Source organism: Carcharodon carcharias, chromosome 23 (genome assembly GCF_017639515.1).
Source record: "Carcharodon carcharias isolate sCarCar2 chromosome 23, sCarCar2.pri, whole genome shotgun sequence".
NCBI classification, from domain to species: domain Eukaryota; kingdom Metazoa; phylum Chordata; class Chondrichthyes; order Lamniformes; family Lamnidae; genus Carcharodon; species Carcharodon carcharias.
This window is the reverse complement of record NC_054489.1, coordinates 26,479,807-26,623,985: the sequence shown is the minus strand read 5'-3', so window position 1 is coordinate 26,623,985 and position 144,179 is coordinate 26,479,807. Positions and strand designations below refer to the sequence as shown.

Below are 144,179 nucleotides of genomic sequence, written 5' to 3'. Positions count from 1 at the left end.
ACCGCATAAAGTCCCAGTCTCACTTCATTAATCATGCATTCCCAGGAAACACACTGTTCTGATGGAGGGCAGGCTCTCATTTGCCTGCTACGCTATCACCTCGAAGCTTCCTCATGCCAGATGCCATATTTAAAGCGCAGCCATGCGCACACCTCTCAGCACTTGCAGCCCAGGACTGGTGCACAGAAGACATGGCCCTGAAAGGTAAGAAGACTGTAGTCCCTCATGCAGTGACGCATCCCTAGGACTCCTTTTGGACACCGTGGAGGCCTGCCGTGATGTCCTCTACCCCTGCTCTGCCCACAGAAGGGACAGCAACATCACCACTCTGGCATGGCAGGCAATGGCAGTGGTGATCAGTGCTAATACTGCACAGAAGAGAATGGCCATCCAATACAGATAGAGGACGAATAATCTCATCCATGCTGCCAGTGTAAGGCAACCATCTCATCACTCTAAACTCACACACTCAAGCCCATCACACATTCACTGGCATCTCACTCACTGCCAGCTCAAGGGACATCACCACTCATTCCCTCACACACACCCTCACAGTTCCATCTGGCCTCATCTCCTCTGGAGACTGCCTCCTCAGCCCTCACCATCTTGAGACCACTTACGCAGGTCAACTTGTGCCCCACACACACCTTAGGATATCCACCTTTCCCAATACAGCCCTCGCCCTGCAGCCTCTTCCCTTGCCTGAGGCCACTTCTCCCCCTTCCTCAAGCAAGCCCTAGCCCTGCAGCCACTGAAAAGCCGCCCTCGCCTTATGGCTGGCCTGGTGGGTAGAGACCTGCCCATGAGCCCCCCTAAAAGTTATGTAGTGCTGTCTGCGAAGCCTGGCGCTGATGACCATGAGTACTGCCCAAAGCAAGGTAGGCAAAAAAACCTCGAAGTCCCAAGTGACCTGCAGCTCGCCAGGTGCATGTCACTTATGTACAGTTGTGAAACATGTCGGCAGGAAATTACGCCAATGTGCTTGTATGATCCAGCATGGAGGTTGATTCCGGCGAGCTGGGCTTATAATGTATGCAGATGTATTAAAAGGAAGGCCCCGACATCCTACGCAGGAAACGCAGCCCGCCATTGACAGGCAAAGCATACAATTGCAAACTGGTTTCATGACATTGTGAAACCAATTTTTGGACTTTTTGCCATATTTTCCGCTCACACGCCGCCAAACATTGCCGCTGCCAATCATTCCCACCTCCAATGTGAATGAAAAATCATGCCCATTGTTCCAATATCCAATACTTTGCATTTCAATGTCTGTTCCTTAGACAGTGATGAATTTCAATGGATCTTTTGAATTATAGGAAATGTCTCTCTCTTCATACTCCCTTGAGGGTGTTGTGTTTGCTTTTTCACCTTCACCTTGGAGGGTGGCCTTGCGGTTTTAAATAGTTTGTCCTGTCTCATTTCAATTTTCAAAATTTCCAGTCAGTTGAAAGTTTTAAAATCATATTTTCAAAATTAAAGGGGCATAGGCTCCTGACAACAGTGGGCATGGGTCATCTTGATCAGGTCTCAGGCTTGCCTTCACCAGTTACAGACCTGTGAGCAAATAACCTTCCTGTCATTTTGATTGAAAATGGCATATTGTGTGGGAGACAAAGAAAGCAGAAATCCCATCTCCGGATATTTTGCAAAATCAATCCAATTTACAATTCTTCCTCTTGTGTCAATACTAGCTTTTATTAAAATTTGTAGTTCATGAAATGTTGTTTGGGAGTACAGAGTTTAAGTATTGCTGAAAGAAGACATTTTGTCGAAGCTTTTCATTTTACACTCATCAGAGCAATTTGCAAGAAAATGCCAATGTAAGGGAAAACAGTAATTTTATGCTGCATGAGAAGAGAATGCTGATTGGTTGGCAAGTGGACACTGATTGGTAGAGGCAGTGCCATGAAGGATACACCAGCTGATGATGACTGACAGTTAACTGTCAAGCATTGTTTGAAATTTAAACCTGCTTGACTCCGATGGTTTCATGGTCATCATTAGACTTTTAATTCCAGATTTTTATTGAATTCAAATTCCGCCATCTGCCATGGCGGGATTCAAACCCAGATCCCTAGAGCATTACCCTGGGTCTCTGGGTTACCAGTCCAGTGACAATACTACTACACCACTGCAATTGTATGTCAAAGTTTTGATTCAAAAATAATAGATTGGGTTGTTAAATCACACAAAGGGCTGATAAGAGATGAGCTTTACTTTGTATTTCAATATTCTTCCTTTTTGTCCTGAAGTTGCTTGCTGGAAATATTCCTCACATGCCTGTTCACTTAATCCATGTGAGCCTTAGATAATGAGTGCTGGCAGGTTATTCAATCACAAGTTACATTGCAGCCAAGTCTGATTCTGTCCTCATCCAATTAACCACCAGGTGCACAGTTTCCAACAGGAGTCACAAGAAAGCATTTGGAAGTGGAACACTGGATGGTATTTATTTTCCCTTTTTAACTGAAGAGTCATTGCAGCCAATAAAAGCATTGTAAGAACATTTGGATTAATTCCCTCACAAGAATATACGTGATGGGCAGCAGACAAACTCTTCAGGTTTCACCTTGATTCCTCATTAGGCGACTGTTTGGGGTTTATCACTAGTTTATGTCACAGCATTAATGATGCTTAGATTTGGATCACAGAGCTGTCTTGCATCAACCAATTAATTTTATACTAGCACTTACACTGCCAATCTCCCATTAGAATCCACACAAACTACTAAGTAAATGAGTAACACTTTCTTGCACATTATCCAAGCAGTGAGATAACAAAGTCATGAACAAACAGCTGTTGATAATAACATTAGAGAGATGGATTTTTTATTCTTTATTCATTCATAGGATGTAGGCTTCGCTGGCTGGGCCAGCGTTTATTGCCCATCCTTAATTGCCCTTGAGAAAGCGGTGGCGAGCAGCCTTCTTGAACTGCTGCAGTCCATGTGGTGGAGGTACACCCACAGTGCTGTTAAGAAGAGTTCCAGGATTTTGACCCAGTGACAGTAAAGGAAGGGTTATATATTTCCAAGTCAGGGTGGTGAGTGACTTGGAGGGGAACTTCCAGGTGCTGGTGTTCCCATCTATCTGCTGCCCTTGTCCTTCCGGATGGCAGTGGCTGTGTGTTTGGAAGGTGCTGTTGAAGGAGCCTTGGTGAATTCCTGCAGCGTACCTTGTAGATGGTACACACACTGCTGCTACTGTGCATCAGTGGTGGAGGGAGTGACTGTTTGTTAATGGGGTGCTAATCGAGCGGGCTGCTTTGTCCTGGAGGATATCAAACTTCTTGAGTGTTGTGGGAACTGCACTGATTCAGGCAAGTGGGGAGTATTCCAACACACTCCTGATTTGTGCCTTGTAGATGGTGGGCAGACTTTGGGGAGTCAGGAGGTGAGTTACATGTCGCACGATTCCTAATCTCTGACTTGCTTTTGTAGCCACAGTATTTATATGGCTATTCCAGTTCAGTTTCTGGTCAATGGTAACCCCCAGGATGTTGATAGTGGGGCATTCAGTGATGGTAATGCCATTAAACATCAAGGAGCAATGGTTGGATTCTCTCTTGTTGGAGATGATCATTGCCTGACACTTGTGTGGTGCGAATGTTACTTGCTACTTGTCAGCCCAAGCCTGGATACTGTCATTTGGACATGGACTACGAATGGTGCTGAATGTTTTACAATTACCAGTGAACATCTCCACTTCTGACCTTATTATGGAAGGTCATTGATGAAGCAGCTGAAGATGGTTGAACTGAGGACACTACCCTGAGGAATTCCTGCAGTGATGTCCTGGAGCAGAGATGACTGACCTCCAACAACCACAACCATCTTCCTTTGTGCTAGGTATAACTCCAACCAGCAGAGAGTTTTGCCCCTGATTCCCATTGACCCCAGTTTTGCTAAGGCTCCTTGATGCCATGCTTGGTCAAATTTCAAGGCCAGTCACTCTCACCTCACCTTGGGAGTTCAGCTCTTTTGTCCATGTTTGAACCAAGACTGTAATGAGGTCAGGAGCTGAGTGGCCCTGGTGGAATCCAACCTGGGTGTCAGTAAGCAGGTGCCGCTTGAAAGCACTGTTGATGACCCCTTCCAGGCAGTAATTGGCCCAGTTGGATTTGTCCTGCTTTTTGTGTACCTGGACGATATTACACATAGCCGGGTAGATGCCAGTGTTGTAGCTGTACTAGAAAAGCTTGGCTAGGGGTGCGGCAAGTACTGGAGCACAAGTCTTCACTATTGCCGGAATATTGTCAAGACCTCTAGCCTTTGCAGATTCCAGTGCCTTCAGCCATTTCTAGATATCACGTGGGGTGAATCAAATTGGCTGAAGACTGGCATCTATGATAGTGGGGACCTCCAGAGGAGGCCAAGATGAATCATCCACTCGTTACTTCTGGCTGAACATTGTAGCAAACACTTCAGCCTTATCTTTTGCACTGATGTGCTGGGCTCCTCCATCGTTGAGGAAGGGGATATTTGTGGAGTCTCCTCCTCCAGTGAGTTGTTTAATTGTCCACCGCCATTCCCAACTGGATGTGGCAGGACTGCAGAGCTTAAATCTGATCCGTTGGTTGTGGGATCACTTAGCTCAGTCTATCACTTGCTGCTTATGCTGTTTGGCATGCAAGTAGTCCTGTGTTAAAGCTTCACCAGGTTGGTTGACACCTCATTTTTAGGTATGCCTGGTGCAGCTCCTGGCATGCTCTCTCGCATTCTTCATTGAACCAGGGTTGATCCCCTGGCTTAATGGTAATGGTAAAGTGGAGGATATGCCAGGCCATGAGGTTACAGATTGTGTTTGAGTACAATTCTGCTGCTGCAGATGGCCTACAGTGCCTCTTGGATGCCTAGTCTCAAGTTGCTAGATCTGTTCGAAATCTATCCTGTTCAGCACGGTAGTAGTGCCACGCAACATGATAGAGGGTATCCTCAATGTGAAGGCAGGACTTCGTCCCCACAGCGACTGTGCGGTGGCCACTCATATTGATACTGTCATGGACAGGTGCATCTGCGGCAGGCAGGTTGGTGAGGATGAGGTCAGGTATGTGTTTCCCTCTTGTTGGTTCCCTCACAACCTGCCGCAGACCCAGTCTAGCAGTTATGTCATTGAGGACTCAGCCTGCTCGGTCAGTAGTGGTGCTACTGATCCACTCTTGGTGAGGAAGGGGATATTTGTGGAGTCTCCTCCTCCAGTGAGTCCTCCACCTAGAGTACATTCTACTCCCTTGCCACCCTCAGTGCTTCCTCCAAGTGGTGTTCAAAATGGAGGAGCACTGATTCATCAGCTGAGGGAGGGTGGTACGTGGTAATCAGCAGGAGGTTTCCTTGCCCATGTTTGACTTGATGCCATGAGACTTCATGGGGTCCAAAGCCAATGTTGAGGACTCCCAGCCAACTATCTCCCGACTGTATATACATGGCCTGTGCACTTTAGACCTATCAGAAGAAAGTTTAAAGTTAGCAGAGTTCTTTGGAGGGTTAGGGTACTCTTTTGGATAGGTCCAAGGATGCCTTTGGAAGAGGTAAGATGTCCTTTGGGAAATGAAAGATGACCTTTAAAAGAGGTCAAATTCCCTTTGGGAATGTTAAAATTAGACATGAATGTCTTTAAAAAGTGGATAAACATATTGAAACAGTCAAGCTCACTGGAACTGTCGAGCTGTCAAAGTAGCTGTCAAGCTAACTGTCAAGGGATTTCAATCTCCTGGCCTTTAAGTTTAAAAAGAAAGCAGCTTGCAGGTTAAAAAAAAGTGTTTGTTATTTCACTCTGTCTGTTGCCATAAGCCTGAGGGTTATCATTATAGGATTTGTGCTACATGATGGATTTCACAACCTAGAATTTTCTCAGTAGGGTGCCTGTCAGTTCACTGTTTGATTGATGGCTCCAAGTGGTTATAAAGTAATTGATGTGTGGCTATGAATACAAATACTTGTTGCTATAAGGGATTAAGTAGCTAGAGGAATTTAAATATAGTGAATGGGTTTTCATTAATTAAAGTGTTGTTTTTTTTTAAATAGTGAATTCATCAGTAGGTACTTAGAACTTTATTTTACTTCCTCTCAGCATGGCCCTCAAGGTCTGCCCATGATGGATTATGGATGAATTGGCACAGAGAATGTAAGGGCAAAGTGTGGTGGGTGTGGGGGCCTAAGGCTATAAAGGGCCATAGGGGTGGGTGGAAGGGAGTAGGTTGGCTTGGAGTGTGTGATGGACCATAGAGAGTGGATGCATGAGGTGGCAGGGTTTGGTATGGATGGGGCATGGTGAGTGTGTGGGGTGAGAGAGGGTGTCAAGGGGTGAGCGCTAGCAGGCTGGGTATTTTTTTTTTTTTGCAACTGGGACAAAGTGATGAATCACTGAGGCCAGCCTATCGCCCAACCTGTTTCCACACATGGTAGCCGTTGTGCTGCCTCCAAACTGTTTCTGGGGCGGCAGGCATGACTCCTCTTAACAAACTGGCTGCAGGAAACATCTCTTTCCAGCAGAGTTCATTTGAAATTCTGCGTGCTGGCTAAAAGAGTTTAAACTCAGGTTAACTGATGGACTCCTAACAGTGAATTGGGCTTCTTGGTTAGCCCAGCTGAGAAGAGAGAGTGAGAGAGAGAGAGTATTAGATGCAAAACTTGAAAGTTAAATAATGTTAGAGCTAGAAGCATTCTGACCCAAGGTGGCTAAACTTCAGGCATTAGTGACTCCTTGAAATGGGGAATCTATAACAATGGGATGGTTGGAGGAGATTTGAAGGGACAACCTTACCAGAAATAAGCAGAAGACCCAAGAAAACTCAGCCCCTATACACATCTTTGACACAGTACTCAGACCAAGTGGTTAAGCTTCCAATTTCAGATAGATATCTGACATGAGTTTTTGGGGGTGTAAGACAAATCATGTAGAAAGAAAGCTCAGTTAGAAAGTTCAATTTAAAGTATAAGCAACTGTATTCTTTGTGCTTGTAATACCTTTAACATAACTGACTCTTTAAGGTAGTTATTAGTATTCATGTTCTTTGATTTTTGTTTAGTAAAATTCTTTTGAACCTTGTGACATCATTCTTTTAGTAAATGCCTGGGTTTCTGAATTCTTAAAAATAAACAAACATGGTCCCTACTGAGATCATAACAATGATGAACCTCTACCTGTTTAGTTCCTCATTTCTTTTGGATCCACAGCTCCTGGAAAAATTAGCAGGTATATCTGAACTGGTTGTATTTAACCTTGCCTAAATTGCTTCTAGGGAAACTTGTATCTCTCAGTGATACATATCTGTCTGCCTATATTTGGCTGGTATAGCCATATAGTCTAAACCTCTTTGCAAGAGATGCACTTCACAATTTTACAGAGACACTTTTCTATGTATAATAGATATTGAATTTAAAATAGTAAATGCTGGAAATGCTCAGCAAGCGTTAGATAAGAGAAAGAGTTAGTATTTCAAATTTGCGACCTATCACCAGAAGTAGTTATTGAATTCCTACCCTTGTACTACAAAATTGGTTAATCAGATACATTGGGTTGGTTGCACTGTACTCATGCCTGACACAAAATGCCCAGGGTAAGCCCTCTACTCCGAGCTTCATCACAGCAAGCTAAACTAGAACTAAGCTAAGAACTGAAGACTGAAGACTGAAAATTGAGATTTAGAACTGACTTTAGAGTCAAAAAACACAATCTTGTATATCCCTAATTTCTGAAATAACCTCGATTATATCGAGAAGTGACATTATTAGCAGAGTTCAGTCCTTCTGATGTCAGTCAACTCACACATCCTTGTTGGTTTGACCTACAAAACAATGTATATACTGGTACCTAGATGTGTCAGGCTGCTCTTTTACCCTCACACAAGTCCAGATAAAGCAGGTCATCTTTAAATTCAACTTAACAAGTCTTTTTGAGTCCTGTATATTTGATGGCTTTTTTTAATCCCTGATAACAAATGCTTTGTTTATGGAATAAGATGAGTGCACATCCATACTGCAGACCAATTAGGGATTCTCTGTAATTTATCCACTGCCCCTCAATCATTTGATATGATATAGTCAGAAGTCCAGGTACTTGATACACAGGCTAAAGTGGCCTTCAAGTTTCTTGTCCTCATTGGGTATGGTCCAATAGTCATAGTGAAGGAAACCGGGCAAGATCGGCCTCCCCTCACAGGAGTTCTGACAGCAAAGGTGGAGAAGCCAATGGGCTAGATCTTGTCTTCATGTGATAGCAAGTTGGCAGCCCATTTTAGATCTCTCCCAATTTTTATTTCTATTGAAATCCAACTGGGGAAATGTAAAACTGGCCATCTAATCTCTATCTCTCACAAAGCCAAGATCTAGCCCAGTGTCTCAACCTATGCTTCCCTCTAGCTATATAAAGGAAATCAGGGAGTGAAAGGTTCAGTAAAAATGTGAATAAAACAAATCCATCGTAGAAGCTGTTTCCATCATATCATAGACATTGCATCTGTTATGAAGACAGCTCAAATAATGTTGCTAAAACATTAAGCATAATAGCTGATTTGGGGAGTTAAGCAAGGATTGATTTTGGGTAGATATGTATATGAGCAGTTCAACTATGAGTACACATGCGTACTTCTGCTCAATCGAGGATTCTCTGTAATTTACCCACTGCCACTCAATCATTTGATATTATATATGTGCATATTCATATCCCTATATTACCTGTGTTTTGCTGCCAAATTGAGGTCACAGCACCTTCACGTAAGTTGTCAGTAATCAATAATTGGCAGTTATAAGTGTGTGCACAAGCTTTAAAAACAGAGGAACCAAGACAGACAAGTAAAACATATATTACTATATCAATTAACATTTCACTGGGAAATTACCTCTAACTAATCTAAAGGCTTCAGGACATGCTCCTTTGAAATGCATTTATAAATAGGCAATGAGATACATATTTTCCTTTGCATTTTAATCATTTTTTTTACAAAAAAGTGATTTGATTTGAATTTAACTTACCATTTCAATCTGGAAGAAAATTACCAGTAGGATTAGTTGAGCATAGAATCAAAGATAGTTAAAGCAAAGGTGACACTTTCTCCTGTGATCCTTTTTTCTGTGATTACAAACACAGTAAATCAATGGTGGATATCAGAGCTGAAAACTACAAACAATTAGTGCATATATGAACTTTTTACAGGGAGACAATTTCTCAGATAATGCAAGAAATAGGAAACTAAACTCTGTTCACGTTAATTATCAATTAATGGAAGGTCAATGAAAAATTCCAAGATACAGACCCTATTGTTTGTTACTCAGGCATATCTGATGAGAATGCACCTAGACATCAGTAAACCTATTCCCTAGTTGGCTGTTACATTGGAAAATATAACATGTATAATGTATTTATTTGACTTACCTGTGTTTGTGCATTGCTTTTCATTGGGATAAGTTGAGTGCACAGACTGTTGCTAATAAAGAACAATGGCCTGTGACACTAGCGGTGCATCATCACAATGCTCATCCATGCTTTCATGGTTGAGGCTTCAGACCTTGGCATATCAATGCATTATAGAAACAGTTCTACTGGAATTCTTGTAAGGGTATCGGCTTTAACGACAGTTACTCCACATGAACCCATATCCAAGCTAACACTAACGAGTGGTCTGATGTTCTTTTACTGTATGTTGATAGAAAGGAAACAGGAACTTGCACTGAAGCAGCACCTTTCACAATTTTGGGATGACCCAAACCGCAGAGCCAATGAAGTACTTTTGAAGCACAGTTACTGTTACAGTAAAGAGAAACATGTTACATGGAGTATGTGTTGCTGTATTTAAGTTTGGCTTTCATGCTACATAATAAACACTGTAAGTGGTTGGGTGAAAGAACTTATAAACTGTGGAACTCAGTGTTTCCTGACTCCTATAACCTACAGGCTTTTAACTCTAAAGCCTGATATCACGTATCTACTAATTCTCAATTTATCATTTTTTAAACATTTTAGCTTCTGACCTCTGCCTGGTTTTCAATAAAGCTGATTGGCAAGTCAAAGGACTAGCCAATGACTGGAAACATTTCAGCTCAGCACTGAACCTCAGATCTGATCACAATTCTGAAAGCACCACGACCACGAAACTTTGAAATTGTATGTGTGCGTACATGCATATTTGTGCATGCATGTGTTGTAGCATAAGGGTCCGGCATATACAGGGTTATTGCGGGACTGAGCATAGTGCCACCATCGCAGTGATGTAAGAGAGCACATGACCTGCACCCAGGGCTAGACTAGTGTTGGGCAGACCTGTGTGTACCAGAAAGCATGGATACAGCTCCTAGCTGGCTACCCTTTACTGCATATTTGTAAATAGTTCTAAGAGTCAATAAAGACCTTATTCAGACCTTCTGAACTGTAAGCAACACCCTACAACATGTGCATGTGTGTGTGTGGATGTGTGTGAGTAAAACAGCACTGAAACAGTTAATTAAGCATTGGTTACTCATTTTCAGTGTGACTTGTAGCTCCTCCTTTCAAAAACACAACAAAGCTCCTCATCTCTAATTTCATGAAATACAACACATTTTCATTTTCATTGTCTTGATAAGTGAACATTCAGACTGAAGCCAAGCTCTATAGTAAAACAAGAATGTGTTCTCAATGGCAAGCATATGTAGGAGACAGGAATTATTTTGGCAAACTGCATGAGCCACAAGTATTAATCTAAGTCAAAGCTTTGCAGTTTTCTCAGGATGACATTTAAAATAAAGTGGATGGAAGCGCGGAATAACCGATGTTGTCACAGGGGCCAAAGTGGTTTGCCAGAAAAAACATTACACCTTCCTCTATACTATTTACACGCTGTCTCTAGCAACGGAGAAACAAGGAACGTTTTATGTAGCTTCTGTAATTTTATCTGCAGGCAAGTAAAAGCTGACAGGCTGTGGGTTTTTTTTTCAGATGTATTGATCTGTTGAGCAAGAAAACTCGAGGCTACATGGGCAATGCTGAAAAGAGGCGAAGCATTCAAAATCTGAGTAGTGCTATTACAGTGTGCTTATTACAATGATTTATGACTGCTTTTCATGAGGAGATACAAATATGAATTGATGAAAATATGCCTTAAATGGTTTATACCCTGCACATATAACATTTCATGCAGACAAATATTAAGTTACCTATTCATCTAAAGATATGTTTTGTTTAAAGATTTCATCCATTTTCAGTCCAACATAGTGTAAGGAATTTGAGATGAACAAATTTGTAATAATGTTAGTAAAATCTACACAACGATTGTGCAAAAGAATTAGATGGGACATTGTTTTTCTGGATATTACAAACATATCACAATTCTGCTATTACAAAATCTACTTGTATTTATTTAGTAGGGGGGTTTTGTATGTAGATTCACTTTTGTTCTTTGGCCCAATGATTTCTTGGGATGTGTCTGTGTTAAGGCTGCAATAATTGTCCACATCTTGTCACCCTGAAAAGATGGGAGTGGATTCTTTGGGCGGAATTTCCCCCTCCAGCCTGGGGCGGGTTTTGAGGTGGGCAAGACCGGAAAATTCAGAGAGGGACCAAAAATTGGAAACCCACTGGCGGAAAAACAGTTTGGAATTTTCCCCTCATCACTTTCATGGCGGGCTGATGGAAGGTTGGATTTCCTGCTGATCCATGTCATGAATGCTCATTAAAAACACCACTCGCTGGAATCACGTTACCCCTCCCAATCTAGCACTACGCCAGTTGGACACTAGACTAGTCTGGATATAAGGTTGGATATAAGCGGTGTGCAGCTGTCAGCCCTCACTTCATTCATGACTTCGAGGTGAATGCAACATGTAAAGCCTACCTGCAACAGCGCTGCTCTGGGTTCTCAGCAATGACAGGGACGCCACACTGGTGGGGGTGTAAGGTTGCTCTGCTCACTGGCTTCCTCCATTCTATGGGAGGGTGTCTTCTGCAGGGCTCAGGCAGGGCTGCAGACGAGACAGAGATGAGCTTTGTGACCAAGAATGGGGGAAAGGAAGATGGAGATACTGGTGGGTGGGTGGGGGCAATGGGGAATGGTGGGGCTGGAGAGGAGATGGGGAGATGAGGGCAGGCAGAGGGGAGACCAAGGGTGGAAAGCTGGAGCCCAACATTAAAGACTGGAACACAGTCACAGTAGGGGTTGGAATGGGAACAGAACAGCACGAAATAGAGGTGATGCATGCAGACTCAGGAACATGAAGGTGGGGGGGGGGGTGATGGTGGAATTGTGTTAGTATGGCACAAGAGGGTAAGGCTTGTGCAGAGACTCATGGAGGTGTGGGGGTGGGGAGCGGCATGCTGTGGTGATTGCTGCTTTAAGGCCAGCCTTACTGAGTAAGGGTCACATGGTCAGTGCAGCCAATCAACATGAGCGCAGGGCATCTCATAAGGGGATGGAGTTTTCCTAGGCTGGGGGAATGTATTATAGACTTGCTAGAAGCAGGCAGCCAATCCAACAGCTCTGTAAATCAAGTTCATTGTTCAACTAAAGAAGCCTCCAGGTAATACATCTTTACAGTTGCACATGAGAGATGGATTGCACAGAGACTATTGGGGGAGGTGGGGAAAGGGAGACTGTGTTGTCAGCAGTAAAGAAGGAATGAAAGAGATCATCGAAAGGCACTCATAGTCCCTGGTCTGGGGCCAAGTATTCAGAGTGAGAGAGTAAAGACATTCCTGTGGCTGAGTGGACCTCATGATCAGGGTGAAATAGTAAAGGCAACCCTGGGACTTTGCGGGCCATGCTCCAGAGCTCTGCATGGCACACAAGTTGTGCTCCAGCTCCAGTGGGAAGCAAGGGCTGTGTGCACAATTGGGATAAGGCACAGCTTGGTGTGCAGGGCATGGTCATGGTCTTACTGTCGCTAGCCATGGTCTTGTCTGTCTTGCTACTGGGCTGCAGAATGGATGGTCAGGGTTAGGGAAGGCATCTGCAGCTTGTGTAGGGAGAAAATGTAATACAAGGGGTGTATTCAAAGCTTTCCTTGAGGGGAAGGGGAGGTGTCCTCTGTACATGACTATGCACACAGCCTCAAGATGGGGAGGGATGAGGTCCACAGTGGGCATTGGGACATCAATAGTTATGGGTTCAGGTGGAAGGGTTGGAATATCAACCACAATGACTATGGGATCCAGGATTACTTGGGGAGGCTGCAGGATAACGGGAGGGAGCACTACCTTCACACCATGGAGTTCCAGGAAGATTGGAGGGACAGTAACACTGACAGGGGGAGGGTTGAAGCTGGTCTCGTAATAAAATCTTTTCACCACTATCTTGCCAATACAAAGTAATGTTGCAGTAACAAATCGAAAGTGGGAAAGAATCTGGGCGGGAGGGCTCAGAGTCAGTGTGAGAGGAGCCCAGGGCTGCACTCAGTGGCCAATTTCAGTGGGCAGCCTCAACCTGTTTGCACTCAACACATTTAAAAGGAGTCAGAGCTGATAGAAAAGAGGGAGATTTTCTTGAGAAGGTTCCACTAGTGCCATTGCCGTTTTTAGCACTTTAAAGAGAGACTGCAGGAGTGATTGGCTTCACAATGCAGTTGCTGCATTTGAGCATCAACAGATTGGTATGTGAGAGTGTAAATTAGGGCAAGGGTCTAGGAAGCACAGCTGCTGCATATATGCCACTTCATCAATGAAAGCCTCTAATGTGCTTTCTCCAGTTGGCATGGATCATGGGCCTAAGGGCATCCAGTCATTGCTGAAGCACAAGTTAAGGCTGATCATCTTACAAGATAATAGATTGCAGGAGTTCCTTTGCATCATGTGTCTGAAGCTCTCTCAAGTTCTGTGGGATTGAGATGTAAAGTGTCATGGTTGGCATCATGGGCACCTAGATATGTGAGTGTGTGCCTCAGCCACAAGGCTGTATTAGCAAAAAGCTATTAGCGCAAATGCAATTGTGGGGCGTAACATTGTCTTTCTATGTATGAGTGGCCTGTGTTCATTAATCTCATGCATCTATCATTCCTCAGGGAGAAGGAGGATTGAAGAATGGGGCCTCTGGTTAATGCTGTCTTATTGATGGCTATGATCTGACAGAGGAGGAGGCACTGCCTAGTCCAGTTCAGACAGGAGGCCTTGACCTGAGATCCATGGTTCAGGGAAGCCCCATCAACAACGAGAGGATAAGAAGGTTAGACCCATCCCAAGGAGTTGACTCGCATGATCAAAGGTCTACCGCAGGGGATACTCCTACTGGAGATGAACAACAGACAAGGCCATTCCACCTACACATGTCAAGAGATGTGGTGGATCATATCTGCCACTTTCCAAGGGAAGCTCTAATGCCCTGTGGACTGGGAGGACATCCCCTGTGCCCCTGAAGATCGCCACTGAACTCAATTATTTTGCCTGCGGATTGTTCCAGAGATCCATAGTGGATCGGCGCAGCATCTCACAGTCCTTGACACATAAATGTATCAAGGAGGTGACAGATGTTCTCTACAGTAAGACTGATCATTATGTGAAGTTCACACTCAATGAAGCTAGCCAGGCTGCTAGATTTCTGGGATTTGCAGCTATCTCAGGCTTCTGCAGCTATCTCAGGCTTCCCTACAGTACAGGGTGCAATCGATTGTGCACATGTAGCTTTGAGAGCTCCATGGCAACGGCCCCTGATGTTCATTAACAAGAAAGGGTTCCACTCCATCAACATTGAACTGATGTGTGATCATCAGATGCACAATACACAGTTGGCTGCATGAGGAAAAGGGGAATCCAATCAAATGATGGCACATGACCCATGCATCATCCTCTGAGTCACTCGATTCCAGAGTGATTAAGGTACAGGAATTGGCACACATCGACATCCTTCCATCCCTTACTGCCATGTGGACTGAAAAGCCTTTACAACCATTGACATTGACAGCAATCTCAGCATTCAACCTTGCAACTTCAAAGCTCATGAATCACTTGGCCTGTTCATTGGAAAGGTTAGTGGCGAATCCTCCATCGGTGCACTCTGGGTAGTGATAGTTATCACAACAGCGTAAACACTGCATCAAAAGACTTAGTGCAGTGGTTGTCACCTTACGAGAAGCTTTTTGCAGACACTGAGATGTGTGCATGTTTGGAGAGAGCATCATGGCTGCAGGTCTTGTGCTTTGGCACTACCAATAAAGGCAGCCTTCTCATTTAGAGAGACAGTTGCAGCTACCCCTCCAAGGTTAGTGATGACACCTAACTCTAGGCTGTCTGTAAGGAGTATGGTTGCTGGTGCATTTTGCAGACACTTCAGTAAAGAGTTTCACACATTTCCCTGACATAACACAAGAGTAAAATAAGAATCACAAGTCAGCGACACATCACATGAATGTGATGCTCACAAAGGGAGACAAGCACTGAGTGGGAAGATGGCTGACATTGCAAGAAGAGGGCACACAGACGCATATGCACAACACTTTCAAATTACTGCACCATTGTCATGAACAGCAAATGTACTTACAAAGGTGCATGATAGTTACACTGATTGAAAACTCATGATCCAGAAGTGATTTCAAAACTTCTTAATTTTTCTAACCCTACCACTACATCTTGGTGCATCCCCGACATCTGCAGCAGAGGTGGAGGCAACCTGCTGACTGCTACGCCCTGTTGTCTTTGATGACTTTAGCGGGCGTCTTCTAGAGGGTCAGGAGCTGGAGGGCCCCGGCATGCTTTGAATGTCCTTCTGTGGGGCAGGTCTATCCTCCTCAGCCTGTACAGCTGGAGCTGATGGGGTCACAGGCAGAGGGGATTAAGACTGGCAGGACTCTCTCAGGGTCACCTGGGTGGATGGCCCCCAGGGTGTCCATCTGCTGGTCCTCTTTCCTGTGGGTGCCCAAGGACCCCTGCCTGACTCACTGAGGAAAAGGAACACCTGGAGGGAGCAAGGTGCCCCCCCCCCTCCTCTCGCCTAGCCACTGAGGGATCCCACCAATGCCTATAGCGATGGAGTGCAGGTCTGAGCACAAACCTGACAAGATCTGCTGGACCAAGGTCTCCAGGGTGGTCACCATCCTTCCCATGGAGACCTCGAGGCGCTGACATGTTGGAGCCACAACGTCCATCCTTCACTCTAGTCGCTGATTGCCTCAAACAACTCTACCTGATTTTCTGCTACCTGTTGTTACATTTTCGGCATATTTGACAGGGTCATTTCCAGAGGCACATCATCAGACTCTGACTCAGCGGGTGCCTGATCTCCAGCAGTCCTCCAAGTGCCAGAACCTGGGCTGTCACTGCTTCCCACAGCTGTGGAGATGTGTCAGTGAGGGGGTCCACCAGAATGTGAGCCCGGGCCTACTCTGTAACTAGGACCCACCGAAGTATGTGTCTCTGAGCTGGTGGAGGGTGCAGGTGAATGCAGTGACGGATCTTCCTCGAGTGGATCCTCAGCTTCCTCTTCTGAGGTGACCTGGGGAGCTGGGGCTTATGTTGTGTCTCAGTGTGTGCCTGGACCTGCTGGTGCCTGTAAAAGGGAGCAGATAGATTTAGTTCAGGAACAGACTGAATACAACATTGCATGTCACTCACTGAGAATGTATGGATGTGATCAACTCATGGAGGGCTCATCCATACTGGTTTGCAGGGAGAGGCCGATCTCACCTACTCCACAGGAGCAGTCCCTGTCATCCCCTGCCAACTCGGAGGCATCCTCCCCGAATTTCTCCACGAGATTGGCCCTCCCTCTTCTGGTCTGGAATCTCGCCCTGTTCATGTACGCAAGCTTGGCCCAGGTGAAGGCAAGTAAATGGAGCGTGATGAGAAGAGATGGAGGAGAGGTTGGGAAGCACGCATGCCTGCTGTGTGTACTGAGCTATCCCCGGTAAGGGGTGAGGATGGAGTTTGTGCAGCATGATTGATGAGATGCTGGTGATGTTAAAATGCCCGTGAGACAATCAATGGTGATTTGTCCCCATGCTGTCATTGTGTGAGATTCTCATGCAATGTAACTCTTTGAGCGCATAATGCCATTATATGAGTGTAAGACTGGAGTGAGGAGAAGGTGACTTACCCTGGTGGAGCAGATGAAATCATTCATCCTCCGTGTACACTGGATTGCATTTCTAGGGTGGCTGCCTGATGCACTAACTGCCCTCGCAATGGCCTCCCAGACTAGCAAGATGAGATTGCTGAGCTTCCTGGAGCCATTGCTGGGGTAGAGGATATCCCTGTGTTGCCACACACCACTTATGAGCACCTCCAGGGAGTCATTGCTGAACTTCGGAGCAGCTCCCTCCTTTGCAGCAGCCATTTCCATATGTCTTCTTCTCCAAGCTAGGCTGGAGAGAGTGAGGGTAATGTTTAAATATGGTACCCAGACCTTCAACCCATTAGGTGACGGTGGGGCGGGCGAATCAGTTCCCGGTCCACCACGTGATTCAGGACAGAAATTCGTCTTTGCATAATTAATAAGTTTCCGAGCACGAAATCGGGCGTGAATTTCCGCCACACTGCCCAGCAGGAAACGGGCCAGGGAAACCCGCCTGCCATCGCATTTAGTCTTAAAAATGGAAAATTCCGCCCTTTGTTTTTATAATTGAGTAGCTTGCTAGACCATTTCAAAGGGCCTTAAGCATTCAGCAGGATAGTGTGCGACTGGAGTCATGTGTAGGCCAGACTGGGTAGAAGTGACAGGTTCTGCTCATTGACGCCCATGAGTGAATCAGTAGGACATTGATGACAGCCCAGCACATTGCATGGCCACTTTTTCTTGATGCCAGTCCATAAATTTATTGCGTTCAATTTGACAGATTTCTGCGGTTGGATTTGAGCTCAAGTCCTCTGGATATATGGATGTATGGATTCAGTCATATAAACACAGCACTACTGTAAGCAATAGCTTCTCAGTTTTCTTATTCTTGAGCACAGTTGCCCAGGCACCAGTAGCTTTCCATACTTCAGCATATTGAACATTCTCCCTAGGTGAGCCTTGCTGAGGATACAGCGGCTACTTGATTGTGGGAGCATCAGATGCAAATCCAAGATTGTCCTCATGAAATGTACGCCCAAGCACATGGTGCAGTAATCACTGGATAGCAATCATTTACCGCCCCACATTTAACTTTAAGTGATATTCTACAATTTGTGCAAAAGATTGCCTTTGAAAACAATGAGAAAATCAAGGGTAATTGTTCTGTGCTTTTATTTTTAGCTTGAAACTTAGATCAACTGACACATGCTTTTACCCCATGTTCTAAGGCAAGGTGGTTTTACAGTCAGAAAACTAACATGATAGTAAGTTCCAAAGCACAATATCACATAGATAATAAAGATACTAGTGTAGTAACATTACTGCATTGGCATCCCCTATGCCTGGCTACTCAAAATATTGAGTTTGTTTCAGAATCACTCTAGATCCTCCATTTACACAATTCCAAATCCACTCCAAAGCCGGCCACAATTACAGGAACAGTCTGTTTTTTCTGGGGCTGAGCCTGTAGACTCCAGTAGCATTTACTCCAGTCTGGATATACTCTGGAGTTACAAAGCCCCATTGTGAGCTCAGATGTTTGTAGAATGTTGATAAAATTGGAAGCACATGCACATTGAAACTCAAAAAGTTTATTCGATGGATTGAATTAAAACTACAGTTCTTGGTTCCCACAAAGCAATATAATTGTGATTTTTAAATGCAGGCTTTCTAACAATGTGCAATGTTTGTGGTTGCAAACATATCTGTGGGATCATTTTTTTATGTTCATTCTACCAAACTAAGTGTGGTTACAGTCAGGAAATCGGAATTAACATCCCTTGCAGTTTGAATAGGCACATTCTTCATTCTACATTGTATGTGTAAAATACAATGAGAGTTCATTAAACTGTAGTCTTATGTCAGCTTCAATGCACTTTTTGTATAATGAAGGAGAGTTTAATTGGCTGCACTTCAAACTTATGCACTTCAGTATTTATTGACTGGAATAATCCTCACTTAAATTTGTAAATTGAAGAGTTGATTGCTTGGACAGAGACCATTATTGATCCATCACCAACTTCCCGTTGCTGTGTAACCACCAGGTAGCCTTTTGAACAAGCTTGGGTGTCTCAGGTGACAGTCCAGCCTCAGGCTGTCGGCTTTCTTCTGGGTCCAAGTGTCCGCTTGGGTATTTATTGTGAGTAGAGAACAGTATTAAATGTTCCCTGGAAGAATCCTAATCATTGCCTCTTTAAGTAGAAAAGAAGAAGCGTGACATTTTATTTTTGGAAAAGTCTCAATATTTTGTAAGTTACTGAATTAAATTCATTAAACCTGTTTTAAATCACAGTACTTCCATTGAAGTTCTAGCTGTAAAATTGAACCAGGGACAATAAGTTATCTTATGTTGTTATATCTGAGTTTTGCTGTTTTTATATTATTTAAGTGCATCAGTTTGTTTCAGCCAAGTATAGTATGGTTGTGATATGCTATTGTTAAAGAAATTCAAGTTCATAATATAAGTCAAGATTTGACCAGTGTTAGCTATTGGCTCAAGCTAGTGAGAAGGGTTGAAGAAAAAATGTAAGGTTGCAAAATTTAAATCATCAATCAAAAAAGATTGTATTTTATATATGGTTGACGTGCATGCAGTCTCCAGTTATTATAAAAACAAGTCATTACACATTTCTATACTAGAGTCACTATAAGGAACTGTAAAATGAACTTAGGGAAATAGAAGGTGATCTTATGCTGCCTGGTTCATGGCATAATCTTTTTAGAATATAATGAGAGAAGTGGTAAAATAAACCACTGTATCTGTAAATTAATCCCACTCACTTCCAGCCAGTTTTATTAAACATCTTGTATAGCCGCATAAGTACAAACATAGTTGTATGAAGAATTGATTGCTTGGACAGAAACCAAGCATTGCAATTTGAGGCAGCTAAAAAAATGTTTTACAAAAGTAAAAAAATCCTACTTATTCTATGGTGGATAGGGTAGGTGGAGGGTGGTGCTGAATCACTGAATGGGGGAAACCTGATCTGGTTTTGGCAGTACAAAGGGGGAGGGCGACACATGAGCGCTGTCAAAGTATATTAGATATGCATGTTAGCATGTAATTATATAATACACACCAAAATATACTTTGTTTGGTATTACCAGTATCACATGATGGAAAATTCCAGCATTTTTAAAAAATAAAACATTGGACGCAAACTTTAATTTTACGATCATCGATCTTTTACTTTTTATTACAATCCCATTCATGCAAATTCATGCAGGATACAAGGAATGTGAAAAGCTTTGGGGAGAAATTCCAAGTAGACTGGAAAACTAGGTTTGCGTGAAAGTGAAGATTAGACAGTTCATTAACATTAGTGTTTCCTTTTGAAATCTGTCACACTGTTAACAATTCTATCAGTAAAAGGAATTTTGGATTGCTCTTTGTTATTTCACATTAGAAATTAAATTTCTTTTACATGTAGGAATAAGTCATATTACTTGTGGTGGTTATAACAGCAGGGGTTTGATTATTTGTTTTGTTTTCTGTTCAATATTTTAATCCCATGAATTCACCAGCAGGATAACTTCTACAATAAATAAAATCCATAAGCAGCACTTTGTTTACATCTAGAAATAGGTAGCTGGAGCAAGTATTGTAAAGCTATTCTTGTGAAAATAGGTAGGTATTAGGGCAAGGGAAAGTGGAGATCAGCAACAGAATGATTGAAAAAGTGTGGGAATCTGACTCCAAGACACCTGGCAAAAGCAGGGCATTTTTTTTGTTAGTTTTAAAATGATCTTTTCTTCTCCCTTCCTGTTGTTACTTACTATGTCCATGAAACAAGCAAAAGCATGCTATATTCCTCCAGTTTCTGTTTCTGCAGCTCTGTACTCATTTCAAGAAGCTGCTCCTGTTTGCCAGGTTGACTTACTCTCTGGTTTTCCCTCCCTGTACCTCTCCTCCAACGCATTGCAGGGATCAGATATTCACTAAGCCACCGATCGGAGAAAGCTTGTGTCCTTCGACTCTACAAAGCAGCATTGGTAGGTCAGTCAATCATGCCACGGGACATTCAAAAACAATTGATTTTGAAGCAAAACTTTGTCAGTTCAGTAAAGTTATCTTAACATTATAATTGCTGATAGTTTTAATTAAGCAAAACTATGGGTATCAGAAATAACACATAGTTATAAACAACTGGGATGAAGTAATCTGATCTTTCATATTTATTAGCACAGTTTGGGTTTATTATTTCCAATGACATTGCAAATGAATCATATTTTTAAATCACTTCCAGCAATATTAGTAGCCAAACATGACCCTTATATAATCGAAGTGCATATTGCTAATTTATCCTTGAAGTATGTTCAAACACGTCCTATGATGTGTAATGTTTTTCATTCATGTTGTAAGTGTACATGATTTTTTAAAACTATATATAGGTCCCTATATACTACAGACTGACCAAACTGGCTGTAACCTAAAGCCTGACATGTACACACAATAAATGCTTATTTCATTGTAATTTTGTTTAGTGCATTGATGCTTCAAATTGGTCAAACAGATATGTATATTTGTTGGCAATCACAAAAGTCTAATAACAAAGTAAAATTCAAATGTGCTTTATTCCGTTTGCTTAATTGTAATGTTTACATTTTAATATTTTAAGTGTACATTCAATCCCCTTGATTCTTCCAGTAAAGAGCATTGCTTTTACATTGTAAATCACATAGCACTTAGCAAGAATGTAAACAATGTCCTAGAGAGGGACTGTGACTTTTTTAATTGCCAGGTAGACTATTTAGGACAGGAAGACAAATAAAGAATGAATTGACTTTTTGCAACATGCTGTAGGTAAAAATCCTGTCAGTTTTAAAATCGAATTAAAGAAAATACATTTAACAACGAGCTGAGAATTTTTAAACAAAAGAAAAATATGACAAACGAGTAATTTTATTGAAGGGCTCTTGTCTTCCCTCTCAAATAATAGAATGTGATTATTGGGACTTTCCATTAGGTAAAGATGTTAGTCATTAAACAGCAGTTATGTTGAGACGTCAAAATATATTCCTGATAAGATGAACTTAATCTTTATTTTATTATTAGTGTTGATAAATGCAACATCTAAACAAGAACCATATGAATGACAGCCCAGAACCCAGTTCAAGAACCACAGTACCTTTCCTTCAGACTATTGAAGAACAGTGGGGACTCAATCAAGATAAGAAAAATAAATGTAAATTGGTAATTCAGACAGTATTTCTTTAGCAAAATGTAATCATTATATGGGATAAACAGCAAGCACAGGTGGTAGAGGAAATTGAAGGATTTCAAAAATTAAGCAGACAAATTTCTCAAGAGATTCTTGATTTTTACATTTTGTGAATGACATGCAGATATATCTCACTAGTAAAATGAGCATTAATTGAATAGGCAGGCTAAAGTCTGGTTGTCTGCTGACCAAAATATGTCACTGCTGTTATAATTCAGCACAGCCTGATTCATGCAAGCGTTTGGCTTTAATAGGCCTAATTTCACACAATTTGTTTATTGATATTTTTACTTTCCACAGCCTTGATTGCAAAACTATTGGTTCTAAAAAAAAGTCTTCATCCAGCACATAAAGCATTTTAGAATTAATGATAATTTTGTGATTAAATCTGTGGAGAGTAAAAATGCCAATAAATGAGATGTGTGAAATTAGCCTATTAAAGCTAAGCACTTGCATGAATCAGACTGTGCTGAAATATAGTAGGATAGTCATATATTTTGGTTAGAAGACCATCAGATTTTAACTCTCCCCCCCCCCACTATTCAATGAACACTTTTTATTAGTGAGGTACACCTGCATATCATTTGCAAAATGTTATTAACAAGTATCTCTTGAGATTCTAGAAATTTCTGTCACTCACATGGGCTAATGGGCAAATAGAAAAGCCTATAACATTTTGTGCCAGTCAATAACTTCAGAGAACAGTGTGGCTATGAGGAGAGATTGGATAGGTTGGGGTTATTTTCCTTAGAACAAAGAAGGCTGAGAGGTGACTTGTTTGAGGTGTACAAAATTATGAGGGGAATAGATAAAATTGTTTCCCTTGGTGGAGAATTCTAGAACCCGGGGACATAGATTCAAGATAAGTGGCAGAAGGTGTAGGGGGGACATGAGGAAGAACTTTTTTACACAGAGGGTCGTGGGTGACCGGAATTCGCTGCCCAAGTTGGTGGTAGAGGCAGAAACTCTAAACTCGTTTAAAAAGTACCTGGATCTGCACCTTAAATGCTGTAAGCTGCACGGCTATGGGCCGGATGCAGGAAGGTGGGATTAGAAAGGGCACCTGGGTGTCCTCGGGCTGGCATGGACAAGATGGGCCGAATGGCCTCCGTCCGTGCTGTAACTTTTCTAAGGTTCTAACAGTGTATATGTAGATGAGAGAAGCCAGGTGCAATAGTCAGGCTGCTGAAATATAGACTGCCGGAATGGGAAAGGCTGAACAAAGACGATTGAGGAAAAAACATGGTCAAATTAATTTTTACAAAACATTTTTGTAACTTTAGAGGTGCAGGCTAATTATTAGCTGCATTTTGATCCTGTAGACTCCCCGTACCACATAACTTCTCTACGTAAGAGGACAGGCTTGAAATCAAACCAAATAGATCCATCTTAAGGATCCTTCTCAAGACCACCTTCTCAAGGGCAATTAACGATGGGCAGTAAATGCTGGCCTTGCTAGCGATGCTCATATCCCATGAGTGAATAATAAAAAAATTGCTGAACCATGGCTCAACTTGTATCCATTGTACCAGGCTGCCATCATGATCCCAGCCTAAGTGCCTAAGACTTGAACTTTCAGTATCTAACGGTCTGCATTCTTATCTCGGGCACTTCCGATTGGGACTGATGTTGAAAAGGATTTTCAGTGACCCAGAATTTTCTTCAGCCCATTGCTGCTGAGAGTACACAGTTAACACATCTCTGGCCCCTCCTCATAACATATGGTTGAAGAATATATATTAGAAGAGATTGGATGAGATTTGAACCATCTGATCTGCAGCCAACCTTTAGACAGCTAGTTTTTGGAAATAAATGTCAGCAATCTAGAGTAGAAAATCAGCTAAATAAATGGTATCCAATGTTAATTAAAAACTGTCACCACAATTTTGTGCTTTTGGATTTTTGTCAGTACTTTCTGCTCAAGTATGTATTCCACATGTTGATGTTAAAAATAAACACATGGCACTGCCTAATGCTGAGTCTGTGAGTGTGGCCCTTGAGCAATTTGTTATGTAGAATTGTGGCCATCAACCAAAAGTTAATGAATGTCCTTTGCTCTTGATGAATCAGAACCCTCTGGGTATTCTGCATGCAAATCTCTGGTACCCTTCTCTTAACTTCAGTTAACCTCGATTCATTTTCATAGGTATGTTTTATGTTCAAGCCCTGCTACCTTATTTGATTTACACATTGCGGTGATACCTAAACATACAGTTGCTTTAACAAACTTGGCATGTTATAGCAACAACATGCATTAGCTCTTTCAAATCTTTTCAGTGTGCTTCAGATACCCTGCTTTAAAAGGCAGCTTAGTCTTGCAAAAAAGTAAGCTATCCTCTCAGTAGTAAAGAGCTATTGAATGGCAAAGGATCTGGCAAGATAGGTTTGTGAGGAAAGATGTAGGACTGAGAGTAACACTAAATAAGAGAATTTCACTCAAAAATGGATATAAGTTGAGAATGGTGTTATGTTCTTAAATCATACTTCTAGAATGTATTGCGTTGTTTGCCTACCATGATTAGAGATAAGAATTAAACTCAGAAGAAGAAAATGATCAGTTGCCCATTCACAGACCATGTGTAAATTATTCTTTGTGAACTCTAGTTGGCACTTAATATCCAGAGGTAAAGTTTTGTAAAAATTACAATGATCACAAAATTAATCAAGAAATTTAGAAATATTCATCCGTTCACATCTCTACTATTCAATCCTGGCCTGCTGCCATACAAATCACACTGCACATGTGCCCTGGCAATACAAGTCTCCTTGGGCAGAATTTTACGCTGCGCAGGCAGGTGGGCACGTACCCGACTTGATCGGGCGTAAAGTCATGTGAGAAGACGTCAGGCGAGTGTCCCACGTCATCAGCACTCGCTTGGCGGGCGTGCACAAAAGTCAGAAGTTTGTGCCTGCCAACAATTAAGAGGGCAATTAAGCCCATTAACGGCGCAATTGACTCCAATTTTTCATTGCCCATCCATCCTTACAGTTGGCAGACAGGTGACTCAGACAGGCGACCTTTGCATTTTTCATCAAACCTCATCCAAGGGCGGATGAAATTTCCATGCTGAAATAAAACGAAAATAATTTCTGTGGACAGCATTTTTATCAGCTATATTTTGAGGTAATTGATTATGATGCATGGACACTTTTTTTCAGCTTTTAAAACCTATATTTAGCCTTTTCAGGTCTCCAGCTCCCTGACACAGCTGTCTGCCTTCAGGGAGTTTTCTCGCAATGCTCACCTGCACCCGCAGAAATATCATTGCCCACCCTCACCCCAGCAGCACTGAGCATTTCAGCATATGTTTCATGCTGGCTGGCCATCAATTGGCCGGCCAGCATGAAATTGTGGCCAGGGGTTGATCGCATTTGGCAGTCTGTTTCCCAACTGCTCCTAGGCTCGCTGATCAGGTGTGCCTGCCAACGGTAAATTTCAGGCCTATGTTTCCAATGAAGTCTCTGATCTTTTTATTCTTTCATGGAATGTGAGCATTGCTGGCAAGGCCATCATTTGTCATCCATCCCTAATTTCCCTTGAAAGGAGTGGCTTGCTAGGCCACTAGTGAACCAGATGGGTTTTTATGACAATTGATGATAGTTTAATGATCACCATTACTTACATAGCTTTCAGTTCCAGGTTTATTAACTGAATTTAAATTCCATCAGCTACAGTGGTGGGATTTGAGCCCATGTACCCAGAGCATTAGCCTGGGGCTCTGGATTACTAGGCCAGTGACATTACCACCACACCACCATCTCCCCATGAAGTCTCTGTCTATCTTAATTTACACTTACCCTGATAATAAACAATATTATTCAGTGACTGTGATAGAGTTTAAGATGAGTTTTAAAAGTAAAGGAATGCTTGTTCCACATTTAACGGCAGCGCCTGTTTTTCAAAATGAGTTTCAAAAGAATATTGAGAGGTCTGATTTAATTATTGAGCAAACATACTTTAGAACATATATGTCTTCTGTAGCCATTGCACATTGCAAAGAGAACTGAGGGTGAAATGTGCCCGAGCTCAGTCTGAAAAGTTAATTTATACTGTTTTTCAAAATCTGATCTGAAATTGGTTAAATCCTTTTGACTTTTTGATATTATTGTGCTTTTGTAACTGGCATTAAACATTGGTAAATGGCTGTAGTCATTATGCCAAATTGTGGATTGGTTTAATAATTTATTAGTAAAACTTCAATGTCATATATTCGATGAGAAATGTAAACCCCTTCCTTCCACTCTGCACCTTTGGTCCAAGCTGCAAAAGACCATAGCCAAGAATTTCCACTGGGCTCCCCTACCCACTCATTCCCCTCCCTGAACTTCCACCATTAATTCTGCAGGAGATTGATGGAAACCCTGGAGGAATAGCATAAGCAGCCATAAGTAATAGTTCACGCCATTTCTCTGAAGTAACTGCCAATCTCCTATCTGTGGAAATTCCAGGTCCACAAATAGGTTGTAATTTGGATTTCCCACTGCTGGGAAGTTTCACTTTCCACTGCTCCATTGTGATCCTTAGTAACATTTTTTTGCTAAACTTCTGTTCATCCATAAACTTTAGAGTTGCAGGAGGGAGGAGCATCATTCAATGCCAAAGCTGTTGTGTAACTGCACCCTTAGGAGCGGATGTTTCTTCATATCCCAACCAAAACCAAGCAACATAACAGCAGAAAAGGGGCAAAATTGGGGGCAGCTTACTGAGACCAGGAAAGCCCTATCCTGAATTACCATCCTTGGCCTATTTCCCTCCAACATGCTCCTGCTCCCAGCACTTCAAAAGACCATAAGGTGAAGCTTTTCCTTTTTGGATAATGGTGAGGGCAATTGTTCCTCAGAAAGAGCAGCCAGCTCCAGGTCTGTAGCACCACGGGTGGCTCAGCTGCACAGGAGTGAAGGAAGTGAAGGAGTGGAAGCGCAAAAATGGTAGAGGATTCAATAGTGAGGGGAATAGACAGGCATTTCTGCAGCCGTGGACGTGACTCCAGGATGGAATGTTCCCTCCCTGGTGCCAGGGTCAGGAATGTCACTGAATGGCATTCTTAAGGGGTAAGGGGTAAACAACCGGAGGCTATGGCCCATAACATTACCAACAACATAGGTAGAATGTGGGGCGAGGTCCTCAAAGCAGATTTTAGCGAGCTAGATAAGAGATTAAGAAGCAGGATTTCAAAGTCAGCAATCTCAGAATTTCTTCCAGTGCAACATGCTACATAAGTACAGAAAAGGAAGATAGAACAAATGAGCCCGGTGAGATAGTGCAGGTTAGGAGAGGTTTTAGATTTCTGAGGCAGTGGGACTGATTCTGGGGCAGGTGGATGGTAAAAGGAGGATGGGTTACACCTTAGCAGGACCAGGACCATAATCCCTGCAGGGAGATTTATTCGTGCTGTTGAGGAGGGTTTAAAGTAACTTGGCAGGGGGTGGCAACCAGAGATGTCATTCAGATAGGCGGGAAACAAAGCTGGCAATGGTAGGAAGAAAAGTATTTAGTGAAGGCAGTGGAAACAAAGGCCATAATCAAATAGGGTCAAAATATAGAAAAATATAAAGGCACTTTATCTGAATGCATGCAGCATTCACAACAAGGGCCAGAATTTTATGGCCCCCTCATTGTGGGGACAGGGCGTAAAATGTGGTGAGCCATTCTAAACTCCATTCACTTTGGCTGGAACGTAAAATCCCATTGCCGTAAAATTCCACCCAAGGTAGGTGAAATGGCAGCGCAAATAGAAGTAAATGAGTATGATCTAATTCCCATTACGGAGACATAGCTGCAAGCTAACCAAGGCTGGGAACTAAATGTTCAAGGGGTGCATGTAGCAAGAGTAATACAGTAATCATGAGGCACGTCAATATACATATAGATTGGGTAAACCAAATTAGCATTAGTGCTGTGGAGGATGAATTCTTGGAATGTATACAAGATGGTTTTACATAGAAACATAGAAACTAGGAGCAGGAGTAGGCCATTCAGCCCTTCAAGCCTTCTCCGCCATTCATTATGATCATGCTGGTCATTCAACTCAATAGCCTGCTCCTGCTTTCTCCCCATACCCTTTGATCCCTTTCACCCCAAGAGCTATATCCAACTCCTTCTTGGAAACATACAATGTTTTGGCCTCAACTACTTTCTGTGGTAACGAATTCCAAAGGCTCACCACTCTCTGGGTGAAGAAATTTCTCCTCATCTCAGTCCTAAATGGTCTACTCCATATCCTCAGACTGTGACCCCTGGTTATGGACTCCCGCACCATCGGGAACATCCTTCCTGCATCTACCCAGCCTAGTCCTGTTAGAATTTTATAGATTTCTATGAGATCATCCCTCATTCTTCTGAACTCCAATGAATATAATCCTAATCGACTCAATCTCTCCTCATATGTCAGTCCTGCCACCCCAGGAATCAGTTGGGTAAACCTTCGCTGCACTCTCTTTAGAGCAAGTACATTGTTCCTCAGATAAGGAGACCAAAACTGCACATAATATTCCAGGTGTGGTCTCACCAAGGCCCTGTATAATTGCAGCAAGACATCCCTGCTCCTGTACTCGAATCCTCTTGCTATGAAGGCCAACATACCATTTGCCTTCTTTACCGCCTGCTGCACCTGCATGCTTACCTTCAGCGACTGGTGTACAGGGACACCCAGGTCTCATTGCACATTCCCTTCTCTCAATTTATAGCCATTCATATAATAATCTACCTTCCTGTTTTTGCTACCAAAATGGATAACCTCACATTTATCCACATTATACTGCATCTGCCATGCACTTGCCCACTCGCTCAGCTTGTCCAAATCACACTGAAGCATCTCTGCATTCTCCTCACAGCTCACCCTCCTATCCAGCTTTGTGTCATCTGCAAATTTGGAGATAATACATTTAATTCCCTCATCTAAATCATTAATATATATTGTGAATAACTGGGGTCCCAGCACCAATCCCTGCGGTACCCCACTAGTCACTGCCTGCCATTCCGAAAAAGACCTGTTTACTCCTACTCTTTGTTTCCTGTCTGCCAACCAGTTTTCTATCCATCTCAATATGCTACCCCCAATACCATGCGCTTTAATTTCCCCAATCTCTTATGTGGGACTTTGTCAAAAGCCTTCTGAAAGTCCAAATAAACCACATCCACTGGCTCCCCCTCATCAATTCTACTCGTTACACCCTCGAAAAATTCCAGTAGATTTGTTAAGCATGATTTCCATTTCATAAATCCATGCTGACTCTGTCCGATTCCACCAGTTTTCCAAGAGCTCAGCTATAAAATCTTTTATAATGGACTCTAGAATTTTCTCCACTACCGACGTCAGGCTGACTGGTCTATAATTCCCTGTTTTCTCTCTGTCACCTTTTTAAATAGTGGGGTTACATTAGCTACCCTCCAATCTGTAGGAACTGTTCCAGAGTCTATAGAATCTCGGAAGGTGACCACCAATGCATCCACTATTTCTAGGGCCACTTCCTTAAGTACTCTGGGATATAGAGTATCAGGCCCTGGGGATTTATCAGTCTTCAATCCCATCAATTTCCCCAACACCATTTCCCTACAAATACTGATTTCTTTCAGTTCCTCCCACTCACTAAACCCTGTGTTCCCCAACATTTCTGGTATGTTATTAGTGTCCTCCTTTGTGAAGACAGAACCAAAGGTCAGCCATTTCTTTGTTCCCCATTATAAATTCCCCTGTTTCTGACTGTAAGGGACCTACAATTGTCTTCACCAATCTTTTTCTCTTCACCTACCTATAGAAACTTTTACAGTCAGTTTTTATGTTCCCTGCAAGCTTACTCTCGTACTCCATTTTCCCCTTCTTAATCAATCTCTTGGTCCTCCTTTGCTGAATTTCAATCCATTGGTCCTCCTTTGCTGAATTATAGAACAGCATGTTGAGGAACCCACTAAATTGAAATGAGTCATGCACCAAAGGCCTCAGCTGAGACTAAACCCTTCAGTAGGTAAGCAGACACATTGGAGGGTGAGGGAATATCCATTCAATCTTCTATTTTCATTTGTTGTTGGTGGGGCTATTGCAGATCTAGTATTGTGCAATGAGAAAGGGCAATTGATAATCTCATTGTAAAGGAGCCTCTAGGGAAGTGTGACCATAATATGATGGAATTTTACATTTATTCTGAAAGTGATGTAGTTCAATCCAAAACTAGGACCTTAAATCTAAACAAAGGAAACTTTGAAGGGATGAGGGGCAAATTAGCTGTCATAGATTGGGGAACTACATTAAAAGGTATGGTGGTGGACAGGCAATGGCTAGAATTTTAAGAATTAATAAATGCTTTGCAGCAAATATGCATTCGTTTGAGGCACAAAAACCCAGCAGGAAAGTGATCCAACCATGCCTAACAAGCCAAACTGAAGATTGTATTAGATTAAAGGAAGTGGCTTATAAAATTGCCACAAAAAAGTAGTAAGGCTGAGGATTGGGGACTTTTTAGAACTCAGCAAAGAAGGACCAAGAAACTAATAAAGAAAGGGAAAATAGAATATGAGAGTAAAGCGATAAACATAAAAATGGACTATAGAAGCTTTTATAGGTATGTAAAAAGGAAAAGATTAGCAAAGAGAAATGTGGGTCCATTACAGGCAGAGACAAGAGAATTTATGATGTGGAATAAGGAAACAGTAAAAAAACTAAACAAATCATTTGTATCTGTCATCACGGAGGAAGATACAAACAACCTCCCAGGAATACTAAAGAACCAAGGTTTTAATAAGAATGACGAACTGAAAGAAAATAGTATTTATGAAAAACTAGTACTGGAGAAATTAATGGGATTGAAAGTTGATAAATTCCTTGGACATGATGATCTACATCCCATAGGGCAGAATCTTCTGGTAAAATGACACGTGGTGACATCGGGCGTGTGTCCCAAAATCACTGTGCGTCATTCTGATCTTCCATTCGGTAGGCTCACATCGGAGTTGGCGGCACGCCAACCGAACTGTCAAAGGCCTATTAAGAGATTAATAACTTAATTAAAGCAATTGTCAGGCCAGGGCAACCTTAAGGTTGGTGGGCAGGTGAAGAGCCCAGGCGGCCTTGGCATTTCTCATGAAACCTCATGCACGGGTGGGATGAGGTTTCTTGAAGGGTTTATAACAAATAAAAAATGTTATTAAATTTAATAAACATGTCCCAGCTCATGTGACATCGTCACACATGAGGGGACACGACCGGATAATTTTGTTATTTTATTTTTAACATCTTTTGCATTTAACTTAATCTCGCCTCAGGAAGATTTCTGTGCATGCGCAAAAGAGCACAGGCCCCAACTCTCCCTACTGACCCCTCCTGCACAGGTAGCACTGAGCGCTTCCAGGTGCGGATCACGCTGGGCAGGCCTTAATTGGCCCGCCCACGTAAAACGGTGGTGCACTGCCAATCGCGGGCGGCGATCGGCTGCACGCCCACTCCTGACCGGCCCGCCCAATGGGGAGAAAATTCTCCCCATAGTTTTGAAGGAGGTGGATACATTGGTGGTCGTCATCCAAAGTTCTATACATTCTGGAAAGGAGGAAGAGAGAAAACAGGGAACTACAGACCTGTTAGCCTGAAATCAGTAGTAAGGAAAATACTAGAATCTATTACAAAGGATGTGATAACTGGACACTTAGAAAATAATGATAGGATTGGGCAGAGTCAACATGGATTTATGAAAGAGAAATCATGTTTGACAAATCTGTTGGAGTTTTTTGAGAATATAACTAGCAGAATGCATAAGGAGAAACCAATGGACATGGTGTATTTTCAGGAGATTTTCAGTAAGGTCCCACACAAGAGGTTAGTAAACAAAATTACAGCACACGGGATTGGGGGTACTAGACTGGCATAGTTTGAAAATTGGTTAATGGACAGAAAGAGAGTAGGAATAAGTAGGTCACTCTCAGGTTGGCAGGCTGTGACTAGTAGGGAACTACAAGGATCAGTGCTTGGGCCTCACTTTTTCTCAATCTCTATCAATGATTTGGATGTGGGGAACCAAATGTAATATTTCCAAGTGTGCTGATGACAAAAACCTAAATGGGAATGTTAGTTGTAAGGAGAATGCAAAGAGGCTTCAAGGGGATTTAGACAGGCTAAGCAAGTGGGCAAGGAAATGGCAGGTGGAATATAGTGTGGAAAAATATGAAATTATCCACTTTGGTAGGAAGAATAGAAATGCTGAGTATTTTTTAAACAGTGAGAGATTGCGAAGTGTTGATGTCCAAGGGACCTCGGTGTCCTTGTCCATAAGTCAGTGAAAGCTAACATGCAGGTTCAGCAAGCACTTAGGAAGGCAACTGGCATGTTTGCCTTTTTACAAGAGAATTTGAGGACAGGAGTAAAGATGTCTTGCTGCAATTGTATAAAGCCTTGGTGAAAGTGCACCTGGAGTATTGTGTACAGTTTTGGTCTCCTTACCTAAGGAAGGGTATACTTGCCCTAGAGAAAATACAATGAAAATTCACTAGACTGACCCGTGGGATGGCGGGATTGTCCTTTGAGGGAAAATTGAAGAGAATGGACCTGTATTCTGTAGAGTTTCAAAGAATGAGAAGCAATCTCATTGAAACATACAAAATTCTGACAGGGCTTGACAAGGTAGATGCAGGGAGGATGTTTCCCCTGGCAGAGGGAGGTCTGAAAACAGGGGGTGCATTCTCAGAATAAGGGGTAGGCCATTTAGGACTGAGATGAAGAGGAATTTCTTCACTTAGAGTATGGTAAATCTTTGAAATTCTTTACACCAGCAGGCTGTGGAAGCTTTGTCATTGCATATATTCAAGACAAAGATCAATAGATTTTCAGATAGTAAAGACATCAAGGGATATGGGGATATTGTGGGAAAATGGTATTGGGGTAGATGATGATCCATGATCTAATTGAATGGCGGAGAATGCTCAAGGGGCTGAATGTCCTACTCCTGCTCCTGTTTCCTACACTCCTATGTTTGGTTTGGTCTGTTATAATTGTGGTAATGGCCCCACCAGGAACAAATGAAGAGACAGGATCTAATGGTAATCTTCTCGCCCTCCAGTGTGTCTTATGTTTACCTACCAAGGATTCAGTCTCAGCTGAGGTCTTTGGTAGATGGCTTGTTTGTTTTTTTTTTAGGTCCTGAGGTTTCTTTAACTTGTCTTCCAGCACTTCAGGGGCAGTACCTCTGTAACATCACCTGTAATGCCCTTGAGGACCATTGCTGGCCAGGGGCCTACCCTGAATACATAATGACCCCCAAACCAAAAAACTGGGCTAAGTTCAGAACAGCGGATGAAATCAGGGAAACCCATGTTAATCCAATCCAAAGCCAGTTGGTGAAATAGGAAACTAGACATTAATAATTTCCTTGATAATAGGTTTATTCACAGAATGCAGTATTGTATATATCTGCTTCCTACCTACCAACAACCCAGTGTTCCAGCAGTCTCTCTTCTAACTACTCTAAATACTTAATTAACCAATGTCCTTCACCTGTATGTCTTAATATAATTAACATAGCATTAACAACCCAATCCATCCAGGATTTAATTCACTGGATGCCTTTCCAATATCATGCTTAAAGCTTTGTGCACAAGTGCATTGATGAAACTGTTAACTGATGAATTTTGATTAACATAATGATGCTACAATCTATCTACACTTCTGCAAGTCGATGATAGGTCAAATTGTTAGAATATGTGTCTGTCAGAGAAAGTAATGTAATGGGTTATTGTCCTTGCAGAAAATAGAATGGAATGATTTCACTCTTGTCATTAAATGGTGAGCTGCAGCTCTCAAGACTGGCACATGCATTCCATATGGCAGAGAACAACAAATAACCACAATGACAGTTGCATTAAATCACGCTCCACAATTGATATAAAAAGGGGTAGGGGAAAGCAAATACTGAAAACAGGCATCAGGCACATGAGCAACTAGAGGTAGGTTGGTATTTTGGGTGTAGACTACCAGCTCTGCTCTCAGTTATAGTGGCCAGATATTAGACCTCATAGGCAAAACCAGTATTTAAGACATGACTCTTTGCATCTGTGTACCAGGAGATCTTGGTCATGTAATTAACCAGTATCCGATGTACATCACAGTTGCTGAATCAGACTGCTGACAGGAAGTGACAAACTCTAGCTCTTTCTCTCATTAGTAAGCAGATCACTCATCACAGTTCATGCTGTAATTCAAATTGTAATATATTTTTGATATTAATGATCTGCAGTAACGTTAAAATATTAATTTCTTTATGATGTCAGGGTAAACCCTCTGATATAACAATAGCATTATTCTGCAATTCTAAAGCAACTTTACAATCATGGGTTTTCACTGTTTCATTTCAATAGGTTACAGAGAATGTAGATACAGTAACAGCTGGGAAAGCAGATATATGTGATGCTGCATTCTGTGAATAAACCTATTATCGAGGAAAGTATTGGTGTCTAATTTCATGCTTCACCAACTGGCTTGGGATTGGATTAACGTGGTTTTCTTGATTTCATCCACCGCTCTGAACCCAGCTTAGTTTCTTGGTTTGGGGGTCATTAAGTATTCATGGTGGACTTCTGGCAGGATCCCTGCCAGAAAGAGGGACACCAGCAATGGTCCTCAAGGACATTAAAGGTGATGTTGCAGAAGTACTGCCCCTGCAGTGTCAGAAGACAAGTTAAAAAAACCACAGGACCTAAAAAAAAATGAAATGAGCCATTCACTAAAGATCTCAGCTGAGACTGAGTCCTTCAGTAGATAAGTTAGGGAAGGGCAATAAAAACTGGCCCAGCCAGCGAAGCCCACATCCCATGAATGAATAAAAAAAAGTGGAGGACGAGGAGATTCTTTATGGGTAGCAATCCCAGGATACAAGGCACTGTATATTACACTCATAATGTCGCTGTGAGCATGTCGTGAGGCTCTACCTTTTATGAACAGAAATGATTACTGCTTTATTCATATCCAATTGATATTTGACCACTATGTTTGCCTCATCAAGTGTGTATCTTGGCAACATCAAGAATGGTCCAAGCAAAAGTCACTGTAAGATTGACTGTTTGGGGCTATGAGTTACCTGGTACTTTTAACACCTTGTATGGAATCCTGTACATATTAAGAAAGGGTGTTGAAGAATACACATTACTAGGCAGAAATATAATAAAGCACGTCTTAAGCATCTTGAAACAATGAGATGGATCATAATGTGGAAACTCGCTGGGCACGGCATGACAAGGGGGCCGGAGGCAGAATCCGATAGCATGTGGGAAACCCAGAACTATATTAAGCATGTCTCTCAGTGGCTTTTTAACTCATTATCATTTTGCTTCTGGATTTCCCATCCAATCAATCAGAGCAGACATGATATGTACATGCATGATGCAATCTTAATCCCAGTATTTAAAGCAGCAATCTTCACATGAAAACTGAAGCAGCTGGAGTTGGCTGTCAGAGAACTGTTTCAATGGAATTGAAAGAGGCAAAGGCTACACCCTGCTTCACATACACCTCCCTGGATGTGTTGCTGGAGCCTGTGAGAAGCCAGAGGGAGGTACTTTCTCCTGGCAACAGGAGGAAGAATCCTGCCACTGAGACAAAGAAACCATGGTTGGAAGTTGCCGAGGAAGTTAACAGCAGAAGTGTTCTGCTGTGTTCCTGGATTCAGTGCAGAATGTGGCTTAATGGCCTAAACAGCGCAAGAAATGTAAGTACAATGACATGTTTACCTACACCCTGTAGCGCGCGTCCCCATCCCCTCACCCTGCCTTCTCAAGTCTACTCCAGTACATCAGCCTTCACACCCCACTTACTGCCAGATGCACCCACCCTTCTCTTTATGTCCACTGCCTCACATCCCCATCCATCCAACTACCATGCTTGCTCACCTCATCCATTTGTAATGTCAACCCTCCCTGTCATAAGCACCCTTACCAAATACACTCCATCTCTCAGATGCCATTACACTTACTCATAAGCCTTTTCTTTCCCTCCTAGGTGCATAATTAAATAAAAGCCACACATGTCAAATGGCATGTTGACTTGGTTTCAAAAGTGAGTGAAATATGATCATCTTTACCATGATAACTCGCAACATTCTTACCATGCCATGGCTAATTAATTTCTCTTATCTCCCACAGGGCCTTCACGCGTGTTGCAGGGTTACTGGATATGACAGGTGACAAGTCATCAAAGGAGCTGAGCCCTTTGGGAGCTACAATGTCACAGTACTCATTCAGACCATGCAGCAACTAAGATATTAACACTTAGGTGAGACCAGCACGGCAGATATTTGGTTTTTTGCTTGGTGGCTCACATTTTACATGTGAACAAGACTAAGTGATGAAGTCAGGACCAGCTGTGGAGTGTGTGTGTCGGAGGGCACAGTCTTCTCCAAGCCCTGCACAGCTGGACATAGATGCTGTATCTTGGGAGCTGCGGTGAAGAGTAGAATCATTGAGTGGCAGCAGAAAATGTGCGATGCACTGACAGATCTTCAAAATGGAGAGATTGGAGGAGTTCACATCAAGCACAAGGTGGGTGATGTTGCAGGCCACTGGGATGATGTCTTCTCTTTTGGACAGAATGGCCAGCGCCATGGACTGTCATATATTCCAATTAAGTGAGTCCTATGAATGCCTTCAGCCCTACAATGCAGACTCAGAGTGCCAATGTGCCTGCCACCCGAAATAGGTTGAGAGGTACTTCAGCCTTGGCCTTACAGCACCACACTGATCTGCATCAAAGTTTCCTCCAGCACAGTGGTAGCAGTAAAGTGCGGCTGGGCTATGAGTGGGCTGATTTTAATAGGGGTAAAGAGGGGATTCCACTCGAAGCATTTCTACTTCTCACCCACAGTCCACCTATCAGCCAGTAGCCCACCTGTTGCCTTGCCTACTAACAGCCAAGGCTGCCCCTGCACAGGTACAGGTGGAGTGGTCTTTGGTGGGATTCTAGGATTCCAAAACCCAATTGCCAGAGCAGGAATCTGAGCAGACTGCCCCTACCTCTGCTGAAGCTGTAGGGGTCACACCACCTTAGATCAACAGAAAAAGTAAGAGTTAGGCTTTGTAGTTGCACAAGAGTATGTACATGGATGCCTGAGAAAATATATTCAGAAAAGTTTCTGTTTGTTATTTATATCACAAAATGTTATTCTTTTTCACCACTTTCCTATCTTATCCATTGTTGGCTGCTGGGTTGTAAGTAGCCTTCTAAATTGTTTGATGATGAACATGAGGACATGAATTGATGGAGACCAATTGGGAATTATTGAAGGAGGCGGCGGGTGGCAGTCATTGGTTGGTTGTAGGATTATTTTGTGACCGTGGCATTGGTGCAGGAGGAGGGAGCAGGAAAATTGGCATGTGCAGTTCCTTGTGACATGACCACTGGTGCAGCCTAAGCCAACCATGCATTAATATGGCCATCCCTGGCAACCCAGGCAGCAAAATCAGCAGCTGGGGGGTATATTGTCCTCATAACCCTTCTCCTCCTCCTCCTCCTCCTCCTCTCCCTCTGAATCACTCAAGAAAGACCTGAGCTTTTTGCCTTGTTTGTCTGCAGATCCAAGTCTCGCCACTATACAACGTTGCCAGCGATGGTACCAGTCAGAATGAGTAGGTGCTCAGCTTTGCAAGTCTGATTGGCTTCCCACAGGTGCAGGGAGCCATCGACTGCACGTAAAAATCTGGGTGTCCCCAAAGAAACCAAAAGTATTTATTAACCACTAAGACATCTACACCATCAATGTGGAGCTGGCCTGCAGCCATAAAAAAATGTTTATGCAAGTGCAGATAAGTTCCTGGGTAGCTACCATGATGCTTTCATCCTGCGGTAGTCCAATTCTTTGATCTTTTCGGACCCGGAATTGAAAGCTAGTCTCAATAATGGTGACCAGGGAACTATCATTGTTGTAAAAACCCATCCATTTCACTAATGTCTTTTAGGGAAGAAAATCTGCCTTCCTTACTCTACATGTGACTCCAGACCCACAGCAGTGTGAGTGACTCTGGATTGCCCTCTGAAATGGCCTAGCGCATCACTCAGTTCAAGGGCATTAGCAATGAGCAACAAATGCTGGCCTTGCCAGCGGTGTCATGAAAAAATAAAGAGAAGAAAACAGCCTCTGCCAAGGGGGATTCTGTGTGCAGAATTCTAAGTTAAATGTGGAGCTTGGAAGGTTGGAGCCAGCTCCCGAAGTTTTTCCCAGTTTTAACCCCAACCCTCATCCAGACACACAGATTAAAGTTCAACACAGTTAGATTTCTTGAAGGTGGGGGTGGAGTGACTGGTGCCCCAGAATGTTCCAACAGAGTTGGTAGTATAATGGTAATGCTACTTGGTACCCAATAGTGTAATTGCAAGAGCCATGAAGATGCTTGCTAATGAGCAGTAAGTCAAACCCCAAAAAGAGAAGGAAGAATATGTACCGATGTAGACAGCCAGTGAAGATTTGCAGAGGGTCCTAAAACAATAGAAAGAACAATTTCACAATGTTATAGCTATTCTCTCCATAAGTTGATCAGCTGTCATGCCTTTTTTATGAATTAAAAGATGGCAGCGTTCAACATTGCCTTTATTTCTTTAATTTTAATGTATTGTATGCCTTTAAGTGGTGTCACCTGCATGTTCCCTTACACTTATTGTAAAAATGCAGCTTTGCATCAGTTTTGTGCACTACTTCCAAATGATGCCCTTATAAAAGAAATATAGATGGAAGCCTGTTGTAAAATCTGTTGTAGACTGCTTTATTATTTCTAAGCCTAAATTTGAGAAGTCATGGTCCTTTTTTATGCACAGAAACTAATCAGTTCTATTGTGGCCAAACGGAACAGAAAGCATTTTTAAGACTTCTTGGGCAGGATTTTTCGCTCAGTGTGCCTGACACACCCGAGCGTGAAATAAAGCGCATTGACATCGGCCGAGGGTGCCGGCATCAATGCGCACTCTCGCGATAGTTAAGTTGGTGGGCGCGCGCTGGAGCTGGCAGCACACCTGCCAACAATTAAAAGGTCTATTAAGGCCATTAAGTTAACAAGAGTGCTGAGTTTTTCACTGCCCATTCAACCTAACAGTTGGCAGGCAGGCAAAAAAGGTCAAGCAGCCTTTGTATTTTTTAGGAAATCTCATCCACGGGCCGGGTGAGCTTTCCTAAAGCAAATAAATTTTTTTTTTTTAAATTTTCCACTTGAATTAAAAACATGTCCCTGCTCATGTGACAGAGTCACATGATGGGGACATGTTTTAATCACATTTTTATTTTGTTCATTAGTTTTTTTAAATAGTGCTTCATCTCCCTGAGGCAGCTCTGTGCCTTAGGGAGGTTGAAGCGCTCTTTTGTGTGCTAGCGCAAAGTTCGCACTTGGCCTGCTCGCCTTCCTCCCTCCACCCGCACAGGCAGCACTGAGCACTGTCACTCGCATTCCAAGCTGGGTGGCTTGCCCATGTAAAATCACGGTGCGGTGTCGGTCGCGGGCGAAGGTTGGCTTCCCGACCACCCCCACTGAGCACCCTTGCCAGGGCAAAATTGTGCCCCTTGTTTCGCCCATGTCACTTGCTGGCAAGTTGTGGTGGCTCAAAAACCTGCTGCACTTCAGCATGCCTGCCAGTTTTGTAGGCCAAGTCCCAAAGGGGTCCATTAAACCGAGATGCCCCCAAGCACCTGTTTGACTGAGATATCCCCTGACACTCCTTTTGATTACTGCTCTATGGCAATCTACAGAGCAGGCTACTGTTACCCCATGACTGTTTGCATTCAGGTGCATGAAACATTTCCTGAAGCATCCAAACCAGTTTGCATTGTGTTCTTCAAAGACACATATGACTGGTTCACGAATTCAAGCTCATGAACTACCCTTCTTTCATAGGTGGTCCCATGAGGTCCGAATCAACAGGGCAAGTGAACATCCTGGACCTCTGTTTGCCAGCATTTTTTCCTTATTGAGCTTCTAAATCTACTTTTTCTCATACATAGTCCAACCTCAAGCTCACTAATATTTTCCAATACCTCTGAGCTAGTATCTACTTTAAGTGGGGCGTATAAGAGTTCAAAAATAAGTACTGCAGTCTTGCAGTACTGCTTCCACCTCCTTGAGTTGTGGTATTTCCTTGCAGAGAGATGACATATAATGATTACATAGGCATTGACATGCATTTTGGAGCTATGGAACAAGGTGTACACATGAACTCTAGCACACAAAATATAACCGGCTGGGAAATCAGAAGCCGAACAAATTAGGTGAAAATAATTGTTGAGCAATAACAACCCACTCCATTCCGCACACCACCCCCCCCCCACCCAATCCCCTGCCCCAACCCTCTGCATACCTCCCACCCTGACTCTTTCCCAATTGGAAGAGTTCCAATCAATTCATATCCTCCCATTTATATCCCCAATTAACGCTAGCATTTACAGTCATTCATTATGAACTTGGCAGAGTTCAATCTGTCAAATTTTACATTTGGCAATCCACCTGAACAGAAGGGATCTTTCAAGCCAGCATCTGTCTGGAGGAAATGGGGCCAACTACCACTGGCTTTCCCATCTGGCAGCTGGCCAGCCTATCAATTTGGTTGGCTGAATTAAATTTGAAGCTAAATTAAATTACATTAAATTTCAAAAATAATCATGAGATCCTTGCATTAAACTCGTCAGGATCTCAGCTTCCCCCATGTTTCTGGATCTCCCCCTCCACAAGTTCCCCACATTCTCTCCTATCTTTCTGTAGATTTTGGAAATGCAGTGTTTGCTATTATTACTTCCCATGATTTCTGGATCTTCTGTTATTTATGGAATTCACTTCCACCTTAAAAAGAATATTTGCCTTTTCCTCCTTAGCATCTACAATGATCAGCGCCTCATAGTCAGTGAGGGAAACTGTTTGCAATACGTCTGCCTTGTGGATGCTTAAATGATGATGCACTGTCAACATCTTATTTCTATTGCTTTCATGTCCATTAGGCTGATTAGCAAGTGATCCATCGACATTTTTGTAGCTGCATTCTGATTACCCCCCAGTTGTATATTATTCCTTATGTAAGCATTCTCACAGAAAGTGCACCTTCCTATTAATGCATTAAGAATGAAAGAAAAAATTAACTCTCATTTAACTCTCATGGCACTAAGAGAAGGTTCATCTCTCTGGATAAGAAATACCATGATGGCTCTTTTGCCTTTAAGAAAATAAAGGGAAGAACGTTCTTCTCTTCAAAAGGTATTCCTTCCTCAGTCTTTTTTATTCTTGAAGATGCAGTTGTCTGTTAGGATCAACAATATCATTTGGTGATATTTTATCATGTGCAAGATGCAATAATGTAGAATGTCATCTGCAAGCAAGATGAAATCAATGGAAACTTTAATGGTTGCAGCTGTACATCTTGCAAGTGATGTCATTTTTTATGAAGATGTAAGAAATGATATTAGCAGAGTCTTTACTGTTTCTCCTCACAGAGAGCCAAACCATTATTTCACTGTGGAATTAATGGTCAGATACTGTTCAAGTTATTTGGATTTGAATAGCTTCCCAGTTTTTCTGGGTAACACTTGTGCCAATAAAACTGAAGGAAAAGCTTGACATAGTTGTGGTAAGGCCCAGATTCTGATGCAGTAAGTAGAGTTTGTTTGATACTTATATGTCAATCACAGAAAGAAAAGCCTTGCATTTACATAGCACCATTCATTACCTCCAGACGTTCCAAAGCACTTTACAGCTAATGAAGCGTTTTTAAACTGTAGTGATTGTGGTAATGCACAGTTTTTGCTCATATATTTTGCCCATCTCTAATTAACCTGAGAAGGTGGCTGTTAGTCTTCTTTAAGTTATGATTGCTTTTAAAACTGATTAGCTTTCTAGGCCACATTTTTTATAAGCTCTGGGATGCTTTATTACTTGAAATGCTTCTAAGAGGTATCTTCTCAATATATTCCATATTCTTCCCAATTTTAATTTTATATGTTTTGGTACAAAAGATTTTTTTTTTCAAAAAGGGACAGGATTTGTTGAGTGTGCCAAGTTGCCCTTTTCTCACTTGAAGCAATAGATTAGGAAATTAAGTCCTTATATCCATGCAAAGTAATCACTTTGATCCACATTTGATAAGAGAATTATTTACTCTTTATTTCTTTATTTCTATCCCCATGTTAGTTTGAATGCTGACCACAATTTCTGACCATTCTGCTTCAGTACAGATGATTCTTATTTTGGCATCTGATCACAGAATCAACTAAGATTTTATTTATTTCAAAGATGGTGGGGGGAGGGATTTAGAAATAAAAACCATATTTCTGAACCCACCTAGTACAGTATGGACATTTGATACATGTATCAAAATGTTCTCTCTCTCCTATTATGGTAGAGGTTTCACCCATTTAACATAAATGACTTAAGCCCTCTGATAAAACAGTGGAAGGAGGGATTTCAGATGAAGAATTTAAATATTAGTATGCTGGTATCCTTGGCATAATTCCAGAGCTACAAATTTAGTACATAGAGATGATTGTCAGCTATCTATCAACTAAAAGACATTGGGGTAGAAATTGGTCCTGGCAAGTTTTCAGCTGCATAACCGATAGTGTACAGACAGGGAGCTCCTGAACCAGGAGAAACGAGGCTCAGCCAACATTTCAGGGTTAGATGCAATATACTATGTCAGATTTTGCTTAATGCTCTGTTTCAATGATTCACTTGGTTATGGGCCAAGCAATGCTTTGATTTAAATGCCACGAATAATAAAGCATAGACATCATGAAACTCTGAATATATTATTACATGTGGAAGAAATTCTAATGTAACAGCATGGTTTAAGTTCAGTTGACTGCAATACTCTTGTAAAGTGAATATCTGATATGCAAAATTTTCCATTGACTGAAAATTAATCTAGTTTTAAATCTTCTCCTAATTGCTGCTGTTAACTGAATAAGTGGATAATTATGCAACGAATACATAATGGCTGAAGTGCAATGGACCTAGATCCGTCATGTTGCAAATTATAATATTTTTACATTTGATTTCTTTTTATTAAAATTTTATTTGGGCCAAAATTTGACAAATTTAAACTAGTTTCTGTTAACTAGTGTCTAGATTTAGCTCATTGTGTCTTTTATATAAATGTGTTATTTTTGAGTGAGTACAGCAGACAAGAAGCATTGTATGTTAATATTAAATTAAAACTGGTTTCTATTAACTTCTTTCTGGAAGGAATTTCTGTCGTCTTTGTTTATGTGTGTGGGATAGACAAATATGTAAACCCTGTCTGCAGTTATAAGCGCTAGCTTCATAGGACAACCAGCTTCTCTTTATTTTGGTTGTTAAAAAACAAACCTTTATCAGGCCAAAATTTGTTTAATTAATTTCTCAGACAATGTTAGCACAGTCACTACTGCTGGGAAGAGAAAGAACCATTTGCTGGCTGTACTGCCGGGAGTGTCCTGGCAAACAAATAATATTTTAAAAGAAATCAAGTGCCTTTTGCATCATCCAATTGGACAAAGAGACCTTGGATGAGAAATGTGGCCGTACAGTGCCTTCTTTTTTGCTGGCACTAAATGGCTTCCCAACTGTCTGGCAATCAGGAAACAAAAGTGGATTGTGAGCAGGAAGTGTGCCACCATCAGCCATATTGTGAAAGGTGCAAAAAATCACAATGCAATGCCTATGCCTAAGACAGGCATTAGCCCCTTTACTCTGCAAATAAGGGCCTAACACCTGTTTGAGGACCTCACCTCAATACTGGATCACCCTGAGGCAGCCAGTCCCTGCTACCTAGACAGTCAAGCCTACAGGCAGCCTAAACAATTGGCCATTAAAGACCTGTCAGGCCACAGCCAAAGTACGATTTTTTTAAATTAAAAAAGTATAAAAACATTTATTTGAATGTGGAACAGAATTTTCCTCCCAACCCCATAATAAAAGACTGCTGCTGCTCCCAAACTGCTACTCCAGTTATTGATTTCCCTCCCGACACCTACCCTCACCCGAACCTGACCAAGCCATTTTTTCCTCCTCCTCCTCCCTCACCATCCCAGCTACCAAACCCCCAGGCCACTCCTGGTCAGCCATTTTCCTCGATTACCCAAGGGCCATTGTTAGTATCACAGTGGCCCAATCTTCCACCATACAAAAGCAAGCAATCCAGTTTTTTTGCTCTCAGCAGCTCGCCTGCTTCATTGAAATGAAGCCCATGGCCAAATATGGAGAGTGCCTCAGGCTTCCATTCAAGTTCAAGGGTTGCACCTAGTTCATTCACACCCACATCCACTGCATTCCCTCAAAATTTCCACAAAAACATTAGAAAATCTTTACGGTTAATAACTTAAATTATTTGCATAAAAATACACACTTGTAACATGAACATTGCCTATTATAAAGGTCAAGGTAATATCTGCTCATCTTTAGTTCATTCCATTCAACCATATAGTTAGGTCATTGCAGTGAAGCAGAACCCTGTGAATGCAGACTGATGTGCTTACATCAAAGCTCATCAGAGAATTTCTTATTTTGGGCTTGGAAGCAGTTTTAAAATACCAACGAGAATATAACACTCTTTTATTTCATCTGTTCAGTTAGCTTGCTGCTGTCCATTTTTCTCTCTTACAATAAACAGTTCTTTATTTACTCCAAAATATATTCTCCATTAGTGTGGTTCTGTTCTGCCTAACAGAGAGGTCAGGAGCATATCACTGGTGGTGGATATTATATGTCATACAATCCAGTATAGAACAAGGACCTTGTTAATCTCAGTCACACTACAATCCATTCAGTTCATAAACAAGGTTAGATTTCAGCCTAAAAAAGGTGTAAAAGTCCTTATGAAGTTGGCTTTTGCAGTGTTATGGAAATGACCCTGAAAATAATCAGCATGTTTTTAAACTAAATGCATTGTAACATTATTTACATTCAAGACTACATACAAATCTTTAGTATACATTTCAGGTTTCTTATTCTATAATCTATTTAATACAACTAATGAAATATAGCAATCTAAAACTGTTATTTTAGAGAACATCTTTTAGTATGCAAAATAACTTAATATAAAAGCTATTAAAATGATGGAAGACAAAGTGACAAAAGATTACTTGCTAAACCAAAATTGACACAGTTATAGCACATTTTGAGTTACAGAGGTGGAAACTGCTAGCAATGAATTATTCATGGATTATATTTTAAATATAGCTTAACAAATTAGCACCCATCAAGAACCAAGTTTACTTTTTTTAAAAACTTTTAAATTTTGGAAGCTGTCACCATACTAGAATCCTTCATATAGCAAAATGATGAGGTTATTGCACCTAATAGAAAGAAGAAACACTTTGACTACATGCCTCAGGAATTGCCTTAACGATTCTTCTCCGTTCCATACACCAAGATCGAAAAAGTGAGAGTAACTCGTAGGCTTAGGATATTGAAAATTACCTGACATCTATCAGAATATTGATACTACATACTAGCATTGTTACACAAAGTACCAAGGCACAGTTAATAAAGCAGTTTGGCACAGTTATCTTCAAATGGCACAACTCCCCCACCTGTTACCATCCTCCATGTTGTTTAAAGGAATCACTACTCCAAACTCATTTAAGATCTTCACAGCATTGTTGAGCTCAAATGCCACACCTTTTGAAAGCTAATGATATGAAATATTCTTGGAATGTCTCCTTTCAAAGTTTGATTACAAGTAGTCTTAGAGGGTTTTCCTATGAAAATAATCAGAAACAGAGTTAATTATGTTTTTCCTTCTTTATTTTGCAAAAATACAAATAACGATTCACTTTTAATAAAACATTGCTCATTTTCACTTCATAGTCCTGATCCCAGAAACCATTTTGATATGAATGGTGAAGGAAGGTTAAGGAGACAGTGCTGCTTTATACTTTGTGTTTTCATTTTCTGCACAGTTCTGACAAATGTTCACCTGTGCCCAGTTCCTTAATATATATGTATTTTCTGATAGCAAATACTTTATTACAATATCTAAATAAATTTATTTACATAAATTTGTCACTGTTGTTTTATGTTAAATACACAATAAGATGTAGCATAACTTGTCAGCCCTGGTTTAGTAGTACCACCCTTGCTGCTGGGTCAGAGGTTTTGGGTTCGAGCCCTACACCAAGAGCAGGATTTTCCGGTCGGCAAGCAAAGGTGGGGCCCGCTTGCCGACATGTGAAATGACGCAGGGATACGTTGGGCATGCGTCCTGATGTCACCCCGTATCGTTCTGATTTTCAGTTTGGCCTATTAAGGCCATTCAAAAACTAATTAACCTAATTGATGGATCTGCACATCCAACCTTAAGGTTGGCAGGCAGGCTGGGAGCCCAAGCGGGCTTCAGAAAAAGCATGAAACCTCATCCATGGGTGGGATGAGGTTTCATGAGGGTATTTAAAATTTAATTAAATGTTTAAATAAAAGTTATGAACATGTCCCAACTCGTGTGACAATGTCACGTGAGGGGACAGGGCAGGGAAATTTTTTATCATCTTTATTGAAAGCCTTAAATCAGACCCAATCTCCCTGAGGCAGCACTTTGCCTCAGTGAGATCTGTGCGCATGTGCAAAAGAGCGCACTCCCAGCTGAGGGAATTCCCCCACCCCCACCCTTCACCCCCCCCACCCCCACCCTTCACCCCCCCGACACAGGGAGCACACAGCACTTCCTGGTGGATGTCACACATTGGGCGGGCCTTAATTAGCCCACCATGTAAAATGGCGGAAACAAGCCTGCTGGCGCCCGCTCCCGCACTTCCTCCCCAACGGGAGGAAAATGTTGCCCCGAGGACTTGAGCTTAAAATCTAGGCTGACACTTCAATCCAGTACAGAGGGAGGTGCCATTAAACCAAGATTACATCTACCCTTTCAGGTGGACATAAGAGATCCCACATGGACTTTTTGAAAAAGAGCAGGGAATTTCTCCATGATGTCCTAGCTGACTTTTAGCCCTCAACCAACATAACTAAAATCAAATGGTCTAGAATTTTCTCCCCATCAGGGCGGTTGTGCGGGGGAGGGCAGGGGTGGGCGACATTTTATGTGGGCGGGCCAATTAAGGCCTGCCCAACGTGACGCACGCCCGGAAACGCTGAGCACATAGAGATGCCTTAGGGAGATTAGTTTCACATATAAAACATTGAATAAAGGGAGAAAAAAATTTTAAGGACATGTCCCCTCATGTGAAACTGTCACATGAGCTGGGGCACGTCCAGTAATGTTAATAAAAATTTTTCCAGCACTTTAAAAATGTTGATGAAACCTCATCCTGCCCGTGGATGAGGTTCCATGAAAAATGCGAAGGCCATCTGGGCTCTTCACTTGCCCCCCAACCTTAAGGTTAGACTGGCAGCTCAGATCAATGATTTGATTGTTAAATGGCCTTAACAGGCCTTTTAGTCGGCTGCGCCCCCGCCGAACTGAAAATCTGAATGACGCAAAGTGATGTTAGGATGCACCCCTGACATCACCTCTTGTCATTTTACGCCTCAGCAAGTGGGCCCTGCCCCTGCTTGCCAAGCTGAAGATTTGGCAGGCTGTGTGCAAATTGACTGTTGTGTTTCCCTACATTGGAACAGTGACTATTCTTTAAAAATATTTGATTGGCTGTAAAGTCCTTTGGGAAGCCCATGGATTGTGAAAGGTGCTAGATAAATTCAGTTATTTATTTTCTTAACTATGGTCAGTTTGTAATTGTTGAATATTTATTTCTGAAAAGAGAGACATGATGCCAAATTTTTTCATCTTGCAGTCATCAGGATAAATACAAGCATGCCAAATTTCCAATGACCACAACAATTGATACTACAGTAGGAAAGAGTGCTGATTGGTTGGCAAGCTGAATCTGTTGCCATGGAAAAAGCAATAATGAACTATCAGCTCCCTAAGCTCCTGAGTAATTCAAAACAGGGACAAAGATTGAACATGTTCCTTTTGTTTGCAGTGAGTGGGTGAATGTAAGTCGCTTCTAGCAAAAGTAAATGATCCACGTTATGAGCTTAACTGATTATAGTAGTTTGCTGGTACAGAACTCGAGTATTGCTGACAAAAGCACATATCTAAGTTTTTTGTTTTGCACTCATCAGGGCACTTCACAAGAATACCAATATAAGGGGAAAAACAAATTGTTGTTTTCCCCTTGTATTGGTATTGTTGCAAAGTGACCTGATGAGTGCAAGACAAAAAGCTTAGATATGTCTCTTTTTCAGCAATACTCGACTGATTATCTTAAATTAGTTATTACTGCAGCTATTAGCACACTCAGGATCATTCAGAAAGTGCTACCCAATCACAGAATCACAGCTAACAGTAGACATTTTGTTTTGGGTTTTGCAAGCACGCATTGGTACTATATGTTCTGTACTCTGCCTATTATGCTTAAGCGAAAGAACATGCTGCTTCAGTCATTCATGATAGGCAGAATACAGGCCATACTCAACCAGCTTGTAGTTGCAAAAACCAAAACAAAATGTCTACTGTTAGATGTGATTCTGTGGCTGGACAGCACTTTCTGAACAATCTTGAGTGTGCTAATAGCTATACTAACAATCAGTTTAAGATAATCAGTTGAACTCATAACCTGGATCATTTACGCTTGCTAGGAGCGATATACATTCACATGCGGGGACTCATTCTCTGCAAACAAAAAGAATATATTCAATCCTTGTACCTTTTGCTGAATTACTTGGGAGCTTGGAGAGCTGATATTTCTCCATGGCAACATCTCAGACAATTAGAGCCAAACGGCCAACCAATTAGCACCCTTTTCTCCTATAGTTTAAATTGTTGATATAATTTGAAATTTGGTATTCTTGCATTTGTCCTGATGAGTACAAGACTAAAAGCTTCTGCAACATGCCTCTATGTTTAACAACATTCAGGTTGGCTGTTTATTGCCTGGTCAAACTTCTGCATTATTGTTAATAGTTCTATAAATCTTACTGGTTAACTTGCCTTAATCAGTATTTGTTTTAATAAATTTTTGTGCTCATCAAAGTCTGGGATATTCACGTTGGCCAATAGAACTCTTGTCTTTCCAGGCTTCGAGACTCAGCACCAGGCACCAGGTCAAGAAGTCAGATTTAACACTGCCTTGTGTAAATTGCGGACAATATTCCAACATATCCATTAGCTTCAACATTAAAAGAATGACCCCTACTGCCCCAATGTAACATTTTTCCAGTCCCCACACCAACCTATCCTGTACCCTATAACTTATAGTTATGTTAGACTCTCAATATGCAAATTGTGCATGAGAATGAAATTTGGTGCTGCATGCCCTTTCATAGTTAGAACTGCATTAAGACTGTTCAAACTCAATTCACATTGAGGCCAATGGCCTGTGATAGATTGGATCCACAGCTAAAGGGTTAGAGTTAACCCACTGCATGATCCAGGTCTCTCTAGTTTTGATTTTTAATCATTGGTTTAATCAATAACTTGCTATTATTGCACTTTACATGCCTTTAGCACAATATGAATGAATAATAAAAAAATATATACCTTAGCAATAGTTAAAGTGACAATTTCATTTCAAGTGCTAAATATATACAAAAATTTCTGCTGGCAGGATGATACAAATTTAATTTTATATGACTCCAAATTGAAATGATCAGGCATCAATGGAATATCAATTTGTCAGTGCCCAGTTTCACGCACAAAGGGGCTGCAACATGAGCCCAAATTTGAGAGATATGTAGCTGGACTATCCTGTCGTGTGCAGATGATGAAACCCATAGGATAAAAATGTATATCGTCAAAAATATACAATAATTTTGCATAATTTTAAAATACCACAATTATGTTAGATGAAAGTATATGATTCCCAAAAATTAAATTCAGGACATTACTTCAAGAGATAGCCCTGGTACTACTTGAATTTAATTTTCCAGTTATTTCTACTAACACATCAGCAGGATTTGAGATCATTACCTACTGGAATTCATGAATTTATCATTGCAAATTTGTTTACACATATTCTTGCCAAAAATCATTTAATTCAATGTGCATTTGTACACTTCCTGCCAAGAAATAGAAACACAGATTGATCTGGTAATGTATTTTTAAGACAGCCAGTCTGATTCAAACTTTTAACTGGTGGACAGCAGGACCCAGAAACGTCTTTGGCTTCATTGAGAGTTTAATTCCCTACTTTACCGTGTTAGATTACCTGATTTGTGCCACGACGGTCCTCCGGAGGTCAGTGAAGGATTAGAAAGCTCAGTTCTATTCAGTGTCATGTGTTCATTAAATGGGTTGATCTGTTCTGGGAATGCAGACAAAACAGTCCTCTGGTTATACAAAGTAAAAACACTTAGAAAACAGTTAGCACCATGGAAATCCAGAGAAAAGATAACTCCTGATGGAATCCATTAGTGGCCAATGCTTGAGAAATCCTATAGTCAATAAAAATGCTGAAATCACTGATTGCACCCCCAGAGAGGATTTGCAACTGTGAATCCAAAACCATTCATCTTTTCAAATGATGGAAATGTGTTCTTCTGCCTCTATTTCTGATAAATATCAAATTGATTTTCATTAAAAGGACAAAAGGGCAATGAAAATATTTTATATGTGGCGATTATTCATTCTTTTAAAAGCCAAGGGTCTGATCTGTTTCAGTTAATTTTGTATGGAAATTATTTATTCACCGAATTCTAGTGAAAAAACAAAACCTGCTTGCTATTATCTTAACAGGCTTGTTGCAATTTGTTATGTTAAAATATTACAATAGTGTTTTTTTTCCTCAGTGCTGTTGACTGTTCAATCCTTTAATGACTGTAGTTTTTACCATGCTGTTTATTGTCCATTGTGATGCAAAGTGGATTGTATTTTGACATAAATGAAAGTTGTCAACTACACCATTTACTCATAATATTAATACTATCATACTGTGTTTTTCCAGTGAAATGTGAAATTGTCCAATGTAAAGATACAGTCACATTTAGGAAAAGCAACAAGCATTTTTATTCAAAATATCAAAACGTTACACTCAGGAAATTCAGTGACAGAGTTTAGCTTGCTTGGGGTCACGTGGTTGAGGTAACTATGGTGATTGGGCTGATAATCACTTGTCATTTTCCCTCAGCTTGCATTAGTACCAAATAAACAGAATCGATGTGGGTTTCCAGGATAGAGAATCTACGATAGGTTGCTCCCTTCACCGATAACTACTGAACTGACACACTTGCACTCCCATTCCAATTTTTAGTGGGCATGCTATGAAATAATCGAGTAAACTGATTTGATTACTTGATCCTCTGAGAAACCCAAGTTGAGATTGAAGACTTGAGGGTCTATCACAGAAATTCTTTTAAAGATTAATTTTTAAGATAATAGACCCTAAAAATGTTGCTAACGTATCCATTACTAGTTCCTGGAAAAAAATTTATTTATTTATTTCATGCTTTTTGGGGAGGTGTGCCAAGCAAAAGTGATTTTGCACAGGTACTAGTATCTTTTTGATTTCTGTTTTCTTCCCAAAGTGTCTGAAGTGACCGTTTCACACCATGGAGAGCAAAATGTTGAGTAATCAAAATCAAGGTAGATAGAAGGAATCTGGTGAGACTTATCAGAAGCTGAAGATTGGCTGATAGGTGAAGATACACAACCCAAATAAATTCGATTGTGCTTCCTTGTGCACGTCATTGATATATCGATTTAATATGAAGTGAATTTATATTATTTATAAAATTATTTTACATATTATTGTGGTTATATTGATCCCCTTTTGCCTTAATCAGCTTAATGCCATAGCATCAAAATCAGAAGTTCATTAATTTCTTCACGAATATTAAATTATGACTCCAATCATTAGATTGCTACCCAAATAGACTAAACCAAGCAGCCACAAAGAACCATGAAGTGGTGCCATCTTAAGTGCAGCAAAAGGATTCTGTATAATGATAATGGCCCCTTAACCACTGGTGTGATAAAGAATCAAAGGAAGTACACTTAAATGGCCATCTATCTCACTGGTCATTATCAGGTACTAGACAGTATTTTAAAACCAATATAAAGTGCTCATTAGCCCCTTTCTTTGTATTTATTTTTAACCTTCAATTCGAAAAGTCGATGAACTATCAAAAATTGACCTTGAATAGAAGACCCATAATCTCTCATTCATGTTTTATATGCTCAGTTGTACATTTTCTATAAAGACATCATATCAAAAGTGAGAAAGCAAAATTCTGTAAATGCTGGAAATCTGAAATAAAAGCATAAATTGCTGGAAATACTCAGCAGGTCAGGCAGCATCTGTGGAGACAGGAACAGAGTTAATGTTTCAGGTCAAATATGAATCTTCTTCAGAAAAGTGAGAAAGCATCTTAAACATAAACTTTTAGCTTTTACTGACTTTGACTGGTAAAATCATAGAATCATAGAATGGTTACAAAACAGAGGGAGGCCACTCAGCCTATCCTGTCTGGGCCAGCTCTCTGCAAGAGCAACTCAACTAGTACCACTTCTCTACTTTTTCCACGTAACTGCAATTTTTTCTCTTCAGATTATTGTCAAATTCTCTTTTAAAAGCCTCAATTGAATCTGCCTCCACCACCCTCTTGGGCAGTGCATTCCAGATCCCAACCACTCACTGTATGTAAAAAAGCTTTCACCTCAAGTCACCATTGCATCTTTTGCCAGTCACCTTAAATCAGCATCCTCTGGTCTGGATACCTGCCAATGGGAACAGTTTCTCTTCATCTATGCTGTCCAGACCACTCATGATTTCCAAATCCTCTATCAAATCTCATTTAAGCTTCTCCTCTCCAAGGAGAATAGCCCCAGTTTCTCTAATATATCCACATAATTGAAATTCCTCATCCTTGGAATCATTCTCATGAATCTTTACTGCATCCTCTCTCATACCTTCACATCCTTCCTAAAGTGTTGTGCCCAGTTCAAGATCCTGGATTTCAAAATTACCTCTTCATTCATTCATTTATTGAATGTCAGGCCAAAACTTGACATTTACTGTGTCACAATGATTAAACTGCAGTCTATCAAATTCCTGGACTGTCCATGGTCTTCCCGAGTTCTTTGCTGGATTCTCCATTTCTGCCAAGAACCTTTCATTTGCTCAAATAGAGCTTTTGTTCTTGGTATCATTAGAACGGTTTAAAATTAATGCTGACCAAAGAAAACATTTCATTAACCAATTCTCTATATCTTAAGTAAAATAGGGAAAATGTATTTTGACAACTGTAGAAAGAGGCTAAGTGAATAAGATTATAGTTAGACTGGTTCCAGGCTCTCAAAACAATTTAAAGTGAAAACTACATCAGTTGAGAAGATGCCCAGTGCATCAGTGAACATTTTTGAAAGCCCACCTTGACATTACACTGGAGTTGTGCTTCATGTCGTGTGCAGTCTATGGGAGGCTTCACATCGCTGTGCTCCCATCAGATCACGACCTGACAGCAGAGTTATATTGCAACCTTCTGTGCCTCCTTGCAAGATGAAAACTCCCTCTCGGTGACTGATAAGTGATTGTGTAACTGCAGTCTGATTTTCACCAAGCTTATTGATAATACTACATTTTCTTTTGATTTTTTAATTGATAACAGAGACCAACTGATTTTTTAAAAATAAGACCAGTTATTAATATATACAAATGTAACACTGCCTGTTTCTCCCAGTACTTCAATGCAATTTTCTCAATGCACTTGTAGTGATTATGCCACAGTCATTAATCTTTAATGTGAATCTCAATCACCTATGAATATCTCAAAGCAATGCAAGCAAAGAGGACACAAAATGCAGTTAAAAATAATTGTAAAATTTCAAAAAGTATTTACAGAATTATGAGATACTCTGAAGTGATCTTAAGGTAGGCTTTGGGGTTTGACTGATCAAAGTGCTTAAGTTTCACATTTGTGGTTTATGTCATCAGAATTGCTAAATCACATCACTTTTTGTAATAATCACAAGGTATATGTCATTCTCTGTGTAACAAATTATTTGTAATCTGTATGCTTATCCTGTACATTCTTATTCAGTTATAACACCCCCAAATGACTTTATAATCCCCGTGAATCTACTGAAATACAATTCGAAATCCATTCGTTACTGTAGGAACACAGAGGTATCAGTTTATAAGTTAACATTTAACTAAAATAGTATGCACTAATCTTCAAATGGCTTGAGCAAATATGAACTTAATAATATGCCTGCATATGAATAACATTTTTGTTACACGTGTTCAACTGATATGAAAATGGAACATGCTTTGAAAATATTAAATGAGCTAAAACAATTATACCTAAAATATTTACTCAAAAGTCAAAATAGCAAGAATCCTTTGTGTGAATATATTTGTTCAAAATCTTTTATTCTCTGAGGATTAATTAAGGGAATGGATTAAAATGAATCATAGTCTGCAATATAGTAGAGATACATTAATAAGGGAATGCCTTGTGAAGCTAAAATGATCAGTGCATTGGATTCAGTTAACAATTAATAATTAAAATAGTGACAATTATATATCTCAGAAACAAGATGTTAGTGTATTTACATCTTTTTCAGCATAAGTTAGATTCTCCTCATACCTTACTGGGTTTAAGTCTATTTGTGGTTGCTGACTTTCTAACTTAGGCAGTGGTGTAGCATAACGTTAGTATGGAAAATATAAAATATTCGCTGATTGGGAATAAAATGCACATTGCATGATACTGCTTGGTTTGGAAGGAATCTGTGTCTATGTATCAAAAACTTCAAGAACACTGATGAGCCCAAAGAGGGGGGACGTGGGGAAGGGTTGGGGACGATTTATACTGACCGTTGGCATTCTCCAACAATATGATTACCTGTACAGGTGGGCTAGTTCATTGCTGCTCAAGAACAATTAACGTGTGATGTTGGAATGGCATCATGGCAATTGTTAAGAGTGTTTATACTGGTAGGCGGCCATTGGGCATTTTTAGGACACATTAGCTGAATCACCATAATTCAATTACTCCCGTGCTATTCACAGGTGTGCGCTTAAAACATCGACTGTGTGCTATCCGTTGTTAATGTTGTGAGCAGTTTTGCACAAAAGGACGATATTTAATAAAACAAAAACAAAAATACCTGGAAAAATTCAGCAGGTCTGACAATCAAATGATCCACTCTTGCACTGCACTCTGCCTATATGCAGAATAATGGATTCTTGATGACTTGCAAGAACTGGTCATTAGCCGAAGGCGGCTTGAGGTCAGTCTATGCCCAAGCATTGAAAGCAGAAGTCCAAATCCCAATCGCTATTTTTGATTTACCGCTGACTACCTGCGACTTTCCGAAATGTGTTGTCTTGTTTTATATCCGCTTAGAATAAAAATGGAACGGAAAATAGACGAGTGGGCCATCAGTAATGCAAAAAAAAAATGCAATGTAGAAAAACACCAGGCAGGTGGAGCAAAATCATGAAGAAATTATGCAGAGGTGGGAAATCTGAAGTTCAGAGATATCGTTTGCAGCGACGGCCTGTGTAGGTAATAAAATGAAATGTCCCACTATTTCTGGAGGTGCAAATGCTAAACTTGATACTACAAAAATAAGCACACCCGCCGAGCAGTCTTGCTCATCAATCATCCAATGTAGCCGAAATTTCACACAGTAAGTATAAGTTTTGTGCTAGTTTTGCTTGTCGTCTGTGGCAGGCACCTTGATTTTAAAAGGCCTCCCTTATTATGTCGATTGAACAACGTACATTTCATCCAGATCAGACGTGTACAAAAATATTTTTTTCGGAATTGGGTGTATATAAAATCTGCTCTGCTTTTATTCACAAAGCCACGCGACGGTGCAAACATTGAAAGGAGGGCCCAAGTTGACCTTCAATGGCGCTTATGATTCTGTTCATTTCTTTCCGTCCCATACGCCTTATTACACTGATCAAAGCTTGTTTGACCGTTGCTTTTATGCACAAGGTCTTGGTGATATTAGTTAACTTGCTTTTAAATAGTTATGTTTATATTCCCATTTGCACTGTGAAACACTAACAAAAAAAATCCAGATTTGTAAAAGAAATGTTTATTAGCCACGTGCCAATTTGTAGTTTTAAAAAAGCTGAATCCAAAACAGGCTATGCCCATTTTGCAAATGGATAGGCGAAGAGTGGTAGGACCAGCTCGCGGACAGCGACAATTTGCATCTAGGAGATTTGGAATGACCACGGGAAACAGCCGCGCTCATTCAAACCGTTTTTTTTTTAAATATACCAAACGTAATGAAACTGACAGTTAACAAGTGGCCGGCATGCGAATGTCACAAACATACTTGAGATTCGACTTGCGCCTTTAAAATAAAGATTCTAAGATCATCATCCTCCCAATGAAGATATACAAAGATGGGGGGTAGCGGTGGTTTAGGCAAAGATGCTGAACGAATTCTGTCCAGCAACAGACCGCACAACGCGTGTAGTGTCCTGATCTGATGTGTTGTTTGCGCTTGCATTTAATGATGATAAATTCGGTTGCCCATCCTATTTATGAACAGAATTACATTAATGTGGGGGGAGTTCGTGAAAGTTATCAAATGGTAAATCTTTAAAAGTTAAAGTTAAACTACGAAGTTCGTAAAAGGTGTTAATAACGGTGAAATATTTGCTGGTCTTGCAAAAACAAAGCGAATCACAGTGGGGAGCAGAAAAGATGGTGTTTATCAGGGGTCCCCCCCTTCCCCCCCCCCCCCCCCGTTAATCGCATGAATCGCCGGGCTCCCTCAGCCCCTTGTCATTCACTGGTGCAGCAGCCAAGGCAACAGAGTCATTTCGCCTCATCAGGAGATAAATGGCAGGAGCAAAGTGCTTCTGCAACGAGGGGGATGCATGTGCACAACAACCGCAGGATTAAGTGCCCTTCCTGTCTTCAGTCAACTCTGTGTAAATTCTTCCAAATCTGCAAGCTTAAACACATCTCGTGGTTATGTGATAGTTGGCCACAATCCAGTACCACAAATGCAATAGAAAAAAAAACCAGACCTTCCAAAGTCAGCAGCAAATAAAAACATGCTCATTTTTATTTACGAATAGGCGCTAGGACGCGCTCATTTAGAAGAGGACGCTGTGTCGTGTTTAGATTCTTTTGCACGAATTGAAACTCGAATTTGATTATATGTTTGCTTATGGGCTGTTATTTGTAAACTACAGATCAAAAGTGCTGATTAGGAGGTGAACAATACATTAATGTTAATAATACGTTAAGGTTAACAAAACCATTGTGAACGCTCCGTTATTTGAAGTAGAAAATTAAACATTAAATAATAATATGATCTGCCGAACAGCAATGTTTGTGGTCTTTGGTGGATGGCTCGTGTTTGGTGTAATTAAAAATACAAATTAAGGTTTTAAAATTTGGTGTGACGAAATTACCGGCAGAAAATTCAATTGATGAGACAGCAGCACGATGTAATATGTTAAACAGCTTGACTGCGACTCGAGCTTCCCTGTGAGTGAAGATGTAACGAAATGATATATGTGCATTCATCTCAGGTCTTTTAGAATGAATTGCGAGGCAGTGTAAACCAAATCTGTCTCACAAGATGAGGAGCGTCATGCACATTCAATTTGAAGAGGCTTTTTAAAATCGCTGGAAATGCAGCTGCGCTTTGTTTATCGCTGTTAAATAGTTCAAATTGATCCAGTCGCGGATTATAATCATTTCTGTGCCACCAGAAAATTATAATTGTAGCTGAGTGACACTGGCGAAATCCGAAGTGTCAGAGACAAGACAATTCGTGGCGAATTATTTTCTACCCATCTCCCTCAGTAAAACAAGCGATTTAACAATTGGTGTTAACGCAGAATAGTCAGATTAAGATAGGCCCTAGTCTGTAATCTGAAAACCGCTGTTAAAAATCCTGTACCGTGAAGTAAGTGATACCAACTGAAGACTGATAATAATTCAACCGTCTAAAATCAGCATTAAGAGCTCTAATTAAATTTGTTGTCTCGTTTACAAGCAAAGACTCGTTTAATGATTCGAATAATTGGATTCTATTTGTCAAATTCCAATTTGTGTTTTCCGCTATACTGAGAGAAAAGTCCCCTATGGTTTCGAACGTATTTATGTGATGAACAAACATTCCGACCCAAACCGGTTCAAATCTCTAATCTTTCTTTCTGGCTCAGGGGTAAAGTGACTGGACTGGTCACTTGTTTAGCTCAGTACCCCTCCTTTTTTCCTTCAACTGTCGAAAATCTACGTTCCGGGTAAAATGATGTCCACAGCACTTAGTTCATTGTCGGATAACAGGTCTGCCCACCATGTCTTTAAAGCCCAAGTGTCGATTTTACCCGGTTGGTTGGTGCAGAAATGCGGTGTTTAACAGGCTGCGCGAACCAGTTCAAAAGGGTGTTTACGGTTTCGGTTTTCCGAATTTAAAACCTACATTGTATAATGAGTAGTTAGCCTGTTTTATCAATGCGTGTATGTGGGCAATCTACATTACCATGATACATTTACCAAGCGTGAATGACCAGGTTTTATATCAGGCGGCGCATTTTAAACAAATATTTCAAAGAGCGAACAACTAAAAGTGACAGTTATCGAAACATGATCAATTTCTTGAGACAATTAAATCTGATTATTCACGGCGAAGGTGTAACGTTGTCTCCGTAGATTGTAAAATCCTTGTTATTTGGTGTGTTCATGGCAACTATCTATTGAACACACTGTAGCAAAGACAAACAGGGAAGAAATGTTTACAGAGATAAAAACAAAAAAACTGCGGATGCTGGAAATCCAAAACAAAAACAGAATTACCTGGAAAAACTCAGCAGGTCTGGCAGCATCGGCGGAGAAGAAAAGAGTTGACGTTTCGAGTCCTCATGACTCGAAACGTCAACTCTTTTCTTCTCCGCCGATGCTGCCAGACCTGCTGAGTTTTTCCAGGTAATTCTGTTTTTGTTTAAGAAATGTTTACAGTTGGAAGAAAGCGACTGCTTTGCATTTTTTCTGCGTGTCATTATAGTTAAACTCGGTAATTTTCTTTAAGCCAAGGTTGCCCACTTTAACTTGACTGGCAATTTAAACCATATTTATCTTGATTAAAAAGCAGTATCTGCTTTTGTGAATTAAGAGAACCCTCGCTTGCCCAATCAAAAAGTCCAGTTTCTTTAGTGGATCTGAATAGGGCATTTATTATTTATGTCCATCTTACACCATGCTTGTTGGGCTTGTTTTTAAAACGTATTAATTCGTTTCGAAGTCGTGCAGTGGGGGTGTTAAGACGCCTGGATGTCTGCACTGACGTTCCCATGTCTAGTTATTAGAGCTCCCCTCCTTCTATTACTCCACATTGAAGCCTCAGCCTCCAATGCATGGCTCCAGGGCTCGCCTTTGTTCTTCCTCTATCCATAATTACAGCTTTTAAAATAGGGTACCTTTCCTTTTCTCGGTGCTTCTCCGTGTTATGACAACCACTTTGAATTGTCACCAAATGATTTACGTCTTTCCCCGCACGATTTGCTAATCCAGCATTTAAAATTTATGTTTTGCAAATCTTAGATGGTATTTAAAAAAAAGAACAAACATAAAAGTAAATGCTAGCGAAAAGTTGCTTTGACTTCGAACAACGAAACAGTGCCACCCCCTTTTCCTTTTAAATTGTAATGGGAATTTGCTTTTAAAAAAGTGATATGTAGAGCATGCATTTCTGTCATGTTATTTCAGTGTATTTGTGCAGTTCTCATACCTGGGTGAAAGCATTGACGGTGTTGTCTAATTTGATTACATATTCCTTCAATAGGACCACATCACGGTGATATGTGCTAAAATTAGATAGCTATGTCGGTTTAATAACTTGGTTAAAAAAAAGTCTGCCTCGGTCAGCAAAAGTAAAGTAATTGTCCCTATAACGCTGCTTTCAAACAAAGTTTGCGAGCAGCAATTGTACTGTAGATGCACACTGTTGTGCATCTCCAAGCTAGGGCGTGCAATTGAATTGACGTTAAGAATAGTCTTAGTCGTGGGAACGGGCGTTCAGTAATTGTCACTATAAGTGTTCCAATAAATTATTCAGCGAATATGAACTATCAATAAAAGTTCGACTTATAAAGTTTTTAAGCACCACCCCGCCGCACCCCCCCCCCCCCCCCCCACCCCCAAACTTGACCGCCAGAACAGTTCTTAAAGTACAAACTGACACTTCTGGAAGGTATTTCCTTTATCACCACTGATTTTATAGGTCTATTAACTCTTTTCGGCCATACGTTCTCACCTCAAACTTTACTGTGTTCTTCCATCCACAGTATTCAGGAAACTTGAACTGAACGTTACAATGTTTTAAAAGGCTTGGAATTCTGCCTGCTTTCCATTTTAATAAGCTGTTAGTCACTAAACGAGATTACACATTTCTTCTGTTAGTCGTTCGTTGATGCCCAAGAATAAATAAAAGCCGGTGCGTTTATAAACTAAAAAGGCCCCAAATGTATCGATCAACTGGACAGGGCCAGACGTTTCCAGGATATTCTCTCGTTTTATGTGAACACGGTTTTTGCCTTTAAAACATTAACCGAGCCAAACATAGAGTGGAATATTGAACGAGACGTTCGGCCGTCGTTTCCAAATGGCTCAAAACTGAGCCTTTTGATTGCAGCAAGTCTGCATTTCGCAAATTATTTCTTATTGTGTCAGAAACAGATTTTAAAATCAGTACATTAGCATCTCAATATCCTTCTCTTCGATAGCATGTGCACATCGAGCGATTGAGCTATTGGTGAAATAGTTTTTAAAGGGAACAGTTAAGAAAATGGCTTAATGTTCATCTTTATCTCAGCAGTGTGTTAGACTGTGCAGAGTCGAACGCTGCAACATCGCTTTGGACTGAATCAAATACACGGCTATACCTGCTCGGTGCAAAGAATATGACAATTGTTCTGCAGAGGTTACTCTCTATCTGAAAGATCGTCCCAGGAGAAGTAAGTACTGTGTCTGGACTGTAATTGTAAAGCGTGTTGGGGTAGTCGAGATTTGCAACCCATACTCCTGGTATGATTGAGTCAAAATAATATTTTGGCCGAAAATGGAAAGAGGCTTAAATCATTTTAAAACCAGCAATATTAATCTTTTTTTACAGCTTCTATGGGTGGCTAATAGAAACACTCCCAGCGCACAAGCTTTAACTTTCTCAGTCTTCTGATGACGTGTTTACACAACACATTGTACGACAACTTATTTGGAAAAGTAACATTATTCTTACCACAAACAGCATCTAGGCACAAGGGGAGGTATAATACATTTGATAGTTAGTTGTTAACCCAAGAGGCATGTCTTCGGAAATAGTAACTAAATGTGGAAAATACACACACACACAATGCTGCTTTCAATACAAGATGAAATAAAATGTCTTGGTTCACAATGTTTTTGAACAAAGTGGAAAATCACAGTTCGTTATATCGCAAATAGTGTCCCTGTAGGTTATGGACATAAGAGAAGGCTCAAGACATTCTAGATGTCGGTGTGCGCCTGTTTTGCTGAGTGAACTCTATTTTCATATCAGAATAACTGAGATTGTACAGGAGAGAATGATCATTTATTTTTGCTGATGGTTGTTCAGTCTAAAATAGGGATTCTTCCCATCCATTAAAATGTAACGCAAACGCTGCTTATTTCATTCCCTGGATAAACACAGGGGGTGCTGGAAGACTGAAATAACAGAAAACGCTGGAAAAACTCAGCAGGTCTGGCAGCATCTGTGGCGAACACTTCTGATGAAACGTCGCAGGCCTGATATGTTAACTCTGTTTCTCTCTCCACGGATGCTGACAGACCTGCTGAGTGTTGCCAGCATTTGAGTTTATTAAACAGGGATATTTAATTATGTGTAGCCGCAGATCACTCACCTCCGGACATAAATTCAAAAGGAAAGCGCAAGCAGGGGCTACTCGAAGTACTTGTTCACGTTTCACCTGGACTCCTATAAAACGAGTAAAAACCTTTCCAAGAACTGCTTTAAAAAGGTGACGTGTGGTACATTCAAAACAGCAAGTCTTTTTTTTACATAAACAGCAAAAATGCACTCATGGGCAGCAAGCAGCACAGTTCTAAGCCTCAAAATCCAAGAATTATCACAGAACTTTTTTTATATATAAACGGGGAGATAGAGGTGCTTCTGAATACACAAACTTCACTATTTTTTTAAGTTTACACCACATCAGTGCAAATGCTCCGCGTCGTGCCGGATCTATCCTAAAAATGTTACTCTTCATTTTAATTAGCCTGTGGTCTTATATCTCGTGTTTCTCAATCAGCCAGCTTCCGATTTAGAATGAATAGTAATTCCAGCTTTTCCAATTCGCCTCGCGTTCAAGCGCTTTATATTTTAGATTTTGAAACATTGAAAGCAGGCAGAATCGCGAAAATTATCCCCAATTTTCGCAAACTGGTTGCACCTGTTGTATAATTAACTATTTAACAGTTCGCTTCTCTCTCTGGATGGGAATCTTTTCTTTCCCTGGCTTTGAATGACCGTCCTGGTATATTTGGAAGGCTGTAAATCATCATCTCAGCAGGAGAAAGAAAACGTACGGAACGGAACGAGACTTCCACAATGAGGGGCTTATTCAGGCTGCATAGATCAGTAGTAATTACGGACCGCTAGTAGGCAAAAATTGTTAAATACTGACTACACCCCCGCGGCGTTCTTTTATTATACAAAGCGATTTAAAAATAGCGCTGGGAGCTCAACAAAGTCCAGATATAAGAGAGCACGCCTCGCTACAGGAGTAAAATATAATGTTTCGATTTAGAAAAAAAAAACACGAGTTTTCTTGTGCAGGTCAAAAATTCACCTGTTCTCGCTAGGTCTAAAACCCGCTCCGCGCTCAACGTGTTTTGAGATTTCGGGAAAAGCTGCCAACATTCAACCAAAAGAAAAAGCGAGGGTTGTGATTGTAATAGGATTTCTCTCTCTCTCTCTCTCTCTCTCTGCATCGCATGAATGTATTCAGAAGGTTTAAAAAAAATCGCAGAGTGGCAGCGAGGAATAAACTGGAATCTGTCGGTCGGCAGCAAGCCGTTATATTACTGTGCGAAATCAAAGAATATTCGGGTCTGCGGTGTCAGTTTTTTATATATAGCCGGCCAGCTCGGTACAAGAAACAATCCCTCTATTGGAAATAGTCGATTCTAATCAGATTAGCTAGTCCCCAGACTGTGTTTACTGAACAGTTTGGGAACCAACATCTCTCGTTGCTTGTTTTTTAATTAAAAAAAATAAAATTAAATAAGTTGAATGCAGTATCCGACTGTTTTGCATTGTTAATGAGACTGGGTTGAGTATTTTGTATTGTACATTTCCCAGAGCCATCAGGAGATCGGATTGCTTTCTCGCGTGTTCCACTCCAAGGTTAACAAGCAGAGCGAACAAAGAAAACCTCAACCTCTCCACATGCCTTCCAACACCTTTGAACTCTTCCATAGGTGGAGGGAGGCTAGGTAAAAGCTTCGTTTATTCAAAGCCGTCAGCCAGAGCTGTCACAACGCTTTCCCCATTCATCATCTTCCAATGACACGTGTGTCTATAAAAAAAGTTTTTTGTTGTTTTTAAATAACTCACTGACAATTCGTTCATTCTGTGTGCAAACATCGTTTTCAGTTTTTTCTCTCTCTCTGTATAACCCCCCATTCCCGTCGCCTTGACAATATAATCGGCTGGTCAAAATCAGATTGGGAAAAAAAACCTTTCAACACTGATCCGCCAAACGCCCGTTAATTTAATGACACCACGGAAGCTGTATGAATGTAAGCGGTGACAACAGAGAGAGAGAGAGAGAGAAAACATGCACAGAAATTAGTAAACGATCTTGACTTTTAACAAAGTTCTGGGAACTGCTCTGTCCAACATCCCGTCAATAGTCAATAAAATGATCAATACTCGCGTTTTCTCTGACGTGACAGATACCTGGTGTACCGAGATTCGCTACTGGAGACTCGATAGGTTGCAGTTGCGAGCGCCAGACAATTCGCCGCTTGTGACAGGACTAAAGACATTTATAGTTGAAGTGGGTATCACATGAGAATGTCATTTACATCGCCGCATTGATTAGCAGATAGCGGAAGAGACCAGGTATAATTAAGGGATGAAGTATAAGGTAAATGGCCGAATAAACACTTTAAAAATGCAACTCTTTGCGCCTTTGCTAACGTGTGTGGAATCCAGCCTTTAGCTTTAATAAAGCGATGCAGATAGACGTCTGGCTGAAAGAATCGTGTCCTAAACACCATGTTCTATAACTTGTGGGGTACAGTTTGCCTCGTGGCCATTTTAAAATATTTTTCTAAACAGCATTTTGCCTCTAGTAATGTTTGCAGGCTGAAGCAGGAGCCGTATTTTCGACACAAACTTGGAGTTGGCTGCGGCGACCACTGTTCTCATTGTATAGGTTCCTATTCCCCTCCACCACCTCCCCCTTCCCCCCCTCTTTTTGCTTCAACCCCAACCTCGACTTGCGGTCACTGGACTACATTCTGACGATTGCTCCAGTACTCAGAGGGGGGAAGCCCGCAAGATTCATCGAGTGTTTGTTTACCCGTTTTGCGGGGCACGCCATTGCAGCGGGCAGAAAACACTTCCCTAGCATGTTATAACGTGCTTATGAAATTGTCTGATGATTATTTCGGCTGGGCTGTTCGCCGAAGGAACTGCAGCTTTCATTAACTGATTCTAATTAAAGTTAATTAGGATCGCCGCCGGGTAAGTGATGTAATACGCCCTTCGTCCAATCACACGGCAGGAGACAGCCAATTGGATACGTTTGCATATCAGATCCATATGCATGAAGCAGCCATGCAAATCCAGAAGTTTTCCTGAATTTCACGGGGAATTCTCTCAACTTAACCCCCTGTTTTTTACTCGGCATACAAGTGGGAAATTCGCCTCTGCTTGGAAAATTGGGGAGAAGACGGCTGGATTTGGCTGGCAATCGGCCTCTGTGTCAGTTTCATGTTGCGCGTCAATTCCTTGTCAATTTCCTGCACGCTGGTAATTCCTAGTCAGTCCCGTGCACTTCCTCGTTAATGATGACTATGACCGCGATGGCTGACGGTCTGTTAGCACCAGACTCATCCAAGTCGGCCTTTCTGGAGTTTGGACACCCAGCGCAGCAGTCATCCCCTGGCATGTCCCATGGACACTATCCGGTGCACGGCTTGCACTCGAGCGGACACTCTCAGCACGATGGCTCCTACTCCGGCGCCTCTTCCTACGGCAGATCACTGGGTTACCCGTACCCCAGCCCAGTTAGCAATCACGCACCCAATCCGTACATGCCCTACCAGAACAGCAGCACTTTGGGTCACACCAGGTTAGAGGACACAGGTAAGAGCGGCTCGGACACCCAGTCCATGTTGTTAAATAAGATCGCTTTGCACGGGGTGGCTTTATCGCCATTCTGCAACCCAATCCAAAAAAAAACCCGTTTTGAGGGAGTGCGGTGCCGAGATTTGAGAGGCCTCGCTGATGACATTACTTATATATTCATAGAGAAAAAAATATTTAATTACGTTCTTTAAATAGACAACCGCAATTAGGCAAATCTAATGCTGGAAAACCATGAGCTGGTACAGAACTCCGTCTCCTGCCAAAACGCCACATTAATTGAGCGGCGCTGGGGCGAAATTATCCATTGTCTGCCGAGAGACCCACTTTGCTGGGAAATTTAAACGACCATGCCGCTTATAGAAGTGGATTGTTGCATTGAGAGCGGTCGGGGGAAATGTTACCGACTTGGAAAATAAGAAAATTCGATCCATTCCTGTATCTTTTTTGTAGTAAAGCCGCCTCCGAGTACAGGAAGAAAGCTTCAATCGAGTTTCTACGGCGCATCCAGCACTCGGATTAAAACAGGACTTTTCTGGTTGTAATTCGCATTGCTAGGCTCTCCGTCTTTATTGGGATCGCCCAGTCAAGGCACAATGAGTGAATATATATATATATATATATTTATATATAGATTTGGGAGGGATTGTTGAAGGGAAGAGGTCGCGATTTAAAGATGTGATGTACCCTAAATTAAATTTCCGATTTCCCTCCAAGAACACGAGAAATCGACTGTAATCGAAAATGGAGAAATCCGATTGAACGGCAAAGGGAAAAAGATCCGAAAGCCGAGGACCATTTACTCGAGTCTGCAATTGCAAGCTCTGAATCACCGATTCCAACAAACACAGTATTTGGCACTGCCGGAGAGAGCAGAGCTGGCAGCCTCTCTGGGACTCACGCAGACACAGGTAGGGTGCTGGGCAGAACTAATTCCTCCCTCTTAGGGGTTTGAGAGAGCCCACCTTTATTTCCCCTAAAAACGCACTGTCTGTGTGCTAGAAGGAGATCACACACAGACCGTTCTTGCTGTTTGAAACCCCCGTTTGTCAACCACAGGGGTCAGTTGATTGAAAAAAAAATAAATCTCTGTGTCCTAGACGGTCTTCGTGCTTTGGTGAAGGGCACGAAACGTGCCATAAGCAGAAGTATGAGCGATGAACTAGGTTTAAACATTCCAGCAAGGAACTCGGCAACCTGCGAATTCCTGTAGGGTTCACGAGCCCCGAAAGCTGGGATGGAATGCTGCATTCCCCTGGAATGTGGGCATAATGTCCCAGCTCAGGTTATTTGGATGGCAGCGTGTGCAGTAAAGAGACAAGTAGAAGCTATTTGTACCACGGCCCGACAAAATGGCAAAGGCTAATTACAGGACTTTGTGTGTGTGTGTGTGTGTGTGTGTGTGGTGGGGGGGGGGGGGGGGGTGGGAGAGGGAGAGAGAAATGCCACTTTCTTATAAGAGAGGTTTTCTGGCAGGACTGCTGCAAGGTATGCGCTGCAAAATTCCATGTGATATGACGAGCCCGTGTTAATTCGTTGAACTGAGGGCAAAATAAAAGGGTGGTCGTTTACGCTCCATCACTTCTTAAATTAATCTGTAAAAGGTTTTTTTTAAAATCAAACGAGGTGCAGGTTAACAAATTTCCAGGCAAATCAATTGTGTGTTTGGAAGATCAGAACGGAACGATGCATTTTTAATGGATGCGTGACTATTGTGTGTTTCTTTCACTGCCGCTTACACAGGGCGAAGGATGTTTTAAAAGCAAAATTTATTTCATCCAAAATGGCCGCTACTTAAGAAACGATAACCCCCTCCAATATTTCCCATCTATTATAATGCATTAAATAAATCCGTACTATAGGTAAATGGCACATCGATTTCTCCACAGTTGAAGACATGGTTTGTTTCGATGCCCCACAGTAAACCAGTCCATTGTGTCATGCAGCCTCCCCACTTGTAAAATAAATACATTAGAATATCAATGTGTAATTTACATATCAAGAATGTTTTGACCAGTAGGCAGCTTTTCATATTCCACCCCCCCACCCCCCGCCTCCCCCATTTTCTTTATGTGGTGAATGCAACTTTTTCCAGAAGAAGCGTAGATCGAAAACTCCAATATTCCCAGACAACCTGCTTGCCGTTACTAATGTACGTGCAGCAAAGCTCGTGCTAAGCGTGCATGCCTTTATTTTCACATTCTGCTGTTATTGATGTTTCTGGTACTTTCAGTTGAATAGTCTCTTCTGTACATTGTACAGTAAAAATGTATTTCGTGTTGCTGGACCATTGTAGGATTTCCAGTTTCAACTGGTATTAAAGAATTCTCCAGAACTGTTACTGAAGAGGCAGTTTAAATACGAAAACAAAGAAACTCTCTCGAGATGTATACATATAGACAGAGAAGCAGACAGAGAGAAACAGAGAGAGGGGGGGTGGGGAATAGAGAGGGGAGGGAGACACAAAGCTTTTTAATTTGGAAACATGATAATAATTTAATACCGTAGCATCTCCCTGCCAAAGGAATGATTTGTTTTAATTAGGTAAATGATTATTCCAATTACTGCTGACGTACATAAGTTCTTAAAAATGAAATTAGTGCGAGTATTTTGTTCCATGTCTTAAAGGTCAAGGAACAAAATATTGCCAGAAATTCCGCGGGCTTTCAAATGCCTGTGTAGAACTTCGTCAAAACGATTGAACAACGGTTTGCACGCTCTAATAGACACTGCAGGTCTTTCAAAATTTTAGTAACTGTTCTAACTGCAATTGGTCCTGTGTTCTACAATTTTTTTTTGTGCCATCGACTATTTGCCCCTATGGAACTTTTCACGAAAGCAGGCAGATAACGTGCTAGCGAGCGGCGCTTTGACATCGGCGTTGTGTCTGAATTACAAACGATCGCTACAAAAATCCCCAGTTATTTCCACACAGAAACGTGTTGAAAACAATGCCTTTCTGCAGATACCTAAGAAAGGCCCAAAGAAAGGACACATTTTTTAATGAGAAAGGTTTTTTAAAAAAGTTTGCTGCAGATCCCACAGCCTACGTGAAAGTACAGATTATTTACTGAAACAATTAATAGTTACACGCCCAATAGATCAGTATAAAATAATTAAGCACATTGCTTGATTTTCTGGACTTGTAATGCTGATTCAACGCTGTGTTGCAGGAGCCGGTTGGCATCTTTTTTTGTGACCCTGTCTTCTCGAGTGAAGTATTGGATCAAGGGAAAATTAAATAGACACTAATCTCTTTTAGCGTTGGGTTTCACAATCTAAATATAACACCTACCAAAGGAGTTAGAATCTGTCTGAAGATATTTTGTATGTCAAATAATTCGGCAACTTCTCAAAGACAAAGGATGTGGGGTAATGTGTACGGTTTTGATTGCAGGTTAAATCGCCATTAGCCAAATTCCTAAAATGCCACTGGTCCCTGTCTAAAAAGGTAACTTTCATTTCAGGCTAAACCTTATTATCTTTAACTAGGAACTAACATTTTTTTCGCTATCTGTAGTCAATTTTTATGTAAAATTAAAGACTCTCGCATTTTATTGTCGATCAATTAAAATCACCAAAACTGACTCATCATACCAATTTATAGCTTTTTGCTGCTACTGTCAGTTCAGCGTGCGCCACTTTATACAAAATCCTAGTTGTTTTGTAAGGAGTCTACTCCCTTATGTCGACGGTGGAATCAGATCCCGAATTATAACTTGCGTTTAAGACTGCCTGGGCCTTGTGTCCGCTTCCTTGTATCTTTTTGTACGTTCGCACTGAAATCTTTTTACAACGGCCTTATCCCAATCCTTTATACACAAAGTGCTTCAAGCCCACTCGATTTCTTTTGGTGCTTCTAAATGTGATTGTAGTAATTATTTACTCGCGGCCTCCTTTTTTAGATCAGCCTGAATGCTCAGGCATCACTGATTTGACAAGATCATTGGCAAAGGGTTGCAGTAGCTTATAGTCTTGTCTATGTAGCACATTAATCCTTCATACGCATCAACAAATGTGAATACAGTTTGCTTTTACAAAAAAAATGCATTGAAATCTAAAACGAGAGGCATTTTGAGGGAGTTTTGGTTGGATCGCTCATTGAATGAATTATGTGTGTTTGTCCATTTGTAAATCAGTAGAGTCTTGCATTCTGCAAAGCCGAATGCGCCTAGTTAGTACATCAAGTTGGAGCTACAGTAGATGTGATGCGTTTGTTTTGTTTTATACCTTATTTCAGGTGAAAATCTGGTTTCAGAATAAGCGTTCCAAGTACAAGAAGCTGATGAAACACAGTTCCAACGTGCAAGAAGGCGACCACCTGCCCACCTCCGCTGCTTTGTCTCCATGTTCGCCCAATATCCCGCCAGTCTGGGACGTTCCCATGCCAAATAAGGGCTCCACTATGCCACCGAACAGCTACATTAACAGTTTTGGGTCGTGGTACCCGCCGCCCCACCAGGACACCATGCCAAGACCCCAGATGATGTGATTGACCAGGAGTACCATCTACCCCACAAACTTTAAAAACACACAAAAAAATCAGTGTCACATGATTTGAAGTAGTCTTACGGACGAGAAAAGACGACTGATTAGAGATAACAATGACTTTGTGCTTTCAGTCATATCTAAACAGGTTTGTTCTAGAAATACAATGGGTATATAGAGTCAAACTCCTCTAATGAGTGCAATACAAGCCTTGTACGATGTTTGGAATTCTATTGGAGAAGTTTGATGCATCTATAATCTACGTTGTGAATTGCAAAAAAAAAAAGGACTGATTTTATAGCTGTTCTATTAAACTCAATTTTCGTGTTTTAACAAAGCAAAACCTAATTTTTACTCCAGGATGCAGATCCTTCTTAGCTGGGCAAAATACGCAGGCTGTATTTCAAAGCATTTACTGATCGGCTGTCCCAACCCCCTTTTTAAAGCTAGTACCATATCAACTTGTATTTTTATTTAATTGCCAGTTTGAATGTTAATGTAGAATTTGCCCTCATATATCTTCAGTCAGACAGAGCTGCAAACACCTGGTTAGTTGGAGTATAGGACTGGAATATTCACAAAGAACAAACTGTATCAGTGTGAAGTGAATTTGATAAATTCAAAACATAAAACTGCAAAGCCATGTATACTTGGAAGGAATAGAGCAGCAAGACTGGAAATACACAATGGGTTACTCGGTATCTCAAAAGGGAAAGAGATCAACGTGTCCTTGATCAGAAATTCCCTCAATTTCTGAAAAAAACCAATACCTCAAACATTAACCGTTTTAAAGACGCTAGGGGAAATACCGTGTATTTCCAGCCGTTTCTGTTGTTCAGGAAATATTAGTTTGTCGGCCAGCAGTTTCGTTTGTCCTGTATATAATTGAACTGCTTTGGGGACACTTAAAAATCTCCATTTCAATTGACATCTCCAACCGCGCATGCAATTTGTATAATCGCCCGCCTAATAGTTAGGTGCAAGCTGGTCTGCCATGTTTAAATCCAAGTGATTGCTGGTCACGATTTAAGGGTTAAAAATAACTAGAGGCTAAATCCTCTATATTGGGTCCTTCCCATCCATTTTTCACAGGAAAATGGTCGCCCACTACGGCCTCCCCGCGTCCCACCAAACCCCTTGCCTCTAACGCTCAAAAATCAACAATACAATTCATGATGAATGTGACATGTTATACAAGACGAAATAACCAAGTGGATGAACGTGGTTCCTATTTGAAATACAGCCTATGTATGGAAATAAAGGGGTTATGTTTAGCTCATCCAAGCAATATGAAGGCAAAAGGATTTCTTGGAGAACAGAGAACGAGAGAACACAGTACGTGCGTGTATATATTGTTAAATTAGTTGTAAATAGTGCATATGTATTATGTTTCATTATTCTAAGTAAAACAGTGATAACGCGTTCAAAGCATCCTATATCCACTCAATTCGGATAAACATGGCTACTCAATTTAATAGTACGTTTCTCAGGATTATAGAAACCGGAGTGTGAGCATTTTTTTTAAAAAGAAAAAAACAATGCCGATTTACTGTGGATTGAACTGTAATTATGTGTAAAGGAAAGGCGCGATGTTTGCATGTAATTGATCAACTATTCCATTCATTTCATCACCCTTCACAATTTCTCGCTTAAAATTTCCTTTGGGGTCAAACATAGACACGAAGCTTAATAGATTTTAAAAAAATATATGAAATGTATGCGGTCATGTTAAAAAGTGGAGGAAGCGTTGACTTTTTTTTGCATGGCCACAGTTTGATTTGCCAAGAACTGGTGCATTTCTGGAAATGTTGTTATTTGTCTTTTATGATTAAAAAACCTGGACTTTTAAAATTCAGCTGTGGCTTCCAGTGTGGTAACCGAGGGCCTTACCTATGTATCTGTCTCAGGTGACCTGGGATTTCCTGGATATTGAGAGAACTGTAGTATAGTTAGAACAGGAGCTGGATGGTAATTTTCCTATGATTCTTGCTGTTTCTTTCTAAAGAAACGGAAGAGCTGGCAATATTAACATGTTGAGGCAGATTATCTACTTATTTTAAAAAAACTGAAGAAATCTTTTCGGGGGGTGGGGGGGGGGGGGGGGGGTGGGGGGCGGTGGTAGCAGGGTAGATTTATTTTCTATTTACCAATAAGCAGAACATTACACATGCCATTATAAGATCCTAACCTGAAACTGAGAGGCAAAAAATGAAAGTTAGTACTTGTCATACAGGAAACAATTGTGATAATAACTTGGCTTTCCAATGTGCAGTGTATGTATTGTCTACTACAGCTTCCAGCGGCTGTACATCAGCCTATCCTATCTGTGCCCAATCGATTTTATCGCCGACGAACCGAGTACATTTTTAACGCCCTAACAAGTATATTTAATTGCACTTTTGACATTAATATTTCATCTTGCCTTTCATTCTGATCAGCCCTCCAACGTATGTACCTAGATGGCATTTATTTAGTTCTTCGCTTTTTTAACCCCGCCTTTTTAAAAATTCATTCATGATATTTGGGCTTCGCTGGCTGGGCCAGCATTTATTGCCCATCCCTAATTGCCCTTGAGAAGGTGGTGGTGAGCTGCCTGCTTGAGCCGCGGCAGTCCATGTGGTGTATGGATACCCACAGGGGAGGGAGTTCCAGGATTTTGACTCAGCGACAGTGAAGGAACTGTGATATAGTTCCAAGTCAGAATGGTGAGTGACTTGGAGGGGAACTTCCAGCTGGTGGTGTTCCCTCCCTTAAAATAATAAAATGGTGGTAACATTGTACATCAAATCAACATTTTGCGTGCCTTTTACTGTCTGCAGTACGTCACTGGAGGCCGATCCAAAATCTGTGCTAATTCTGTTCCATGTAAACGAATGGGAAAAAAAACACGTTTTATATTAGCTCCGTGGTTTAGATTTTCCCCCTCACATTACTAAACACGTGCTATCCTGTTTTCGAGTGTATTTCTTTACTGGATAGCTGAAGTCTGCTTCAGTAAGCCTGTGGTTAGCCAAGTAAACAGATAAACCCGTCGTGCGAAAGGAGATTGATTCAGTTATAATATGTGCTGATTGTCAGTCTGGACTGACGGCCTTTTAAGCCTTTAGGCGTGGAAGAATGTGGTCGACGGTTCCTTTAAAAACATGGAAGAGAATAAATCGATATTCCCTGTTTAAAGGTCTGACAGATACACCTGTATCTAACATTCCCAATTAAGAAACGCATTACTTACCACGTGTGTCTGATCTCCACTTGTCACGTCTCAGAAACTACAACACGTATTGAAATCCATGGTTAGCTCTCCCAATTTTTTGTCAAAGTCAGTCTACAAGACAAGATAGTGGTGTTTACAGATTTTAATGCATAATAGCTCGCATGTCAAGCCTCCCCCCGTAACATCTGCACTGGAAGCCGTGTGCAAAGCCCACTTCTCTGCTATTTTAAGATTTTTTTATGCTTGTGTGAAAGGGGCTGTAATTAGAGCAATTTTGACTGTAGCTCCCTGAATAAAGCGCTTTCCATCAAGATAATTACCAGCAATTTTCAGTCGCCTAAATGCACTGCTTAATATGTAACAATTCCGAGTGGAAAAAACGCGAAATCAGGCAGATGCACCGGCTGCAGTTTGGCTGCACAGATTTGAATTGTTATTACCTAAATTACTTGCAGGTGTATATTGTAATCAGCCAAATACTGATAAAAGAAAAAGAAACATGCTTTGCATCGAAGGTAAAAGGCAAAGGAGGAAATCTACATTACAAATGGAGCGACAGTAACATCCTTTATCTTATCACTAAACGGAGCATACAACAGTCTGTGTTAGTAATAGGCAGTTTGTGTAACGCTGGACAACCTATTGCGGACAATCGGACAGAAAACAACTGAACATTTCACTAAAATGTTGTTAACTCCTCACTTTCTCTACCTTGAAGGAAACATGTTAAGTCCCCCAAACCCCTCCTTACCCCTCCGCCCCCACCCACCCCATTAGATGGTGCCAAGATAAAATGACCCCCCAAAAAATTGGATCTAAAACGATGGCTGAGGTAGAAAATGTTTAGTCACCCCAAGAGAAAGATGTGACTTGATCATCACCATTCTGGGGCCGAATAAGTTTTTGTGGAGGTGCATCTACAGTGGCTATTTCATTTAAAATGCCACCTGATATGTCCCCTTTAAGCTTTTTATGGCCCATTCGGTTTTAAAATACTTCAAATCTTATGCTTCCCCCTCTTAAACGTTAGCATATATTTTCAAGTGACCTGCCTGTTGAGTTCAGTTTAGCCTACCCATTGACAGCTTTAGGCCTGTAAGTAATTTTCATGTACCAGAATAGCCAGCAGATAATCTATCAACAGGCCCGCCTAATAAAAGAAGGAGGCAAATCATGCTCGTGCACTCGATCTGCCTTTGGGATAATGGAACACACAAGGAAATCATAAGTGGGTGTGGAATTATTTTTTTAAAAAAGACTTGCATCTTAGCTGATGTCATGGAGGCAGCTTGTTGGTTTTTCCATTGACCCCCCGCACACCGCACGATGGAAATTTGAATAATTAGTCGATATTTCTGCCCATAGCTTGCAGCAGACTAGCTCAGACGCGCCCTAACGGATCGACCATCGATACAGAAAACATGTATGACTAATAATAGACCGAATCAGGTTGCCAAACATTAAGAAAAGAACGCCTTCGAGGCAAAAAGCAAACATACCACATACAACCACAGGGGTGAGCAGAACACACATTCGCCTCACAGACCGAAGCTTAACATGTTGCTTTGCAATATTGCTGGGCATCCCAGCATTTCTCTCCGTTAACCGACACATTCAATACATAGGGCATTATATTTCTTAGTCTTACTGGAGACAATATCTGTTATAGAGCATATGAGAAGCATAAGCGAAGGCTATGGCTTACCTGCTGTGGTTGGTATTTACTCAAGAAATTATTTTGCAGCCTGCAAAGAATGGCAATTTGTCAGCCTTTTTTTCCCCCTCCTCCCCTGAAATACATGCAGCAAAAGTGCAGGAAATGGAGCTAACAACGCCGGTGCTGCTAGCTCTGGTTAAAGCTCCAAGTGTGAATTAATTCTGCTATCAGCGTCCTCTTTATATTCTCAGCTCAATTAGCCTTTATTACTGGCCATGTTTACTCATCGAGAGATGGGATAAAATGTGTTGAATAGAGAAATTGCTCATCTTTGCAAATTATAGGTAATTTTAAAGCTTGAGATTATAATAATAGCAGTCCAATCTGGACAGCCTACGTATAGTCTTCCAAACAGCATAATTACTGGAAAGGTTTAGGAACTCCAGAGAACTGAATTCATTATTTACTCTTCTCTTTGACGAACTTGGGGCTGTTTGATGAATACAAATCGTACAGATATAATTACAGTTCGGATTATTTTTTTATTATTATGAGCCTCTGGGACGCATTCTCCGGTAAATCTAAGAAGGACACTGCTTATCCACAGTGAGGAGCCGAGATCAGGCTGGGCTATTTTACCCCTTTTCTCTTTGACTGCTGTGTCTGTGTGTGTGGAGAGAGAGGTTGGGAAAGTGGCCCTTTGAGGTGAGCTGAGGGTCCTTTTCATGGACATAGTTGAAATACTTTCCATTGTGATCGCTTAAAAAAAAGTTGTAAGGTCAGACTGGGTTCCGACAATGTAAATGAAATTCTGCTGTTCTCTTTGATGTTTACCGCCAAGGATTTTTAAACGCTGTGAATACAATAGTCCCGGATCTCAGCCGAAGATGTGACTGCAGCCTTGGGAGAGGGACACCAGCCTCGCAGCTCCCGACCCGAATGGTACAGTATGTTCAATTGACAAGAATGTTGGAAGGGGACTCGTTTTAACCCTCCTTAGGCTGCAGCGAGCCGCACTGCACAGCACCCTGACATAACGCAAAGGATTCTCAGCGCTTCTACTTCATTGAAGCACGCTATAGCAATTCAAGTAGCTTAATCAATATTTTATAGCTCCCAAGCTGTGGAGTATAATTGAACGCAACTGGTGCCCTCCAGTCCGCAAAGAGTTACACTTGAATATTGCTCTTAGGGAGGCTGTTACATGATAAATGTTTTGTAGTGATTTCGAAACGCTGTTATATGCCATCCATTTCTTAGTTAAAATACACACGTATTGCTGAAAGTAGATACACTGGTCGTATCTTTCAACTTCCGTCGCACAACACTAATATTCTCGTTTTTTTGGCACATTGTGCAATATTTCAAGATATAGACATTTTGCAACAATGAAAATGAAGTCTTAGCCAATTTCTAATTACACTCCCTCCCCCCTCCCCCCCCCAACCCGAAACCCCAACCCCCACCCCGCACCAGTTTCACTTTCTTTCTGTCAATGGGCGGGCTATTTTTAAATCACAGCTTTTACTAAGTATTTACGCGTTTCTCTTTGTATTGCAAAGCGTCCTTCTTAAAACAGCATTATCTTTGCTATCCTTACTGAAATGATTGCAGTCCGCTGCTCCCTCTACCTGTGTCACGCAATATACCAGGATTTAGATAGCCTCCACTTTAATTTTTCAGTCAATTTTTAAACGATGTTTTTTTCATTGTATACCCGACACCATCAATTACAACCATTAATGTAGATGTAGAGTTAGGCAAAGCCTTAGCACGCTGCATGAAGCACTATGTAGTTACATTAATTTACATACCGGTCCGCGTGTGTGATTGAAACCAATGCATTTGCAATATTTTTTCATATTCAACATATTTATATCTTTCGCCACCATACAGGAACAGATTTTTATACATTGCTTAAGGAAACCACTTCATAAATAATAGGCTAGAGATTGTTCCTTTGAAATATATCCTTCCAAATGTTAAATGTCACATAAAATAATCTAAAATTCCACCACAAAGTAGCCAATGAAATGAATGGATAGTAACCAGTTCACTTGTGGAGATAAATCAAGAATGGAAATTAATCTCTCCGCTGAATTTTAAATACAACGTTTCCGTATATGTAACGCTGAGGCCGGGGTGCATGGCTCTGAACTGTAATACGAACCTGTTCTTGATGAACTGGCAATCATGTTTACACTTCCTCCAGAGATCAACTTATGGCATAGAGCTAAATTTACAAAGCAACAATTGTTTTTTTTTGTATTTTACTCGGTGTTCAACGTGGAGCTGTTGCTTCCTGATGTTGATATGTAAAATATATCATACCGTAAGGTTTCATGAAGTATAATGATACAAATTACTCTACATCTTGGCCGCAATGTCAACCTATGATGTTCCTTTGGCATGAATTGCAACGCCGAGGGAGTACATGGGATTAAAATGGAAAAAAAATATGATGCCGTGGTTCTGTCGATTTCTCTAAACAAAAACGCATTGAAAATGTTGCATGTTTCCACATGGGCCGCGTCTTAGAGTACGCTTATCAGACTAAAGTAATTAGCGTTCGTGCCATTTTTGCAGATTGCTGAGGCTAGCACGATGCTTTCGACACAAAACTGGGCATTCATTAAGATCGCAACCTCCCCGAGATTAATATTTGCATACATTGTGTCACCAAGCAGCCATAACGTCTTGCTGGACTTGTCCCTGTACATTACACATAGCCGGGCATATATCTGTACATATTTACAAGAACTGTTCATCAGTGGAAGTAGCGCGATTTTTCATTGGCATCATACTAAATACTCATTTATTTGAACGCTTCTAATGCATGTCCCGTGCACCTTACTGGAAAATATGTGTGATTACGGGAAAGTTGTGCATGCATAATATATCGCTAAATCTACAATGTAGTTACTGGGATGTTGTAACAGTATGTAATATGATCTGCGATAATTGATAATGTGTTCAACCAATATGTCTGCACATTTCACGATGATGACTGATAAATGATCGTTGCATTTTTACCTGCAGCCTATAGCTGATGTTTAACGCATCCTCTACATATGGTCTGGCAAATAATGTCATTCTTTTGAATTATACATTCGGAAACTCTCCTGTTCCACATTTTTACAGGTGCCATTACCGATTGAAATAAGAGATGAATCATTGACCAGTGGTCCAAGCTCTTCCTGAGTGATTTTTTTTTAAAGAGTAGGTGGAATTGTTAGATTTATTGAAAAAAAATTATCATTACAGAGAACACAGCCATGAATAACATTGCATTCCTAAGAACAGGGATTCAGTGTTTATAACTTGCCTATCGGACTCCAGTCGCATCCTGCTAAACAGCGCAATTCTAAAAGTTCCAAACCTGTCTTTACCCACGGGCTTTGAGTTTCTTGGAGTGAACACTACGGCGTATACTGTGCAACATGACACAAGCATTCCCTTCAATTGCAACGAGGAGACCACTTTTAGGATTTCGTCATGTCATTTTAATTACTACCTAAGATATTTCTTAATGCGGCGTGCCTGTTACTCAGCCTTATTTATTGCTAGCACCATTATGTACACAAGCGGAGAAAAATAACCGTGACTCACAAGCTTCAGTGCTGTTGCAAATAGTACGGATTCCCTCTGATTTGTAGTTAGGGACGGCGCGCTTGTATGTTTCAATACAATATAAACCGCACGCGTGTCCACATTACGTGGGGGGAACATTGAGGGGACTAACTGTCTATATGTATAGATGTGCAAATCAGTGCAACTAAATCAGGAATGGTGTAAAATGGACCACCCACTGATCTGTTCATATGCAGAAAGGACTGTACAAATTCGATATCCAGGACTTGCATAAGAAATAAATCTACAATATTGGCATTGGTTGTCTTACTTTTACAACTATAAACACGCTTTGCTTTCTTCGGCGAGGCCGAAGCATAAGCGTTAAGATTATTTAAAGATTGTCAGGAGTAAAATGCATTTGTTTTCACAGTTAAGACCGTTGGACCCGTATGCGAAAATACGAATTCGTAGCAGGAGTAGGCCATTCGGCCCCTCGAGCCTGCTCCGCCATTCAGTAAGATAATGGCTGACCTGATTGTGGTCCCAACTCCACATTCCCGCCTAGCTCGTTTCCCTATAACCCGCCTCCTGTATGGATTCGCAACTTAAATGGTGAATTCTTTAGAACTGCTGATTTAAGTTATTACCTAAAGGACACAGAAATCTATTTAAGTATATTTCCAAAATGACCATTACTTTGTTGCACAACAAAGGGAGAAATAGCGAGTAAACTTCGTCACTTGGAAATCTTTTCCTCTCCAACTCCACTTCCAAGCACCACCCCTTCCCACTCCCCTCCCGGGTGTACAGGTCCTTTACATAGTAAATGCGGACCTGTATTGTATTCCGAGGTTGAGTTCGGTAAGAATAGGGTTAAATCAGGCAGCTCCTGTTGCAGTCAGCCTGGCAATTGCAACAGCTTTGATGCACTTGCTGGTATGTGAGCTCTAGCACGATATTAACCCCAGGCGATGGAGCAGTTTTTTTCTGGCAGTCGTGCCTAATAAAATCCTGCTCCACGCAACTCAGTGTCTCCAGAATGTCTGCCTGGCTGTCGCCTATAGAGCTTTTGCACGCAGCCCTCAAACCAAACTGCCTTTAATAGCAGGAGATGGGTGTACGTTTAACTATTTACTATCCACATGCTGCCTTTATGTGGAGTTCTCATTTGTTTGAATGTGTGTGATTTAATATTTCATCCTATTCCGGTATTTTACCCAGCCCTTTTTGAGGAAATGGGCAACAATATATGTCGGTGAACTAACCCATGTACATCTCTCTATAGAAGCCCTTCAATCTCAGTGAAATGCAGGTGTAACTCTAGGTCACCATCCTGCTTAACTGTAACTTTCAGAATGTGTATGATGGAAAATCAATGTCAAAGGATGCACTCCGATTAAAATGCAACTTCAGGTGGAAGTATTAATATTTAATTATTTTATGGTGACTTTTATAGCTTAGTGTCTGTCCACGACGTGAATACAGGGGTTCAAACCATACAGAGTCGAGCTTTGAGTAAGCTATCTTGTCAACAGCTTTCAAGTTGTGGAATGATTTTTTTTTATTAACATTATTCTCAAGAACATCATCAAATAAGCATTTAAAATATTTATTACAAAACAGAAGGTAAATTACAACAGAGTTTGGTGCTTCTTGGATGTCCTTTACAAGCCAAATAATTGCAATGAAATTTTCATGTATTTGAGGAATTCCTCCCAGTGTCACATATATTCTTAAAAATTACCCGCAAGGATTTGCTTAATTATTATTTTACAATTGGTGTGTAAAATTTTATATACACAGTTTTTTTTAGAAAAAGATATCCTGACAGAGCATCATAAATAGAGTTCCTGCTATTCGTTGAGACAGTTTGTGCTCCATTATATTGTCTATTGCAAACTGACTTCCTATTTTACAGTGAATACCGCACTTTTTAATCTTACTGCATTGGACATAGTTCAATGAATACATTATTATCTGCTACATCAAACAAACTGGCCGCTACTCTCTAATAATATACAGGCAGTAATAATTTAACCACTCCAATAGATCAAAAAAACTTAAATAATATAACAAAACATAGGCAAAGGAATGCAGAAGGTTGCTTGTTACTAAAATTGGGAAAAGTTATAACGGTTCAGTGTGCAGTGGAGATCTGACAACTGACAGTTACAAAATACCCCCATTTTGTTCCTCATTTATACAGTTTTTGGTATTCTGTACAAAACTGCTGTGTTTTACAAGAGAAATGAATGGGGGGGGAATGCTGAAAGTTTATTTCTGCTTTCCAGGCTCTTCTGCAGCGTGGATGTAGAGCTTTATTCATTAATTTATTTATGTTTTTTGACACTTCTGTGAAGAGCTCTGGGATGTTTCCCCCCTACTTTTAAAGGAGCTATAGAGATGCAAGTTGTTGTTGTTGTTTTCCAAAACAGCAAGAGATCAAAAAGTCAAGAGTTTCAAAGTTCTGAAGTAAAAATAAAAGTTTTAGTAGACTGCTCCAGTACTCTGAGGTGGTGGCTGGTGCAGTGAGTTTGTTGCTGGTAAGTGAGAGCCTGAGGGGTGGGGTGGGTACCAGTGATTGAAGTCGTCCAGGTAGCTCTGAGACGAGTTATGCGGGGCTTGATGTTGGAGGGGGTTCCTGGTTGAACTATGGTTCTCCCACACGGCTGGAGAAGGTGGTGAATTGCACGCCATGGAGTCACTGTTGTTGGGACTGTGCTCCATTGTGAGCTCTCCATTTTTGTATAGCTTCTTAAACTTGGATCTTCTGTTCTGAAACCAGATTTTCACCTGAGCAGGTGGGAAAGAGAAAAATAGAATTGGTGATAAGACTTCATTGTCAAGTGTCAACAACATGATAGAGGGAGCATGTAAACATTTAACTAAAGGTGCCGTTAAAAATCCACCCTTCTGAAATATATAAATATATAAGTACAACTATGACTGTGGGAACAATTTTACTGTTATCCCTTTATGATGTCTGGGACTAAAGACACATCTATTTCAGTAGTCAATCTTTAGTACTTTCTATTTAATCCCTGTAATATTTTTAAGTACTTAAAAATGGAACTTGATGGAGTCCATTCTTTTACTCCTTGGATCCTCTGTGTAATTCGTATTAATCCAATTCCACCCCCCCCCCCCCCCAACCCTGCCCCCTCACCACCACTGCCCCAAACACAAACACACTGAGAAAAAATGTGAAAACATGTTTCTGAGGCCTTTGAAATACTTTTGGTTGAAATATTTTCATGTTGTTGTCTTGATTCCATTTATTTCCTGTGCTAGAGAACTAATAGAGAACTACATAGGTCAGCAGGTAGGCACAACACAGGATGTATGCTAAATCCCTCTTTGCCACTGATTTAGTCAATACTTGTATTAAAACGGTTCTATGCACGTCTGAACAGAATTTGCCCTACATAGTGCAAGTAACAGCTTTCAATTTTTCTAGTGGCAAAAGCAATAACCAGTCAGTGAAAGACAAACCATGTAAAGATCTATAATAAAACATGCAAAATCACATAAATATTTCTGAGTGATTATTTAAGCTACTGTATGGATTCTGAAAAATAAACAAAGAATGGATTATGCAAGTATGGTAATGTGAGATTGAGAGAAATGTTTGCAGAAACAAATATGGAGAGAGAACTTTCATTGAAAGTTGCATTATCACGGGTAACGTGGTGCAGATTGCTGGTTTACCTGCTTTTGAGCCAATGCAGAGAGAGAAAAGAAATGAATAGCATGGCTCAGCAGTTAGGCGGGTGTGGAGCTTAAATCACTATAGCTACTTATTGCACCCACCCAGGGCAAGCCTTAGCCCAAGGGTGCTGGGTGGGATGTAAAGGCCATGGGTGCACCGATACTACGGGGTAGAGTGTACCTGTGTTTGCGTAAGTCCCAGGGAGGCTGCCAATTCTGCTCGCTCAGGTAATGCCAGGTACTGCGCCTTTTGAAAGCGTTTCTGCAGAGCCGCCAGCTGGAAACTTGAGTAGATTGTCCTGGGTTTGCGAATCTTTTTGGGCTTCCCGTTCACAATTCGCACTTCGGGCTCCGGTTCTTCTTTCACTGAAACTTAAGCAGATGAGAGGGAAAAAAAAAACACAAATGAAACACAGACTCTCGGAATTGTCGAGGCTTCATATTGAAATAAAAACACACACATAAACCGCAGCAGTTAAGAGTTCAGACTAGGCAGAAAAATGCCCCCATTACATTTCAATTCAGGCTGTGAATGCAAAATAAATCAAAGGGAATACAGAATTCTTTTAGGACATGAGAAATTCGACTGATACGACAGAAAAATACTTTCAAAACTGTGTATTTGTCATTCTGCGAGTTAAGTCAATGATTTATTTCCTGGTACAAATTACAGAAAGAGGGGGGAAACTACTACTAATTATTGATAATGATTTTCACAAGACACAACCCAGAACTTTATCTCATCTGGATAGTGAAGTCCCCTTTCAGGTTTTCCGCCTCTTCCGAACACAGTATAATCTTGTTTATTTGTGATTTGATGTATTTATATGTGTCGTGTGCCAATAAAGGATTATGGAAGGCGCCCGGGCACGGTGAAACTGCACACGTGCCCCCAACGAGGAAGCTGAACTCAGGACAATCTTTCCAGAATGCTGCGACCAGTCTAACCTGTGTTTGTCCCTTTAACGGGGAATTAACACTCAAACTCTCCCGGTTCCCAATTCGCAACGCCGTTGCCTCTTCGCAAAGCGAGCAGGTTAAACAGCGAGCCTGAGCAAAGCAAGCTCATTCCGGCCAAGTGCTGAAACCAGTTCATGGTCCTAAGCCTAGCCCGGACCCAATGCCCCCTCCCCCAGCCGAGTTTCTGGTCTCACAACCCCCGTTGGGTTCAAAGTGTCCAGACACAGGGTCTGCCTCATTCCCACATACACAATGAGCGCGCACTTGGTGTCACTGATTAGCAATGAGCTGGGCCGTGATGTCTTTTTAACTTCCTCACTCTGGATCGGGTGCTAATTTCTACTCTTTCCTCATCAAGTGAAACAAAAAAACACAGACCCTGTTAAATACACAACATGAGTTTTCCTTTCACAGGTCGCTTCGTGCTTTGTCTGTAGTGCAACTAATTTTGCATCAGTTTCAGCCATTGCTCGAATGAACATTTGTTACTTCCTGTTTGATGTTGCCAAACGCGCCTGTTGACGATTCTTAAAATTATTCGGCACCCGAAATCGCTTTGGTCACATCGAGTGGGTCAAAAAAAAAATTACAATGCAGCCCCTTAACCAAGTGCTAAACAGCCTGTGGTGTACTATTGAGTGGCACCTTACTTAGCTTGGATGCGTATTGGTTGATAAAGAAAATATGTGTGTAGGTCTATCAGGCTAAACACTCCATTCTAACACATAAACCTTTGTGCAGTGTTCCAGCTGTTTCAGGTCATTTCGCGCCTAAGAAACTGAAGCTACCGCTTTAAGAAGCGTTCCGCCAGGTATGAACGCTCAGATACAAAGACCGCACTACAATCTACCGCCTGGCAGTCATGCAAGCAGCAGACCTCCTCCATACCTCAAGCTCTCTTCTCTAAGGGAAGTGCAGTATTATGTGACTACGCAGACGGCACTTCGCGTCCTACCGGAGCAACTTTCAAATCGCTCCTCGGGCACAGCGAAAGCAAATGTCAAGGCTCCTTACCCCTCTCAGCCGCTGACATTTGAGGATCCCGGTTGAAGTGCCCATACTGACGGTACGAATTGTTGTAAGCATACTCGGGCTTTTGTGAATAGGAGCCAGGCCCTTGGATGTTGTTCAGATTAAACTGATGATATGGATAGTGGTTCACGGGCTGAGAATAGGCTGAAGTCGGATAGTAATCGTGCTGAGGGTGGCAGGATTGGGGGTTATAGTACCCAACATCCGTCGCCGTAGATTCTGGGAGAGTAGGAGAATCTTTCGCAGGGTGACATCCCATTGAGCCCTGGATGTCGGTCAGAAGCCCAGGTAGCTTTTTCTCATAAGTTCCACTCATTGTTCCAAACAATATACTTTTTTTTTTACAGAAAAAGACGATTTAATCTTTAAAATGCAAAGCTCAGACTATGCACTCATCACTCTGCTTCGAGGAGACGAGATCCTTACAGCAACTGCAACTCAAGGCAAACTGATGTAACCTAACAAGCCCAGCGTGGTTAAAGCCCTAATTATATGGAACAGAAGGGTGGATACAGGAAGCTTATTGGTTCCAGAGATGTCGCCGAGAGAAGCAGTCCAAGTTTTTCAGACTTCCCACGCTCATATTTGTGGAGCCAAGTCTATTATCACTCTTCCTCAACTATTAAAAGTGTCTGCCTTTTTGTAGATGCTCCCTCCAAACATGCATTTTAAGGGGCTTGAAAAACTCCAACAAGTTCCGACTCGTGTTTTTCGTACACCTCAGTTTGATAACTGGTTTTATTTCTTAAAAGGGTGACCTACATGGGCAGGGGTGGGGAGAGGGGGCGCGGTAATCCTGGCTTGTTTTTTTTTCCAGCTATGTTTTCCATTAAAAAAATACTACAAAGGAAATATATATTTAAATGTTGCGAGTGATCGTCTGATTATTTGTGTTTTCACGCACATTGAAGAGTTGTTTTCTTAATGCTTGCAGGCAGTTCAAACTTCAGGTTGATTTCATCGAAATGGGCTTTAAACTGAATAATGTTTTTTAGCTGATACAATTTATCAGCCATTGTCACGTAAACGTCTAAAGCCTTTAATCTGTAATCCACAGATCAATTTTAAAGCGTCTATCTAACTTCAATTGTATTTTTTTTTAAATGCAACATAACTAAGGTACTGGGGGGTTGTATAAATCTAGAAAACTACTTCAAACCCAAGTGTTTTGGTTTCAGGGACCTAGGTGTGGTCTAACCTGTGCCGCAGGTTTTCCCAAGGCTTCAGACGCCCTAAGAGAGGAAAAATAAACACAATACTGTCTCCACCTTTTTTTTTGCGAAACACCCTTCCACAGTGAGCCCCGAACAGACGGGAAACCGTAGACAAGCAAAAGGTTGCGTGTGTGACTCACGGGTAGCCACCCGCCAAAGGTGCGCTCCACAGAATTTACACCGGCGGAATGACCCCGCCGAGCGGCGCCGCGTGAATGCAATCGCGGCCAAAATGAGTAGTGGGTTTGCCTGACCCACCTGGAGAGTGGAGCGATCAAGACGTGGGCAGAATTACCCGACTCCTTAGAAAGATGTCCTCGCTTTATGAGGACCGACACTAGCGCAGTTTGGATGCAAGTGAAGGAAAATAAACGTGTGTAAAGCAACCAAAAAGCTGACTGAAGGTTCAAGTCATCCAGTAGAAAACGGGGTCCCTACTTTTAGAGATCAGGCTGGTCCAGCCGATCGTCTTTATTTTAAATTGGGCCCTGCAAATGACCACATGCCCTTTCAACTTGTAATATTTCACATAAAACTGAATATGTGCTTGACATGAATTATGTGGGCATGGCTTGCCCCAGCTTCATATGGTCAGGTGGAGACATGTCTACCACCTCTCTGCGTTACTGGATTTTACCTTTGTGGCTTTCTATTTAAGGCCACAGACCAGAAGATTGGGGGAATAATAAAGCAAACTATGAATAAAATACAGTCCTCTGCACCCCTTATTTAGTTTTACCAATTTGAGCTGTTCTCTCCCCCCCCCCCACCCCGAACTATTTCTCATACGTTACCTGCCCCTGCATCTGAAAACAACCTTCAGCAATTGTAATTAAATTCAAGGTAAACGGGACGGATTTTGTGTTCCTTATGGATCAGGTTGTGATGAATTAACATATTGGTCAGAAACCACCGTAACAAAGTGAGTTTATCTTGTTTCAGACAAGTTCTAGAGCAACATGTATCATTTTAACACTGTTTCTTGAAGGTGATACTGGAACACATAATTTACAGCTTGTTTTATTATTGTGGATGTGAGTAAAAATGCACCTCCCATTGATCATATTTCAAATAACGAATTGTATAAGGACATTTCTGACGCTGGGAGACCAAGTCAAGAAACGGGAAAGCCAATCACATGTTTTTTAAACCAGTAACGCAGTCTGATGAACATTATTCGATGTGCAATGGTGCCACCTAGTGTTTCTCCCGTATAGGCTCAGCCAGCCCATAATTTGTAATTTTATCTTCATTTATTAATAATCTTGCCAAAGCATAAGTTCATCATAAGCAAACTTGCCACCAGCGGTTCATAATTATCCAGTAGACAGGATGCTGTAAGTATCGTAACGCGGTTTAAACAATCTTTTAATAGGTCACTTTTTATACTTCGTTCAAACTGAAATGTTGATAGTTGTTGTACGCTTTATTATCATTAAGAGCTCATTTAGATGCGGTGAGAAAGTTTAGAATATTCCAGCATTTCCTGGCGAATGGCCCTAAAAGGGACAGGCCGTCCATCCGCTGACGGTATCGCCACTACAGGTGCAGACTGTGAGCTAAGGACAAGGCTGATTCTAACCTGAAACTAGTCGGACATTTCGTCATGTGCACGCGTTTGGTACATTTCTAATAGCGTGGGCGCCTGCTACATGTTGGTACATGGACATAAGAGATGAGGTGATTGTGTTTGAGGGACACACCCAGAAAGGAACATTATTCGTTCTATCAGAAGCACACGCTTTGATTTCTAATGTCAACAAGGTTTGTGGACTTGACTGTTTGGATGTTGCATATTTAGCTAGATGCCAAAATAGATATTTAGGATCTCCTGTTTCTCTTTTATGAATCTGTATTTAATTTTGGGAGGGGGTGGGAGGTTACAAGGAGTGGGATTGTCCTAAGTTTTCATAAGTATTTCGTGGGAGACCTCTTCACTCTTAACCAAAACAATCTAACCTTCGATCAAAAGCAAAACACTGTTAAGTGTTGTAAATCCGAAATAAGAGCAGAAAAGGTTGGCAATATTTAGCAGCCCAGGCATCAACCAGGGAGAGAGAAAACAGAAAGATCATCAGCTTGAACTGTTAACTCTGTTTTTCCACAGATGCTGCCTCATATGCTTAGTATTTCCAGCATTTTTCCTCGTATCACCAGTTGTCATCAGGGCCAATAGGTTTCATTGAGTCGTTGCTGCATGCCCACTGTTGAAATAGAAACAACTGCAATGTCCACTGGGCCGGTCAACATCTGGGGGCGGGGTGGGAAGGCACGAGCCACCACCAGAGCTTCCGAAAACATTCAGGCGCTGACGGGCTTCTCTGTTAGCCTGGCAACATACCTGGCGAGAGAAGCAGAAGTTGAGTTTTCAGGTCGGTGATCTTTCATTCTGCTGAAGGGTCATCGACTCGAAACGTTAATTCTATTTTTCTTTTCCACAGACACTGCCAGACCTGTTGAGAATTTCCAATATTTTCTGCAGTTATTTCATATTTCCAGCATCTGCAGCGATTTATTTGGTATTCGCCTTTTCTGTTGTTCATTGCAAATTTTTAGTATTCAGTATTTTTTTAAATCTCTGTCCAGAGAAATTGTTCAGTTTTATACAGTTTTAAACTGCAGTGAGAACATTGAAATAGGCCATTTATACTAAATATGTTATGCTGATTCAAAGCAGTTTGAGATTTCCATTGATATAAACAGTGCAGTACAATTTAGGTATGAAGTCACCTAAAATGTACTTCAGACAAGAGGTGTAAGATCACCTTAAGATATAGCCCAACACTGCTTAGAGTTTATGTCTGCTGCAATATAAGTGAAGCTTGGCACAAAACCATGTTTAAAAGCTTAATTTTAACATTTTTGGATCTTACCAGAGGACTAACTGTCCCAATGAGACTGGTACTTAGAGTACACATAACTCCTTATATTACAAATCCATTTAAGCACACAGTAGTGTATAACGTGGGGCTTTTACACCAATGCAATATATTTAGTGAGAGCAATCCCAAAGCACTCGCTGAATGTTAATGAAATTTGTTGTAACGTAAGTAAATTTAGTTTAATAAGGACTACAGTTTGGCTAAATTGGTAGTCACCCTTGCATTTAAACCAGAAGATTATGAGTTTAAGCAATCCTCTCCAAGAGTTGAACACATCTAGGCTAATACCCTAGTACTGAAGAAACACTGGACTGTCAAAAATTCCAGTTTCAGTTGAAATGCTTATAGTAGGCTCTGCCCAACTGGTAAAGTGAACATAAAGGACCCTTTAGTATGACAGGAAGAAGGGCAGGAAGTTGTCTTGTCAACATTCCTCCCTAATCACTACCAAAAACAGATTATTTATAAGTTTGTGGAAATCTATTCAGTGATAATTGGCTGATGTATTTGCCTACATTATTTTTTTAAAAAGTAATTCAATGCATGTGAAAGACTTTGAATTTTCCTCCGACTATGAAAGAGTGCAAATAAATACAAGTGCTCTCTTTACAAAAATAAAAAATACTGGTAAACAAATATGTCACATGCTTGGATAAAATGTCTTTGTCCACTATCTTAAAGAAAACATTACCAATTTACTTCAAAGGAAGCAAAATAAACCTGCACAGACTATTGCCCACTTATTTTAAATGGGTTAACCCCTTCATTAAAACAGAGAACTAAAGCATTTCGTAAGGGCATGTGAACAGTAGTATAGTCTTGAGCCCTTTTGATTTTATGACAATCATTAAAGTCACATTTGGCTTAATCAAGATTGAACAGGATGCATTACAAAACTCGATCATAACCCTGCCGAGATGATACATAATTGTTCTTTGAACCAAATAACGACCATCAAAGATTCATGGTGAGGGATTTATTCCTATAGAGAAGAATTTTCCTAAACATGCACTGTTTTGAAACTAATAGATTAAATTTCTCTGTGTACTTCCTCAGGTTATTTTGAGGGTAAAATTCCTCCTGTCAGTAATTTTTCTAAAAAGAAATCTGCCATGAACACATAATGAGTAATTCCTTTTGAAACATCAACAGTGTTGATAAAATATTGATGGGAGGAATTTCACTCAGAGTTGGATTTGTTGTAAAATGCAAGCTGAATGCTCAGAAAAATATGTTTTGAATTAGCCATTACTTTTCCTCATCTGCCTGTCATAACCACTTGTCTCCATTCAACCTGTAGAAGCTGAGGTGCTGAGCAATTAGATAAGTGCCTCCTGGCTATTCTGTCAGCAGGAGAAAGCCAATGTGTCTGATGGAATTCACAACAGTGTTGTTGAGATCTCACAAAATAAATCACGGCAAAATACCCAGTTGTCAACTGCTGCTGGGTCTTAAACGCAAAGGGTGTGAACCATTAGTATTCACCTGAAATGGATGCAAAGTTGACGGAGCTACCATTTCACATTAGGTCCGAGCTAATTGTCTCTTTAACTCTCCTTAATAGCTTGCCAGTTATGGAAGGCTGCGAAATTGGCTGAATCCCACGCTGAGCCAAGTGACTGGTGGGGCCTTTGGGCATGGGAGGGGGTGATGATTCTGGTGAGCGCCCCAAACAGACCAGCAGCATGACAGATTTCTTCTGAGGGCCAAGAAGAACACTGTTGGCTCTTTGCCAAGACCAAATTAAAAGTTTCCTGACTTCTAGCCCTCTTTATAAGTCTTGTTGGCTAGTCTTCTTGAAGCCTGGTATAAATGGGTAGAGAAAGACTGGCACTCTCTGCCTACTTGTACCTAAAAATTGGAATCAGGCCCTTGTAACTATGTCGACACTCACAGAGTCTCCTCCCTATTTCAAACAGGCGTGTCACTCACTTATTTACAGCTCCACCTGGAAATTGTATCTTTAGTCCTAGCCAATGGAGTGGCCAGGATGCTGTCCTCCTCCTAGGGTTACCAGCTCAGACTAAATGTATTTCTGGAGGTTTCCTCACATGACTTGTTCCCATGCTCCAGTCATTAGTCAGCCAACACATCCATCCTTGTGATGCACTGTCTTCCTACGCCAATTGGAAAGCAAAAAGACTCATTGCCCATTTGAATGATGCTTGGCTTTTTTTTTTGCATTTTCAATATTTTTATATCCGGTAAAGAGAAGTGCTCAAAAAAAAATGAAAGAAGAACTGCTTTGTTTAATATCCCAATGATATTTCTCCACGGTTGCACACAACAGTGTCCTGACTGATCTTAATTCCTGGAGACTCTAGACCAATCCTGGAGAGTTGGCAATCCTACCTCCTCCTCCTACCTTTTTCCTATTGTTGGCTGCTCATTTATCAGGTGAGAAATGGGCAGCTGATGGTTAAAAGTTCCCCCAAAGTTCCCAGCAGTTAGAAGTGTGCATCTAAACCATTTGGCAAATTAACTTGCTAGTCATATTAGACATTCATTTAAAGAGACACTAATTCTAAAAGTGTTAATTTCAAATTCCCTCTCACAGTAAGAAATATTTTCCTGGTTTAGATGAGTCTGCTCAATTCTTAGCCAGATGAAGCCCATATTGAAATAATCAACTTGGCATTTTCAGAGAATTCATAAGAAAGAAGCTTCAGTTTATTATTTTTTTGATTAGTCTTTTAGACAGAACTGAAACTGCAACAGAACTGTTAACAGTATTTTTCAAAGGGTTTGTATCTCCTTGCTTTTGTTTCACAACAATCTGCAGCCTTGGAAATTGTCTAAGCTACATTTTCCAATTTGTTTAATGTTAACCGCTCTTCAGTATAGCCAGTGAGATAAAGGCAAATGAATGCAAGTCAAGCTAATAAGTGTCTGAATAAGGGTTGGAAATGTATTGTTGGGTCATACAAGACAGGGATTTTCCATAATTAAAAGCTCCACACTATTTATTATATTTTCTAACTGATTTTTCAAATTGGAATATACTTATTCACCCTGGCCCTAAAACATTTTAGATTACGAGTTTGCAAAGAAAGTAACTTCTAGTCATGTAACACCTTTCACATCTTTAGCATGCCTTAAGACCTTCATGTTCAATTGATGTTGTTTTGTAGATAAGGATGGCCACCGATTTATGCATTGTGTAGCCTCATGAGCACCAATGAGATGAATGACCACCTAATCTGTTTTGGTGTTATTAGTAGAGGAGATAAATATTGACCTAGACATTGGCAGGATCAATCTTCCCGCTATTTTTCGGCTGGTGCCATGTAAGCATTTATGCTCACCTGAACAGGCAGTCAGGTATCAGCCTGACATTTTATCTAAAGGACAGCACCTCTGATTGTGCAGCACTTTTTCATTGTTGCCCTGGAGTGTGAACCTCAGTTATGTTTTCAAGTCTTGGAGCGGAGATAAACCCACATCCTCCTGACTCAGAAGAGAGAGCTACCACAAAGCCAAACTGACGCTGTAAATCAACAAGAATGGAGCAGTGTGGAGATTCTAACATTCCCACTGGTATGGAGAGCATGAATAATTCCTTTTTGAGACGCATGGGAAGATGAAGCAGTATAATCCAGGATTAGATTATGATCTCCAATGGCACCACATTGAGGGAGTGCAAACAAGGAGGCTGGAGAACATTGTCTGTTGCAGATACCATTTCTGGTCCTTATGTTTTTGCAGTAGATTGCAGGGTTTCTCGCTGTAAAATACATCTTGTTATTTTCTTGACTCAAGCTAGCATTAGTTTTTTTAAAAAAAACTTAACTATGAGCCTCTTTTCTGTACTTCAGCCTTTTAGTTAATTCCAAGAGTCTTTCAAATTCAACACAGTCAGGTCAAAGCAACAGCAAACTTTTGCTTTTAAGTTTTGTAGGAGCTTGGGGTGCAATGCAAACAACAATGAAAGCAACATAATGTGCCTTTTTCTGAAATGCGCTGATCTTATTAATGTGTTCACTTTGAAAGCTGATAGTATAGATGCTTTACATAAGAAGGCTGTGTAATTTATTTAGTGAATCCTCATATAACTTTTGTTTATTTAACCATTTTATGTCTTTTGACAGTATGGTAAAGGAACCACTAAGTATTTGATATTAAAATCGGCTTCAAGCAGAAACAAAAAAGTTTGATTAAATTCCACGAAAATATGTACCCTGTTCCAAATGGGTAGTATTTACCAATTTGTTAATGCATACCATTATTCATCCATTCTGAAGTTGGTTTTGTTAAGTCAGTGTCTCAAGTGGACATTTTAGGATTTTGATGTATTCTGATATCAATACCCTCCAAAGATCAACTTATTTTTCTCTTTCAGCTGTTGACCTTCTAACATTTTTAAAAAGTTATCAGTCTCCATGGGGATTGAAACAAAATACTATGGGCAGTATTTAATGGAGGCGATGGGGTTCGTGCTCACTAGCTGGAGAGCCAGTGAGAGCCCAACATTGCTTGCAGCATTAATTGCCAGTCAGGCATCTAACTGGACAGTGCCTGGCTTTTCCTGCGATCATGGGCACCAGGTGGGTTGTAAGTCCCACCTGCTGAGAGCGGCTGGCCAATCAGAGGCTGGCAGCTCTTCATTGCTCAGCATGCCCCTGGGAGGCAGTAGGTGCTGCCAGTATTACACCCACCCGAGGCCTAGACCGTGGACTTAGGCACAGGTAAGTGATGGTGATTGGTGGGGTGGGGGGTGGGGGGGTCGGGGCGGGGGGAGGGGGGGGGGGGGTGTGTTATGGGAGAGGGAGCGAGAGGGTTCAGCAGCAAGAGCAGGGTGTGGCTGTCAGCGGACCAGCCCCCACTTCCCGATGCCTGGTCCTTGATCAGTGACTGTCTGACAATGAGGGCCCACCCCACCCCAGGTATCCGCAAGCAAACAGGCCAGGGTTAGCTTTTCAGGTTTTCCGTGTGGCGAGTCCCTGCCTGCCGTTGGGTGAATTCCAGTGACAGTAGGGTGTGGCCATTAGGTGGGCATTAATTGCCCATTTATGGGACTCAGTTGGTGGTGGTCAGGGTGCAGGGTGGGGGGTGCGTAAGGCCATCCATGGGCTTTCCTGCCATAGACTTAATTGAGGCAGTGACAGGAAGGCAGTGGGGTACCCATCCACCACCCTCCTGCCTGATTAAATGCCCCTGCCACTAAACTTGCCGGGAGGAGTGTATTAAACTCTGCCCTATGTAATTACCATGATCTCATAACCATTCCTGAGATGTGGTTACAGATTGACAAGGGTGGGAGCTAAATATTCTAGGACACTTGACTTTTAAAGGAGGTAGCTAAAATGGAAAAAAGAAGAGGGTAGCCTCATAATAAAAGATTGGATAAAACAGAAGACAGAACAGACCTTAGCTTGGAAAATAATGATACAAAATTAGTTTGGGTTGAGGTAAGAAAAACCAAGGGGCAGCAAATGCTGGTCGGAGTGATTTATAGGCACCCTATCAATATTTGTCAAGTCAGGTCATGTATAAACCAGGAAATTAGACGTGCATATAAGCAGGGTCCTCTTGGGGGAATTTAATTTTCTCATTTGCACTGGGCAAACCAAATTTGCTGTAATCATGTGGAAGACAAGTTCAAGCATTGCATAAAGATAGTTTTCCAGTTCAGTATGTCAAGGAACCATCAAGAGAACAGTCTATTTTAGATCTAGTATTAAAACATAAGAACATAAGAAATGGGAGCTGGAGTGGGCCTTTTGACCCTTTTGAGCCTGCTCTACCATCCAGTAAGATTATGGCTGAATTTTTACCTCAACTCTACCTTCCTGCACTATCCCCATAACCCTTAATTCTCTTAATTAACTCTATTGACCTCTGTCTTAAATATACTTAATGACTAAGCGTCTACAGGTCTCTGGGGTAGGCAATTCCAAAGATTCACAACATTTGAAAAAAAATCTCCTCAACTCAGTCCCAAATTGTGACCCTTTATTCTGAGACTTTGACCCTGTGTTCTAGATTCTCCAGCCAGGGGAATCATTTTCTCAGCATCTCATGTGCAATGAGAACAAGTTAAATAATAATCCTGTAGAGAAGGAGCCTCTAGGTTTAAGTGATCATACTATGTGGAATTTTAGAATGAGGTTGAGAGTGATTTAGTTAAGTCCAAAACTAGGGTCTTAAATCTGAAGAAAGCAAACCATGTAAGTATGAGGCACTAGTTGGCCAAGATAGACTGAGAAACAAGATTTAAAGTTACAACAGTATATAAGCAATGACAAACAGATATAAACAATGACAAACATTTAAAGAATTCATTTGTGGTTTGCAACAAGTGTGCTGGTAGTAACAAGTAACGTTCACACCACACAAGTGCTAGTCAATGACCATCTCCAACAACAGAGAATCTAACTATCTCAACTTGATGTACAATGGCATTAACACTACTGAATCCCCCATCATCAACATCCTGGGTGTTATCACTGACCAGAAACATAATTGAAACAGCCATATAAATACTATAGCTGCAAAGGGCAGTTGTTGCAATGCGTAACTCACCTCCTGGCTCCTCAAAGCCTGTCCACTATCTACAAAGCACAAGTGAGAAGTGTGATGGGATATACTTGCCTGGATAAGTGCAGATCCATCAACATTGAAGAAGATCAACATTACCCAGGACAAAGCAACCCTTTTGACCATCACCCCATCCATTGGCTTAAAAATTCACACCTCAACTACCAGTGCATAGTGGCAGCAGTGTGTACCATCTACTAGATGGACTGCAGCAACTCACCAAGGTTCCTTCAGCAGCAGCTTCCAAATCACAACATCTACTACTGGGAAAGACAAGGATATTGGAATGCCAGCACCTGTAAATCCCTCTCCAATTCGCACATCATCCTGACTTGGAGCAATATTGCTGTTCTTTCACTGTCCTGGAATTCCATCCCTAACAGCACTGTGGATGTATCACATCACATGGAAAGGGGAGTTGAGGTAGAGGACTAGCTTTAGTCATATTGAATAACAGAGCATATTCGAAGGAGTGAATGGCCTATTCCTGCTCCTTTTTCCTATGTTCTTACTGTATTCCTATCCTCTGTACCTGTGTTGTATCTTTGCCCTAGCACCTCTGGATTTCCTGTACCAGGGCTAATGTCTCACCCTAGTATTTCAATATCTCCTGTTACCCATGTTGTACCCATTCTCCATAGGATTAAACAATAATAAATAGAGCAGGTTGTAGATCACAGGCTGAACACTTGGTCATGGAAAAACCTAATGAGGAGGGGAAAATGCCAATGAAAAGTAACCTACATAATTGGAAAATTGATAGAGAAACCAGAATTTGAAATTCTTCACTGCTCCATGTAGCTGCAGTTCACTGTATGTTCAAGTTAGCATTTCAAGGGAGTTGCTGTCTTATTTCTAGTTCTGGGTGGTCTGAATATGCCCAGAATTACCAAAATGTCTGCAGTAAATTTAAAAGGAATGAAAACAGGAACTCCCTTCCAGATCCTATAACATTTTAACTTCATACCACAGATGAGAGCACCTGAGAAAATGTGTCTGCTTTTTAATTTATGGTTTGTAACCACATGAAACAGAGGCTCGTTCCTTTAAAATGTGATAATAAACAAGAGTGCGAGGCCCATGCTTGGTATTTTTAAACCCTTAGTTTAAATACTTTACAGGTCTGACAGGAAGGTCTTTGGGGAAACACACTGGAGCTCCAATGCACTATTCCGGAGAGAGAAAGGACATGATTGATGCCAGCGAATCCCTAAATGGTGAGTTTCCCAAGCCCAACAATGCCAACATAAGGAGTCATTGAGCCAAGTCACAGCACATTCCCACAATGAGTGAGGGAAAATGTACACCTCTGGTCCGGCTCTGCGGCTAGCAATCCTTAGATTCATCCACAGACTTGTGGTACTGAACTTCCAGAGCCTGATGCCCCACAGCTACCAAATAAAACAATAGGAGCTGGACACAGCACTGAGAACCTCTGAGACCAGAGGCCAACCTGACTCTCCAAAACAAAAGATGTTCCTGTGAGAACAGAAGAGTGTTGGATGGATAAGGATTTACAGACAGTTGGCAAACTCAGCAAAGGTAATTGCCTAAAGTGTAAGGCTCCTGTGAAAGCATAAATATAGAATCTGTAGAAGAGTGCTGAGGAGAGAAGAAAGAGAGAAAAATGAAATAAGTAACCGTGAACACAGATATTTTTAAAAAAGCAAGCTTAAGAGTCCTAGGGTTAAATGAGAGACAATAAAGGAATTAAAAACATTGTGTAAAGCAAAATTAGAAGGAAAAGAGAAGCCACATGGGGGATTATCAGGACCAATGTGGGAAAGGTTAAGAAGTTCAGGGGAAAGGAAAACCCATCTTGGCACAATTGAGAAAGCTAAAGAAGAGTTGAGGAGCATTGAAATTTCTGGAGTTAAACAGAGGTAGGACAAAATTTAGTTTGGAAAGTAAAAGAGGAAACTGAAATACAGTCAGGGTGTTGGAACAAAGAGAGAGGAACAATGATTTATGTAGAGACGGATCTAACATGATTTGAATTGGTCCAAGTCGAGTGGAATGCCTGAGGTGACTGCGGTGAAGGGTGATTCGTCCCGCAAGGCGTTGACTAAAGTCACCAAGAAACCGCTCAAGAAGTGGAGGAAATCTCACAAGCAGAGCTATTCCATTTATGTGTACAGGATGCTGACCCATGTCCACCCTTCCACCAGGACCTCATCCAAGGCCATGAGTGTCATGAACTCCTTCGTTGTCGACATTCTAGAGTGCATCACCTCAGAGTCTTCGCACCTCATTCACTACAGCAAGCGCCACACCATCTCGGTCAGGGAGATCCAGAGTGCCATCTGCCTCATGCTGCCAGGGGAACTGACCAAACTCTGAAGGCATGAAAGCGGGGTCACCACATACACCAACTCCGTTGAGGTCGATCATTCTAAAGATTATAAATTGTTGGATATTCTGACTGCTTTTAGAATTATTGCACTATTCTTGTTCTATTATCATATATTATATTGACATATATGATTGGTTAGTGCTTCCCAAAATGTTTTCGTTACAACTCACACCTAATTTCTATTGTTATCAGTAAGTCATTCAGGCCATCATGCTAAAGAAAGGTTGCTCTGAGATATCAATTGATATAGGAAAACATTCTCTAATTAGGCAGTAATTATACAAAGCACAGGGATTTCAAAGCAAAAATGAAGGCCACATAGTAAGCAAGAACTAGGAAGTTACTAAGATGAATGTTAGCTCTGAAGTTAGCGATATAGATGATAATACTAGGAAGACTGGAGTTATTTTTTCCCTATGAGAGAAACTGCACAATTATGGCTTTTGCTTGATGTAGGGGGAAATAATTTTATGTGAGAAAATCAGATAGTCAACACATTGTTCAAAGAGCGAGGCCTTTGTAATGTGGTTATGTCATTGTAAATTTACTCCAAAACTGGTAATATTTTGAAGTAGTCATAAGAAGACTCCTGTTCATTTAGGTTAACAAGCCGAGTGTAACAATTTCTCTTTTTCATTTAGTCCTATATTTCACAAAGAATGAGTGAAGGTAAGATACGAGCCTAAATATACTAAGTACCAATGCCTCACCCACCGACACTATCACATATCAGAAAATCATGGGCACTGCAGCATGGTATTCAAATATTTGTTTGGAAAATTCAACACATCCAGCAGAAATGTGACTGGAAAGTACGGTAATGACCTGGGGCTTCCAGAGTGGAGTGACACTCCAAAGAAGTCTTCATGGGAAGCTTCCGATGAGTGGCCTGTTTCACTGGGCTGAACGACATGGACTATGTGCCTGCAGCTTTCTGAGGTGCATTTCCTGTGAGAGCTGTTTCCCATTGGGGGCAGAGTTTTGTCACTTTTTTTGATGTTGCACATAAGTATTAGTCATAATTTCTAAAAAAATGTTTTAGGGATATGGGCAAACTGGAAAGACTGCATTTATTACCCATCCCTAGTTGCCTTAAAATTGCTGATAGATCTTTTCTTTGAGTTGCTGTAGACCTTTTGACAATTTGATAATATTGCTCTCACAATAGTGATTGGTAAAAATTCCAGGATATTGATCCAGCAGTAATGAATGACTGGTGATGACTTGGAGAATTACATGGAGGTGGTGGTGTTCCCATGGCATTGCAACTCTTGAATTTCTTCGTGGTACATGCAAGCAAGGCACGTCCTGCTGAAATGAAAGGATGTTAATATGTTCAAAGGCAACTCATTAAGTTTTTAAAGTAACTTACTTGAGGGTAGATATGTGTTGAATACCTTCAGCGTCCCCAGCTGCATCAGTCACAAAAAATCTTAAATCTTGATAAACTTGAGAGTGTTTGCAACAACGTTTTGTTTGTCTGTTTATGGAAACAGCACCGTGACGTGCACTGAATGGGAATGAACAGCCAAGGAATTTCCAATTTGAATGAGATTAAAACTGGTTAGAATACAAAATCAAAACTTTGACCAGTGCAACGTGGAATCATCTACTTTTTTTTTAAATGACTCACAGAACATGCCTGAGGTTCTGCTGACCTTGTGGAGTGAAGTGGATGGTGGAGGTAGGCACACATAAAGGGTTCAAAGGTATGGGCTGCAGGAAATTGCAGAGGTAGGACAGAAGATTTCTAGGTGAGAATGAGGATTTTTTTTTCTCGAAGAATATACTTTATTCATAAAATTTTGCAAAAGTACAAATAACAGTTCAAATTTGACGTTTATAAAGTGCAATACTGTTCAATTTCTTCCAATGCAGTATGTGGCACCAAGAGGCGCCTCATCATGCTTACAGTTACAGGTTATACTTACAATATACATTTACATTACATGACCAATATTCTCTGGTGCATACAGCCCATGGGGTTTTACCTGGATCCCAGCCCCTCAGAGTAATTTAACAGGAGGGCCTTAGACTGTGACCTTTTCCCATTGAGCCTTTGTGGTGGTTGCCCCAAGCTTTCTTTCTTCTTTTTTCTTTTACGGGATGTGGACGTCGCTGGCAAGGCCAGCATTTGTTGCCCATTCCTAATTGCCCTTGAACTGAGCAGCATGCGAGGCCATTGCAGAGGGCAGTTAAGAGTCAGCACATGCAACAGCAGCCGGATTGCCACAGCTTTTAATGCATCCCTCAACATTTCATCTTGGGCCTTGGAAGTTGTCTGTCTGCAATACTCAGCCATTGTACTGGAAGACCAACAAGTTTTTGGCAGACCAAGGAGCATCTTTACCAATCTGATGGTCTTCCAGTAGGAGTTGATGTTTGTCTTGGTGTGTATGCCAGGGAAGAGCCAATAGAGCAGGGGGGTTCTGTGTCATGGAGCTGCTCAGATGAACCTCAGCAAAAACCCTTACATCACTTTCCAGAGCTTCTTTGCAAAGTCACATTCTAGAAGGAGGTGGGCAATGAGGATTTTGAGCATAATGTATTGAGGGATCAGGGCTAAGTGAGTGCAGGAAACAGTTTTGCCGGCACCAATACCCGACAACTGCAAAGTGCAAGTGGCTGTCCCTTAATTGTAAACCCAGTCATTATCAATGATTTATTTCACTCCGAAATCAACATTGATGCACCCAATCTTGTCTTTGTCCAGCCATTACATTGCACATTTTCAACATGCCTTGCTGAATAATAATGAGTTGTCAACTGGGGCCTCTTCCAAGCTTCACAGCCTAGGGATGCTGTGAACAATTCTGGAACCCTACTGTTTCCTAGCTGTGATAATATAATTCCAGATCTACAATGGGCTGAACTTCAGAAACATTGGGTCTAGTGCCAAACCACATCACCGAGTATATTTAGCCACCAACAAAGCTGAACAACTGAATAATTCAGTACTACAAAATTACCATTCCTCTGTTTTAACCACCAATTGTGAGTATGCTTATTTGGAGGGCCGGCACAGACATGATGGGCTGAAAGGCCTCCTTCTGTACTGTAATAATTCTGTGATTCTGTGGTCAGATGGGACTAACTGCGTCTAAGAAATGGAATGATTCAAATCTTGTCTAACCTTAGGAAAAGTTTTGAAATATACTAAGTGGACATGTGAGACAGTTTCTTTTGTTGCTAAGGCACTGTTGCCATGATGCCTGTAAGGAAAACATCTGAGAATTAACAGAAACGTATATAAACTGGTCTTCACCTGTGTTTTACCTACACACAAGGGGTTGAGTCCATCAGTAACAATCTTTTCATGTTCTGGTATTGCCATTTATTTTGGGCTTCATGCCTCCGGATAATGAAGAAGAGGATCTGTGGAACATTTGCATAAGGCCTGAGGCAAACCACATTCCCCAAAATCTCATTCTTCAATTTAATTGCCTCCCTTGGTAGACTAGCGGATTTTTTAAAAGCTAATTGAGCACTAGATCAGTTCTAAAGATCTAACTGTAGCCGAACTCTTAATGTAAAGTTTCTGAAATAATTACTTCAATGATTATTCCATTTTAATGTTTACATTTTCAACCTTTGCTGTTAAAATTTCGAACAGCTAATATTTTAAATGTATGGAAGTTTTTAGTCTTGACTTTTAAAAGTAACTGTGTGGTAAACCCATTTCAATGAAACTGTGAATAGTTCCCATCACCTTTCTATGTTAGCTGCTCCCCTGATGCTAAATCCCAGTCCCTAAGGCTGTACATAACAAGGCTCAAGTCCAGCTCAGGTCAGGAGTGTGTTGGAACGCTCTCCACTTGTCTGGATGAGTGCAGTTCCAACAACACTCAAGAAGCTCAACATCATCCAGGACAAAACAACCCTCTTGACTGGCGTCCCATTCACCACTTTTAACAATCACTCCCTCCCTCCTGTCGGACAGTGGCAGCAGTATGTACCATCTACAAGACGCACTGCAGCAACTCACCCAGGCTCCCTCGACAGCACCTTCCAAACCTATGACCTCTACTACCGGGAAGAACAAAGGCAGTAAACACACAGGAACAGCACCAACTGGAGGCTCCCCTCCAAGACCACACCATCCTGACTTGGAACTATTTTGCTGATCCTTCACCATCACTGGGTCAAAACCCTGGAACTCCCTCCCTAACAGCACTGTGGATTGCAGGAGTTCAAGAAGGCAGCTCAGTGCCACCTTCTCAAGGGCTATTAGGGACGAGTAACAAATGATGGCCTAGCCATTGACGCTCACATTCCATGAATGTATTAGAAAAATGGTAAATATAGCTCCTCTGCTCAGGCTAATTATGGTGAATCTCATTTTTGAATTGTTCTTGTCTCGTTAAGGTGAATGGAAGCAACAATATGGAAGATACTGGGAGTAAAGACCAATGCTAATGAAATGATTTGGAAGATTCCACTAATACAAATGAAACAAATACAGTTCTTATGCTGTACAGGCAAGGCAAGGGAGTTTTAAGAACTGGCCTAGGAAAAGTGCATCTTTCAAAGTGTCGACTGGTAAAACTGATGAGATCCATTCATAGTTCGAGTAACCTTTGTTGTTGCAGCAGCCAGTGCTCAGAAATTAACGTGTAAGGTGCTTCAACAGTTTCTATTTGAAATGCTTATTTATACAAGTCTACAGGCTGGGGAAAGTAAACTATTGGAAAATCACAGAAATAAAAACATTAAATGCTGGAAATACTAAGCAGGCTCAGCAATTTCTGTGGAAGGAGAGAAAAAAAAATTAACGTTTCAGGTTGAAAGCCTTTTGTTGGAATACATAAAAACATAAAAATCAGAGCTTGCTTAATCCTGTCATGAAGTGAGGTCTTCTCCCAATAGGTTGCAGGTATCAGCACCAACCTGCATGAGAGCCAGCGCCTCCTGAGGCACTAGTGTTCAGACACATTGAGGGAGTTGATCTTCAATCCTCTTGCCTGCAGATCCTATGTTGAGGGGGGTCTCACCTCCTTCCCGCCAAATCTTAGGGCCAGATATGCGGGTTGTCGGGTGGGTGGGCCCGGGAGCAGCCGGGAAACGTGAAAGGCTGAGAAGCTCAGCGCTGTTGGGGTGGGGGTGGGGGTGGGGGTGCGGGAGGAGTGGGAGCACTAGAGCCTGCATGTGCATGGGGGAAGTGTGTGCACTGAAATCTCCCTGATGGCTGGACGCTGACTCAGGGAGCTGAAGAATATTAAAATACAAAATAAAGCTTTTGAAAGTTTAAAAAAAAAATGTCCCCACATAGGACTCACTCACTTTCACATAAACATAATAAAGATTTTGTCAAAACATTTTTATTTTTTAAAAAATTAATGTCAGAAACCTCATCCTGCCCGTGGATGAGGTTTCCTCAAAAATCCAAAGGCCGCCTGGCTGATTTGCTCACCGGCCAACGATAAGGTTGGAGGGGCAGCAAAAAATGGTAGTTAATTGAGACTTTATTGGGCTTAATAGCGCTCTTAGTTGTTGGCGGGTGCGCTGCCAACTCTTGCGCGTGCCCGCCAACTGAGATATTGCGCGCAATTCTGCGCTTGATTGTATTGGGCGCATGCCCACCCGTGGGGCATAAAATCCTGCCCTCAGTGTCCACCCCCTCTGCCTTGTGGAGGGACATGCAGCTGAGGAGAAAGCAGCTGGTGCTGCTGCTGGTGTTGCTCCTGCTGCTGCCAGTGCTTTTGGCAGTGGTGTTGCTTCAGCACTTGCCTCTCAGCAGCCACAGAAGCCACTTCCATACTGTGGTGAAACAGAGAAGTGAAGCTGAAGGTGAGTGAAGTCCTGGATGGGTGAAGTGCCTTCTAAGAAGTTGACAAGCAGCGATAGTGCTCTGTGACAGAAGAAATGCTTCGAGTAGAGGTTTCATTTTGACCATGGCTGGATCTCTTCAGTGTAACTGATCAAAGTCTTTCCAACTTGTCATTTTCATTGAAGATTGTCTTCCTGCTGTGCATGTGCCTCAGTGACCCTGGTAAGTTGCTGACAGGTTGGGAAATCCAGGGTTGTGGGTTAAAACAGCTCCAAATTGGCTTTTCAATTGCCGTAATAACATACGTTACGGATCCAAGGTGATTTCCTGTTCGCCTTCAATCCCACAGGAACCTGGGAGAGCGCGGAATGATGTTCAGATCCCTAACCAACGTCAATTTTAAGGGATTTAATTCTCCACATGCAAACCCACCTTCTGGGAAAATTCTCTGCATGGCTTATGTGCAAAAAATTGATGAAATCTTGGAACTAAATGGCAAAACCGCAGTGAAAATGCTATGCAATATCAACAATTTTTGAATTATCCGTTTCAATTTTTTAAAAATTGGCTGGGATCTAGCAATTTGTGAGATCCATATGCAAAATAGTTCAATTCTCCAATGCAATAGCAACACCAAGTAGGCATGAGAGGCTAAGCTCTGAGGGGGAAGTTAAAAGGTCATGAAGCTATGAGCCCAACAATGAGTTGACATAAAAGAGAGAATATTGAGATGGGGACTAGGGGAGAATTGCAGGAGCTCCAGTAAGCTCACCAATCTGGCTTGGGAGGCAGTGACAGAGGTGGTTAGCGCCAATGCTGCACATAAGAGGTCAGCCACCCAGTGCAGAAAGAGGATGAATGATCTCATCTGTGCTGCCAGGGTAAGTCAACCATCTCATCACTCTCAACTCAAACACTCGCAAGCCCATCACACATTCACTGGCATCTGACTCACTGCCAGCTCAAGGAGCATCATTACTCACTCTCTCATACACACATTCACATCTCCACCTGGACTCATCTCCTCTGGAGATCACATCCTCAACCCATCCTTGGCTCTCCTTACCATCCACACATGCCAGGCATCCTTATCATGGATCTGTCGAAGGGTCATGAGGACTCGAAACGTCAACTCTTTTCTTCTCCACCGATGCTGCCAGACCTGCTGAGTTTTTCCAGGTAATTCTGTTTTTGTTATCCTTATCATCTGCCCTGGCATGTTTCTTGCTTGCACTCCATCTGCCTTTGAGCAGGACAAGGTCGCACACAATTACAGATAGAGGTTCCAGATCCTGGGTCGAGCACTGGAAATCAAAGTCCTCTCTCAGTTTGAAAACTGAACCAGTGAGCTGGCTGGAGAGGGCGTGGAACGTGCCTGTGGTGACAGTGAGGTCAGCGGCAAAAACCCACGTGAGGATCCTGCACCAGCTCATGCCTCAGACTACAATCCTGTGAGTGTATTGTCCTGTTTTAGAGTCTCCTGCCATGCACTAATTATCTCTACTTTCTTTCATAGGAACTTCAGCCAAGTATCCAACAGCCTCAACCAGCCAGGCCCTTAGATCGGGCCCTGATGACACCTTGCATGAGGATCCTGAGGATGCCACAGGAAAAAGACCCATCACAGCGCTCACCCACACCCTACACTGGCACAGAGACACATACCTCGGTGGGTCATAGTTCTAGAGCAGGCTCGGGGTCACAATCTGGTGAGCACAGCACACGATCTGGTCCACAGCAAGTGGAGGCAGGGATATCCAAGGTCACCGGCTCTCAGAAGGCAGCTGGAGGGCAGGATCCTGCTGATTCAAAGTCCAATGACGAGCCTCCAAAGTCGATCCTAAATCAGTTGCTGGAGCTGCTGCGACAATAACAGAAACATCAGGAAGTGATGTCAGCTGCATTCCTTAGGTTGTAACGGATGATGGAGGAGTCCGTGCACGTTCAGTCTGAGCTGATAGCGCCGGCATGTCAACACTGGCAGGATGGCGGCTGCCATGGAGACCTTGGCCCAGGACACTATTCCAGCCTACCCTTCTCCTCAAGGAGTCAACCAAGGCTCTCGGTCACCCACAGGGAGGAGGACCAGCAGACGGACACTCAGGGTCCATCCTACCCGGGTGACTACAGGAGTGTTCGGCCCATCCCAATCCTCTCTTCCTGTGAACCCCATCACCTCCGGCTCCACAGGCCGAGGCAGGTCCACCTGCCCCACAGCAGGACACCCTATGCAGGCTGGACCTCCCAGCTCCTGGTTCTTCAGAGGACTCTTGCCAAACTCATTACAGCTAACAGGGTGTGGGCAGTCAGCAGACTGCTTCCACCTCCGCTGTGGATGTCAGGGATGCACCCAGACTCACTGCAACTCGCTATCCTCCTCATGGAATGTGCTGGTTATGAGGGCCTCACATGAGCACCTGCCTCATCTGGCCCATGTTATGGCCTCTTCCCCTACATCCTTGGCTTCCTCGAACTCAATGCCCTCATCCTCTTCAATGTCCTCCTCATTGGAGGAGATGTGCAGCTCCTCCATGTTGGCAAGTCCTCCCCCCTTAACAGCACCAGATTGTACAGCACACAGCAAGTCACGATGGTCTATGAAACCCTCTGGAGAGTGTACTGGAGTGCTTTGCCAGATCTGCCCAGGCATTGGAATCACATCTTTAAGGTGCCTATGGTCTGCTCCACCAATATTCAGGTAGCAGCATGAGCATCGTTGTGCCTTCACTCTTCAGGATTCAGTGGCCACCGCATGGTCATCATCAGCCACCTTCGTTATGGGTACCCCTTGTCACTGAGGAGCCAGCGGTGATGTGGGTGTTCACAACATGTATATAATGTCCACAAATGTAAATAGAATCGCACCCGTTTCACATCTCCACTTGTGTATCCTTCCTTTTTATGATGAGCTGTGTTGCTGTCAATCAGGTGTGATACTATGGCCCCTCCCCCGACTTATTGCAGATGTCGCTATCATGGGCCTCTTGTATTTATAGTTGCTTCCATATCACCACAGTGTGTGGCCCTTTTTCAGATCAGGGTTGCCTCAACCTTAAGGTTAAATGTGCCTGTGGAAGGAAGCTCATTCACATGCTTTGCAGGGTTGTGTCATGTTTATTCTTGGCTGTATAAGATTGAGGTAGATGTGTTCTCCTATCTTGCCTGCATTCTTGAAAGGTGAGGTGTAGTGTACAAGGTGGGATGTGTTAACACATGGAGAAGAGTGATGTATCGTGCAACTCCATGTGCTCTCTGTCATCCAGCAGGGCTTTCATGCTATGAGGCCATACTCAGAGCCCGTGTGGGCTCCTGTCTTCCAACCGTGTTTCCTGTGTATCTGCCAAGCTCACCAATAAGTGGGGGCACCTTGCAACCTCAAGATGCCGAAGCTTTGCCCCTCTCAGCCACATTATTGCCCTGGTGCTCAAACCTACAACCTTGAGCGTTTCGCAGCCAGTAATTGTCTGTATTGCGGCCACAAGGCCCTCATCACAATATTGGGATGCAGCGCTGTGCATCTCATCATCTAAACACTCACCGAGACATGTGATGCTAATTGCAAATGGTGATTTTTGGTGGTCAACAGAGCCATTGAGCAAGCTCTGGAAGCGCACACTGTAGCTTTAGACAATGTTAAGGGGAGCAATGGGATAGGAGTGCGGATGTACTGAAACTGAAGTCTGCTCTTTATTAGCAATGACTTGTCACCTTGAGGGCCTCATGGTGTCGGAGCATTTTGGCGTTTGTAAGGGTCAGGGCTGCCATGAGGGCACAATGTGTGTCTTAAAGAGGAGGCATTTTAATATCTGGCATGCAAGTGGTTATGTGTCGTCATCCTCAGGTGGTAAGGTGAGGATAAAAGTGGACCAGCATCGCTAACTGAGAGTGCCGTATGTTAATGTGATAGAGAAGGAGGTGACACAGAGGATTGAGTCACCTCTGATTAGATACACACCTGAGGAATGTCCTCGGCTGCCTTGGCCCAAGTGTCACCGATCAGTTTCACTGTCGACATTACACAGAATGCGCTGTCCCATTACTGGAGATGGATTTCCTTGGGGAGCTTTGTCAGATTGAAGGAATACAGCTTCGAGCCCACTGAGGATAGTGGAACAGCTCCTGGCTCTTGTAGGCTGCCATTGTGACTGGGATGCTGGAGAGACACTTGAAGAGGCAGCACCTTCTGACATCTGATGCTGGCACGCCCTCCTCCAGTTAGCACCTTAGCACAGCAAAGACACCTGTTCCCGAGGCTTCATCAACCTTCAGAGGATCAGGACAATGTGAGCCTGATGTGTAACTATTGACTCTCAGATTGAAGTGCATGGTTGAAGTGAGAGAAATTGCAATGCTGGTGTTAATGTTGGTCCATGATGGAGGGCACTTGTCCAAGAGGGTACTCGCTGCAACTCGCTATCCTCCTCATGGAATGTGCTGGCTATGAGGGCCTCACATGCGCACCTGCCTCGTCGGGCCCATGTTATGGCCTCTTCCCCTACATCCTTGGCTTCCGCGAGCTCAATGCCCTCATCTCCTTCAATGTCCTACTTATCGGAGGAGACATGCAGCTCCTCCATGTTGGCAAGTCCTCCCCCCTTAATGGCACCAGATTGTACAGTGCACAGCAAGCTGCGATGGTCCATGAAACCCTTTGCGGAGTGTACCGGAGTGCTTTGCCAGATCTGCCCAGGCATTGGAATCACATCTTTAAGATGCCTATGGTCTGCTCCACCAATACTCAGGTAGCAGCATGAGCATCATTGTGTCTTCACTCTGCAGGATTCAGCGGCCACCGCATGGTCACCATCAGCCACCTTCGTTATGGGTAGCCTTCGTCACCGAGGAGCCAACCACGGACCCTGTGTGGTTCCTCAAAGACGTCCAAGATCTGCAATGTACTCAAGATGTATGAATTGTGGACACATCCTGGGTATCTAGCGCAAACCTGCATGATAAGTTTCTTATGGTTGCAGACTAGGTGTACATTCAGCAAATAGAAGCCTTTCCTGTTCATGTGTTACAGTGCCTGTTGCTGGGAGCTTTTATAGCCATATGACTGCAGTCGATGGCACCCTGTACCTGTGGGAATCCAGGAATTGCTGCAAAGCCCACTGCTCTGGCGTCCTGGCTTGCTTGATCTCTGTCAACATTGACGTAATTTTAGGCCTTAGCAAAAAGGGCGTCTGTCACCTCATGTCTGCATTTGAGAGTGGATGCTTGAGAGACCCCGCAGAGGTCCCCAGTGGAGGGGTGGCAGGAGCCACTCACGTAGAAGTTCAGTGTGGCAGTCACATTCACAGCCGGTGGCAATGGATGTCTTCCCAGTCTCTGTGAGCCTCATCCTCTGCATCTGGAGTGGGCCCTGCTGACCCTTGGTCTTGAGGGCTTTGTTCTTCCCTTTGGTGCGACAGATGCCTCCATTGCAATTGTCTCTTTCTTCTCTCCTGCCTGTACGCAATTATGCAGGCAGCAATAATCCCAACCTCCACCTTCCTGATGGTCTCCTCTCTGCAGCATCGATGAGAAACGGACATGAGTCGGCACCAGCCTGCAAAGATCCTGGGCGAAATTCTCCCAAAATGAAACTAATTGTGGTGGTGGCCGGTTTTGGCTGTGCCCAGCCCACTATCTGTAATGATGGCAACTTACGCCGATTCTGTGCTTGGAGCTTTATTAATTATGCAGAGGCGCATTTCGCTGCGAATCACCTGGTGGGCCTGGAGCTGATTCACTCGCCCGCCATCAGCTGGTGGGTTCAAAGGTCCCGGCGCCATATTTAAATGCCAGTCCAACACACAATCTCAATCTCCCCAGCTCACCAGAGACATTTGCAACCCATAAGGGAAAGGCCGAGAGCCTCAGGTTGAAGCCTGTGGCCCGCTTCACCCACCAGGCCCTCTAGGCATTGGTCAGAGAGGTGCAGGAACAACAGCATGTGCTCTACCTCACAGATGACTGCAGAAAGCACAGCAGCCTCACCTCTTGGGCCTGGGACACCGTAGTGGAGCAGGTCAGCACGATTGATACCCACGCCTAAAGTGCCACCCAGTGCAGAAAGAGGATGAATTACCTCATCTGCTCTGCCAGGGTAAGTAATCCTTCAATACCCTCTAATATTAAACTCTCATCATTGCATCATGCACTCAAACAGCTGCTCTCTTCAGGGGTTTCATGCAACCATAAGCACTCATTCCCTCACTGAGACTTTCACATCACCACCAACCCATCGATCATGTTGCTCACACTCCATCCTCTGGCCCTTCTGGGGAGGGCTCACCACACACGGGGGACATGCATCTCACCCAACCTCTGCCCCATCTCTTATCAACACATGCCTTTCTTCATCATACAAGTTGGTACACAACAGTCGCGAGAGAGTGCAGACAGAGGGAAGGACCTCCAACATCCTTGCCCTCAATGAATTCGAGGAGGCTGCAGCTGAGCTGGCTGGGGAGGACAGGGATCGCCCTTGTGGGGAAGAGGAGATCAGCCTCTCCTACCAACCTAGTACGGATCACAGCTCCATCACCTCATCAAATCCTGACATTCAGTGAGTCACGTGCAGTTTTATGTAGCTCAAGTTCATTGACTAAAACTATTTTTTCTGTTATCGAGGCACAGACATATCGAGGCCCTCAAACTAGCCCAGTGCCACCAGCGCAAGCCCCCGGACCTCATCCGAGGATGAAGCTCCGGAAGAACCATCATGGCACTCACGCACACCCTCCACCAGCTCAGAGACACACATTTCAGTGGGGCACAGCTGTATATTATGCTCGGGCTCAGTTTCTGGGGCACACCTCACTGACACAGCCCTGCAGCAGCCGGAGGCAGGGACAGCCCAGGTCTCCGGCACTCGGAGGGTTGCTGGAGACCAGCCACCCGCTCAGTCCGAGTCAGATGATCAGCCTCTGGAAGCGGCCACCAAATCTAGGCTGGAGATGCAACGACAGGCGGCAGAACATCAGGCAGAGATTCAGCAATCACTCTGCAGACTAGGGCGAACGATGGAGGAGTCCATCCACGTTCTGGCTGATGTTGTGGCTCCGACGTGAGCACTTTGAGGACACCATGGGAAGGCTGGTGACCACCACGGAGACCTTGACCCTCCTGGATTTGTGCTCGGCCCTGCGCTCTATGGCCACACACCCTGATGGACATCATCACGATGTAGGCGACATGGTGACCAGGCACCTTGACCTCCCTCTGAGTGCACCATCTCCTGCAGGAGTCAGGGTGGGGCCCTTGGACACGCACAGCGGGGAGGATAATCGTCATCCAGACACCATGGGGGCTGCATCTCAGGACACTCCAAGAGTGTCCAGTCACTCACAGCCCCCTCTGCCTGTGACCCGATTCACTCCAGCTTCTCAGGCCCCTGAGCAGGTGACCCTTATTGGGCTGAGGCCCTCCAGGCAACAGGCCAAGGTCATTACAGACACCAGGACATAGCAGTCAGCAGGCTGCCTCCACCTCTGCTGCTGATGTCGGGACTGCACCCAGGCAGAGCACTAGAGTTAGGAAAGTTAAGAAAAATTGATGTCACTTTTGGGTCACGGGTGTGCTAGATATGTAAATCAAATCGCACTTTTGTTAATACATTTGATGGTGCCTGTCAACTGAAGGCGTCGTGATTTTGTGTTTTGGATTCCTCTTATTTCGAGGTTTAGCCTTCCTCCCACTCAGTGATAGTGTCCCACTGTGAGATTCACATTCCCATGATGTCGACCTCAGTTGAACCAGTCTCTGCACCCTTGTGTGATGTCGGGGAGATGTGTTTAAATCTTTACTGGAAGTGTGTGATGTAAGCTTTTCTCATCCTTCTTCCTCAAATAACACAATTGAGTGACGGCAGCTCACCAGCTTTGATGTTCTACCTCACAGGACCCTACCGATCAAAGCAAAGATCATGGCCTGGTGATTCATGAGGCAATTGTGAGTGTGGGACTCATTCTCATTGCGAGTGGACATCCCCTGAGTTGAAATAAAATGGCCTTGAGGGCTAGGAGAGATATGGCCATATTCCCTCACTTGGCTTTACTCCTCCTGGGCACCAATGCGTACCCCTTATCCGCAAGCGGCCATCCCTGCAGATGTAGTGGCCCCTTGAAAATCTCAGGCACCTGGGAGTGACTCAGGATGTAGGAGTCATGGCAACTCCCAGGGCACCATGCACAAACGTGCAGCATGTGCTTCAGGTGATCACACTCCAGTTGTAAATTGTACATTGATGGAATGGTAGCCCTTGCGGTTTATAAACATTAGGGGCTGCTGCCATGGAGCCTGTATAGCCACATGGGTGCAGCCTATTGCACCCAGCACTCTAGGGAAGCCTGAGATGGTGGCGAAGCTGGTGAATCTCATAGCCTGGCTACCTTCATCCAGAGCAAACCTCACATAATGATGGGCCTTCCTGTAAAGGGTATTTGTGACCTTTATGCATCAACGTCTTGCAGACTGAGAGATGCTGCACAGGTCGCCTGTTGATCCTCAGAAAGAACCGGAGGCCAAGAAATTGAGTGCAACGTTCACCTTCAAAGCCACTGGCAAAGGATACCCTCCAACTCCATGTGGTGTCAGGCCTTCACGAAGAATGTGGCATATGTAACGTACCTGATCTCGGGGCGAGCGCAGATGTACACGGCATTGCCTCTCACTCATTTGTAAATAGAAGACTTTTCTATGATAAACCCCAGGTCTGGCGAGTCACCCCCGTTGTCTGGGTCTCTCCTCCTGACCCTCTTCTTCATGCTGTGGCTCTGCTTGACCATGTCATTCCTGCTGAAACTGTGCACGGAGTTGCCTATCCCTCCTTCACCTCCTCCATTGCATTTGGACTCTAACAAAGGCAGCATTGAACCCTGGATCCATATCTGCTTTTGCCTTCTGTCTGAAAGGAAACATTGCAGACATTAATGATTCAAGGGGCAACAAAGTGAAGCTCAGAAGATGACACATTTGGAGACTGTAAGGATCCATAGTTTTTCCTGCCCGACTTGCATGTTGGCTGATGCCGCCTTGTCCCTGAGAACCTAGGACACACATCGAGGTGGCCAAGATGACATCATGAATATGTAACATCATGAGCCCTGCGTGGGATGCTAAAGTTTAAGTGAGACGATTGACTCAGCCTATCTCTATGCTCAAACCTCCGATGTGGTATATTAATGACCAATCAGTTGCTCATGGTCAATGAGTGGATGCCCTTTGTCACATTAGGAGCGTCATATCTGGTTAACATGTGACAGGCCTTCATTGATGGAATGCCATATATGATACAGATGTGCCTCCTTCACTATTGTCTGCATTCCCAAATTGTACATTCCTACGTGTTGCTCTTGAGATGCAGCGACTGTGATGTGAAGACACTGAGTTCTGAATAGCCCTTTAACAATGTTAATTGGCTTTAAGTGGCTTTCATCACAAGGAGGTCTTCCTCCTTTCTTTCTAACAGACTTGTGCTCACTCTGGCGGCAGAAAGATGACAGAGAGCAACCCTAGATAGGCCCCCCTTGTGTTCGCCCTTCCCCCTGACTGCCATCCCACAGCCTTACACCCCCCCATTGCCCCCCTTGTATTTGCCCTTCCCTCTCACTGCCATTCCACAGCCTTCCCTCCCCGTTGACCCCCTCGTGTTTGTCAGCCCGACCCCTCACCTCACAGCCCACCCCCGGTTGAAGCGCTAGTCTCTGAAAGTGGAGGCCTGCATGAGTACCTCAGCTGGTGTTCCTCAGGACAATAGAAGCAAAGAGAAGGAGCAGTCCAACAGAGACCCCAGCAGAGTGGTGTTCATCACAACATGACCGGAGCAGCACTATGACAGGTAAGTTCCACTCACCTCAAGGTTAGCAGTGAACTGAGGCCTGACTTGTGTACGCCACCCCTTTTCAAACGGGTTTGATGCTAGCATGAAGGAAGATTGGAAGGCATGGCAAGATTCCGCAAGCAGCTGTTTTAATGAGCATTCATGACATGCTAATTGATGCAAATGGCATTCGCGCCATCGGTCGACAGATGACCAGCCCTTGATGGAAACACCGTCGGGGGTTATTGCAGCCTGTTTTTACGACCACGAGCTTCCAATCCTCTGCTCCCGCCCACCATGAAACCTGCCACGGGCGGGATGGGAGAATTCCTCCCCTTATTTCTGTCAATGACTCATCAGTGAATGTGGGTGCAAGGGCTTTGTGCCAGTGTTGGAAACTAGTCTCTCCAAAAATCCAGGCCAGCGCAGGGTTCATTTCAAGGTGCACCTTCCCTGCATCAACCCGCCCACCCCCTCAACCTTTACATGACCGGCTGCTATGAGATTGCCAGGCACTTGGATCCTCATTCACTGCTCTCTAACGCCACATTCTTTGGAATGCTTATGAAGGAAAATGTTTAGTCAGGAATTGAGATTATTTGAGGGGGGCCTGAGTCTTTTCTTCCGTGAAGCTCCCAGCACCACGATTGTAGCATGCATCTGAAGCTTGTCCAGGCACCCAGTTGTCTGGAGTGCATTAACACTCTGGGGAATTGCCATGCAGTTAACAAGGGATTAATACAAGGAGGCTGATTAGTGCCTCTTTGTGGTATTAGTCTCGCATGAAAGCACATCGTAGCCTCACTTTGCTGATTCCCTGCATTGTCATTGAAAGGCTCCCAACATGTCTCAGCTGTGCATCTCTCCTTATTTGTCTGGCTGAGGGCAGCTCACTTGTGCTTTCTGATCAGGCTCATATCCTGGAAACACAACTGTGAAACTTTAAATGCACCTGACCCCTTCAGGAGCACAGCATCATTGGTCACAGATGCTGAAGAGATGGGGTGGCCAGCCCCACTTCAAAGGTGCTGAGAGTACACAGAGAGAAAGCTGGAACTCTGTGACACCTGCCCAAGACATTCTGGTAGCAATTTGGGAATGCACAGTTCATTTGGGTGCCCCTTTAATTGGCAGCCCCCAGTGCATGCACCTTCCCTTCAATCGGTTCTCAGAGCCCTCACCAGCAGAGCTTCTCCTCATTTTAATTTTGCACTGCGCCATCGCTGCAGCTTGGAAGGTGGTGGTGCTGAGGTCTCACTACCAGACCAGCTTGGACCCTTTCTGTGCAAGTGTGGAAATTCCTCCCAACATTCTGCAGGAGCTTAATGTTCAGGTTTCCATCCCTCGAAGAACCTCTCAATCCTCCCCCTGTTTTCCTTGATCCCATCATGATTGTGGTAGATATCCCTTTGTTATCCTCTGAATATGGTGAGGTAGATGTGCCCATGCCCCTTGTGGACCCCACCCCACCTCATCTTGAAGACACTTGCACAGTCTGACATATACCCTCCACCTTCTGACACCCCCAAATGCCCCCACAATACCTTTCTCCATCCAAAGGCTGCAGATGACTCCCTTGCCTGAGTGTGTCATCTGCAGCTCAGTATGATGCCAGAAACCCCTCTGGACCAATGTGCATGTTATGACAATGCCCTGTGCACAACATGCTGGGCACGACTGAGACGCGACTGACATGTTCTCCCACTGCCTGGACTGGGACAAGGACAGTCTTTGCAAGCTCAACATTGAGCACTTCTTCACTCAGCAATCCTTTCATCCTGGCCCAAAGTTGCTTATGTCATTCTGTAACTGACTTTCTTCCCATCCTGGTGCTAAGGACACTTCCCCACTGCCTCCTCCCCCACTCCATCATATGTCTGAGTGCAACCTTCCCCACTCTTACCCCCAGTCACATTCCCATGTCTCCGGCCAGTTTCTCCCCTTCCCCAGTGGAGGCACATTAAAAGCCACCCCTGCCGAACTGCTGGTCTAGTAGGTAGAGACTTGCCTCTGACATTGGCCCCCCCTCCCCACCCTGGAAGTGATGTGGTCCTGGCTGCAAAGCCTGGCACTGAGTTTGAGTTACCACGAGCACGGCGCAATGCAAGGTAGGTGAACGTGCGAAAGTCACGAGCGAAGTGCAGGTTGCCAGCGCCATGTCCCTTAGTTACCATTGTGAAACATGTCGGCGTAGTTGGATATTGATGTGCCCTCTTGATCCAGTGTGGGGTATTGATTCTGGCGAGCAGCTCTTGTAATGAGATGCAAATGTATTAAAATGACGTCCCTGATGTGCTGCAGTGTGAGACACAGCATGCCACTGATGGCTGGAGCGGACGACCCCAGACTGCTTTTACGATGGAGGTAAACTGATTTTTCCGATCCCGTGATACTTTTCTGCTCTTGCCCGCCATGATGCCCGCCATGGGCGGGGCCGGAATATCCAGCCCTAGGTCTTGACCGCCCCCCCCACCCTCCCCCCAACATCCTGCAAGAGCTCGAGGTTATGGCAACAACAAATATTTTAGAAAAATGAAACAATCCTTGATCTTATTTTGCATTTCTTGGCTATCGTTTGCAAATTCTAACATATTTTAAAATCAGGCTTGGGATAGTATCATTGCTCTCACGTGGGCCACAACATGTTTCACTATACTTTCACCCATCCCTGTATAGGATAGTACCATCCTTTATCCTTCCTTCCACCATCCAATCCCTCCCTCTTGTACAGGCCATAATATTCCCCATCCACCACCACCGGCTTCCCATCCCATCCCCACAGACCACTACCCCCTGCACTTCCCCACTGGAAAAACTAATATGCAGAGATTGCAAATTGTGAGGTTGGATTTTGCATCGCTACTCTCTGCACTGGATATGTAACTGTTCTAACTTGTTCTCTCGTTGGTAATCCTCCCACACTCCATTTCCCAACATGTAGACTCCTGGCAGACAGCTACCTCTTTACCTTTGCAAAATGTAGTTATTTCCATTAAACCAGGGTGTTTAAAAATGAGAAATGATGGCACCACAGATGAACCTTTGCTGTAAACTGATGTTTAATGTTGAGTCAATGACAGCCTGCACTTAAACCAGTTCAGAATAGTGTACTCTTTTGCACATTTTTGCCCATGCCAGTACTGTAGAAGGTTTTGCCCTGTTAAAGATCTTTGAGAGCTCAGTCCTATAACAATCTGATTTTTAGCATGTTTCTAAATATAAAAAGTGCAAAAGCCCGAGGAACAACAGGAGTCTGCAGGCTGCTCACCTGCTCAAGGGTCTGGCATGAAAGTCAAATTGGTTGTGTGCTGGGAAAGGTCAACATAAGGACAAAACTGTACTTAAAGTGGCCCAATGCCAGGAATACTGTGAAACTCATTCATCATCTTTATTTAGTTGCTTGAACAAAAAGAAAGCCTTTGAACATTACAAATTCTTTCCAGAAATTAAGTGGAATTTTTAAGAAGGGTCAGTATGTTGAACAGATTGTCTGTTCGATCAGTCGGTGGCCTGTTGCCAATGAAATGGAGCTTCCCTCAGGGAAACCTTCTAAGCACCCACTAACACTTCATAGAAAATCTAAATAGTATTCCAATGTTGCTTTGTCCTCTAGCTGGCAGCCTAAGCTAATGCTTAGCAATACATTGTTGTAGAAAAATGTCTGAAAGCCATAACATTTTCATGCTCTCTGTAAGTTATGCAACATTCAAAGTCTTGTCTGCATAAGTTAGTTAGTAATTTAGATGAATGTTAACATCAGACACCTTCCACATAATAAATGTACATTTGTACTCTGAAGTATTTTCAAGTATTGAAAATTGATAATTTACATGGGTTAAAACTCATGGAAATGCATTGTTCATTAGAATACACAATCATATAATCTCATAAGTAAAGACTTGCTTTATATAACGCTTTTCATGACTACCAGATATTTCAAAATGCTTTATTGCCAACAAAATACTTCTGAAGTGTAATCACTGTTGTAACGTAGGAAATATGCAGTCAATTTGCGCCCACATACAGCAACATGATAATGACAAAATAATTTGGTTTTGTGGTATTAATTGAGAGATAAATATTAGCTTGAACATCAGGGACAACTCCCCAGTTCTTTGTCGAAATAGTGCTATGGGATTTTTTACATCCACCAGAACTTGCAGATGGGACTTCAGTTTAACATCTCATCTGAAAGATCTTGTGACTCAGAGGTCAGAGTGCTACTAACTGAGACACAGCTTCAACTCCCAGGTCTGCCTGTGGTTATGATTCCCACGGGGGAACTGTAAACCTGAAATTTACTGAATGACCCCCAAATGAAGAAATTCAAGATTTCACTTTTTGTAATTTTTACTTTAACACAAATCAGAACCAGCATAGATTAAACCCGAAACAACAGGCAAATAATAAATAAAAAGGGTAAGTTTCACTTTAAGAACTCAGTATAACATAGATACATCTTACATAGTGACTAGCACCTGCATCTCTCCCTGCACAACACGGCACTACGTAGCTATATAGTTGCACAATATACTGTTCTTTATTCACGCAGGTTAGGTCAAAACAATAGCTTTTACCTTTGAATTTAATGGGTATGACTATCATCAGCAAGACACACTTCTACAAACCCTCTCTCTCTCAGGCTACAATAATCCCGGTAGTGTAGCTTTCCAGAGTTCCTTTTCAACCAACCAGTCAATAACATCCCTAGTTCATGGTTTATCCACTTCTGGGATAACAACTTGCTCTTTAGCATCTCTGAGCTATTCACACAGCTTTCCAAGTTTCAAACCTTTTCAGCCAGGTTGCACAGTACCTCCAAGAGCTCTTGTCGCCTTTTCTGCCAAACGGGAAAACACCACTTTCTGAGAGTGATTTGCTTCTTCTCCTCACAAGAATTCTCTGTGTTCCTCTTTTTGTCTCTATCTTCTTTCTTTTTGTGCCTGTATCTATGTGTTTCTCACCTTCACCCTCCAGCTCCTCTGCTTGTAGCTCTCCTTTGCCTCTACCAGACACATGGCTTCTTTCGTAACTTCCTTCCTATTGGTACTGCTTCTAGGTCACATGGGCCAGTATTTCTTCGTATTCAAGAAAATTATCATGGATCCCTTTACAATTAATGCAAACTTTTAAAATGCCATTTTCAAACATTCTTAAAAAAATTACAGATTCCACAGACCTTTTAAAGAAATTACAAAGCTTTCTTACTATACTGTGTCTGGGTTAAAGGTTGTCACACTGTCAAGTAGTTCTATTGTCTCGCTTCTGTGGAGACAAACTAGTGAAGAGAATACAGGGAAATTGCAAATTGTAGAGGTTGGATTTTACATCTCTGCTTTCGGCATGGATCATGTGACTATCCTATCTTCTTTGTTTGCTCATTTAAGAATGTAGATTATCGATCTAATAGTTGGTCAGCATTGAAAACAGTATTCACCCATTTGGCTTGGTAATCTCATCTGTTCCAAGTTGGAGTGATCAGGTTGTAAAGGTAGCCGGTAGATGGAGAGATGAAACATTCAAGGAAGTTGCACCCCATTTGGCTGTGCTATATCTTGCATTCACCTGGCAATAAACACTGCCTGATTGAATTGATAAGGGGCAAAGGAAATCCATCTAAAGCCATGAAGACAGAAGATGTCTTAGAAAAGGTTTATATTTGAAATTTCAATTGATTTAGGCTCTCTCAACAATGTTGTTTGACCTAAGTGTTTCCAGAGCTTTCTGTTTTTGCTCTACGAAGACTGGAGAATTTGATAGTAGTTCTGTTTCATGTTAAAGTTCACTCTGCCCCCTGAGAGCTTGGTCACATCTTTTTTAATAGGATTATTAGACCTTAAGTTTGATCTCCCTGTTTAAGTCAGGAAGACAAAGAAAGTTGTCACTTCATTTCACCACTCTGTTTCAATCTAAAACATCTGTCCAGCATACTAGTAGCAACATCTTGCACATTATTCCATTAGTCCAAAGAGCTTTTGCCCAGGGAATATCATTATGTGGAATTTCTTTGAAGGTAGAAGTCACTTGTTGAATCTAATGTGATGTGCTAAAAAAAAAATCAAGCGTGATCACAGAATATGCTTTCAACCCATCGAAATAAGTGAGTTCGGCTGTACAGTTGCATAAATTTACCCTTTTTCAACACCGTCAACCACTCTGCCTACTTGCAAAAGTCTAGGTGTATGTTGTTTTTAACCCAGTTGCTGTTGTCTCCAAGCTTGAAATTCCAAATGTAATGTAAATATCTTGTTCCCTTCGTCTCGTTAAAATGTCAAAAAATAAAGTGCCACACAACAATCTTGTCAGCAAAGTTATAACTCACGGAACAAAAGGGAAAGTAGCAACATGGATACAAAATTGGCTGAGTGACAGGAAACAGGGAGTAGTGGTTAATGGATGTTTTTCGGACTGGAGAAAGGTTTGTAGTGGAGTTCTCCAAAGGTCGGTGTTAGGACCCTTACTCTTCCTGATATATGTTAATGACCTAGACCTTGGTGTACAGGGGTGTGATTGCAAAATTTGCAGATGATATGAAACTTGGAAGCATTTGTAAATAGTGAGGAGGATAGTGTAGAACTTCAACAGGACATAGAAAGGTTGGTGGAATGGGTGGACAAGTTTTTTTATTCATTTATAGGATGTGGGTATCGCAGGCTGGGCCAGCATGTATTGCCCATCCCTAACTGCCCTTGAGAAGGTGGTGGTGAGCTGCCTTCTTGAACCGCTGCAGTCCCTGTGCTGTCAGGGAGGGAATTCCAGGATTTCAACCCAGCAACGGTGAAGGAACAGCAATATATTTCCAAGACAGGATGGTGAGTGGCTTGGAGGGGAACTGCCTGGTGATGGTGTTCCCTTGTATCTGCTGCCCTTGTCATCCTAGGTGGTTGTGGGTTTGGAAGGTGCTGCCTAAGTGGTAGGTGAAATTTGAATGCAGAGAAATGCGAAGTGATTCATTTTGTTAGGAAGAACATGGAGAGACAATATAAAATAAAGAATACAACTCCAAATGGAGTACAGGAGCAGTGGGACCCGGGCATTATATGTGCATAAATAACTGAAGGTGGCAGGAAGGTTGAAAATGTGGCTAATCATGCATACAGCATCCTAGGGATATTAACAGGGATATAGAGCACAGAAACAAAGAGGTTATGTTAAATTTGTGCAGAACACCGGCTCGGCCTCAATTGGAGTATCGTGTCCAGTTTGGCACCACACTTTAGCAAAGATGTGAAGGCATTAGAAAGAGTGCAGAAAAGATTCATAAAAATGGTTCAGGGATGAGGAACTTCAGCCATGTAGATAGATTGGAGAGATTGGGACTGCTTTCCTTGAAGAAAAGAAAGTTGAGAGGAGATTTGTAGAGGTAGACAAAATCACAAAGGGCGGTATAGGCGTGATATAGAAAAACTGTTCCCGTTGGCGAAAGGACCGAGAACAAAAAGGCACAGTTTCAAAGTAGTTGGCAAAAGAAGCAATAGAGACATGGGGAGAAACATTTTCATGTGGTTGGGATGTGGAATGCACTACCTGAGAGTCATGGAGGTAGGCTCAGTTGAGGGATTTACGAGGGAATTGGATTATTATCTGAAAGGGAAGAATGTGCAGGGATATGTGGAGAAGGCTGGGCAGGGGCACCAGTTAAACTGTTCCTTTAGAAAGCCAGTGTAGATGGGCTGAATAGCTTCCTTATGTGCTGTAACCATTCTTATGATTCTGTAAGGCTACCAAAAAAAATCCTATTTTCACTTTGTATGTACCCTTCACTATCAATAAGCCAACTTAAGTATTTAAGAACCTAAAATCAACACTTGTTTTAACAGGCTCTGGCCATAATTTCAGCAGTAGATTACTGGAACTAGGCCAGCTCCCAGTCACGACCTTGTGCCTGAGTTGCCATAAATTTGAATTATTAGGCAAAGAAAGATCTTCCTTGGAGGACCAATATTCCTTTAGTGCATATGGACACTTTGTAACCCCCTGGTTGACAATGGGGGAGCAAGGAGTCTGAACAAGGGCATTCCCATGCTTCAGGCCTACTCAGGCAAGCATACCAACCAACTAGCTGGATATTGTGGTTCCTTTGGCGTTTCAGGTCAGGGTGACATTTTCTTATGGTGATCTTTGGGTAACCTCCCACTGCACCATCGCCAAACCTTTGTACAGAGGCCATTGAGGAAAATTAACATTGCTTCGCGGAACCCAAAATATGCTAGACCTTCCCGCCTCTTCGATGAGCAGGACATCCCAGGTGCAGCTGTAGAAAACCGAAGGCACGCAAAATATGTAACCCCTACTGGCCCCATGAATTTTTGTGTCAGCCAAAGAGGTTGGGGCGAGGGGAGTGCAGTGTCACTTGTGCTGCGATCAGTGCCCGCATAGATTTTCAGATCTTAGGCCTGGAGTTTTGGCTCCTGCTGGGGCTGTGACGGTCTCCTGACCAGCTGGCATGATTGTTCAGGCAGGATTGGGGCTGGCAGGGCTACTTGCCTGCAAGCAGTGGGTAGCTGATAGATTCTTAATCAGCGAAATTGTGGCCAGTTAAAGGAGGCTGACTGGAATTCTTTCAGTCAGTCTCCAGGTTTGGGGCCAGTTACCTGCCTGGAGGTAGGCACGCATCAGCAGGCTGCGAAGCAACACTCCAGGCATGTCTGCCGGCCCTCCCTGCCTGCCTGGTGTAGGCCTGGAGGCCTTCCTCCCCTGCCTTCCTGGGTGCAGGAGCAGCTGTCGGCCACCCTGCAACAGAGAGATTCCCCGCAACAACACCCCCTCCCCCCCCCCCCCCAACCCACAGTGATGGCTTGGCTGCTGAATCTATATTTTAATTAAAGTTTTCAAAAAATTCGAGAGAGAATGCCTACATTTTGAAAGTCACTCTCTGTTACTTATCTTCCATTATAGTCAGTATTGGCTCTCCAACCTCAAGACCCCATTAGCCCTCCTTAATTTGACAGTGAATCTACCCTCTGGTCATTAATTGGTCACCCCAGGAAAAAGCTCAGGTGAGTCACTTTCTTCTCTTCCTCCCCTCACCTTTTTGGAGGGTAATTTGAAACCCAGAAACAGCCCTGACCTCTGTTTGCCCCATCCAACCCGAAACGATTTTCATGCACTTGCCACATTTGGACCTTGATTTGTACCCAGTATAAGAGGTGCCCAACAAGTAATGTTCTGTTCTCTAGTTGAAATACTTCTCCTCCCAGCTCTATGTCCCTTTTTGGGTCTCGCTTTTATGCACCGTCCCCACTGAAAGACTGACAGGCAACCTGCTCTTCATCTTCCATCAATGCAATTTAAGATTAGCAATGAATCCAGGTGACTTGTAATGTTCTTTCTGCCACTTTTCGAAAAGCACCTTGGCTCAACTTAGTGTTGTTTCACAGTTGTATGGGGATTAAGATTTATTGGATTCTACAACACAGAAACTGGCCATTTGGCCCAATTGGCTTATTTCAGTGTTTGTGCTCAACACAAACCTCTTTCCATCCCTCCTTCACCTAATCCCATCAGCAAAGCCTTTTATTCCTTTCTCCCTCCTGTGCTTATCTAGTTTTCCCTTATGTTTTATTCCATCACTGAGAACGTTAAGTAACAAGCACAAAGCACCATGATGTAGGAAAGCATTTTCAGCATATATGATTATATCCTAATTTATTATAATGTCTCCATAATGACCTATCAGTCTGACTAAAAATTTAGAAGCATTGCCTTAAAACTACAAAATGCTTTGCCCATGTTCGAATTATGCTATACTTAGATCCAGACTAGCTACGTCAGCTTGCAAGATGGAGTTGTTAAACCAGCAGGAGCTTTTGAACACTGCTGTATGCAAAGGTATTTAACACTATAATGAATATGGTGGTTCCTTTCTTATTCAATGCTGGATTGTTAAGAACCTTAAGTGTCGGTCATAAAAAAAGTCATAATCACCTCAAACTTCTTGAGCAACAATCAAAAACAATTTAATACGTTTTTCTGAGCAATTTGCGCACAGAGTTCTTTCTAAACATTCTATTGCTTTCGAACCAACCCATTGCCATAAAATGAAGTATCCCTTAATACCCTGTTGACTGCGCTATGGAAGATCCATTAGTACAATGTAAGGCAACTTCGGTAACGCAGTGCTCCTCGGATGGGGCTTACCCAGATGGGAATGCCAATCGGAGAATACAATACTACAACTACTTGTATTTGCATAACACTTTAACATAATAAAAACATACTAAGGTGCTTCATGGGGGTATTTGTCAGACTAAATTTGATGCTGTACTACAGATGGTGATACAGGTGACTGATAACCTTTTCAAAGAACTAGGTTTTAAGGAACTACTTAAAGGAGGCTAGAGATGTACAGAGGTGGTTTAGAGAGGCAGTGCCAAAGCTTAGGGCCAGGCAGCTGAAGGCATGGCTGCTAATACTGGGGCGATGGAAACCAGGGATGCACAAGAGGCTAGCATTGGTACTGCTCCCTGACCAAAGCTACCAACTGAACAAAGTTCCCTGGAGGAAGTGCAGAAATGCTAAGTGAATCCTTCTAAACAAAATACAACGCCACCCGTATGTAGGAATTTGGAATGATATTTAGTCAGTGTTCTCTGCAGCCGATATTAGGTGGCATATATGGCAACTTCCGCAAGTCTGGGGCTGGAATTTTCTGCCCCCCCCAACTGCCCGCACTGGGGCCAGCGAACCATTGAAATCTCCGTTCACATCGAAGTGACCGGAAGATCCTGCCAGTGTGAGGGAGTGGAAAATTCCAGCCTGGGTTGCCTGCGCTTGAGTTCATTGGATGTACATTTGAAGGTGGAAGCTGTGCAAATTTTAGATTCCTATCTAAACTCCCATGCAGCACAATCCTGGCAGTTGTCTATTTTAAATGTTTATCAGAATTTCACATGGCATAGGTGCGGAAGAAGCTGCTTTGCTCTCCTTAAGAAAATCAATCTCTATTACTCATGCTTGACCTTCACTCCCTCTGTCTGAATTGAACATCTCCAATTCCATCCACTGCTGGTGGATATTCCCATAGGCAGTGAGATCCCCACTTCCTTCACATATTTTTTAAAAGGTCATTATGTAAATGCCTGAATCCATGGCTTTATATGGGTCAGAAAATCTGTCTGTAAAGATACATAATTAGCAATCACAGGAAAAATTTGAGTGCACACTGGTAAATTATGAATGCTAACATGAATTCCCAGGTACTGAACTGTGAAAAATGCATCACTTGTTGCATAATCGTGAGCTAAGCATAATTTACTTCCAAGTATACGCTAAGACAACTGCAATTTAGAGAAATATTCTCTTTTGTTCAGTGCTTTTTCAGCTTTTGTTTATGCTGAATTACAGAATGAGTCATTGAATGGCCTGTCGAACAACAGTTTATCAACTGACTATTCTTATCAATAGCTTACAGAAATCCTGATTCGTTGACGACTTTTGGGCAAAGTAGCTTTGTTCAGTATACTTAGTGGTAATGAGCAAAGTAAGTGTTTGTCATGAATTTTTGTGATGTGTTTTTTGGTAGAAGGTTAAGTGTGAAAATATGTATTGTCATAATTAGGGAAATATGACTTGGTGAAGTGGGCAAATTTATAGTGGCTGTAATTAAAATAAACGTGCAGAATGTGAGTGAAGTCACTCTTTTAAAAACTGCCTCTTTGAGGAAGCTTTTATTCACCTGTCTTAACATCTCCTTGTGTGTCTCTGTCAAATTTTCTACAAAACTTCTTAAGAAGCACCTTAGAACATTTTTACTGCATTATACACTACTCAAGTTGTTAGTCCATGATTTCCTTTTCGCTGCTTTCTTGGAAAGCATAATTTCAAAGGATTACCTCCGCTCCACTTGTTTACAAAAATATTAGGCAATTATATAAATTGTGCTCAGACATATCCCTGCATCACTTGTATACAAAACAAACATGGCAGACTTTAATCTAATGAGCATTCCGGCTCCATCTAGTGGATCAGCTTTGTAATTCCATGGTATAATTGCCCTCGCACCTCAAGTCTGCATGCTCAATTTTGCATTTATTTAATAACTTGTTCTGATTGGGCGGAATTTTCCATTTGGGGACTAAGTCCTGTGACGGGGGCGAGGACGATGAGTGTTTCTCACTGTGGAGGCCACTGGGAGTTTGTACCACATCATGTGACCTTGGCCTTGTTGATAATGCAGTCGGGGTTTCCCGATGTGTCGCGTGGTGGGGCGGGCTGGATGGCTCTTGCCATCATATCTGGGTGCCATTTTTAAAAGGCGTATGGACATCATCGACCCACCGTTGAAGAAAGAAGATAGAGCTCCTGGAGAAAGAAGATGGACCTCCAAGAACACTCTGGAGCTGGAAGATGGACCTTTTTGAAGACATTGAAGCTGGAAGAGCCACCTTATAGATGCTCCTCCCATCCATTGCTGCATATTTCCACGGCTGCTGGAGGCCTCCATGCTGAACTCCGGAGGCAGCCTCAGGCCTTAGTCAGGTAAGTGCCAATATGTACGTGCCATGTTGGTCCAGGCATGTTTTGGACCAGCATGGCTTCCCAGTGGCTGCGCAGACGACCGAGCGGGGGAGGAGGTGATCCTGGTCAAGCCTTCACCTGCACCCTATTAACGGGATGCTGATTGGTTTCCCGCCTGTCTCTGGTAGGAATCACGACCTGCCATGGCGACAGGAGCTGAAGATCCCGCTGCTGTTTTACGACGGTGGGAAGCTGACCTTTCAGTTCCCGCCACATTGTTCCCCCACCTCCCACCATCAAGCCTGCCGTGGTGGGGCCGGAAAAATTCCACCCATTGTGCTTTGTTCATATATCCAGTACAGGACTTCCTCAGCACTGTAGCACCATCAGGAGGGTATATGTTTGGGTGCTTGAGCCCACAGTCTTGTGGCCATGCTAACGAATCCATGTCATAACACATTATCCAACATTCTTTGCTGTGGAGTGCATGTACCTGAGAACGGAATTATCTATCGGGAAGTTATTCCGGTATGATGTCCCTATGGTGGAATAGATCATAGCATACATGAAATATACTGGAGAACAGCAAAGGTTGGCACCCTTTGAGAGGAGAGGCAAAGGAATAAAACTTATGGACAAGAATCATTACAGGGAAATTCTTTCACAAAGCCTTTTATCCAGAGATTCCTAAAATCAGTGCACGGAACTGACAAGAAACTGTAAAATGGATATCTGTCAACAGTTTGATATTGGATGGCAATTTTACTTCAGTCAGAATCTACTAAAATCATTAACCAAACACTAATCTTGGTTGGAGATGTTTCATTTTAATGCCGCGATATCATTTACTTTTTTGACTCAAAGGAATTTAAATCCCCTATAATAGCTTACATTATCTGTCATTAGGTACACATTATGGGGATTTATGTCCCATGCTGCTCAGACAGCAACAGAGGAAGCAATTTACATTTCACGTTAAATAGAACAAAATAATAATGGTTCAAAACCATGTTTGGTGATTGAGGTCAAGTTGCCATGTATTCAGGTAATTGTTCCAGTGTTTTTTTATTTAAAAAAAGGCATTCTCCAAATTTTGTCTTTCAAAAGAAAATAACCCCAGGCAGAATGTGCAGTAGTAACTTGCATTACTGTTATGTTTTACACAATAGTATTTAATTGATTAATGTTTGTGTCAATGCATAAAAAGAATTACAATTTGCAAATAGTTTCTGTAGCAGAAGGACAAACTAAGTGACCCCAGATGAAGACAGTGTGACTGAGAACATTTCTTTCACCTCTAGGAGACAGATTTGAATCCAGTACTGAGGAAATAGTTTTCTCTTATGCCCTTTTTAAGAGATTACACTTAAGCTGCATATAAGCAACATCAATTTTATTGCAGACGGCTGAAGTGAAAGAAACAGCTAATTGCTTTCTATCACACATCGGTCTGGTCCACTCACAGGGATGAAGAATTGGTAGGTTGAAGAACCCCATCAGTTCAGTGGGAAGTACGATTTTTAAAAATTCTACATTTACTTTCCTTTCTCCTTCCTCTGATTTTTCAAGTGCACTTATTCTTCCCCACACCATCTCAGTGTCTATGGGTAAGATTTTAACTCAATCAAAATTTATTCATTTGGACGGAGTTAAAATAGGGCACCATAATTGCAAGAAATAGTGCAAGGTTCATTCATCTTGTTTTTCCCTCACCCTTTTAGACCAATTTAGCTACAATTTCTAGTTTAACTGAACAGGTGTACACTGTCCAATTTGTGAATCACCAGTTATGGAGTTGAAAAAAATTACTTCAAAATGTATGGTTAGCAACAGGTACCATTTAGAGAAACATTAACCAAATTGCTCAACATTTTATATTCAAAATAAAAACTCATCTGATATTTCCCTCATTGTGTTGACCAAAGGCTTAAAATAAGGTTTCTAATTTTTTGTTAAAATTACTTATTCCTAAATAACCCCAGTTTACCAGTGACAAATATATGGGGTGGAATTTTCCGTGTCCGCTGGTGCCATGAAGGCCGTGAGCAAACAATATGGTGGGAAAGCCAAAAATTGGTTTCACGCCGTCATGAAGCATGGTTGCAAGCGCCCGCTCCACCTGTCGATGGCAGGCTGCATTTTCTGCCATTGCCACCAGATGTCGGGAACTTCGTTATAATACATCTGCGTATTATTATAAGCCCAGCTCACCGGAATCATCTCTTGGCCCTGGATCATCCCAGCAGGCTTCACAACTGCAGTTATACGGCATGTAGCTGGTGAGCTGCACTTCGAGGGCAACTCGGAGTTGAGTGCACAGTAATGTTGCGCAGCACTTGCGAGGATCGCATGTTGGAACTCAAGGCTGAGGCGCCGTGCATTCAGGTGAGGGCACAGGCAAGTTGGTTTTTGCCAGCTGGCTGATAGTGCGGTGCCAGGGCAAGGGCTGCACTGTGGTTGATGCTAGTGCACAAGCACGTGCTGGGGTGGGGAGGGAAGCGGCTATGCATTAGGGAAACCTTGTATACAGTGACCATTCCTCTGTAGCTGAGACAGTTCAGACACAGCCACATTGACATGCTTGGAGTTGGACCTCTACCCTATCTACCCACTCAAGCAACGCAGAGGCCTGAAAGTGCTGCCAAGTGTTGCAGAGCTCTTCACCCCTCCGGCACAGACTGCAAACTAATGAGTGTTTTAGTGGACTACAGAAGAATTGGATGTCTGTGCAAGTTGTACAATCTCCAGTCACTGGTGGAGGTGCTCTCAGCCCCTCACCCCATCATCATCCCGGTTTGGACCAGTCTCCCCCATGGTTCAAGTTAACAGGTCAGCCTTGCAGTGTGGGTTAGGAGAATGCCTGCAGGTGACGGAGAGCACAGCATGCAGCCCAGTGGGCAAAGCTGCTGTCAATCGGTCAGGTGGGGTGGGGCAGAGGTGGGTGGGGTTTCAGGCAGCCCTGCAGCGCACTAATCCCTGGCTATCCAAGTCATGACCAGCACTGTCTGGGATACGTTAAAGGTCCTTCAGACTTAATCAAGAGAGGGTCTTACTACACCCAAGCTAACCAACGCGTCTCTTCTTTCATCCTGCAGGAGGAGTACATTAGGAGCATGGAGTCTGGTGACTTAGCTGTATGCCTCATGGTTTACAGAGAGCAGAAACGAAGAAGAGAGTGATGGTGGCACCAGGCTGGGCAGAGGGTGGAGCAGCACCCTCAGGAAGAATAGGCAGCTGGGACTCCTGCAAACATCTGCTGAAGAGCCGAAGTGAGCCATCACTGGTTGGTGCCTAGCTAGACTCAGGGCCTATAGACGCTGCCTTTCTTTCCTGCAGATGTCCGAGAACCAGTGCCGCTGAAGACTGCGCATGTCTAGGTTGGTCACATCTGCCACCTACTGCAGGATTTGGTGCCACGGGGACATGGAGGGTATCCACTGCCAGTGGCTGTGAAAGTGACCGTGGCGTTCAATTTCTATGCCACAGGTGACCTCTTTGGGATATCACAAGCCTCTATGCACAAAAACACCCATGAGGTCGCAGATGCCACCTTTGCATGGGCACACAACATTGTGCATTTCACCCGGGACCAGGACAGCCAAGATATAAGAGCACTGCGATTTGCCCAGATCTCAGGTTTCCCACAGGTGCAGGGTTCCATCGACTGCACTCATGTGGAGCTCAGATCACCATGGCAACAAGCAGGCAACTACGTCAACCGCAAAAGGGCTTCCACTTGCTGAATGTGCAGCTGGTGTGCGACCCCCTCAATCGCATCCTGCAGGTCTGCGTATGGTTCTCAGGGAGTGTCCAAGACTCTTACATCTTCAGCAGGTCTCATATCTCTGATGTCTTCCAGGGTCCACAGAGGCTGCAGGGTTGGCTCCTCGAGGTCAAGGGCTACCTGCGGAGCATTTGGCTGATGGTGCTCATGCGGCGGCCTCAGACTGCAGAGAGAGAAGGTATAACGAGGCTCATGCTGCAACTCGCAACTTGGTGGAGCAAACCATCGGGATGCGGAAAATGAGGTTCCAGCGTCTGGACCGGTCTGGTGGAGCCCTGCAATACAGTCCACAGAAGGTGTCATGCATTGTCGTCATCTGCTGCACCCTTTACAACCTGGCACTGCAACGGGGAGAGGAGATGGCTGAGGAGGAGATGGAGGAGCTGGACATCTTCTGTAATGAGGAGGATGTCGACGAGGATGACGGTGAGGAAGTCCTTGAAGACGAGGATGCCAACAATGAAACCATCGCACTGGCCACATGAGGCAGACGCACTCGGGAAACCCTCATTACTGCTAGATTCATGCAGGATGATGACGACAGAGAGTGAGAAGGCACCACTGAGCCTCACATTGCATCTGTGAATATTTGACTCCAGCCTGGCTGATGGCATCGCACATACCTTTGTGACAAGGCTCCTGTCATGGAGATGCAGAGGACACCCTAATAGTTGCTCTATTCTAGGAGGATGACGATGACATGCCGTCAGGACATTCAACAGACCTTCACATTACCTCTGTGAATATCTGACCCCTATCTGGCTGAGGGAGCTCGCTTGCGCTCTGTGATCAGGCTCATATCATGGAAACACAACTGTGAAACTTTAAATGCACCTGACCCCTTCAGGAGCACAGCGTCATGATGCTGAAGAGATGGGGTGGCCGGCCCCACTTCAAAGGTGCTGAGAGCACATAGAGAGAGTGGCAGAACTCTGTGACACCTGCCCACGACATTCTGGCAGCAATGACAAGCACCATCGAGGTGCAGGAATCAGTAATGTGTCCAGTGTGTGTGAAGCTGGACCATCACTTCAGTCTGAAGGTTACACACTGCACAGGCAATGGCCCTGAACTGAGACACCTGCTTTTATCTTGTGCAGGCACCGAGGTTTCACATCTGAGTGACGCAGACACTGCTCATCAGAACAAGGAACCATTGGCAAGGAAGCATTCTTGGGAGTTTATTTACAATAGTGAACCTTATGTACATGTGATTAACAGCTGTGCCCAGGCCGTGCAACTTCGGCTGGTCATTTTGACCCCTCCCCCGGACTTCGTAACAAAAATCCAGAGGATTCTTGTTGACTTCTTCTGGGAACAAAGATTGCATTGGGTCGCTGCTGAGGTTCTGAGTCTCCCACTTAGGGAGGGCGGTCAGGCGCTGGTGGGCCTACGCACCCAGGTGATCTTCCACCTTCAGGCCCTGCAGCGATAACTTTACGTTGATCCCCCTCCGAGATGGTGTGCCCTAGCGACGTATTTCTTCCGCCAGGTGCCTGGCCTGAATTATGACGTGCAGCTCCTGTTTGCAGACCTGAGGGGCCTTCATAGCTCCTTGCAGGCGTTGCCCATCTTTTACCAGGACTGGATCAAAGTCTGGAACATGGTTGCCTCGTGACGCATCTCTCCGCCATCAGGAGTAGTGGTCATCGTCAGAAAGAGGGATTCGGATGTGCCAGACACCCCCGGAGTCACTTGGGTGGATGGCCCGGGGGTGTGCACCTGCTGATCCTCCACTCTATGGGTGTCCGAGGGCCCCTGGCTGACTCCTTGAGGAGAAGGGGAAGCAGGAGTGAGATCGAGCTGCTCCACACCCCTGTTGCTGTTGGAAGACAACTATGGCATCAGCGATGGAGTTCCACAATGACGGGGTCAGAAAATCTCAAAAGCCAGGGCTTTTTTTTCTCTAGACTTAGTACTATCAGCTGAAGGAAGTCAACACTACGTATGCCTTCAACGCCCACAGCAATGCAATCTGGAGAATTTTCGAGCATGCTTCAATAAGATTATTTCAGTATAAGTAGAAGTGTGCTTTTCCTCAGGTTGAAGCAGGAGTTCTGAGGTTTTATGTTCAGTCTAAGTTATTTCAAAACAAGCAGCCAAATGAGTTTAATGAACTTTTGAGTATAAGTTTTCATCAAAGCTATTGTCAAATAGTACCTTAGATCAAAGAAAGTTTGAAATTGGACTTGGCTTACACCACCCTTGAGACCGGGCAGGATACTACATGTGTGGCCTCATCTTATGGAGGAGGTTTGATTTGTTTGAGAAATTGGTCTACTCGTCAAATGGGACAGTGAGCTTAACAAGCCATTTTGCACTGTTGATCTGAAGATATTTGGGTGGTAGATGGTGCATTTTTGTAGTGCAGGTAGTTTGTGGCATAGCATGTGAGTTTGCACTTTCTGGTGTATTTTCCATTTTCTTCTATGACATGTTTACATCTATAACGATGTGACAAAAAATGTATCACAAAAAACATATTTTGCTGATCAACTCCGTTAGTTCAACAAATCTTGTGCAACTTTCTCTATCCAAGATAACCTGGTTCATTCTATCTCCCTTCTCAATGATAAATTGAGCAAAATACCTATATAATCGTGCATCTGATATTATTTACATATTGATCCCTCACTGATTTCATAGCTTCTTGAGGAGGACACAAAGCTAACAAATTTTGCACTTCATCAATTTATAATTCTACTTGGCAAGACTATGTTAGGCTGTTGTAACCTCTCTCCTTAATGTATTGTATCCTTGATTTTGAAGATGGAGCATGATTGGTTGCATCACTATCAAAGGTGCAGTTTAATTAGAGTTGTAGTTTTGACAATAGATGGCCCTAATTTTGCGGTAGTAATGACAGCGTTCACCATTATTACTCCTCTAAACCTGAAAGGAACTTCTGCAAGTGCACAGTTAAACATTGAAAACTGTCAGTGATTCTGCAATTTAAAAAAATTATTTGATGGGATGTGGGCCTCATTGGCAAGGCTAGCATTTGTTGCCCATTCCTAATTTCCCTTGAACTGAGTGACTGACTAGGCCATCTCAAAGGGCAGTTAAGAGCCAACTACATTGCTGTGAGATCTGGAGCCATATGTAGGCCAGGCCAGGTAAGGATGGTAGGTTTCCTAAGGACAGATGGGCTTTTACAACAAACAATGGATGGTCACCATTACTGAAACTAGCTTTCAATTCCAATTATTAATTGAATTTAAATTTCTCCTGGAATACGTTACACCTTGTTGAAAAAGGTATAACTGGGGTTTTAATACTGTGCTAAGTTCATAATTATTGCTGAACAACCCCACTGGCCCAAGAAAAACAAACATTTTCTGAATATCAAATTTCTCCATATTCAATGAATTATGAATTCTAAGTTTGATATTTCAGCATCTACCTTAATCCAATATGTGGGTCCCAATCACTTATCTTTGCTCTCTTGTAGAATTTGCTCTTTTGCTCTTTGCTCTCTTGTAGAATTTTAAATTAAAAGGGAAGGATAATCAGTGCATTTTGCTTCCCGGTTTGATGTCTGAGAATACTTCAATGTGATTGCCTGCTTACCCTGCTTGATGACATTACTGTTGCTGGATGCCTGGAGATCCACTTGACTTGGTTCAAATTAATGTTGGGAAATGGGAAATCCGTGCAACTTAGATCGCTGGATTTTTGTGGGTAACCTATTCGTGGCCAGTGGTGATGGCCCTCACTTCTCTGAAGGCAAAATCAGGGTTCATACATCAGGTAAGCAACGTGACCTCATGAATCCACAATAAGAATATATGGTGAGTCTACAGGTTTACACAAGCAAAAAAAAAACTTTCCAGGCCATTGGGACATTATTGCCAAAAAAGAAGTTTCCATTTAAAATGTTCGTTTTACATGGGATTGCAGGGTGGTTGGCTGATGTCAGCACTGGACAATAGGAACTTTTCCTTCTGTACTTTTATCACTATCGAAACTTGATCACAAACTACGAGTTGGATGTTCTCTCTATTTTATCCCAACAATGTGACCACACCATGATCTGATAAAACTCCCTATACTCCACCAGTGTGAATAATTAATTTTCCACATTGCCTATCCATGTAATCTGTCACAATCAATTGCATACTGATTAGTAATCAAATTATTTGCAGTTTTATGATTTGTCTGGGTTTGGACTCTGCTATTCATTTTGTTTTTATATTTAGAGAAAATGGACTTCACTTAGTCAGAGTCCTTTTCAAGTTCAGATACTGGAGGAGAAAGCAGACTGTTTTAACTATTGCTTCATCCTCTCTCAAACAACGGAAGCTTTCAAATGGAGCATTATTTGAAAAGCTTGTGCTAAAAGTCATTTTGCCAGGAAAATTGCTTTTCTTAAAGAGAAAAGGTCTCTTGATGGCATCTGATGTTGTACTTTTTAGTCCAAAGTGACTGTAGCCTGAAGTGCTAGGACATGTCGCAATGCATAGAATTTCATTTAATTTTTGAGAGTGGCTGTCTGTTGTGTTTGAACATGCTGTCAATAATGACTTGAGTCATTATTTTTTACTTGAGTGAGCATAATATTTTTATTCATATACTAATGTTGCAGATTGTCAGCATGTGCAAGCTTTCATCTTGTACTCTATTAAACTTGGTAACATTTTTTTGTTGTCTTAGTGCTAAACACAACCTGGAAATTACTGTGGCAACAAACCTTTTCTATGGCCAGAACATAACGCTCATTGGGTGGACACACACCCGACCCGACTGAGCATAAAATGACGCGCAATATTTCAGTCAGCAGGCATGTGCGGGAGTTGGCAGCGTGCCTGCCGACAATTGAAAGGTCTATTAAAGTTATAATTGAAAGAAATCTTCCACTGCCCATCCAACTTTACGGTGGGCGGGCAGGTGAAAAGGCCAAGCGACCTTTGCATTTTTTAGGAAACCTCATCCACGGGCGGGATGAGGTTTCCAACAGCAAATAAAAATAAAATAAACATTTTAACATTTCATTAATAACATGCCCCCGCTCATGGGACAGAGTCACACGAGGGATCATGTTTTATAACATTTTAAAAATCTTTTTGTTTTAATGTTCAAAACTCTTCATCTCCCTGAGGCAGCTTCTGTGCCTCAGGGAGCTTTTCTAGCATGCATGCGCAAACTCGCACCCTCGCCCTCCTTCCCCCCACCCACACAGGCAGCGCTGCTGTGCGAGTTTCACACCGAACGGGCCTTGATTGGCCCGCCAGCGTGAAATCGCAGTCCAGCCCCAATCACGGGTGGTGGTTGACTTCCTGGCCGCCCCCACCGAGCCTGCCTGACGAGGGCAAAATTCTGCCCTATGAGAATATAAATGTCCCGGAGTACTCTTTCCAGAGAAAACCTGCAGCGGAACCAATTAATAGTTTGTAGCATCCTGGTCCAGGTGCTCAGTGCTCTGGCATTTTCAATAAAAATCTCCCCTGAATGTGCTGTAGTGATTCCAATGCAGGCCTCACACACTGCATCAATGTTATTTAATCTAAGCTCAAAATCTTCAGTCATTTCTAACATGATATCCAGTTCCCCTCTGCAACATCCGTGAAAGTTGTAAGTTTGTTTTCTATGTAGTATATATTTTCACCAATATTAGATCCAATCAAGCTTCAGTTAGGGTTGTTTGTTTAAACCAGTTGCTATTTCACTCCTGAGGCAGAGTACAATCCTGCACCTATAATTGTATCCCCCTATTCACGTACCATGGGCTTGCAAAAGCCAGTTATCCATGTGCTACTTCTAGGGAAGTCATATTTTAAGACTGTACTGACTCAGAAAGCTAATGATATAGTTTAGTTATAGTAAGCATTAAAGGAAGCTCAATATATAATAATCCTGGAGTCAGAGATGGTCAAATGATTAGTAGAACATACACAAGACGTGGACTTACCAGACGGAAATTGCTGGCTGTGTTTAGATAGTGGTTTGAACAATATAAAATACAAAAAGCACAAATTTTGTACAGTAAATATTCAACCCTTAAACTGGGAAATAAGTTTCATAACTGTTACTTATTGAATAGTTGGCTGCATTAACTATTATGGAATATTTTATTTTGTGTTAGCCAGAAAATTCTAACTCTATAATTGTGAAGTATGATGGATTCAGTTAAGGAAAGGTCATTGTAATGTCTCCAGTTTATTCACTCTTTCTTCACAGGGAGATTATTTCCAACAATAGTCAATAGCAACAATTATTATTCATTGTCTGTGGTCCAACAAATGGCACAAATAACGGAGGATAGAAGTGAAATGAATTGAGAAAACATTATTATAAGTGAAATCTTAGAAATTTACAGCATGGTAGGAGGCCATTTGGCCCATCATGTCCACACCATCCAGCCTAATCCCACTTTCCAGCTCTTGGTCTATAGCCTTTTTAAAAAATATTTGTTCATGGGATGTGGGCATTGCTGGCTAGGCCAGCATTCATTGTCTCTCTAATTGCCCTTGAGAACATGGTGGTGAGCTGCCTTTTTGAACCGCTGCAGTCCATGTGTGTAGGAACACCCACAGTGCTGTTCGGAAGGTAGCCTTATGGGTTACTGCACTTCAAGTATTTTTAAAATGTTATGGAGGTTTCTGCCTCTACCACCCTTTCAGGCTGTGAGTTCCAGGTCTCTACCTCCTTCTGGGTGAAAAGGTTTCCTTTCAAATCCCCTATAATCCTCCTACCTCTTACCCTAAATCTATACACCTTGGCAATGGACCCCTCAACCACGGGGAGCAGAGCCTCCCTATCCACTCTATCTAGACCCCTCATAACTTTATACTACGCTTTAATTAGGTCTTTCCTTAGCCTCCTCTATTAGAAAGAAAACAATCCACTCTTTCCTCATAACTAAAATTCTCAGTCCAGGCTACAATCTTGCAAAGCTCCCCTGTATCCTCTTCAGTGCAATCATATCTTTCCTATATTGTGATAACCAGAACTGCATACAGTGCTCCAGGTGTGGCCTAACTAATGTTTATAAAGTTCCAGCATATCGTCCGGCACACAATGATAGTGACTGAGGAGAAAGATAAAAGAAAGTATTACCTGGGAAAAGGCAAAAATAGTAATAATTGCAAATTTGTTGAAATTGATTATAATGACATCAGTTTACAGAAGGATTTGGGTTGGTTCTTTTTTAGTTGCAGTAGAGTCATAGGGCAGGAGTTTATCGTTGGCAAGCGGGGGCGGGGCCCGCTCACCGACACGTAAAATGACGCGGGATGACGTCTAGCGGAACTCCTGATGTCACCTCCCCTCCAATTAAATTTTCAGGAAGGCGGGGGTGCAGCAAAATCAGCTGTGCGCCCGCCGACCTGTCAATGGCCAATTGAGGCCATTGGGACAGATCAATTAAAGTCATTAGTGGACCTGCCCGTAAGGTTGGCGGACAGCCCAGGAGCCCTGGCGGGAATTGGAAAAAACAGGAAACCTCATCCACGGGCAGGATGAGGTTTCATGCAGGGTTTTAAAAAATTTTAATAAAGCTATTTTGAAAATTATGAACATGTCCCAACTCATGACACAGCATGATGCCGAGTAGAACTCCCAACATTACCGTGTCCCATTTCAATGTTCAGGTTGGCGGGGGCTCAGCCGAATCAGCTGTGCGCCCGCCGACCTGTCAATGGCCAATTGAGACCATTGACAAAGTAATTGAGGTAATTAGTGGACCTGCCCATCCAACCTTAAGGTTGGTGGGCAGGCCGGGAGCCCTGGTGGGTATTGGAAATAGCATAAAACCTCATCCAAGGGCGGGAAGAGGTTTCAAGTAGGTTTATAAATTTTTAATAAAAGTGAAATTGAAAGTGATGGACATGTCCCAACTCATCTGACAGTGTTACATGAGGGGACATGTCAGGGAAATGTTTATTTTCTGTTTTCAATATTTCTTAATGTGGAGCCGATCTCCCTGAGGCAGCACTTAGCCTCAGGGAGATGAGTGTGCTCTTTCGTGCACTCCCGGCTCAGGGAACCCCCCCAGCGCCCCCCATCCGACCCCCCCACCCGCACAAGGAGTGCATAGCACTTCCTAGTGGACGTCACGCTGGGCAGGCCTTAATTGGCCCACCCATGTAAAATGGCAGCGCGCCCCCGATTTGGGGCACCGATCGGAAGCGCGCCTCCACATACCCACTCTTGAACTTCCCCCCCCGCAACGGAGAAAATTCTGCCCTGAATTTAATATTACAACCGAAAGAACTTAAGAAAATAAAATTACAAATGTGTTAAACATCACACCAACTCATAAAGACCTCATTGTGGGCCAACACAAAAGCACCAACGATAAAGCTGTGGTGTGCTTAAGGTGCCTTATGTTTACATTTTTGGGTGCTACGTCTTAGTGCTGCCCCCTCGCTGGGAGTGGCATCTGAGCCAGCCTGCTGACTCTGCTGTCCTGTTGGCCTCGATGACCTTGGCGGTCGTCCTCTGGCCCGTGGAGCCTGCGCTGGCCCCGCCTGGGAGGCAGTGGCCAGTTCCACAGCTGGCATCTCCCCAGTCATCGCAGCCTCACCAGAGGAGACAGTCACTGGCAGAGGGGAGGAGGAGCTGTCACCCTCATCCGGAGCGCCTTGAAAGGTGCCCACAAAGACGACAGGCAGCTGCTGCACCGACGTGAGGTCGCTTCGGACCTCCCTGCTCACTGTGGAAGGATGGGCACCAAGCTGGGAAACTTGGTGCCCAGACTATCTCCCACACTGGCACTGACCAGCTGAGGTCAATGCTGATGTGAGGTCTTGCTGGTCCGAGCACATCCCCAGGAAGCCCAGTTTGGTCTCGTGGAGGAGCCTCTCCATGAGAGTCACCGCTCTCTCCATGGAGGATGCATGGCGCTCGGACATGAGGCTCATTGCATCAGCGATGGTCCACGTAGACTCTTCCACCACAGATACCAAGCCAAGCATAGCCTCATGTATCTCCCCCAGATGTTCCCGCACACCCGACTGCATTTCCTGTGTTTGTTGTGTCGCGGACGACTCCAGAGGCACATCATCAGCCACCAGCTGAGCATGTGCCCGATCCCCTGCAGCCCTCCGACTGCTGGCGCCATGGGCACTCTCTGTCTCCACCAGCTCCTCCAGCGACTGTGAAATGCCCTCACAGCTGTGCCATAGGAAACTAGCCAATGTTTCCCACCGAGGTGCTAATACCTGAGTTGGTGCCTGCCTGGCAGAGATGATGTGACGCTGGTGAGTCCGAGACTTCAGAGCCCTCAGGTGTGAGAGTGGGTCCGTACAGCTCCTCCTCCCGGCCCTGCTCTGCTGATGCTGTAAGGAAGAACAAGGGCATTGGATCAGTTAACGTGGAAACAATGTCAATGTGCGTCCCTGGATCATCATTAAATGCTCATCCTTCCATAAGTAATGGTCAAGCCATGTTGCAAACTTCAATCACTGAACATTCAGCACTGCCATGGCTTTTGGGAGAGCAATGGTGACCTCACTGCTGGGCAAACATACCTGGCCATGGCACCCCAGCCTCACCAACATTGGTGTACCTGGGCGCATGGCGCCTCTCCAGATCTAGGGCCTCCTGCTCGAAGTGGCTGAGAATCACTAACTGTGCTGGCCCTCCACCAGTCCTCACCCACTCAGTGACATTATGTGTATTCTTCTCCTGAAAAGGAGAGAAGAGCACTGATTAGTGCTAATTGTACCTGGACTCTCTTCGCGGATGGCCCATCCCAACCAGAGTGGGACATTGCAGGGCTCCAGAGCCTCTTTACCCCGCTGCTGCCGAGCACTCACACAAAGATGCTAGGCCAGTTCCCACCCCCTACCCACCCCCTTGGCCAAATGCTGCCTACATCACATTAGGCACCACACTCAGGCACGTGGAGCACAGAGGGCAGCAGATCGATCGGTACCACGCCACCTTGAATCTCCCCTCATCACCCTGACTTTGACATGTCCCGGAGTTCCAGGACTGTGCCTAGGTGCATCTCCTCCAGGGTGCCCCCAAAACAGTAATGTGGGTCTCAGCGTACCACATGCTGCAGGGGCAGAACCCGTGTCTTCACCACCCTCTCAGGGTGACCTCAGCATGTGCAATATCTGCTGGCCCACCCAGTGAAAGACACAATGATTCAATGCTGTCACTACACTCAGACTTGGGGGGGGCGGCACTATGGGGAGGGATGCCTGCCTACTGGGTTAAGTGACCAATGCCAACACGGTACTCAGCCTTCCCGAGCGCAAGGTCATTGAAGCGCATGCGACACTGGATCCACATGCGCCGCACTACATCGCGGGAGCTCACCACCTCCACCACCTCCTCCCAGACACGTTTGGTCATGTGGGAGGGGGGCCTTCTCCTCCTGTCTTGGGGTACGAGGACCTCCCGCCGTGCTACCGCCTCCTTGAGGAGGGCAGCAAAGCAATCGTCAAAAAAACAAGGGGCACCGTGCCCTCTGCCCTACCCTCCTGCCTGGCCTGCTCACCAGCAGCGCTTTGGGGAGCTTTTTGACAAGCCATGTTTGACATTATTTGAAAGGTCATTGGAGTCCCGCCGCTGCCCACCCATTCCCTTAATTGGTCCAACCATGTAAAATGGCAGCACGGATCTGATTATGGGTGACGATCGGGTCCGTGCCCGTCTGCACCTGCTTCAACTCCACCCACCCAACAAGCAGAAAATTCTGCGCATTATTACAAAATTTTGATCCTTGGCTTCTGTTTTAAAATAATGTTTTCTCCTTCATTGGTATAAACTGCGAGACCTAAAGTGGTGGAAACTGTTCAGTTGTTTGTGAATTGATTGGGAGTGGGGCAGTATGTTTCAAACGTTAATGCCAGCATCATTTAACAAACTGCATAGTTTACAAATCATGTCACCGAGGGAAGATATTCTTCTGGGAGCATAGGAAAGCCCCAAAGGAAAAACCAAATTTGTTCCAAGTCATTATTCCATTGCTCATTTCGGTGAAAAGACAGTTACCATTTTGTTAATTGCTCGATAGCAAAGCAATCCAGTGAAATAAATGTTCCAGTTTTGAATTCTATTCCTTTTTTTGCCTATATGAATGTGTATTGAACTCTGCAGACATCTACAAGAACATAAATAGGAACAGGAGCACGACCCATCCAGCCTGCTCTGCCATTCAACACGAACATGGCTGACCTTGGGCTTCAATTCCACTTTCCTGTCTACTCCCCATATCCCTTGCTTTCATGAGAGACCAAATATCTGTCTATCTCAGCCTTAAATGTATTCAAAGATAGAGCATTCACAATCCTCTTGGGTAGAGAATTCCAAAGCTTCACAACCTTTTGAGTATTGTAATTTCTCCTCATCCTAGTCCGAAATGATCAGTCCCTTATCCTGAGACTGTGCTTCCTTGTTTAATATTACCCAACCTGCGGAAACAATCTCTCAGTGTCTGTCAAGTCCCTTCAGGATCTTGTAGGTTACAATGAGATTGGCTCTCATTTTTCTAAACTCCAGAAAATATAAGCCCAATTTCCACAGCTTCTCATCATAGGACAACCCCTTCATCCTAGGGACCAATTTAGTGAACCTACGCTATCATCTCCAGTGCAAGTATATCCTTTCCTAAATATGGAGAACAAAACTGCACAGAATATTCCAGATGTGGTCTCACCAAAGTCTTTGCAATTGTAGCAAGACTTCTTTATTCCTGTACTCCAGTCTCCTTGCAATAAAGACCAACATGCCACTTGCCTTCCTAATTGCTTGTTGTAGCTGCATGCTAACTTTCTGCATTCCTTGTATGAGCACAGCCAAGCATCTCTGAAGATCAACAAGTTTCATGCCTTTTAAAAATTATTCTGTTTTTCTAGTCTTATGACCGAAGTGAATAAGTTCACACTTTCCCACATTATGCCTCTGTTCCTCTCAGAGATTACCTTTCCACCCAGCTTTATCATCAGCAAACTTAGATACATTACTCTCTGACTCTTCATCTAAATCATTAATATAGATTGGAAATAGCTTAGACTCCAGCACTAGTTCTTGAAGCACTTCACTAGTCAGAGCTTGCCAACTTGAAAATACCCTGTTTATCTCAACTCTTTGCTTCCTGTCCATTAAGCAATCCTCTATCCATGCTAATATATTACCCCCAACTGTATGAGCCCTTATCTTGCCTATTAGCCTTTTGTGTAGCTCCTTATTGAATGCCTTTTGGAAATTCAGGTTTCTACTGGTTCCTCTTTATTTATACTACTAGTTACATCTCAAAAAACCCTAAGATATTTGTCAATCGGGATTTTCCTTATGTAAAACCATGTGTTGACTTGTTTTATCATACTATACATTTCTAAGGGCAGAATTTTCTCATCAATGTGCGGGGCCTGACATGCGGTGACATTGGGTCCCAACATCACCACGCGTCATTCTGATCTTGCATTCGGCGGGCACGCACCGGAGTCAGCTGTGCGTCCGCTGAACTGTCAAAGGCCTGTTAGGGCCATTAATACAGCTATTAACCAAATTGACGGGGCTGCCTGAATGAACCTTAAGGTTGACAGGAAGGCGAAGAGCCCAAGCGGCCTTTGCATTTTTCATGAAACCTCACCCACAGGCGGGATGAGGTTTCATGAAGGGTTTAATAATTAAATAAATATTTTTTCCACATTTCATAAACGTGTCCCACCTCATGTGAAACTGTCACATAAGGGGACATGTCTAAATCATTTTTATCTGTCTTTATTGAAAACTTTCATTCTGTACTTAATCTCCCTGAGGCAGCGCTGTGCCTCAGGGAGATTTCTGTGCTCTTCCGCATGCACACGCTACCAGGTGTGCGTCACGATGGGTGGGTCTTAATTGGCCTGCCCACATAAAATGGCGGTGCGCAGCCGATTGTGGGCGGTGATTGGCTGCACGCCTGCTCACACCCACTCCCGACGGCCCGCCCGACGGGGGAAAATTCTACCCTAAAGTATATTGCTGATATTCCTTAATAGATACCAGCATTTTCCTATTTACTGATGTTAAAGTAGTTGACCGGTGGTTCACTGTTTTCTCTCTCCCTCCTTTCTTGAAAAAGTGTTACATTTCCAATCTGATGGGACCACCCCTGAATCTAAGGAAATTTGGAAAAGCCTAGCTAGTGCATGCATTATCTCTGCAGCTATCTCTTTTAGAGCCTTAGGGTGTAAGCCATCAGCTCCCAGGGATTTGAGTTCCATCAGATTTTCCAATATTTTTCCTCTGCTAATATTAATTACCTTCATTTCCTTATTCCTTTTAGCTTCTAGGTTACACCGTCTTTCTGGTATGCAACTTGTGCCTTCTACGGTGAACACAGACACAAAATATTTGTTCAATGCCTCTGCAATTTCCTCATTCCCCATGTTCAGGATTTCCCAGTTGGTGAGTGGGGGGAGCAGGGCCTGCTCGCCGATGGGCAGGATGACGCTGGGCAGAACTCCTGACGCCACCCCGCCCCATTTCAATTTTCAGGTAGGCGGGGGCTCAGCAGAATCAGCTGTGCACCCACCGACCTGTCAATGGCCAATTGAGGACATTGACAAAGTAATTAAAGTACTTAATGGACCTGCCCTTCCAATCTTAAGGGTTGGCGGACAGGCCAGGAGCCATGGCGGGCATTGGAAAAAGCACGAAACCTTATCCATGGGCAGGATGAGGCTTCATGTAGGTTTTTAAATGTTTAATAAAAGTGTTAATGAAAGTGATAGACATGTCCCAACTCATGTGACAGTGTCACATGAGGGGACACGTCAGGGGAATTTTTTTTCTATTATTAACATTTTTAAATTTGGCGCCGATCTCCCTGAGGTGGCACTTAGCCTCAGGGAGATGAGTGCACTCTTTCACGCACTTTTTTTTAGGGATTTCCCCCCCCCCCACCCACACAGGGAGCGCATAGTGCTTCCTGGTGGACGTCACGCTGGGCGGGCCTTAATTGGCCCACCCACGTAAAATGGCGGCGCGCCCCTGATCGGAAGTGCGCCTGTGCGCAGAAAATTCCTGCCCTACAAGTCTCTTCTTTAAATCGAACACCCTCCTTAACTCCTCAAATGAGCCATGGATGGGGCTTTCTTGCTGAGTCTTTGTTTTTCAATCGATTACATCGTTGCTGAACATGTTGAATTCTTAAAAATGTTTCCAACTATCTATTTACCACCATACCTTTTATTCTATTTACCCAACCAACCTTAACCAGTTCCCCCTAAAGCCTATGGAATTGAGATTTGTTTAGCTCCTTGAGTATTCCCACAAATTTTATCCTAAGAGATTGTATGTCATTTACTAAGGATCAAGAAAATCCTCTTCTGATTCTTCCAGGTAAAAGCAAAACACTGCGGAAGCTGGAAATTGGAAATAAAAACAGAAAATACTAGAAAAACTCATCTATGAAGAGAAAAAGAGGGTTAATGCTTCGAGTCTGTACACCAGGCTCAAAATGTTAATTCTGCTTCTCTCTTCACAGATGCTGCCAGACCTGCTGAGTTTTTCCAGCATTTTCTGTTTTTATTATTTATTATTGTTTAAGTCTAAGGACAGCTGAAAGCAGAATCTCAAAAGGGTGGATTTATATCCATGCAGCCTGTTTCCAGTTTACCAATACAAGTATTGAATGATTCAATGTTTCCTATGTTCTTTGTTCTTGTGAATTACTTTTAATCATAAATTTGATCAACTCAACCTGTACACAATTTTGGTCTAATGTGATCTTTTCCATCTCTGAATTGATAGAAGATGTAGTGGGAACATTGTGGACACATTTGCTGTGTTCAGGGTTAATTGGGCCTGGTTTTATGCTGAGATAAAGAATACTTGATGTAGCATGGTAGATGTGGCTGGCTTACAGAAACTGGAATCTACCTATTCACATATGGAAAAACACATTGAAGAAGACCTAAGCTAGAACACACCATACATCAAAATTGACTGAGTAATGAAACTCTATGGAGGTTCCAGATGTCTTGTATGGATAACTATTTCACCATGTTATCAGTTTCTACACTGAATTAATATTGCTTAATACAATAAAACAAACATATGAATTCCAATTACTTTTCTGAATTATTTGTCCACTTTTTAAGCCTTTGAACAATTTCAAAACCTTTTTAGATATTTGAAAGTAATATTACAAGCAAAAAAGAAATTGCCTACATGTGCCAAATGAGTGGGGAGCAATACAAACAAACCTAGTTCAGGACAAATTAATTTTTATGCCTGTTTGGCTTGATTTGGAGACTACAAGGATACAGACTTGTTAGTTCAGGCAAGTTCAGATTTTCTAACTGCAAAGCATTAGAAAAATGATCAAACCCTGAAGGAATGCAAAGTTCAGATTCGGATGTCAAAAAG

General features: G+C 42.6%; 2 protein-coding genes and 3 long non-coding RNA genes across 6 annotated transcripts; 3 read left to right on the top strand and 2 right to left on the bottom strand.

Moving 5' to 3' along the window:
* Nucleotides 1-44,674: 44,674 nt before the first annotated feature.
* LOC121269189 lies at nt 44,675-64,375 on the bottom strand. Of its 2 annotated transcripts, XR_005941317.1 has the most exons (4): nt 64,019-64,375; nt 61,959-62,032; nt 50,304-50,399; nt 44,675-45,839 (listed from the first exon to the last, which is right to left on the bottom strand). It is a non-coding gene; the product is annotated as an uncharacterized LOC121269189 (long non-coding RNA). The 2 variants fall into 2 exon arrangements; XR_005941316.1 differs by lacking the exon at nt 61,959-62,032 and having other exon boundaries at nt 64,019-64,365.
* Nucleotides 64,376-64,887: 512 nt separating this feature from the next.
* Nucleotides 64,888-71,777, top strand: dlx4b (distal-less homeobox 4b). The gene is made up of 3 exons (XM_041173717.1): nt 64,888-65,434; nt 66,152-66,345; nt 69,675-71,777. The coding sequence occupies exons 1-3, from the start codon at nt 65,134-65,136 to the stop codon at nt 69,924-69,926; spliced, it is 747 nt and encodes a 248-aa protein (XP_041029651.1). The 5' UTR covers nt 64,888-65,133; the 3' UTR covers nt 69,927-71,777.
* A 3,645-nt stretch (nt 71,778-75,422) lies between these two features.
* LOC121269190 lies at nt 75,423-84,100 on the top strand. Its single transcript, XR_005941318.1, has 2 exons — nt 75,423-75,735; nt 83,776-84,100. It is a non-coding gene; the product is annotated as an uncharacterized LOC121269190 (long non-coding RNA).
* On the bottom strand, nt 79,781-84,529 carry dlx3b (distal-less homeobox 3b). Its single transcript, XM_041173716.1, has 3 exons — nt 84,049-84,529; nt 82,256-82,446; nt 79,781-81,159 (listed from the first exon to the last, which is right to left on the bottom strand). Exons 1-3 carry the CDS (start codon nt 84,380-84,382, stop codon nt 80,854-80,856), a joined length of 831 nt encoding a protein of 276 aa, XP_041029650.1. The 5' UTR covers nt 84,383-84,529; the 3' UTR covers nt 79,781-80,853.
* Nucleotides 84,530-86,962: 2,433 nt separating this feature from the next.
* On the top strand, nt 86,963-101,714 carry LOC121269260. The gene is made up of 3 exons (XR_005941325.1): nt 86,963-87,044; nt 95,821-95,916; nt 101,418-101,714. It is a non-coding gene; the product is annotated as an uncharacterized LOC121269260 (long non-coding RNA).
* The last annotated feature ends 42,465 nt before the right edge of the window (nt 101,715-144,179 follow it).

Coding starts and splice junctions, on each gene's coding strand:
- dlx4b (XM_041173717.1), top strand. CDS start 65,134: ATGATGACTATGACCGCGATGGCTGACGGTCTGTTAGCACCAGACTCA. Junction 65,435..66,151: donor CACCAGGTTAGAGGACACAG/GTAAGAGCGGCT, acceptor TTTCCCTCCAAG/AACACGAGAAATCGACTGTA. Junction 66,346..69,674: donor TGGGACTCACGCAGACACAG/GTAGGGTGCTGG, acceptor ACCTTATTTCAG/GTGAAAATCTGGTTTCAGAA.
- dlx3b (XM_041173716.1), bottom strand. CDS start 84,382: ATGAGTGGAACTTATGAGAAAAAGCTACCTGGGCTTCTGACCGACATC. Junction 82,447..84,048: donor AATGTCAGCGGCTGAGAGGG/GTAAGGAGCCTT, acceptor CATCTGCTTAAG/TTTCAGTGAAAGAAGAACCG. Junction 81,160..82,255: donor TGGGACTTACGCAAACACAG/GTACACTCTACC, acceptor CCACCTGCTCAG/GTGAAAATCTGGTTTCAGAA.